The 144,179-nt window shown below is 47.6% G+C and overlaps 1 protein-coding gene across 4 annotated transcripts; it reads right to left on the bottom strand.

Moving 5' to 3' along the window:
• Nucleotides 1–28,132: 28,132 nt before the first annotated feature.
• On the bottom strand, nt 28,133–139,024 carry DDO (D-aspartate oxidase). 4 transcript variants are annotated; one of them, XM_075338341.1, is made up of 5 exons: nt 138,909–139,024; nt 97,794–97,969; nt 44,337–44,445; nt 36,682–36,858; nt 28,133–28,898 (listed from the first exon to the last, which is right to left on the bottom strand). In XM_075338341.1, coding segments are annotated over exons 1-5 (1,032 nt in total). In that variant the 5' UTR covers nt 138,911–139,024; the 3' UTR covers nt 28,133–28,330. The 4 variants fall into 4 exon arrangements, with proteins under 4 accessions (XP_075194456.1, XP_075194457.1, XP_075194458.1 ...); XM_075338342.1 differs by lacking the exon at nt 36,682–36,858; XM_075338343.1 differs by lacking the exon at nt 97,794–97,969 and having other exon boundaries at nt 28,134–28,898; nt 138,909–138,975.
• Between the last annotated feature and the right edge of the window lie 5,155 nt (nt 139,025–144,179).

Raw genomic sequence — 144,179 nt, 5'->3', positions numbered from 1 at the left:
GGAGAGAGGGGCCAATCCTAGAGACAGAGGACAAGGGTTGAGGGATAGTGCAATGACAAAATCGATGGCGGGGGAGTGTTAGGACTCAGAATGAGAGGGGGGCAGCATTGGGAGCTCATTATGGAGAAGGGGCAGCATGTGTGGGCTCAGTATGGAGTGGAGCAATGTAGGGGAGTCAATATCAAGAGTGGGGTAGTGTGTGTGTGTGTGTGTTGGAGGGGTGTCTCAGCATAAGCGTTAGTGTGGTGGTCTTAGTATGATGAATGGGGCAGCATGGAGGTGTCATTATGAAAAAGAGGAAGGCAGCATTAGGAGCTCATGGAGAGCGGCAGCATGCATGGGACATTGTGAGGAGGGAACAGCATGCATGGGAAACTGTGAGGAGGGAGCAGCATGCATGGGACATTGTGAGGAGGGAACAGCATGCATGGGAAACTGTGAGGAGGGAGCAGCATGCATGGGACATTGTGAGGACGGGGAAGCATGCATGGGACATTGTGAGGAGGGGGAAGCATGCATGGGACATTGTGAGGAGGGGGAAGCATGCATGGGACATTGTGAGGAAGGGGCAGCACACATGGGACATTGTGAGGAGGGAGCAGCATGCATGGGACATTGGGAGGAGGGGCAACATGCATGGGACATTGTGAGGGGGGGCAGCATGCATGGGACATTGTGAGGAGGGAGCAGCATGCATGGGACACTGTGAGGAGGGGGCAGCATGCATGGGACATTGTGCGGAGGGGGCAGCATGCATGGGACATTGTGAGGAGGGAGCAGCATGCATGGGACACTGTGAGGAGGGGGCAGCATGCATGGGACATTGGGAGGAGGGGGCAGAATGCATGGGACATTGTGAGGAGGGGGCAGCAAGCATGGGACATTGTGAGGAGGGGGGCAGCAAGCATGAGACATTGTGAGGAGGGGGCAGCATGCATGGGACATTGTGAGAAGGGGGCAGCATGCATGGGACATTGTGAGGAGGGGGCAGCATGCATGGGACATTGTGAGGAGGGGGCAGCATGCATGGGGCACTGTGAGGAGGGGGCAGCATGCATGGGACATTGTGAGGAGGGGGCAGCATGCATGGGGCACTGTGAGGAAGGGGCAGCATGCATGGGACATTGGGAGGAGGGGGCAGCATGCATGGGACATTGTGAGGAGGGGGCAGCATGCATGGGACATTGTGAGGAGGGGGCAGCAAGCATGGGACATTGTGAGGAGGGGGCAGCATGCATGGGACATTGTGAGGAGGGGGCAGCATGATGTGAGGTCAATGTGCAGATCATATTTCATAATTCAGGAAGGTGTGGTGGGTAATAATTTATAAGGGAGGGCAGTGTGTAGTTTATTAGGGGCACTGTGACAGTCACAGTATATAAGTGGGGACGGTGTGGTGGGAATATTTTATACTCATGCTATATTTTGATGTGCCTGTGGTGATCCCCATTGGGGGGGGGGGGGGTTAGTGAACTTCGTTTCTCATTGATACTTTTTCAAGTGTTTTACAGAGTAGATCTGCCTTAAACAGATGTCGTGTGCGAAAACTCAGTGTTACGTTGTCACTAAGGGGCGCGACCACTTAAAGTGCCTAGGGCAGCACGAAGGCAAAATACAGCCCTGCATTCAGGGGTTAATATTGTGGCTAGAAAAGCTTATACCATAGGCAATCTAGTGGCTCCTAGTTTATTTTCGTCTAAAAAAAACTAATAAAACCTGGTTGAGTGTCACTGGCTCATATAAATGTGGATCTAATCGTTGTGGCCTTTGTCGCTTTATGTGTAATAACAAATCCCTTGTGATTAATGGTGAGGATTCTTTTAACATTCGATCCTTCATTAACTGTGCTTCGACACATGTGGTTTATGTAGCCACATGCACACTATGCGTTAAAAATGATGTGGGTTGCGCTTCAAGAGCCTTGAGAGCTAGGATTTCTGAACATGTCCGAATCCCGTCAGCAGCCCTGGATAGTAATTCTTTAAATTATGTAGCGATGGTTAAAAAGCGTTCATTATCTGGTCTCACTAGGCATTATATTGAATGTCATTCAGCGGATTTTTCATCATTGAGGATCACGGGTGTGGAGTCTGTGCCTAGACCCCCCCGTGGGGGTGACTGGTTTCAGGCTCTCTTACTAGCTGAGGCCAAATGGATCCTGTGGCTGGATTCAAGATACCCAGGCGGTTTTAATTACCCCTCAGATCTGCGATATATTTTCTGATTTCTCAAAAGTTTTTTTATCAACGGATGTCATTTGGTGTGTTTTCTTCTTTACATCCATTAGAGGAATTTTCTCCCTTTATTTGTGAGCGCATGGATTGTAGTTAGCTTTAATGCAGGTTTATATTGGTATTTGCCATGTTTGAATTTTTTTGACAGAAAAAAATGTTATTTTTTTTTTTTTTTTAGGGAGCATGACATATAGATGAAAATGCATGTGATTTGAGATCAATTTGTGTCCTGGGATGAATATTCCTCTCTTTAGTGAACAATTATTTGTTTATATACAAGCACGGAGATATATGTATAGGTAATGAAAGAATAAAAGAATATTAATAAAGAAATAAAAAAATAAAAAAATAAAAAAAAATTCTTTTATATACGTTTTTTCATATAATCTATGAATATATTGGAGGTTATGTGCTTACATTTGGGAATTCTCCTTTTCCGATATACGCATGCATTTTCATTAGAATTCTTGCCCATCTGATGATGAGATTTAATATAAGCTGTCTTTATACCTGATTGTTCACTCATGCATACATTTGTATATTCACTGTCATATTTATGTGTTTTTGGTGGTCTGGACGGTTGGATTAATGACTTTTTTCATTATTATTGATGTATTTAGTTGTGTTAAGTTGATATGTATATATTTTTATTTAGCCTTTAACCACATATAGTCTTGCTAGATCATCCTTTTGCAATTATGTATGAAGGTTTACACCCTCTGCCAGATGTTTGCAATTAGTGATGGCCAGCTTTCCTTCTGTGTCCACATAGTGAGTTAAGGCCCCGTCACACTTAAGGTCCAGTCACACTAAGCAACTTACCAGCGATCCCAACAACGATAGGGATCGCTGGTAAGTTGCTAGGAGGTTGCTGGTGAGCTGTCACACTGCGACGCTCCAGCGATCCCACCAGCAACCTGACCTGGCAGGGATCGCTGGAGCGTGGCTACACGAGTTGCTGGTGAGCTCACCAGCAACCAGTGACCAGCCCCCAGTCTCCTAGTTACAGCACACATCAGGTTAATTAACCCGATGTGTGCTGCAGCTAAATGTGCACAGAGCAGGGAGCAGCGCACAATGCTTAGCGCTGGCTCCCTGCTCTCCTAGTTACAGCACACATCAGGTTAATTAACCCGATGTGTGCTGCAGCTAAATGTGCACAGAGCAGGGAGCAGCGCACAATGCTTAGTGCTGGCTCCTTGCTCTCCTAGTTACAGCACACATCGGGTTAATTACCTGATGTGTGCTGCAGCTACATGTGCACAGAGCAGGAGCCGGCACTGACAGGGAGAGCGGAGGAGGCTGGTATCAAAGGTAAATATCGGGTAACCAAGGACAGGGCTTCTTGGTTACCCGATGTTTACATTGGTTACCAGCCTCAGCAGAAGCTGGCTCCCTGCTCACTGCACATTAGTTGTTGCTGTCTCGCTGTCACACACAGCGATCTGTGCTTCACAGCAGGACAGCAACAACTAAAAAATGGCCCAGGACATTCAGCAACAACCAACGACCTCACAGCAGGGGCCAGGTTGTTGCTGGATGTCACACACAGCAACATCGCTAGCAACGTCACAAAAGTTGTTCGTTACCAGCGATGTTGCTAGCGATGTTGCTTAGTGTGACGGGGCCTTAAGCAACATCGCTAGCAACATCGCTGCTAACGAACAACTTTTGTGACGTTGCTAGCGATGTTGCTGTGTGTGACATCCAGCAACAACCTGGCCCCTGCTGTGAGGTCGTTGGTTGTTGCTGAATGTCCTGGGCCATTTTTTAGTTGTTGCTGTCCCGCTGTGAAGCGCACATCGCTGTGTGTGACAGCGAGACAGCAACAACTAAATGTGCAGGCAGCAGGAGCCGGCTTCTGCGGAGGCTGGTAACCAATGTAAACATCGGGTAACCAAGAAGCCCTGTCCTTGGTTACCCGATATTTACCTTTGTTACCAGCCTCAGCCGCTCTCCCTGTCAGTGCCGGCTCCTGCTCTGTGCACATGTAGCTGCAGGACACATCGGGTTAATTAACCCGATGTGTGCTGTAGCTAGGAGAGCAAGGAGCCAGCGCTAAGCAGTGTGCGCTGCTCCCTGCTCTGTGCACATGTAGCTGCAGCACACATCGGGTAATTAACCCGATGTGTGCTGTAACTAGGAAAGCAGGGAGCCAGCGCTCAGTGTGCGCTGCTCCCTGCTCTGTGCACGTGTGGCTGGTCACTGGTTGCTGGTGAGCTCACCAGCAACTCGTGTAGCGAAGCTCTAGCGATCCCTGCCAGGTCAGGTTGCTGGTGGGATCGCTGGAGCGTCGCAGTGTGACATCTTACCAGCAACCTCCTAGCAACTTACCAGCGATCCCTATCGTTGTTGGGATCGCTGGTAAGTTGCTTAGTGTGACTGGACCTTTAGTCTATTTTAGTAGCTGTGTGGTGTACATGGATTACTTATGATTAAGGACTCTTTGCTTTTAATATGGAAGTCCGAAACGCGTAAAGTTTCCATGGGATAACTCCCTCTTTTTGTTTACACGGATGGAACCTTTTTAATGTTTGCTAATAAAGCTTTGACATTTTATCCAGAGGAGTTTGTGCCGGATCCTTTCCTCTTTTTGCATTTATTCCTAAACCGGCTTGGACTTGCCGGTGGATCCCTGGCACCCGCAAGGACTGGCAGCCCGAGGAACAGGTGAGCTGAGGATACCCTTATCTCTACTATTGGTTTCCTGTCCCCTCCCCCTCGTGCTCCCTGTGACCTTTGGAGTGGCTGCGCAGATGATACAGACATATGCTTCTTGATCCTTGATTGCGGATTTGCACCTCATCCCCCCTAACGGACTTCCATTCGTGTTACATCACAAGGACCTATACCACAGAGCTCTTTTGATTTACGGACATGGACACTTTGGATTTCTTGGACAATGAAACACGGAAGAAAAGATTGGATGATGTATTTTCTAGCCAACCTTCATCTCATCATATTGTGGAGGACAATCCCCAGGGTAAGGAGACACATACCTTTTGGGACCTTGAAAAAATATCTATTCAGCGCCTTAAAACCTGGTGGGACTCAATGACTTTGAGTAAATATGTAGAGATGCATATGGTTTCCAGGGGCCTGAGAATTAAAAAGTCTCCTACTCACATTTTTTCTGACCAATTCCTAGAGAACTGGAATATGATACACTCTAACTGTTCCTCCAGTTTGATGAATCTTATTATTAAGGAGGAACAGAAACGTATATCAGAATTGGACACTCAGATCATAACTATATGTGTCGCCCTGGGCAAGCCAGGGGACACAGGTCACACACCACCACACCCCACACTCCAGGTAGGCACATCACAGCTAACCTACAAATCCTTGTTGCCTTCCTCCAGGAGTCTGATGATGCACACCAGGGGGTGGGCCAGGCGGTTGGCTCCGCCCACCAAGGAGCTCTCAGCTCTGGAGGCAGGAAGTAACCAGGCAGATAGCTCAGGGAGGAGCAGGAGTGAGGAGCTAAGTGGAGGAGTTAAGAAAGTGAAAGTAGTAAAGGAGGAAAGCAAGTGAGGTGACAGAAGAGAAAGACAGCCTGAAGGGTCCAGCTTTGTGAGGGCCAGAACAGCAAGGTCAGCAACGGCGGTGACTGTCTGGAGGGGGACCGTTTGGAAGTTCCTGGAAGGACCCCGTTGGCTGTGTGCCCGGTGGTCTGGAGCGGTGTTCCGAAGGACAGTCAGCACCAGGGCAGGGGCCTCTCGGACCCCGGCAAGGCTAGGAGTCGCCAGATTTGCCAAATCCGTCAGTGAAGGGGACGTAGATCCCCCAACAACCAAGTCCCGATTGACGGCAACAGCCCGACCATTACCGGGGAGACACCGCCACCGCCAGGGCACCAGTTTCCCCAGGGCCAGCGCCTGCGGGCAAAGTGTAGAGCTCCTCCGGCCCAGATTGCAGCCGGGGAGCGGGTAACCGGAGGGAATCCACCGCTACCATCAGTCAACATAGGTGCAAGGAAGAGAGACATCACCGTCACCTACCGGGAGTGCAGGTGCAGCCGTCTGTGGGACCGTCCTACCAGCCGTTGGTTTACCGTACAAACTGTGTCCGTGTGTCAGGCTGAGTGAGTACCACAGTGCCGCAAGGCACAGCGCTGCCCCCGCGTCCCTGCGCCCTCCAGGCCCTACACTTTACATCTCATCACCGGGCCCCGGGATCACCAACCCCTACCCACGGAGGGGCAACACAACACCTGGCTGCTCCGCATCACCATCCCCGGGACCCCCATACTGAGCAGCGGTGGTGCAATCACCACAACCGTGGGTGGCGTCACGAACTATAACAATCCCCACACCCAACAAACACCCCCTTTCACTCACGGGCGAGGAGTGCCGCTCGAGAAACCCCGGGATCCGGCCCACAGCTCGAGCCACCAGGAGCAGCTGCCGGACCCGAGCAGAAGGGGTGAGCGCGGTGTGCTGACACCCTCCTCCCCGCCCGCGACAACTTGGCGTCACGAACAGGATCTTACCGCTCTGCCGTCAGGTAGAGGTGCGCCTTGTTACCGCCGGAGGCATCCGGCAGAAAAATTTCAGAAGCCGCCATCTTTGGCGCGAAAAGTTCCCGCTCGAGCGTCTTCTCGAGCAGTAGAGACGCGAAGGCCAAAACCCCGCCCCGAGAGAGGAGGGGCCGGAAAGAGCTAAGGGGGACGCGATGGCGGCTGAACGCATGTAGCTGCGGCTATAAAAGCAGGGACGCCAGGACCTTGCGAGAATACCGTTCCTGGAAGCAACCAGTGAAGACACCATGTGGATGCCATCCCGCGACACCGTACCCCCCGCGCCTGGAACCGCGGCGTGGGTGGAGATCCGGACCGCGCAGCTCCACCAACGGCTGCAGGTGAAGATGCAGCTCCTCATAGAGGAGTGGGAGGCCGACATGGCGGACGTTGTAGCCACCGTGCGGAGACGCGAGGAGGAGGCGGAGAAAGGGAGGGTGAGTGACCCACGTCCCGATGCCCTTGCAGGGCCGGTCATCGCGGCTGTGGGGCCCGGTCCAAGCCCTCTCCCCCCGTTGCCTCCTTCGCCACCCGTCTTGGAGGCCGTGACCCCGCCACTAGGCCCGCTACCACCGCAACCGGTAGCGATACCCAGCCCGTCTGCCCCAGCGGACCGACCTGTAGCCGGAGCCCGTAACAAACCGGAGGCATTACCTTGGAAGGCCCCGAAGATTGTGCCAGAGACAGTCCCCGAGCAGTTTCCCGAGCCGGAGCCGACGACCCGCTCCGAGCCGAAGGCCCGGCTGCGGAAAGCCCCTGTGCCCATCCCCCACACCTCGGCTGAGGTGGCGCCGGGTTGTTGCTGCAAGGCAGCGCCCAAGGCCATGACACCGCGGGATACGCTACCCACCTTCCTGACAGTGGGTAACGTGCTGAATGTCCCGCGGGGCTCAACCCGTGCGCCGGAGCTGGCAGCAGCGCCATACTGGGACAGGGAGCCGACAAAGCTGGGCCTGGAGATCGCGGAGAGGGAGAGAAGGAAAGCCGAGCTGGTGGCCCGAGCCATTCGGGAAAAGGAAAACCTGCGGCAAGCGACCTTCCGTGTCCGGGGCCCGTTCTACGAGGGGCAGGTGAGGCGGTTTGATGTCCGCCGGGGCTACGGATTCATATACGAACCGGGCCTGGAGGCCGAGGTGTTTGTGGCCCGGCGGGACGTGAATGCCCATCTGCCCGAGGAGCATCCTGGCCGCAATCTTATACCGGGGGACATGGTGCGTTACACCCGGCACTGCGGAGAGAGGGGGTGGTTTGCCCTGGATGTAAAGCTGAAGGGCAGCCCGGAGAGCAAGGTGAGCTCTGCATCCCCTCCCTCGAATGAAGCAGCAAAGGGACCGGAGTAGGGCAGCGGATGCCCGTTGCACCGTCACCGTTGGGACCATCACTGAAGTTGCTGTTTGTTTGAAAAAGTTTAAAAAGTTTGAAATGATAAGTGAAATTACCGAAGAAGTCACCTGATTTGTTTGTTGATTTGCCTTGTGATTGAACCGGCAGGAGCCGGCACCGTTGTCCCCGTGGGGACCGTTTAAAGTTTAATTTGCATGGGAACTATCCATGGACAAGCCCGTGAACTTGCAGGGCAACCACAAACGTTAAGTGGCTTGTAAATATGTTGGGTACCATTACCGTTTCCACAATGCCGCCTCCGGAGAGGCAGGTTGGAGGGAGGGCTCTCAGCAGAGCAGGCTGGGGCCCAGCCACCAAAGGAACCGGTGGCCACCCTCTGGAGGGGAAGGACAGATCCCGCTCGGGTAACTTGTGCTGGACTGTGGGTCAAGGGGTGTTGCCTGGGTTTTAGGGGCAGCATCAGGGCCAGGTTGCTTGGGTGGGAGAGAGCGGAAACCGTGACCGTATACCGTTGCAACGTTTAAGTAAATGTGCCTCCCGTCTTGGGAAGAGTTTTTGATTAAAAATGTTATTTATGTTTTCTTAACCTTGTTACCCCCTTTTACAGAAAAATAAAACCGGTGTAGGACGGCAGCCCGCGGACGGTCTGCATTTTGCTAAGGGGGAATGTGTCGCCCTGGGCAAGCCAGGGGACACAGGTCACACACCACCACACCCCACACTCCAGGTAGGCACATCACAGCTAACCTACAAATCCTTGTTGCCTTCCTCCAGGAGTCTGATGATGCACACCAGGGGGTGGGCCAGGCGGTTGGCTCCGCCCACCAAGGAGCTCACAGCTCTGGAGGCAGGAAGTAACCAGGCAGATAGCTCAGGGAGGAGCAGGAGTGAGGAGCTAAGTGGAGGAGTTAAGAAAGTGAAAGTGAAAGTAGTAAAGGAGGAAAGCAAGTGAGGTGACAGAAGAGAAAGACAGCCTGAAGGGTCCAGCTTGCTTTGTGAGGGCCAGAACAGCAAGGTCAGCAACGGCGGTGACTGTCTGGAGGGGGACCGTTTGGAAGTTCCTGGAAGGACCCCGTTGGCTGTGTGCCCGGTGGTCTGGAGCGGTGTTCCGAAGAACAGTCAGCACCAGGGCAGGGGCCTCTCGGACCCCGGCAAGGCTAGGAGTCGCCAGATTTGCCAAATCCGTCAGTGAACGGGACGTAGATCCCCCAACAACCAAGTCCCGATTGACGGCAACAGCCCGACCATTACCGGGGAGACACCGCCACCGCCAGGGCACCAGTTTCCCCAGGGCCAGCGCCTGCGGGCAAAGTGTAGAGCTCCTCCGGCCCAGATTGCAGCCGGGGAGCGGGTAACCGGAGGGAATCCACCGCTACCATCAGTCAACATAGGTGCAAGGAAGAGAGACATCACCGTCACCTACCGGGAGTGCAGGTGCAGCCGTCTGTGGGACCGTCCTACCAGCCGTTGGTTTACCGTACAAACTGTGTCCGTGTGTCAGGCTGAGTGAGTACCACAGTGCCGCAAGGCACAGCGCTGCCCCCGCGTCCCTGCGCCCTCCAGGCCCTACACTTTACATCTCATCACCGGGCCCCGGGATCACCAACCCCTACCCACGGAGGGGCAACACAACACCTGGCTGCTCCGCATCACCATCCCCGGGACCCCCATACTGAGCAGCGGTGGTGCAATCACCACAACCGTGGGTGGCGTCACGAACTATAACAATCCCCACACCCAACAAACACCCCCTTTCACTCACGGACGAGGAGTGCCGCTCGAGAAACCCCGGGATCCGGCCCACAGCTCGAGCCACCAGGAGCAGCTGCCGGACCCGAGCAGAAGGGGTGAGCGCGGTGTGCTGACACCCTCCTCCCCGCCCGCGACATATACATGCGTTTCTTGTTGATAAGTTTAATCCTATGGAATTTGATAAATTTAATGCAAGATTGAAAAATGCTATTGATAGAGTGGAATCAGATATTATAGACTTGAAGCAGAATAAATATCGCAGGGACATCAGAGATTATGAATCAAAACAAGTGTACACCTGGCATTTGACTAATAAGACTAAGTCTATTTTAAAAAAACGCAATCAACAGACACAGGGTGCGAAAACAGTTTATTTCTCATCCACTGACAATGAGTCTGCGGAAGGGAGTGTCAGCTCATATGAGTCGGGCCGAGGATCCCATACCTCACGCCCCTCAAAAAACTTAACGGGGGTAAACATAGGATACGAAGAGGGGGTAGAAAACACAAACGGGGGAGGAAGGAGATATTATCTCCGGCCCAACAAACGCAGGTACTGGAGGAGTTAACATGTAATGGTTCCTTGAATATCCCTGTACTTAATTTATCAGCATGCGTTTTAAGTTCTATTCAGATGGAGGTTCTACAGAAGGGTCTTAATTTTGCCCCTAATAATCGGGCGGACCTATTTCAGACTTTACGGGATGTGAATAAGTTCATTAGGAATCTCACTATTAAAAGGCATTTTTCAGATACTGATAACATTGACAATAATGACATAACTGACAGAGACACAAGAGATCCGATTGACACTGCTTCGGTTCAGGTACCTTTGTTTTTGACTTTAAAAGAACAGATTGCGACTACACAATTGTATGATTTGAGTAACACTTGTCTGAATACTCCCGCCCCCCCCTTTTGTTACTAAGAATCCGGCCTTTTATCCTGTCACCTCCAGAGTTCCTATTATGGACACGTTTCAGGATCTTATTGAGTCCGAGGTAAGAGGCTTACTCTCCAATAAAACTCAAATCCAAGATAATTTGTCACCTTTGGAGAGGAGAGCATTGAGGGATCTAAGGGATAATGGACATATCATAGTCCGCAAGGCAGACAAGGGGGGTTCAGTAGTAGTGCTGGATAGCACATTGTATGAGAGGGAGATTAATACTATTCTAAGTGATACTTCTACATATAGACAGCTTTTGGGTGACCCCACTTCTGATTTTACCACGAAAATGCATACCTTGTTATCACGGGGACTAGAATGGGGTTTTTTTAATAAGAAAACCTTTGAATATCTTCTTGTTGAATCTCCAGTTTGCCCCATATTCCAGGGTCTTCCGAAGATACATAAAGGTATTCCCCCCCCCCTTAAGGCCCCGTCACACTAAGCAACATCGCTAGCAACATCGCTGCTAACGAACAACTTTTGTGACGTTGCTAGCGATGTTGCTGTGTGTGACATTCAGCAACAACCTGGCCCCTGCTGTGAGGTCGTTGGTTGTTGCTGAATGTCCTGGGCCATTTTTTAGTTGTTGCTGTCCCGCTGTGAAGCGCAGATCGCTGTGTGTGACAGCGAGACAGCAACAACTAAATGTGCAGGCAGCAGGAGCCGGCTTCTGCGGAGGCTGGTAACCACAGTAAACATCGGGTAACCAAGAAGCCCTGTCCTTGGATACCCGATATTTACCTTTGTTACCAGCCTCCGCCGCTCTCCCTGTCAGTGCCGGCTCCTGCTCTGTGCACATGTAGCTGCAGGACACATCGGGTTAATTAACCCGATGTGTGCTGTAGCTATGAGAGCAAGGAGCCAGCGCTAAGCATTGTGCGCTGCTCCCTGCTCTGTGCACATTTAGCTGCAGCACACATCGGGTAATTAACCCGATGTGTGCTGTAACTAGGAGAGCAGGGAGCCAGTGCTAAGCGGTGTGCGCTGCTCCCTGCTCTCTGCACGTGTAGCTGCAGCACACATCGGGTAATTAACCCGATGTGTGCTGTAACTAGGAGAGCAGGGAGCCAGCGCTCAGTGTGCGCTGCTCCCTGCTCTCTGCACGTGTAGCTCCGTGCGCTGGTAACCAAGGTAAATATCGGGTTGGTTACCCGATATTTACCTTAGTTACCAAGCGCAGCATCTTCCACGCGGCGCTGGGGTCTGGTCACTGGTTGCTGGTGAGCTCACCAGCAACTCGTGTAGCCACGCTCCAGCGATCCCTGCCAGGTCAGGTTGCTGGTGGGATCGCTGGAGCATCGCAGTGTGACATCTCACCAGCAACCTCCTAGCAACTTACCAGCGATCCCTATCGTTGTTGGGATCGCTGGTAAGTTGCTTAGTGTGACTGGACCTTTAGACCAATAGTTGCCAGCACTGGATCCCTTACCAGTAATCTAAGTGATTGGCTGGACCATTGCATACAACCCCTCATGAAGCGGACTACTGGTTATATAAGGGACACCAAGAGCTTATTACAGTGTTTGGATAAAATACTGTGGTCTGATAATTTCTTTTGGATAACGAGCGATGTTTGTTCATTGTATCCCAGCATACCACACAGGGAGGCACTCCAAGCTCTGTATTTTCATTTGGAGAAATATAGTCCTTTGGATGATATTACTAAGGAGTTTATCCTCATGGCCACTGGTTTTTTGCTAACCCACAATTTTTTTCAATTTAATGGATCCTTTTTTCTCCAGACAGCTGGTTGCCCTATGGGGGCAAGTTTTTCATGTGCTTTGGCCAATATTTACATGGCTTACTGGGAGGAACAATATGTCTATGTAGATAATAATCCATTTCTGGATACGATTTTTTGGTACGCAAGAAACATAGATGACCAGATCCTTATCTGCAAAATTGATAGTCATAGTTCCCCCCAGCAGGCCATGGAAGCCTTTAATATTTATTTTAATGGAAATTCTCTTAATTTGAGAATTATAATGAATTTGCATATGGAATCGGCCCCCTTTTTGGACATCTTGCTGTCTGGTGATCCTGTATCTGGAATTATACATTCTTCCCTCTATAGGAAGCCTATTTGTGGGAACACTTCTCTTCACGCCGGCAGCTGTCATATGCCCCACACATTGCTCAATTTACCTGTAGGAGAATTTTTGCGAGCGAAGCGTGCATGTACATTAGAGGAGTCCTACAATGCTGAGGCTGCACATATTAAACATAGACTCAGTGAGAGGGGGTATTCTAACCGTACTCTCAATAGAGCGACTTCTATAGCAGCCAGTAGAAGTAGATCTGATTTACTGAAGGATCGTGCAATTATGACCACACTAATAATCGGGTTACTTTTTCTACTCCCTTTAGTACTGACTTTTTTCAAATCAAACGGATTGTTCAACGTTTTATTCCCCTTTTGCGACAGGATGCCATTTTAGATAGGATTCTCCATTCAGGGGTTAATATTGTGGCTAGAAAAGCTTATACCATAGGCAATCTAGTGGCTCCTAGTTTATTTTCTTCTAAAAAAACTAATAAAACCTGGTTCAGTGTCACTGGCTCATATAAATGTGGATCTAATCGTTGTGGCCTTTGTCGCTTTATGTGTAATAACAAATCCCTTGTGATTAATGGTGAGGATTCTTTTAACATTCGATCCTTCATTAACTGTGCTTCGACACATGTGGTTTATGTAGCCACATGCACACTATGCGTTAAAAATGATGTGGGTTGCGCTTCAAGAGCCTTGAGAGCTAGGATTTCTGAACATGTCCGAATCCCATCAGCAGCCCTGGATAGTAATTCTTTAAATTATGTAGCGTTGGTTAAAAAGCGTTCATTATCTGGTCTCACTAGGCATTATATTGAATGTCATTCAGCGGATTTTTCATCATTGAGGATCACGGGTGTGGAGTCTGTGCCTAGACCCCCCCGTGGGGGTGACTGGTTTCAGGCTCTCTTACTAGATGAGGCCAAATGGATCCTGCGGCTGCATTCAAGATACCCAGGCGGTTTTAATTACCGCTCGGATCTGCGATATATTTTCTGATTCTGATTTCTCAAAAGTTTTTTATCAGCGGATGGCATTTGGTGTGTTTTCTTCTTTACATCCATTAGAGGAATTTTCTCCCTTTATTTGTGAGCGCATGGATTGTAGTTAGCTTTAATGCAGGTTTATATTGGTATTTGCCATGTTTGAATTTTTTTGACAGAAAAAAATGTTATATTTTTTTTTTTTTTTAGGGAGCATGACATGTAGATGAAAATGCATGTGATTTGAGATCAATTTGTGTCCTGGGATGAATATTCCTCTCTTTAGTGAACAATTATTTGTTTATATACATGCACGGAGATATATGTATAGGTAATGAAAGAATAAAAGAATATTAATAAAGAAATAAAAAATAATTCTTTTATATACGTTTTTTCATATAATCTATGAATATATTGGAGGTTATGTGCTTACATTTGGGAATTCTCCTTTTCCGATATACACATGCATTTTCATTAGAATTCTTGCCCATCTGATGATGAGATTTAATATAAGCTGTCTTTATACCTGATTGTTCACTCATGCATACATTTGTATATTCACTGTCATATTTATGTGTTTTTGGTGGTCTGGACGGTTGGATTAATAACTTTTTTCATTATTATTGATGTACTTAGTTGTGTCAAGTTGATATGTATATATTTTTATTTAGCCTTTAACCACATATAGTCTTGCTAGATCATCCTTTTGCAATTATGTATGAAGGTTTACACCCACTGCCAGTTGTTTGCAATTAGTGATGGCCAGCTTTCCTTCTGTGTCCACATAGTGAGTTAGTCTATTTTAGTAGCTGTGTGGTGTACATGGATTACTTATGATTAAGGACTCTTTGCTTTTAATATGGAAGTCCGAAACCCGTAAAGTTTCCATGGGATAACTCCCTCCTTTTGTTTACACGGATGGAACCTTTTTAATATTTTGCTAATAAAGCTTTGACATTTTATCCAGAGGAGTTTGTGCCGGATCCTTTCTTCTTTTTGCATTTACTCCTAAACCGGCTGGGACTTGCCGGTGGATCCCTGGCACCCGCAAGGACTGGCAGCCCGAGGAACAGGTGAGCTGAGGATACCCTTATCTCTACTATTGGAGTCCTGGGACTCTACCTGGCTCATTCCGAATTGCCCTGGTGCAGTGGCAATCGGGGTGATAAGGAGTTAAGTCCTAAGGTTAATCATGGCAGGCATCTCCCCGAGATACTTTCCATGATTAACCTGTAAGTGAAAGTAAATAAACACATACACCCGAAAAAATCCTTTATTTGGAATAAAACACAAAAAAAACCCTCATTTACCAATTTATCAATCCCCAAACACCCATCCAGGTCCGAAGTAATCGACACGACGCTTTCAGCTCTGCTCCATGAAGCTGACAGGGAGCGCCGTAGAATACGACAGCTCTGTGTCAGCTCCACGCAGCAACTGAAGTGAGCCGCACTGTCACCGGAGATTTCACTCAGGTAGTGCCTGCGTGTGATCTCTCACTCTTCTCTCGTCTCTCTTCTCTATCTCTTCTCCCCTCTCTCTCCTCTCTCCTCTCTCCCTTCTCTACTCTCTCTCTTCTCATTCCCCCCTCCCTCTCTTCTCCCTCACCCCTCCCTCTCTTTTCCGTCCCCCCTCTCTCTCTTCTCCCTCCCCCCTCTCTCTCTGCTCTCTCTCTTTTCTCTCACTTCTCTCTCTCACCTGACTCATCATCTGATCGCTTTGCCTTCCAGCAAACCGATCAGATGATATTGGATCCGGATTGGACAACGCAGGACCCTTGACCCAGGATTACTGCGGAGGGGGGTTCTTTATTTCAATAAAGATGGAGTCACTAATTGTGTTGCGTTTTATTTCTAATAAAAAATATTTTTCTGTGTGTTTGTGTTTTTTTTATTTAATTAATTTATCTGTACTAGAAATTCATGGTGGTCATCATGTCTAATATTAGCGTGACACCATGAATTTAGGGCTTAGGGCCAGCTGATAATATACAGCTATCCCCAACCCCATTATTACCCAGCAAGCCACCAGTCAACAGGGCAGCTGGAGGAGTTGGTTACTGCGCCAGAAAATGGCATTTCTATGAAAGCACCATTTTCTAGGGCGGCTGCGGACTGCAATTCGCAGCGGAGGGGGGCAGAAAGCTCGGGCCAACCTGTGCTACGCATTCCAATCCCCAGCTGCCTAGTTGTACTTGGATGGACACAAAAATTGGGCAAAGCCCACGTCATTTTTTTTTTAATTATTTCATGAAATTCATAAAATAAAAAAAAAAGGGCTTCCCTATATTTTTGGTTCCCAGTCGAGTACAAATAGACAGCTGGGGGTTGGGGGCAGCCCGTAGCTGCCTGCTGTACCTGGCTAGCATACAAAAATATGGCGAAGCCCACGTCATTTTGTTGGGGGGCAAAAAACTCCTGCATACAGTACTGGATGGAGTATGCTGAACCTTGTAGTTCTGCAGCTGCTGTCTGCTCTCCTGCATACACTAGTGAATGGAACATGCTGAGCCTTGTAGTTCTACTCCCCCTGTCTCTCCCTCCAGCATACAGTTCTGGATGCAGCATGCTGAGCCTTGTAGTTCTGCAGCTGCTGTCTGCTCTCCTGCATACACTAGTGCAGTCATGGCGAACCTTTCACAGGCCGAGTGCCCAAACTGTAGCCCTAAACCCATTTTTTTTTTCCGAAGTGCCAACCAATCTTATTATGTAAATAATTGATTGTAACCTTACCTTTGCAGTCTTCTCTTCTCTTCAGCAGGGGCAACACGCTCATGCATGCTTACCACACATTGAAGCTGAGCCCCTGCCCTTTCCACACACAGCAGTTGGATTGATCTTTCTGGAAAAAATTGCAGCAGATTAGACAGAGATGTCACCCTGTAATCCACATCTACATTGCAAAGTCTGATCATCCTGAAATCCCATAAAGATGTACGAGTTGCTCCCCTCCCCCTTCATTGTGTAGTTCTGTCACCCTTCCTGGGCCACTTCCTCGTAAACATGTCCCCCATCCTTGCTTATATTTCCTACATTCTGGTATATTTGTCCCCATCATGGCCCCCTTCCTGGTAAATGCCCTCCATTCTGGTAAATGTACCCCATCCTGGTAAATGTAACCCATCATTGTAAATGTATTCCATCCTGGCATGTTCCCCCATCCTGATAAAGGTCACCCTTCCTGCTAAATGTTCCCCATCCTGGCATTTTTCCTCATCCTGGCATGTTTCCCCCCATCCTTTCATGTTTCCCCCCATCCTGGTAAATGTATCCCCCTTCCTGCTAAATGTACCCCATCCTGGCATGTTTCCCCCCATCCTTGCAGTCATGTTTCCCCCCATCCTTGCAGTCATGTTTCCCCATCCTTGCAGTCATGTTTCCCCCCATCCTTGCAGTCATGTTTCCCCATCCTTGCAGCCATGTTTTCCCCTATCCTTGCATGTTTTCCCCCATCCTTGCAGTCATGTTTCCCCCCATCCTTGCAGCCATGTTTCCCCCCATCCTTGCAGTCATGTTTCCCCCCATCCTTGCATGTTTTCCCCCATCCTTGCAGCCATGCTTCCCCCATCCTTGCAGCCATGTTTCCTCCCCATCCTTGCAGCCATGTTTCCCCCCATCCTTGCAGCCATGTTTCCCCCCATCCTTGCAGCCATGTTTCCCCCCATCCTTGCAACCATGCTTCCCCCATCCTTGCAGCCATGTTTCCCACCATCTTTGCACGTTTCCCCATCTTTGCACGTTTCCCTCCATCTTTGCACGTTTCCTCCATCCTCGCAGCCATGTTTCCCTCCATCTTTGCACGTTTCCCCATCTTTGCACGTTTCTCTCCATCTTTGCACGTTTCCTCCATCCTTGCAGCCATGTTTGCCCTGTGCTCTTCATGTTTGCCCCGTGCTCTCCATGTTTTCCCCGTGCTCTCCATGTTTGCCCCGTGCTCTCCATGTTTGCCTCGTGCTCTCCATGTTTGCCCTGTGCTCTCCATGTTTGCCCCGTGCTCTCCATGTATGCCCAGTGCTTTGTATGTATGCCCAGTGCTCTGTATGTATGCCCAGTGCTCTCCATGTATGCCCCATGGTCTGTATGTTTGCCCCGTGCTCTGTATGTTTGCCCCGTGCTCTCCATGCCCCGTGCTCCCATGTTTGTCCTGTGCTCTCCATGCCCCGTGCTCTCCATGCCCCGTGCTCTCCATGCCCCGTGCTCCCATGTTTGCCCCGTGCTCTCCATGCCCCGTGCTCTCCATGTTTGACCCGTGCTCTCCATACCCTGTGCTCTCCATGCCCTGTGCTCTCCATGCCCCGTGCTCTCATGTTTGCCCCGTGCTCCCATGTTTGCCCAGTGCTCTCCATGCCCCATGTTCTCCATGCCCCGTGCTCTCCATGCCCCATGCTCTCCATGCCCCGTGCTCCCATGTTTGCCCAGTGCTCTCCATGCCCCATGCTCTCCATGCCCGTGCTCTCCATGCCCCATGCTCTCCATGCCCCGTGCTCCCATGTTTGCCTCATGCTCTCCATGCCCCGTGCTCCCATGTTTGCCCCGTGCTCTCCATGCCCCGTGCTCTCCATGTCCCGTGCTCTCCATGCCCCGTGCTCCCATGTTTGCCTCATGCTCTCCATGCCCCGTGCTCCCATGTTTGCCCCGTGCTCTCCATGCCCCGTGCTCCCATGTTTGTCCCGTGCTCTCCATGCCCCGTGATCCCATGTTTGCCCCGTGCTCTCCATGCCCTGTGCTCTCCATGCCCTGTGCTCCCATGTTTGCCCGTGCTCTCCATACCCCATGCTCTCCATGCCCCGTGCTCTCCATGCCCCGTGCTCCCATGTTTGCCCCGTGCTCTCCATGCCCCGTGCTCCCATGTTTGCCCTGTCCTCCCATGTTTTCCCCGTGCTCTCCATGCCCCATGCTCCATATGCCCCGTGCTGGCTCTGTCCCCCACACCATGGCACAGCCGCACACAGCTTTTAAAAATAAAAAAAAACCTTACCTTACAACACTCGCTCCTCCGCTGCGCGCCGCTGGGTCCTTCAGTTCCCGCGCGGCCACAAGACGCTGGCGTCGCCTACTGACGCTCCTCCGTCTCCTAGGCAACAAGCCTGCAGCCCAGGAGAGGAGGAGTGTCAGAGCGAGGAGAAATGTCTCCTCTGCTCAACACCACTTTGATCTGCTGGAGCGATCACACCAGCAGATCAAAGTGGCTCAGTGTGGCGACAGCGCGCGTGCCAGCAAAAAGGGCTCTGCGTGCCCAGTGTGGCACGTGTGCCATAGGTTCGCCATCACTGCACTAGTGGATGAAGTATGCTGAGCCTTGCAGTTCTGCTCCCCCTGCCTCTCACTCCAGCATACAGTCCTGGATGGAGGATGCTGAGCCTTGCAGTTCTGCAGCTGTCTGCTCTCCTGCATACACTAGTGGAGAATGAAGAACATATTGAAGAAGGAAATTACATCAGACCTTTTTTTTTTCTTCAACAATCTGTAAAAACGCATAAAAACGCTGTGAGCAAAACGCAGCCAAAAACGCAAAAAAAGTTATGTAAATAAATTTAAAAAAAAAATACGTGGGCTCCCGCTGCATTTTTTGTATTGGTAGCTAAGCGTAATCCAAGCAGCTACTGGCTGCTAACCCCCACTGCTTGGCGTTACCTTCACTGGCAATGGAAAATCCAGGGAAGTTTTTTGCCAAAAAACTAAAAAAAAATGACGTGGGCTTCGCCATATTTTTGTATGCTAGCCAGGTACAGCAGGCAGATACGGCTGCCCCCAACTCCCAGCTGCCTATTTGTACCCGGCTGGGAATTAAAAATACAGGGAAGCCCTTTTTTTTAATTATTTCATGAATTTCATGAAATAAATACAAAAAACAAACATGGGCTTTGCCCCATTTTTGTGTACAGCCAGGTACAACTAGGCAGCTGTGGATTGGAATCCGCAGCATAGGTTGGCCCGAGCTTTCTGGCCTTCTCCGCTGCGAATTGCAGTCCGCAGCCGCCCTAGAAAATGGCGCTTTCATAGAAGTGCCATCTTCTGGCGCTGTATCCAACTCTTACAGCTGCCCTGATGCCGGGTGGCTCGCTGAGTAATAAGGGGTTAATGCTAGCTTTGTTTTACTAGCTAGTATTAAGCCAGAGATTCTTAATGTCAGGCAAGTCTGACCCGGACATTAAGAATCTCCCATAAAGGGTTAAAAAAAGGACCACACAGAGAAAAAATACTTTAATAGAAATAAATACACAGACACACTTAGAGACTCCATGTATATTACTCCCTCTCACCCCTCCACGATCCTTGTCTGCTATCCTCTTTCTCCTTCAACCCATGCAGCTCTGCTACATCAGACAGCACTGCATGGGAGGAAGAACGCTGCTGCTTCCGTGCAGTCTAATCACTCAATGTTGGTAAGTGGTAACGTCATCGCTGCCACCGTTGCAATAGTAACCTGACAGGCGGGTTATTATAGCAACGGTGATCTCCGATCACCTGATTCCCGGCGCTGCTATTCACTGGCTGTGGCATCAAGTCCCTGCATGTGGGCTGACTCTGTAAAGAGCGCCGACATGCAGGAACGGGGAGCCAAGCATGTGCCCGAGCATCTCGCCGGTACTCGCCAAGTATACTGAGTACGGAGATGCTCGGGCGTATACTGCTGAGATGCACTGAGAGGACCTAGCATGACGTCATAGCCATGTGACCAGTCTGTAGCGAATGAGATAATACACACGTGACTGGTCACATGGCTATGACATCACGGAAAGGTCCTCTCATCAGTGCTACTTACCGGGAGGACGCAGCGATGATCGAAAGGAGAAGCGGCGGGAGACAGAGTGCAGGACGCGTCGCGGGACCTCTAAGTATAATGGCAATGTTTATTATTAACTATGTGTATATGTATAATGTGTTTGTATGTGTTTGTGTTTGCCTGCCATTGTTTTCAATGGGATTCGAAGGTGTTCGTTGAACGTTCGTCAAACGTTCGACAAACACACCCACCGTTCGACGAACCGAACTCGAACACTAGGGGATGGCTCATCTCTATTCGTGGTATGCGGCCAAATTATTTGAAGCCGCCGCTGCAGGGTCTAGCTGGGGCTGAAGGAATAGTGCAGCTTAGGTGTTTTGGGCCCTCCACAAGCAGGGCTGGACCCCAGCAGTGGATGATGGGGATTGTAGTGGGGAACAGTCAGTGTATGTGTACGGAGGTGTGGCGCCCCTGACCTGGTCAGGCGCCACTGAGTACTGCACCCAAGCTGGGTGAGTGCAAACAGGTAATCCTAAAGGCTGAATAGGGTGTGTACGCACAGACACATAGAGACCAGGTCCCCCACACCTTAGAGGGGACCCTTGGGCAGACCCAAGAGGGGGCATGCCTCCACATCTCAGCTAGGGGTTTAGGGGAGGGGCTAGAAGCTAGGTGGCAGTCGGGAAAGGATCTGGAGGAAGCCAGTCTGGTAGTGAAGAAGTGCAGAATGTGTGGCAAGCAGAGAGTCTGAAGCAGAAAGTCAGAAGCAGAAAGAGGAGAGTGACATGTGCGGACACGCTAGTCAGACCAGGGGCGTAACGATCGCGGTCGCAGAGGTCGCCACTGCGACCGGGCCCGCAGGGTTATAGGGGCCCGGCAGCCGCTCTGCAGAGCCGGCTGCCGGGCCCCTATGTGTAGTGCCGCTGTGTAGTGGCCGACTGCGCGACCGTTAGGGGGCCGGCCTGTGAGTCAGGGGGGCCCAGTGTCTGCAGGGGGCAGAGGGGCCCCTGACCTGGAGCTGTGCTCCTGCACGGCAGACGGAAACCATCCCTACCAGGACCTGCGATGACGTCACGCCCATGTGACTGTGTGGGAGGAGACACAGGATGCCGGGGAGAAAGCAGCAGAAGATACTTCGAACACATGAGTGGTAATGAGAAAAGAGGGGACATGAGGGGAGGGGCTGCAGGGTGAGGGGCATATGAGGGCTGCAGACTGTGACAGAAGCATGTGAAGGGTGCAGAGTGTTTGAGAGGGGTAAGTTGGGGTACAGGCAGGGTGAGATATGTGGGTCAGGGTGTGTGTGATATGGGGGTGCAGGCTGTATAGGGAGCAGGGTGTGTGACATATGGGGGCAGGGGCATAACTACCGCAGTCGCAGGGGTCAGAAGGAGCTGAGTGGTACTTGTTTTTTTATTTTGCTGGCTGCATGACACATATAGGCCCGGGGAAGCTGGCTGCATGACACATGGAGGCCCTGGGGGGGCTGGCTGCATGACACATGGAGGCCCTGGGGGGGCTGGCTGCATGACACATGGAGGCCCTGGGGGGGCTGGCTGCATGACACATGGAGGCCCTGGGGGGGCTGGCTGCATGACACATGGAGGCCCTGGGGGGGCTGGCTGCATGACACATGGAGGCCCTGGGGGGGCTGGCTGCATGACACATGGAGGCCCTGGGGGGGCTGGCTGCATGACACATGGAGGCCCTGGGGGGGCTGGCTGCATGACACATGGAGGCCCTGGGGGGGCTGGCTGCATGACACATGGAGGCCCTGGGGGGGGCTGGCTGCATGACACATGGAGGCCCTGGGGGGGCTGGCTGCATGACACATGGAGGCCCTGGGGGGCTGGCTGCATGACACATGGAGGCCCTGGGGGGGGCTGGCTGTATGACACATGGAGGCCCTGGGGGGGGCTGGCTGCATGACACATGGAGGCCCTGGGGGGGCTGGCTGCATGACACATGGAGGCCCTGGGGGGGATGGCTGCATGACACATGGAGGCCCTGGGGGGGCTGGCTGCATGACACATGGAGGCCCTGGGGGGGCCGGCTGCATGACACATGGAGGTCCTGGGGAAGCTGGCTGCATGACACATGGAGGCCCTGGGGGGGCTGGCTGTATGACACATGGAGACCCTGGAGGGGCTGGCTGCATGACACATAGAGGCCCTGGGGGGGGGCTGGCTGCATGACGCATAGAGGCCCTGGGGGGGCTGGCTGCATGACGCATAGAGGCCCTGGGGGGGCTGTCTGCATGACGCATAGAGGCCCTGGGGGGGCTGGCTGCATGACACATATAGGCCCGGGGGAAGCTGGCTGCATTACACATGGAGGCCCTGGTGGGGCTGGCTGTATGACACCTGGTGGGGCTGGCTGCATGACACATGGAGGCCCTGGTGGGGCTGGCTGCATGACACCTGGTGGGGCTGGCTGCATGACACATGGAGGCCCTGGTGGGACTGGCTGCATAATACATGGAGGCCTGGGGGTGTGGCTGCATGATACATGGAGGTCTATGGGACTGCATAATAAACATGAAGGACACCTTATACATAGACTATAGCAGCGCATTATACATGGAGGTCTATGGGGCTGCATTATAATACATATAGGACTATGGGGGCTACATTATAATATATGGAGGACTATGGAGGCTACCTTACACATGGTCTGTGGGGGTGCATTATAAAGCATGGGGGACTGTGGTGCAGTATAAAATATGGAGAACTATGGGAAATGCATTATAATACATGGAGGACTATGGGGGTGCATTCTAATATATAAAGGGTTATGTGGGACCCTTTATACTATATGGAAGGCTATGTGGGGGCCATTATAGTATTTGGAGAACTATATATGAGGGAGGAAAAAGATACAAGTATGGGATGGGAATGTTTTGTGCTGAGGGAAAAGGGCTCTTTCCCATGCTCTGCTATACATCTCTCAGCACCCAGCTTTCCCATGCTCTGCTATACATCTCTCAGCACCCAGCTTTCCCATGATCTGCTATACATCTCTCAGCACCCAGCTTTCCCATGATCTGCTATACATCTCTCAGCACCCAGCTTTCCCATGCTCTGCTATACATCTCTCAGCACCCAGCTTTCCCATGCTCTGCTATACATCTCTCAGCACCCAGCTTTCCCATGCTCTGCTGTACATCTCTCAGCACCCAGCTTTCCCATGATCTGCTATACATCTCTCAGCACCCAGCTTTCCCATGATCTGCTATACATCTCTCAGCACCCAGCTTTCCCATGCTCTGCTATACATCTCTCAGCACCCAGCTTTCCCATGCTCTGATATGGGAAAGCTGGGTGCTGAGGGAAAGATTTATGACAGAGCATGGGAAAGCAGGGTGCTGATAGAGGGATTTTAGATCATGGGAAACCTGGGTGCTGTGGGTAAAAGCCAAGTGTCAGCATCATTATCCCGTACCCTAAGTGTTGTGTACATGGAGGGGGGCCCCGGTCCAAAGTTTGCACCAGGGCCCATCAAACTCTAGTTACGCCACTGAGTCAGACCCTGCACGTGTGGTAGCCGTTGGAGAACGGTCACCAGAAGTTGGACAGAAAGACACTGAGGAAGTCAGATGGTCGTGCACAGAGACTTCTGGTGGCTAGGCACGCATGGGGAATAGGTCCCTAGAGTAGATGTCCATTTATTTGGTCTGCTAAACCTGCCAGTGCGGGGACCACAAGTCCCACACCAACCAACTAGAGTCCGAGCATCCGCAGCAACGAGGGGACCTATAAGGAGGATCGAGCCTGGAGCCATCTTCCTTGGTCCACGCTGCCAGCAAACAGGCCAAAAAGGGGAGAAAAGGCAGTTGCGACTTCCCTGGATGAACCCCACGGGACTTCAAGTCAGGGGTTATCCGAAACAAGAAGTGCTAGCAAGGCGACTTAACGGTTACCCCTACATCAGCCTGAAGGATACCTGGTTCCACCTGGTTTGTCTCAGCATTGCCCAGGTTACCTCACGTTAATAACTGAAAGTGAGTAAAAGCTGTTAAAAACATTCTGGACTCTGTCTGAATTATTTTGGGACCTGTTGTTCTACACACACACCCGAGCCCCTGGGGCCAGCCTCACTCTTGGGAGGCCACACCATCCGGCTGCAGATTCCATCAGCCCCAGACGCTCGTTAAAACTGCAATGGCGGTCACCCATAACCCTGATCGCACCCGAGAGTGGCGTCACGACTCAGACATAAATAACCTGACGTACCTGTTGCCAGAAGATCTTAAAGAGAAGTCCTTGTGGCGTCCCTGGAGGTGGAGCGGTGTCCCGGAGGCGACCGTTGCAGGTGGGCGACTCAGAGGCGATAAGGAAACAGTCCACACAGGTATTGCAGTTTTAACTTGCCTTGTTTTTACTTGAGTGTTTGGACCCGCTGGTGCCGATTCCAGGTGTTCCCGCTCCCCTTGTTCTCCGTGCCAGCTGTGACCTGGGTTGGCTGTCCTCTATGCACACTTGTTGATCAGTTCCCATGGCCTAGAGCTGCTTGGGAACCCCTCAGTTTCCGTCTTGGTCCTATTGCAGGCAGCCTGGACTATTCAAGGGGTTCAATCCCCGGTCCCCTCTTTGCTGCTGATGCTTCAGATCTTTGGTTGGCGATGGACCCTGGAGATCTTCTCGCCTGGCAGATTTAACAGTTGATCATAAAGTGTCCCGCTGTCCTAGGGTCTGCACCCCACCTCGTGCTGAGTCCTGTGAGCCTAGGTTCCAGACTTCCACAGGCGCCCCGCGATCCCTGGAGTTTTCCACTTCCACAGGTAACTCACGGTCCCAAGAGTCCTGGTTCCTTACTCCACAGTCCTTCACTCCTGTCACAGCACTCTGTTGGTACTTCAGGTCTTTTCCTTTTTTTCTGTACTTTCACTCCTTCACTCCTCCGACTACTACTCTCAACTAACTGGACACTTCCTCCCACCAACTTCCCAACTGACCACTGGCCCCTCCCCTTGCTGGGTCTCTCCCTACAGATTGGGTGGCGACTATCCAGTCAGTGCCCATCCCTGTTACCTGTTGCTAGGCAGTCTCCAAGTTTGGTGTTGGGGCTGTGTGTATGGTCTAAAGGTGCTGGTGTGTTGACTGGCATGGATATTCCGGGGTTTGGGTTTCCACTTACATTTTGTGGCAGCTGGTACCGCAGGGGTGCTACACATTCCCCTACATGTTTTTGGCATGTGCACTCGCTGAGCTCCAACTGTACTCTGACTAAAACCTGAGGTAACGGTAATTCTATGCACTAAGGGGTGCTTTACACGCTGCGACATCGCTAGCGATTGCTAGCGATGTTGAGCGCGATAGCACATTCCCCCGTTGTACGTGCGACATTTAGTGATCGCTGCCGTAGCGAACATTATCGCTACGGCAGCGTAACACGCACATACCTTGTCAGCGATGTCGCTGTTACCGACGAACAATCCCTCCCTCAAGGGGGAGGTGCGTTTGGCGTCATAGCGATGTCACTGCGGCATCACTAAGCGGCCGGCCAAAAGAAGTGGAAGGGCGGAGATGAGCGGGACGACGATCCCGCCCTCCTACTTCCTTCCTCATTGCCGGCGGGACGGAGGTAAGGAGATTTTCGTCGCTCCTGTGGTGTCACACATAATGATGTGTGATGCCGCAGGAACGAGGAACAACATCGCTACTTACCTGGCAACGATTTTTTTGTAATTAAACGACCTCTCCAAAACAAACGATTTTTGTCTTTTTTGCAATCATTTTAGGTCACTCCAGCCTGTCAAACGCTGCGACGTCTCTAACGACGCCGGATGTGCGTTACAAACACCGTGACCCCGACGATATATCGTTAGCGATGTCGCAGCGTGTAAAGCTCCCTTAAGACTCAACCTATCGGACTATTCTGCCCAGTAACAAGCCCTATGGGGAGGTAAACCATTGATTTAAAAATGTGTGCCGCATACCTCATGTAAACAATGTAAACTACTGTTAATGATTTTAAAGCAGTTTGATAATGCAACCCTTGGGGTAATATGCAGTAGGGTAGTATGTTATAATATATATGGCATAGCACTTGTTTAGGTAGTTACCAGACAATAGAGTAAGAGATAATTAAGTGTTGGGACTAACCCACAATGGGAGGGGCTTGTTAATATGGTAAGAGATGGTTCCTTCTTAAAAAGTTATTGAAGATCTCGTGTGCGATAAATATAGATGGATAGTCTGTAGGTCATGAAGGTCACATGCCTTAGGTGACATGTGGCAAAAACAAAGAATAAGGAGACTGAATTCAAGATTGCATGATAATTAAGTACCGAATGAGACACAGAACACTAGAAAACACTGAGGCTAGAGACTGACCTCCATACAGAGTGGCTCCAGATAGAAGGGTCTGGAGAATGGAACTTTACTGACTAGGCCCCAAGCCTAACAAGTAACTGGTCAGAACGGACTGAGATGTGAACAGAAGTGAGTTGAGTTTTCCTTGCAGAGTATCCACAAGCTTCCGAGAGCACAAGGCTCTACTCTGGCACTACTAGCCAGAGCTACTACTAGCTACCCGTTACCCCTCTCTATGAGGAGAAGAGACGTGGATACGGAAACATCTGGGTGCACAAAGCTCTACTCTGGCCATAGTGACAAAACCCTTCACCCTCTCATATATGAGGAGACTGGAAGTGGCGTTGCTGAAAGGGAAGGTGACTGTCACTAACTGGACTGTAGCATTAACCTGGGTTATGGTGGTACCCACAGGACCAGTAAGATTGGAAAAAACCCAGCAGTAGCTGAAAATGTGTCTGAGTATGCCTTGTACAATTGAAATATGCTGGAAGATATGTACCCGCTATCTGATGTATAAAGTTGTTGATGAAGATGAATTGTTGAGTAAAGTACTGTTGTTTTAAACAAACTGATGGAAACGATTTATCATTTGGTCCTGACCAGTCGATGTTAGCCTGCACACGCGAGCAGCCCACACTGCACAAGTCCACATATCCTGCCAGGACCAGCTCTTTCATGTAAAGTGCTGGGGTGTCCAGAGTCAAGCACTCACCAATGGCTACTACCCCGCGACATCCCCTACATCTTAACACTACAACAATTTTGCAGCATCTTTTCTTCTAACATATTCTGTTGTCTTGTCCTGTGTTATTCCAATCAAAAGGTTATGAATTAACTGACAACTGAACGTTAACATGTGGGGTGAATCCATACACAGTACAATCCTGTCCAATCAGTGCTGCCAGTGTCAGACTGTGGAGGGACACGCCTCTTGTTCAAGGTTAATTGTAACACCCAGTTGTCAATTTATTCATAATTTTTTAGGCCTATTAACAAAGCAATGGCACATCGGAGAGATCCAAGGAAAAGATTATCTAGAATTGTTTTTTAATGGAATACATGCATTTGCTAATATAAACTGGTGAGGAGGGAGAACTGCTTCTCTATAACATGACATTTTAATCTGTATACACCTTTAATGTCGACGGTAATTATTAAACAAAAAAGTCACTCAAAAGATACACACCTGATTTGGAAGATAATGAGAAAAAAGAAAGCAGAAAAATTATTGCATTTTTTTTACTTGTTTTATTTGTAATTTTGCAACAATTAAAACCCTAATTGCATTACATAAATCGTTATTATAAGTAAACTCAGTGTATTAACTGGTGATGAAAACACTTTGTATTCATTTATAATCACTCTATTCTAAATTAGAATTTGGAAATTATACCAAAAACTTTGAAATGAAAATATAACTTGAACTCTGCAAGTATTGATATTTTTCTTGATATTATAGTCTTGACTTTGTATAAACATTATGTATTTTTGGAATCAACTCTTGTAATAGTTTACTAGCTTTTTTGGCAGTTCCCCAATGAATAGAAAACCCACCCCCACCATGACCATAGTTGTGAATAACAGGGAGCTGTTGTCCATTTTTAATAAGAATGTCTTTTTCTATCCTTAAGGCAGAGCGAGTTGGCCTCAGGCCCACCTTCTCTTGAATTACTGAGACCCCACACAGAGAAGGTTCCAGGTGACAACATCGATGTAAAATACCTTTAGAGGCCTCTGCATTTGGTATCAAACTCCAGTCATCCTTTTGTCTTGTTCCTCCAAGCTTAACAACTGATATTCCAGGGTAAATGTAAGTGTTCCCATCTCCATCTCTAATGAAATGTTTTATCCAAGGAGCATTGACCTCCAGGACTTGTCCTTTAACAGGATATATAGACTGGTCACCAAATAGATCCCTTGAGCCTAGAGCTGAACAGTTCACAACCGCGTCATATGTTCCATGTAGATCCCAGACATTGTTTACTTTTCTTCTTTCCAAATGTCCTCCATTGTTTTTAAATCTGTATTCAAGAATAGTACAAAAACAGCAGGTATGATTAAATGGTAGATGCCACTAAATATGTAGTTTCTCAAAGAAAGCCACTATTCATGATCCTATAAACACTATAGAAATTTTATTTTCTGTCTCATATCCTGTAGTCAGTAGATTACTGCCATCCTTTATAACCAATGGTAAAAACGCCCCTAAACCTAAATTATGGTGTGTATGTCTTACCACAAAGAGACTGCTGCCAATACCATCCTTTAAGTCTTACCTGTCATTTGAGAAAACAAAAACTATTGCGTGTGTATACAAGAAATAAAATGATTTTTGCCTATGTGTGTGTACATGAGAAATAACATTGCATTTTTCACCAATTGTTCTATTTGCAGGTTCAATCTGTAATTTGTCGTTCTCTCTGAGCAATTTATTTGGTGGAGACTAGCTGCTTGGATTTTCCCTATGGACAGTACACACAGAGAGATGGATTCCCGCTCTTCTTTTTTTATGTAATACATAGTCAGAAGCAACAGCATAAATGACAATGTACACAAGCATGGAATAAAGTATGCAGCATTGTAGCGGTGAATCCAGATGTGAAGTGGGTTAAAACATTTCATGGCATATATAGAAACTGTATCACAATCTATCTGTTCACTCAGGGTGCTCCTCCCTCCTTCCTCTCCTCTACTTAGGCCATGTGCGCACGTTGCGTTTTTTATTGCGTTTTGGTTGCGTTTTAAGCTGCACTGCGTCACACCATGACAAAATGAATGCATTTTGCTTCCCCAGCAAAGTCTATGATAAATCAGAAATTCCATCCATACGTTGCTTTTTTTGGCAGCGTTTTGTTTGAGAAATATTTGTCAAAATCGTTGCCAAAAAAAAGCAGCAGGTCACTTCTTCATTGCATTTTGTGAACATTTTCCACCCATTGAAATGAATAAGGTGTGTCAAAACGCAACCAAAATTTTTTACCTGTGCGTTTGCACTGCCTTTTGGTTGTGTTTTGGATGCATTTTTGACCACACAAACGCAGGTCACCAACTTTACTCCATTATCTCCCTCTCTCACTCGCTCGATGTCTCTCTCCGCTTCATACTCACCAATCACCGGCACGGCTGTCACACTGTTCCCGCAGCCTGTCCTGCTTCTGAAAGTGCCAGACGCTCATTAGGCTTATCTCATATTCACTTCACCCGCTCATTAGGCTCATCTCATATTCACTGCTTCTCCCGCCCACCGGCGCCTATCATTGGTTGCAGTCAGATACGCCCCCACGCTGAGTGACAGTTGTCAGACTGCAACCAAACACAGCCATCGGTGGTCGGGTCAATATCGTACAGTACAAGAAATAAAAAAAAATTAAAAAAACAGCGTGCAGTCTCCCCAATTTTGATACTCAGCCAAGATAAAGCCTTACAGCTGGGGACTGGTATTCTCAGACTGGGGAGACCCACATTATTGGGAGCCACCCAGCCTAGAAATATCAGCCACCAGCCACCCGGAATTGCCTCATCGATAGATGCAACAGTTCCGGGACTTTACCAGGCTTATCCCGACTGCCCTGGTGCGGTGGCAATCGGGGTAATAAGGAGTTAATGGCAGCCCACAGCAGCCACTAAGTCCTAGCTTAATGATGGCAGGCGTCCATGGGACACCCTCTCATCACTAATCTATAAGTGAAGGTAAATGAACACAAACACCGAAAAATCCTTTATTTGAAATAAAAGACAAAAAGGCCACTCTCTTTCACCACTTTATTAACCTCCCCAAACACCTCTCCAGGTTCGACGTAATCCACACAAGGTCCCACGACATTTCTAGCACTCCTACATCTAACACTCACAGTGAGTGCCATAGAACAAGACTGCCCGCTGTAAGCTCCACGCAGCAACTGAAGTGAGTCGTGCTATCAGCAGTGACGTCACTCAGGTTAGCCACTGCCACAGCTGGAGTCCTTCCCCTGTGACAGCAAATCAGGCCGTGGCACAGAGACAGAGCCGCGCGAGGAGAATGAACTTGGGTGAACCTCTGAAGTCACAGCAGTGGGCCCCGCACTACTGCCTGTGTTGCGGCACTGACGTCAGGGGTTCACCCAAGTTCATTCTCATCGTGCGGCTCTGTCTCTGTCTGTTGTCAGCGGGCAGTTATGCTCTACGGTGCTGCTGTGACAGGACAGGGATGTAGCAGAGCTGAATCGCTGTGGGACCTCGTGTGGATTACTTTGGACTTGCAGGGGTATTTAGGGGTTAACAAAGGGTTGAAAGAGGGTGTTTTTTTGTATTTATTCCAAATAAAGGATTTTGGGGGTGTGTGTGTTTATTTACTTTCACTTATAGATTATTGATGGGGGTGGGGTCTCATAGACTACTGCCATCACTAATCTAGGAATTAGAGGCTGCTGTGGGCTGCCATTAACTCCTTATTACCCTCACTGCCACCGCACTAAGGTAACGGGAAGAGCTGGGTCCAGTGCCAAAATTGGCGCATTTTATGGATACACAACTTCTGGGGCGGCTATGGGCTGCTATTTTTAGGCTGGAAATTGCCAAATAATGATGGGCCTTCCCACCCTAATAATATTAGCTCCCAGTTGTTTGTTGCACCTTGGCAGGTTTTACAAAAATGAGGGGGACCCCATGTAATTTTTTTTAAATAAATCAAATAAAAAAGTGTGGGATCCCTTCTATTTTTCATAACCATCCAAGGTACAGCAGACAGCTGAGGGTTGCAGCCTGCAGCTGCTGTCCCTTTGCTGGATATGAAAAATGGGGGGGACCCCAAATCATTTTTTTACCAACAAAAATTTAAAAAACAGCTGTCTGAGGCCCCTTTCACAAGTCAGTGATTCTGGTACGTTTGTGCTTTTTTTTAAACGTACCAGAATCACTGACATACGCAGACCCATTATAATGAATGGGTCTGCTCACACGTCAGTGATTTTTCACTGCACGTGTCTCCGTGCGGCGTACCCGCGTGTGCGTGTTTGCCGCACGGAGACATATCCATTTTTTTCTGGCATCACTGATGTTCCACGGACCACGCAGTGGTGTGGTCCGTGAAACACGTGCCAGAAAAAAACTTGCTTTTAAAATAAAAAACATTTTAACTCACCCGGCGTCCAGCAATGTCCTCTGCAGCCCGTTCTGCCGGCTGCTTCTGAGCCGGCTCATTATTGTCGCGCATATTCATTATGCACGACACAGCCGACCCAGAAGCAGCTGCTGTGGGGGTCACCGCCGGCCGGATGCTGCACCGCGGGAGCGATCAGCACCATGGACAGCGGGAGCACGCACAGGTGAGTAGTTTTCTAAGTGCAATCACGGGCCACGGAGAACGGAGCCCGGATTGCACTTAGACAACCCACGTGTGCCGTGAATCACGGCACACGCAGGGACATGTGCGTGTTTTACACGCCAGTGAAAAACGTCACTGTTTTTCACTGACGTGTGAAACGGGCCTGAGCTAGCTATCCCTCTATCAAGCTATTCTGTTATTTCTTTCTATTGATTCTATATGTTCTTTCTTATTATCTATTCTTTTAATCTATTTCTTCTATCTATCTATCTATTCTACCTATCTATCAATTATCCTATCCTATCATATTTTTTATTTCTCCTTTAAAAAGCGTACTGACAAAAATGCATCGAAAACGCATGCGTATTTTTGTCAAACGCAGTATTTTAAGTTGTCAAGTCTGCCAGATAGGTGTATTTATTTGTCAAATCAAGAACGCAGCGTGCGAACATACCCAAAGGCTCTGTTCACACTAGAAATAGGATTTTTCTCAAGAAATTTCTTGAGAGTTTGAAAGATTAGCGCACTTGTGGTCAAAAACTGCACCACTAACGCACTGAAAACTGCATGCATTTTTACTGTGGTTTTGTGTGTTTTTTATGTGGTTTTGGTGCGTTTTTTTCCGCAGGTTTGTCCCTGCGATTTTCTACCATTAGCTTTGGCAAAAAAAGCAGGTACCTGCAGAACAGAAGTGAAATGCACATTCTTTTTCTCAAGAAATTCTGCAGAAAGAATGTTCTTGAGAATAAAACGCAGTGTGCGCACAGCTATTTTTTTCCATAGGTTTTGCTGGGGAATGTCTGCAGAATGGTTACAACCATTTTCTCAAGAAATTTCTGCAGTAAATACGCAAGAAAACCGCGGGTAAAAATGTAGTGTCCCTGAGTCACTCAGGGCACTACAAGGAACTGCATCCTCTTGAGGATGTAGGACCTACCCCCTGGGACCTGGAGTACCAGTGCCGATACCACCAAAGCACAACCAAAATCCTAGTTCTCCACTCCACACCGGGCATACAGGGTTAACCAAGTAAGGGGATGGTTGCCTATGGGTAGGAATGAGTCCCGGGATTAGCCAGCCAGGTGGGAGGGGTCATGAGTCAGTCAGTGAGAGAGAGAAGTGTGGCACACAGAGAGTTGTGCGGACGTGCCTGAGCTGGGTCCATGCAACGGTGACCCGGGGGCATGGGAGAGAGGTCGCCAGGGCAGGTACGGACAGGTACCGCTGGGACCGGAGCATGCACATGTCGCGGGCGGAGGAGGGGACGCCGCGCTCTCCCGGTGGCTCGAGCGATGGGCCGGATCCCGGGGACTCGAGCAGCGCTCCTCGCCCGTGAGTGAAAGAGAATTGGTTTTGGGGGATTTATTGTCCGTGACGCCACCCACGGTTGTGGTGATTGTGTGGACACCACCGCGGCTCTGTATGGGGATCCCGGGAGTGATGGTATGGAGCAGCTAGATGTTGGCCCTCCCCTCCATGGATGGGGGGTTGGTGGTCCCGGGGCCCGATGATGGAGAGTTAGGATGGTTGACAGGCGGGTTATGGGGCCTTTTGAGGTGCAGGGGCGCAGGGGGCAGCGCTGTGCCGCATGGCACGGAGGTACTCACTCAGCCCAAGGATGATGACACAGTTCACGGTAAACAAGCGGCTGGTTGGACGGCTCCCTCGGACGGCTGCGGTGTTGATGTTCCCTGCAAGTTAGCGGTGACTGTCTCTTTCCTGCACCTAAATACGGTTGTTGGTAGCGATGGATTCCCACCGGTAACCCGCTCCCCAGCTTGGATATGAGCCGGAGGAGCCCCTCTTTTGCCCGCAGGCGCTGGCCCTGAGAAACTGGTGCCTTGGCGGTGGCGGTGTCTCTCTAATATGGTTGGACGGTTGCCTTCAATCGGGACTTTGGCTGTTGGGAGACCCAGGAGGTCCCCTTCACTGACGGATTTGGCAAATTCACGGCGACTCCTAGCCTTGCCGGGATCCGAAAGGCCCCTGCCAATGGTGCTGGCTTCTCTTCGTATACCGCTCCGGTACCGCCGGGCCACCACCCGTCCACGGTCCTTTCGGCAACCTCCGATCAGCCTCTCCTGCAGACGGTCACCGCCGTCTACCAACCTTGCTGTCTCAGCCCGGGGCACACACCCGGACCAACTTCAGGTTCTGTTGCTGTCACCTTCTCCCTCACTTCAAACTCCTCTCTCTAGCTCCTCTACCACCTCCCTCTCACTTCAAACTCTAAACTTCATCTGCTGGTTTTCCCGCCTGCAGGGCTGTGAACTCCTCGGTGGGCTGAGCCAACCGCCTGGCCCACCCCCTGGTGTGGACATCAGCTCCTGGAGGAAGGCAACAAGGATTTTGTGTTTTGACCTTGGTGTTCCTGCAGGGAATGTGGGGTGTGTGGTGGTGTCATGACCTGTGACCCCTGGCTTGCCCAGGGCGTCACACACAGGGCACAGGGCCCTAGATCAGGCTCCAGTTGTACATGGTCTGATAATTACCTGCCCGGTGAGGACACCTTCATGGACTTCACCAAACCAAAATAAACAGGGGGCATCAGCAGTAAACTAGGATCGGGGTTCGGACACTTACCTCCCCACAGGGTCCGCACTGCTCGCCGTACGGAGGAGACTGTTACCCATAAAGGGACAGTCGGGCCCCAAATGCTCCACGCTACAGGGACCCAACCAACAGAGAGTGCTGGGGACAGAGCAACCTGGGTCACTACATCGGCACTGATACTCCATGGGACCTGAACCAGTAATCCAAGGGTCTGAGTGAGTAGAGACTGTTCATTACAACATGGTGTGGTCTCCGTTATTGCCTTCACATCTCCCAGGCACAGCCCTACCTGCGGAGGGCCCACCACCACCAGCTCTGGGAGTACCCACATTCAGCAGCGGTGGTTCTACACCTTTAACCGCAACCCACAGGTGGCGTCACATAAACATTAACTCTTATCTCCCCTGTAAATACTCCCCCTTACAAAAGGAGCCCCAGGGCACGGGGCGACGGCCACCAGAGTGACATTCCCAATTGCAACCGCCGGGGAATAAGTACCCCCTTCCCTGGGCGACACAAAAACGCAGTGTGTGAACAAGGCCTTAGACTTTAATAGTAACTGTTATCTGATCATTTAGTGAGCCGGCAGTCCATCTTGCTTTAACCAAGACAGATTTGAATAGTTTTTCAGAGCGATCATAAGGCAGGTAGGAAGAGAATAAGCAGGGAAAGAAGCCTATTTCTTTGATAAAGTAATAAGTGTAAATTCAATCTTAATTTTCAATTCTCACTGAAATATTGGGTAGGGATTAGCCATTGTAATGTTCCTCATACACAGTACTAACAGATGATGGATTCCTAGTCTTCTTTTCCTATGTAATACACAGAACTAACAGCAGCATGGGAAACTTCAAGAGACCAATATGAGAGAGCGTGTGAGCGATAGCACCAAATTTATCACACCTGCTCCCCATTCACACCTGAAATCTTGGAACACTATTGAGTCATATGACACCGCGGAGGGAAAATGGCAAATTCGGCACAGTTTGACCATTTTCACTTAGGAGTATACTCACTTTTGGTTGCTAGTAGTTTAGACATTAATATCTGTGTGTTGTTATTTAGAGGACATACCAAAATTACACTGTTATATAAGCTGTATGCTGACTACTTTTGTCATGAGTGTTCTCTGCTTGGGGAGACCCCGGGTGAATCTGGTGTGAGAAGGTCATAGCGCCTTGCTGCTGGCAGGTTCATTACTGTTAGTTGATAATATCTCCTTGCCATTGGTTCTGTAAGGGTGAAGCACCCTCGCCTGCTTGGCTGCTGGCTGTAGCTGCCAATCTCAGGTGTGGCTCTTTGGGATCACTGCCCTTCACTATTTAACTCATGTCATCTGATCACATGATGCCTGTGATAGAAACTGAATTCCTCATTTCTATTTGGTCCACTTTGCAAGGAGCCTGCTCTGAAAGACGTTTGTCTTGTGTGCAGCAGTGGTGTTTGCTGCACTAAAGCCACCTGGAGTGTTTTTCCTCTTCATGTCTATGTCCCCTGTTTGTATTCCTAGCCTTGTGTTTTGGCATTGTACTGGTGAGACTAGTGATCTCGTAGGCCTGCTCATTAGCCAGGGTGAGTGTAGGGCTAGCTGAGGGCCTAAGGTATCCAGCTCAGAGACAGGTTAAAGGACCTGTATAGGGACACTAGGGAGCTCAGGACTAAGCTTGATGTGAGTTCAGTAGGTGTCCCCTCATCCCTGTCCCTAGTGGCAGGGTCCGCTGTTGTATTGTGACCCATGTGTTACAAGGTAAACCCTGCTAGTCACGTGCGTGACAAATGTACAATGTATCAAAGTGTTATATCTTCAACGTTGTCCCATGAAAAGATATAATGAAATATTTACAAAACTGTGATGGGTGTACTCACTTTTGTGATATACAGTGTGTCAAAAAAAGACATGTCACAGGCCTACTACTGGTAAACTTTCCAAAAACAGATTAAAAACATACCTTTTCTCCATCCATGGTAAATATTGGGAAGCCTGACATTTTAACGTTGTAAATGCCTGACCAAATGTGTAAGATGAGAATTTTGCCAGCTCTGCATCGCTCATAATGCGAAAGCCAAGGACAATTTGCCACCAAAATGGATAGACTTCTTTAGGGACTGACTTAAAAATCTGCCATCTAATAACAAAAAAGAACATTTATAAACAAATACAAATGAGAAAGAACTAACAGGACTAACAGCCCATGCTATTAACAAACAAGTCAGTAGGCTTTTAATTGGAACCTGACAGCAGGATCGACCCTAATAACTTATTTCAGAACTGCATTAGACTTTTAACACTGATTTCAAACAACCACATTGTTTGGGGTAAAATAAACAACATATAGCTCCCCTTTACATAGTCTCCCCTTTACAAAGTTCTTTCTCCATATAATCTGATGAATAGGTCTAGACCATGCAGCGTGTGCTATACGCAGAGTAGTCCTGCCCCATCTTCCCATAGCGTGCCCACTGAGGTGTCACTGAGATCTCTAATCTGCCCTTACACTCTCCCCCCTGAATTCTAAATCCCATGGATGCTTGTGAACACCACAACTTTCATCTTGCATAGAAGTCCACCAATGTCTGGCACGCAGGTGTGCCGCCCCTGCAGCAGTCGAACCGCTTGGGTCCGTGGGGGTGATTACTCGTGGGTCGAGGGTCTCTGGACTCAGGGGCTAGGGGCCATACTCAAATGGAAAAGGGGGTATTTACAGGGGAGATATAGTTTGTGACGCCACCCGTGGTGTACGGCAATCGGAAGTACCGCCGCTGCCGTTGGGAGTACCCAGGGAGATGGAGTGGGGCAGCTACGTGTCGTTACCCTCCACGGGCAGGGGAAGGCCCCGGGACTTTGGATGGTGTGATGGAGTGCAGGGAGGAGCAAAGGCTCGCTGGTTGCAGGGGTTAATCAGGTACTCACTCAGCAATAAAACAGACACTGACAATGTGGTAAACCTAGTCTCTGGGTGCCACTGCCCTCTAGGGGAAGCACTTCTGGGTCCCGTCCCCTGCAGCACTGCCTGGTGGTCTGTGACCTGCCTCCTGGAATAGTATTTTTAGAGTGTCCTTTGTGGCCCTTTAGCTTGGAGCTTTCCGGTCCCCACTCCCCACTGTGGCTAAGTAAAAGAGCTTGCTCTCAGGAGCTCACGCTTGGGATTTCAGTGCGCTGCTTGTTTGGAAAGCCCTATCCCCCTCGTTGCACTAGTGCCCCCAATCTTTGAGCTTCGTGGGAACAGTCCATAGAGGCCCTGTCCTCCGCAGGTTAATTGCCGGGTCACCTGAAGCTTCTCCCCGACCTAGGGTCCGTGTATCCCATCGTGCCTCCGGTCCCAGACCGACGATTGGGCTCAGGCTGCTAACCGTCCTCCAAGACAGGTCCCAGGTACCTAGCCTCAATCCCTTGCGACCGGGGGTCCGACTCCTCTAGGTCCAGACCACTGTCTGCGACCTACTCTGCTTCTCCCCTGGGAGCTACAACTCCCAGCTTCCTCTGAGCTCCTTACAGCTACTCTCGAGGGCTACTCTCCTGCTGCCTGTCAGCTCTGCTCTGTGCTCCACTTTCTCCCTCGCTGACTTCCCCCCTCTCACCAATCTGTCTGGCCCCTAGGTGGACAGCCCTATTCCAGCTTAAGCAGCCCACTGGTGTGCCTGACAGGGTGTGGTGCGAGGTGTAACTAGGATTTTTATTTGCTGATGGAGGCAGTACTGCGGGATGGAGACCCAGAACCATGGGGGGGTTGAATCCTGCACTGGTGAGAAAGTGCGTGCAGTACCCTGTGACGACCTGAGTAGTCCAGGGGCGTCACACAGGCAGAAGTCCACTTGTTATGGCCAAAGTTACAGTGTTCATGAGTGGGATTTAGCACTCAGGGAGGAAAGTGTAAGGGCAGATCTAAGATTGCACTTTCACCTCAGTGGGCAAGCTATTGGAAGATTGGGCGGCACTGGTCCGTGCATAGCAGATATCTCAGCGACTAGACGAACTTTGAAAAGGTGAGAATCACTATGTACTCTGAACATTACCCAAACAATAGGGTTGCCTGAAGTCACCAGTAAAAGATATATGCATCCATGACACTAGTTAGTAGGTTTTGCTCCTGCTGTCAGGCTCTCTTTACAGGGGTTTTCCTTGACTTTAATAATGATGACCTATCATTATGTTATTGCTATCAGGTTGGGAGAGGTCTGACTCTCAATACCCACAAAAATCAGCTGACTGTAGAGGCCCCAGGGATCTGAATCTGATACAACTCTGTATATTGAATAGGTCACCAATGGTAAAGTCCTGGGAACATCTTTGGTATGAGAAACATGTTATTTTACTTTACTTATATATATAAATTGTTATTAAATTTATAATGACACATCTTAATACATTCCAAGGGAAAAATAAGTGATTGCTTTTGAAGGATATGGACTGTATACTTCCTTAGGCCCCCTTCACACGTCCGTGTCTCCGGTACGTGTTAGGTCCGTTTCCGTATGTACCGGAGACACGGACACACGTACTCCAATGTTATTCAATGTATGGAGTTACACGTGCGTTTTTCCATAAGGTGCGTGTGTCCGTGTGCGTGATACATTTGTTTGTCCGTAAAACACGGATGCATGTCCGTTTTCTGCACGGAACACGCACACACGCACCCAATGAAAGTCTATGGGTCCGTGAGCACACGTACATGACACGGATGCATCTCCGTATGGTTCGTGTATGTTTTGTGCTTTTTTGAAGCGATGTCGGTCAATCTTTATTTTCTGTGTATGTCAGTCAATCTCCCTCAGTCCGTCGGTCGGTCTCTCTCTGTCTGTCGGTCGGTCTCTCTCTTGTCTGTCCCTCTGTCGGTCGGTCTCTCCCCCTCTCTCATACTCACCGTTCCCCGATCACCAGTGCGGCGCTGCACAGCTGTTAAAAAAACCCCGTCGGCTTTTACTATTTTGAAAAAGCCGGCCACTCATTATTCAATCTCGTATTCCCTGATTTTGCCACCCACCGGCGCCTATGATTGGTTGCAGTGAGACACGCCCCCACGCTGAGTGACAGCTGTCTCACTGCAACCAATCACAGCTGCCGGTGGGCGTGTAAATATCGAGCAGTAAAAAAAATAAATGAATAATTAAAAAAAAACGACGTGCGGTACCTCCCAATTTTGATACCATCCAGGGTAAAGCCAAACTGCTGAAGGCTGGTATTCTCAGGATGGGGAGCTCCACGTTATGGGGAGCCCCCCAGCCTAACAATATCTGCCAGCAGCCGCCCGGAATTGCCGCATCCATTAGATGCAACAGTCCTGGGACTGTACCCGGCTCATCCCGATTTGCCCTGGTGCGCTGGCAATTGGGGTAATAAGGAGTTAATGGCAGCAGCAAATAGCTGCCACTAAGTCCAAGAATAATCATGACAGGCGTCTCCCCAAGACACATTCCATGATTAACCTGTAAGTTAAAGAAAATAAGCACACACAACAAAAAATCCTTTATTTGAAATAATAAACAAAAAAAACACCCTCGTTCACCACTTTACTAAGCCCCGAAAACCCCTCCAGCTCCGGCGTAATACACGGAGGTCCCGCGACGCTCTCAGCTCTGCTACATGAAGGTGACAGGAGCTGCAGTAGAAAACCGCCGCTTCTGTCAGCTCCACGCAGCAACTGAGGTGAGTAGCGCGATCAGCGGTGACGTCAATGAAGTTACTCGCAGCCACCGCTGAATCCTCCAACTGTGACAGCAAGTCTCCCGAGTGACAGCGATGAAGTCACAGGTGAGTTGCGGTCTCGGGTGGAGGATCCAGCTAGCCGCGGGTAACCTGAGTGACAGCAGCGCTAATCACGCTGATCACTTCAGTCACTCAGGGGATTAGCGGTCACCGGTGAGACCTTCACGGGTGACCGCTAATCAGTATGCGACACACAGACAGAGCCGCGGGATGACAATGAAGTCGGGTGAAGTTCACCCGAGTTCATTCTCATAGCGCGTCGCTGTCTGATGTCAGCGGGCATATAGCAACGTCATTGTGCATCACACATGGAACATTTCACATGGACAACACACGGACATTACACTTATGTATCTCACGCATACACGGACATTCCACACGCACACACGGCTAACATACACAATCACACGGATGTCAGACGCACCAGAAAAATGGCCATAAAAACGGAACACGGACCCGAAAAACGGCACGTAAGACACGCACGTGTTTTTCACGAACGTGTGAAGGGGGCCTTAAAGGTAATCTGTCAGCAATATGTTGCCCCCAAACTATTTATGATTGCCTTTAGATTTTCAAAAGCAAGTCCAGTAATACCTTTATAAGGCCAGTCTGTTCCTCTGTTACTGAGAAATCAGCCCTTATATTGATATGTAAATGAGGCTGTAGATGTGACGCTTCTATCACTCCAGCTCTATTCCCTGCCCAGTGCTGCCTCCTCCTACTGGTCAAATGGCTCTTTTTCCTGAAGGAAGCTTTCAGTCAAACAGGAGGAGATGACACTGGTGGGGAATAGAACTGGAGTGACAGAGGCATCAGATGTACAGCCTCATTTGCATATCAACTCAAACACTGAATTCTCAGTAACAGAGGAACGGACTGGCCATGTAAAGGTATTGCTGGACTTTTCTTTGAAAGAGCTACATGTGTCGCGGGCGGAGGAGGTGACGCTGCGCTCTCCCACTGCTCGGGTCCGGCTGCTGCAGCTGCTCGGTGGCTCGAGCGATGGGCCGGATCCCGGGGACTCGAGCGGCGCTCCTCGCCCGTGAGTGAAAAGGGATTGGGTTTTGGGGATAGTTTATTGTCCGTGACGCCACCCACGGTTGTGGTGATTTGTTAACACCACCGTTGCTCTGTATGGGGAGCCCGGGAGTGATGGTATGGAGCAGCCAGTTGTTGATGTGCCCCTCCGTGGGTAGGGGTTTTGGTGCTCCCGGGGCCCGGTGATGGGATTGGAATGGTGAACAGGCGGGTATGGGGCCTGTGGAGGTGGAGGGGCGCAGGGGCTGCTCTGTGCCGCACGGCACGGAGGTACTCACTCAGCCAGTAAACACGACACAGTTCTCGGTAAACAAACGGCTGGTTGGACGGGTCCCTCGGACGGTTCACGGTGCTGATGTTCCCTGCAGTTAGCGGTGATGGTCTCTTCCCTGCACCTATGTAAAGTCTTTTGGTAGCGATGGGTCCCCACCGGTTACCCACTCCTCGGCTTCAATCTGGGCCGAAGGAGCCCTACTTTGCCCGCAGGCGCTGGCCCTGGGAAACTGGTGCCCTGGCGGTGGCGGTGTCTCCCCTTCACGGTCGGGCTGTTGCCTTCAATTGGGACTTGGTTGTTAGGAGACAGAGGTCCCCTTCACTGACGGATTTAGCAAATTATGGCGACTCCTAGCCTTGCCGGGATCCGAAAGGCCCCTGCCCTGGTGCTGACTGTTCTTCGTATACTGCTCCAGTACCGCCGGGTCACCACCCGTCCGCGGTCCTTCCAGCAACCTCCAAACAGTCCCCCTGCAGACTATCACCGCCGTCTGCTGACCTTGCTGTCACAGTCCGGGGCACACACCCGGACCAACTTCAGGCTTTCTTAACTGTTTCTTTGCTGTCGCCACTCTTACTGTCCTCCTTTACCACTTCACTGTTTACTCCTCACACTTCAAACTCTCTCTCTGATCTGCCTGGTTCTCCCGCCTCCAGGGCTGTGAACTCCTCAGTGGGCGGAGCCAACCGCCTGACCCACCCCCTGGTGTGGACATCAGCCCCTGGAGGAAGGCAACAAGGATTTTTGGGTTAGCTAGGTGTACCTGCAGGGAATGTGGGGTGCGTGTGATGTTGTGACCTGTGACCCCTGGCTTGCCCAGGGCGTCACACATGCACATGTAAATAGTTGGGAGGGTGAACGCTTGCTGAAAGATTCCCTTTGGCTATGTTCCAATTCATCTTTTATAAAACATTTCAATAAATTTAACCAAAACTATTTCTCCATAGTAAAGGAAACCAGCCCTTTGTAGTCAGGTGCAGCATTCATACAAGTGTCTTCTACTTTTTCTAACCCAGTGAATGTTATTAGCTTAAATTTGGTAACAGATGAAAGAGATCATGACTGTAGGTGGAGACTACACGGGATTTGCTTGTTGAGCTATGAGACTACATAAGAGCTGTCAGAACCTGTTTTGAAGACATTTCATGTTTCATACTTAAATAATATAAAAGCAAGCTGGTGGTGAAGATACATACATACCCTTTCATTTTTCTCTGTGGGACATTAATGTAACCTACATTAAGGCTATGTCCACACGCTGCGTTCTTGATTTGACAAAAAAAGATTCACCCTCTGGCAGACTTTGACAACCGTAAACACTGCGTTTGACAAAACAAATGCACCCAAAACGTTATGTCGGTCCTGGAGGGGTGTTTTGGGATTAATAAAGTGGTGAAAAAGGGTGTTTTTTTGTCTTTTATTCCAAATAAAGGATTTTTTTGGTGCATGTGTTTAGTTTCTTTCACTTACAGGTTAGTCATGGGGGGTTTCTCATGGACACCTGCCATGAGTAACGTAGGACTTAGTGGCAGCTATGGGCTGCCATTAACTCCTTATTACCCCAATTGTCAAAGCACCAGGGCAATTCGGGAAGAGATGGGTAAGGTCCCGGGACTGTCACATCTAATGGATGCGGCAATTCCGAGCGGCTGCTGGCTAATATTTTTAGGCTGGGGGGAAGCCTAAAAACGATAGGCCTCCCCAGTCTGAGAATACCAGCCCCCAGCTGTGTGGCTTTATCTTGGCTTGGTATCAATTTGGGAGAGGGGGGGCGCACATCGTCTTTTTAAATTATTATTATTTTTTTTACTGCATGATATAGACCCGCCCACTGGCATCTGCGATTGGTTGCAGTGAGACAGCTGTCACTCAGCATGGGGGCTCATCTGAAGGCACCCAATCATAGGCGCCGGTGGGCGGGGAAGCAGTGAATATGAGATGGCCTAATGAGTGGCCGGTACTTTCAGAAGCAGGAGAATCCGCCGGAGCAGTGTGACAGCTGTGCAGCGTCACGCCGGTGAACGGTGAGTATGAGAGAGGGAGAGACTGACCGACGGAGAGAGAGCGAGAGCGACAGACCGACGGAGAGAGACACAAACACCAACAGAGAGAGACCGAAAGACCTGCATTTTGTTTCCATACAGAACGCAACTAAAATGCAGTTCAAACGCACAGTTAAACATTTTGGTTGCGTTTTGACACACCATTAATTTCAATGGGTGGAAAATGCAACCAAAACGCACTGAAGAAGTGACATGCTGCTTTTTTTAGGCAATGATTTTGACAAGTATTTGACAAACAAAACGCTGCCAAAAAAAAGCAACATGCGCATAACATTTTCTGACTTCTCATAAACTTTGCTGGGGAAGCACAACGCATGCATTTTGTCATTGACACGGTGTAGTTTTAAACGCAGCCAAAACGCAAGAAAAAAAGCACACGTGCACACATGGCCTAATAAACGTATACATTTTACATTCTGGAAGAGAAATAAAAAAAAATACTAATTTTTTGTTTAGGAGCACAAAGAATGACTTACTGCCAAATAATGGCACAGAGATAAAATTTCCTTGTAATTTTTTACTTACCCTGAAATCAAATTGATGCCAGCTTCACCAGCCTCTGAGGAATTAGCAAGTTTAAACAAGTGATCAAAAGTTTCTTTGAACCAGTCTTTCTGTTGATGAAGTGGCGTGCCTTAACCAAACAGAATGGCAAATCATAAATTAAAATTCCTTAATAAGAGTGGGTTAAGTTGTTATATTAAATGTAGGTCTCTCTTAAAGTCTTATACAATAGTTTAATATATAAAGCTGAGTGTATGTGTGTTTGTGTGTGTGTGTGTATGTCCGCTAAAGGAATCCACACCGTCGCATTTACAATCACGAAATTTTGCACAGACGCCTCATGTGACCCAGGAAACATCATAGACTATGTTTTGACAGGAAAATTTAACCCCACGCTTTACAGTTGCTCTCCTAAAAACATGCCTCCATTAAAGTGAATGGAGCCTGGAACTACAGTTGATTAATAGCAGCTGTGATTGGTTGCTATAGGAACAAAGGACAGTGTTAGTATAAGAAGCTTATGTGCGAGGTAATATGATGTCAGTGGGGAGACGGATAGAGAGAGACAGAGAGAGACAGACAGACAGAGAGAGACAGACAAGGAAAGAGACAGATAGAGCCAGACAGACAGAGACAGATGGTGAAAGAAACAGACAGACAGACGGTGGAAGAGACAGACAGACAGGTAAAGAGACAGACCTGGAAAGAGACAGATGGGGAAAGAGACAGAACTGGAAAGAGACAGATGTGGGAAAGAGACAGACAGAGACAGGCAGACAGGGACAGAGACAGGCAGACAGGGACAGACACAGGCAGACAGGGAAAGAGACAGAGAGACAGACAAAGACAGACCTTTATTGAGACAGACTGGGACAGAGAAATAGAGACATACAAGGAAAGAGACAGACAGAGACAGGCAGACAGGGAAAAAGAGACAGGGTAAGACACAGACAAAGAGATAGACAAAGACATACAGGGAAAGAGACAGGAAAAGAGACGGGAAGACAGACGGGGAAAGAGACAGACCTCGGAAAGAAACAAACCTGGAAAGAGACAGATGGGGAAAGAAACAGAGAGATATAGACAGATAAAGAAAGAGACAGACAAAGACAGGAAGACAGGGAAAGAGACAGACCTTGAAAGAGACAGACCTGGAAAGATACAGACCTGGAAAGAGACAGACCTGGAAAGAGACAGCTGGAGAAAGAGACAGACGGGGAAAGAACCAGACCGGGAAAGGAACAGACGGGGAAAGAGACAGACGGGGAAAGAACCAGACCGGGAAAGAAACAGACGGGGAAAGAGACAGATGGGGAAAGAGACAGATGGGGAATGAGACAGACGGGGAATGAGGCAGACGGTGAATGAGGCAGACAGGGAAAGAGGCAGACAGGGAAAGAGGCAGACGAGAAAAGAGACAGACGAGGAAAGAGACAGATGGGGAAAGAGACAGATGGGGAAAGAGACAGATGGGGAAAGAGACAGACCTTGAAAGAGACAGACCTTGAAAGAGACAGACCTGGAAAGAGACAGACCTGGAAAGAGACAGACCTGGAAAGAGACAGACGGGGAAAGAGACAGACGGGGAAAGAGACAAAGACAGCAGATGGGGAAAGAGACAGTCTTGGAAAGAGACAGACCAGGAATGAGACACACCCGGAAAGAGACACACCAGGAAAGAAACACACTAGGAAAGAGACAGATGGGGAAAGAGATAGATGGGGAGGAAAGAGACAGACGGGGAATGGGACAGACCTGGAAAGAGACAGATGGGGAAAGAAACAGAGAGATAGAGACAAACAAAAAAAGAGACAATGACAGGCAGACCTGGAAAGAGACAGACCTGGAAAGAGACAGATGGGGAAAGAGACAGATGGGGAAAAAGACAGATGGAGAAAGAGACAGACGGGGAAAGACACAGACGAGGAAAGAGACAGTCGAGGAAAGAGACAGACCTGGAAAGAGACAGACGGGGCAAGAGACAGACAGAGAGACAGACAAAGACAGACCTGGACAGAGACAGACATGGAAAGAGACAGACAGGGAAAGAGACAGACAGAAAGACAGACAAAGACAGACCTGGAAAGAGACAGACCTGGAAAGAGACAGATGGGGAAAGAGACAGATGGGGAAAGAGACAGACCTGGAAAGAGACAGACGTGGAAAGAGACAGAGAGACAGACAAAGACAGACCTGGACAGAGACAGACCTGGAAAGAGACAGACAGGGAAAGAGACAGACAGAAAGACAGACAAAGACAGACCTGGAAAGAGACAGACCTGGAAAGAGACAGATGGGGAAAGAGACAGACCTGGAAAGAGACAGACGTGGAAAGAGACAGACCAGGAAAGAGACAGACCAGGAAAGAGACACACCAAGAAAGAGACAGACCAGGAAAGGGACAGACCTGGAAAGAGACAGACCTGGAAAGAGACAGACCGGGAGAAAGACAGACCGGGATAGAGACAGACCGGGAAAGAGACAGATGGGGCAAGAGACAGATGGGGCAAGAGACAGACAGGGAAAGAGAGAGACAGACAGACACAGACATAGAGACAGACACAGAGATAGAGAGACAGAGACAGAGATAGAGAGACATACAAACACAGAGACACAGAAATAGAGACAGACTGATACAAAGACAGACAGAGAGATAGAAACAGACAGACAGAAACAGACACAGACAGACAAGGAAACAGATAGACAGAGAGACAGACAGACAGAGACACACAGACAGAGACTGGGAGAGAGACAGAGAGACAGTTACTATCCTGGGTAACGCCTGGGTACTACAGCTAGTTAGTTTATAAAGTTTATTACATATACCCAAAAAATCAATTATAATGGTAACATGCTCTCATTCTATTTTACCGTACGTTTGCTATATTTTTCTTCTCGTAAGAATCTATCAGGAAAGATTTATCAAAAGGAATCTGTCAGCAGGTTTTTTTCAATGTAATCTGAGATCAGCATGATGTTAGGGCAAACAGCCTGATTCCAGTGATTTATCACTACTGTACTGCTTGGCGCAGATTTCATAGAATCGCTGGTTTCGCTTTGGTAGATGTAACAGTGCTCTAAATGTTGAACTCTGTTTAATCCCACTCACAGCTTCCTATGTATACTGTGAGTTATCAGCAAGCTGCCAATCAGTGGTGGGGGAGGGGTTACACAGATTAGCCTGACTGGCCTGCACAAGAGACCTAGTCCTCTAGTGATAATCTTCTGCTGGTTAAACACTGTAACGCTCGCTGATGAGGCAACGAGCAAGAGTGGACCCACTGGACCACACAGGCAGCCCGTGCTTACCCTAATGTGGGAGGGGCTTGACTAAGGGCCTACCGAGTAGATGGGAAGTGTCACTCCCAGGGTAGTGCCCGGGACTGTGGCAGCTGAGCAGAGCTGGGTGACAGCAGGACTGAGATATAGTCACAGACAGGATGGGCACTGGCAGGACAAATGGGGCAGAATCAGGAACACAGACTGGACAGGAACAGGAGCTCCGATACAGGCAGGGTCAGAACATCCAGCACAGGTCAACAGGAGGGACTCCGGACATCAGAGTACACGTCATAAGGCACAGATCCCCAGGCATGGGATATCAGGCACAGGACATCGGGTTTCATGTACAGGACATCAAGCACAGGTCATCAAGCACAGATCATCCGACACAGGACTGCAGGAGGAACTCGTGTCATCAGGCTCTAAGTCTTCAGGCATGGACCACCAAGCACGGGACATCACGCACAGGACATTGGGTTGAAAACATCAGAAGAGGGGAAATGGACACAGGTGCAGGATACAGGGTGGCACCGGGACACAGGAACACAAGACAGGACGGGTCCAGGACTGGTGCTGGAAACTACCAGACCAGAGCAAACAGGCTGGCCCAACAGACAGGTAGTGGGATCAAATATTAATGACTTACTCTGGACCCTCCCATCAGAATGGGGAAGGTGGTAAACATTTGGTGCCTCCCAGTGATAGGAAGACACAGGAAGCACGCTACCGCCCACCCTAGGCTGAAGACCAGGAAAACTTGATCGGCATGCACAGGACCTGGGGTTAGCTGGAGACCAACACACACCTGGGGGGAGGAGCGAGCCAGGGAGCGCACTAAATATGGCTGGCAATGCAGGGGCATAGAGGACCACGCATGTATAATGCATGTGGCAAACACCCCTTGCCACATGCATTATACTGGGTGACCCGTCCTGCCATATATGCAGCTTCAGAGAATAATGGCAATTTTGTCTCATGATGATCCCCAATTGGGGGGAAATGCATTGAGCCTGGGATATTTCCCCTTATTCTGATATCTATTCAGGAATATCTCAGTTTTGTAACTGCACCATTGAAAAATATCCACGAGGATGCTGCCCTGAATACTCCCACAAGTGATTGATGCCTTATGAATTTATATATATTTATTATTTGGGCTATATGTAAGGGATTGAGATATAGCTGTATGGTCCAGCTGATGTCATATAACAGTTATTGGTGGAATTTAGAGACAATGCTGAGGGACAGATATACCGCCCCGGCGCATACCGGGGTGCTCAGATCCGGGGTGGTCGTGGCTCGAGTGGTCCGGACCCGGGCTCGGCTAACACTTCGATCCTTGAAAAGGGGATATTTACAGGGGAGACGTTCGTGACACCTCCTGCGGGTTGCGGTAATGGGAGTACCGCCACTGCTGTAAGGAGTACCGGGGCAGATGGTGTGGGGCAGCAAGGTGTCAGTCCCTCCGCAGGTAGGGAAGGCACCGACCTCTGGGGATATTGGTGAATATTTGGGAGCGCAGGGTGCAGGGGACCAAGGTACTCACTGTGGGTAGTCGTGGTGCTGGATGAGGATTATAAAGTAGACACTCACACAGAAGATAAATCAAAGTCTCTGTGCATCACAGTTGCTACGGGGAGCCCGTCCAGGTGTCTGCTCACACCGGTGTCACTTGATAATCCGGACCCTGCCTCCGTGCACAATTTTAGTTGTCTGTTGTGGCCCCTTGGCTTAAAGCTGTCAGGGCCCCGCTACCTATGTGAAGTGCAGCTGTGATCTTGGTGGCTGGCACTTGGGATTTCAGTTGGGCTGCTTTATATGGAAAACCCTATCCCCCGCATAGTGCTGATGCCTTCAATCTCTCAGCTTGTAGGGAAGTTCATGAAGATACTCTCCCTCCCAGGTTAATTATCAGGACGGATGAACCTGCTCCTGACCTAGGATCCTGTACCCCGTCGTGCTCGGTACCGGTCAGTTCTTTCGGGGTTCTGATGCCAACAGTCCTCCTAGACTGTGTCCGTCACACCCTTTCCAATGTCGCTGCTACCGGTCCCCGACTCCTGTGGTCCCGGACCACCCCCAACCAAGGTCTCACTCCCCGGTAGCTACAACTCCCAGCTCCTCACTCTTTGAGGGCTGACTCTAAACTCACTTCCTCCATCACACCAATCTGCCTGACCCCTAGGTGGGTTCCCCTATTCCAGTTTGACCAACCCACTGGTGTGTCTGACAGGTTTGATGTGAGGTGTAGTTGGGATTTGTGGTGCTGATAGTGTGACATCGGTTATTGGGATCCTGGAACCATGGTGGGTAGACCCTGCACCCTGGGTAAGGATTGCAGTACCGTGTTGCACCCTGATATACTCAGGGGTGCCACCTTCCCCCTTGGTTAGACGTAGCTCGTCCTGAGCTACAGGACACACAGAGGTTTTATTCTTCAGGAACTGGAAAAAGATAACATGTTAGATTTTGAATACTCTTCCCACACAGGGGAGGCAATAAACTTGAACGTTACAACTCACAGAGTCTCACATAAGAACACTTGGGAATGCTACCGGTTGTAGCCTACTCTGTTGTAGCTCCTTCCTGCGACAGTCCATTCCCATTGTCCCTCTTCCCTTGAATCCGCCACCCAAAACACCTGAAGCCTGGTGCCACCTCTAACCATGGTATCGCACCACCCCGAGTTCCTTGCTGTGTCCGTGGTGACAGGATGGAAGTCCTGATGGTTCAGGAGATGACTCTAGTAGGCACACGAGGTGCAACTATATACAAAGAGCACAAGTTCGTGCTGGCTGCTGCCAGTCCTTCAGCCATGGTCCATATTTAATTTCTTAATATTTAGTATAAAATCAGGTGACTTTCCCGGATAATCAGCATTTTAGACATTTTCAAACATTGCTTATCATTTTCAAGAAAATAACAAACTCAGTATAAAACATAACATTCAAACAAGATAGCCAGGTTCCGCTACTATTTTACCCTATCAGACAATCTCGGGTGGTTGTGGAGGCTGGCACTATCTTCCCCACCACCAGGGCATACTTATTATCTTCCAAGGTGTACCAGCCCCACTCCCCGCACCTTCAGCAGTATGAAACCATTACTTCTGGCTTCAGGTTTTGGTCGGGGTGACCCTTCTCTCTATGCATGTGGGCGACAACCTCTGCAACAGTGGTTAGATGAACTGGCTGTTCCGCACCCGGGGTAGCAACAGCCGGGTGCTCCATATTGAGGTACAGGCCCGGTGATGCGACCGGGTCTGGTCTGGCTGTGGATGGTGCGGGAGGCGTCGTGGCCTGCTCGTCTTCTGCGGGGGCTGTAGGTTCTGCTGCCGGTGTTGGGGGTAGCGGCTAAGCTATAGCTTCAGCCGAGGGTGGAGGAGGTGGCATGGCTGTCGTGGTGGCTGGCGGCAGACCAGGTTCCACGGCCGGGTAGGACAGATCAACCGGAACTTGGCTTCTGCTTACCCCCTCCACACGCAGGGCTTCCACTTCACGGGCCTGCACTGCCGCGGCCACGCTCCTCATCTCGACTCTCCAGTCGTCCAACTGGAACAGGAACTGCGTCCGCATCCTCCTGCAGAGCCGCTCTGTCTCCTCCTCAATCCATGTGGCTGTCCCAGGAACGGAACTCACAGGCGACCAGTCTCTCCGCTCCGCCATTCTGCTGCTCTCTGTTCCAGGAACTTTTCTGCAGAGTCCTGGTGTCCCTGCGCCAATCTCCGCCTTTACATCCTGTTACCCCCCCTTGGTTTTCGTCACCAAGCTCTCTGGGACAGGGGCGGGCCTTCAGCTTCGTGCCCTTTTGCTGGGGATGATGGTGCAGTTGTTGTTTTTGGCGCCAAAGATGGCGGGCAAGATGGCGGCAAGGCAAATTGCCAGTCAGAATTCTGCAAGGCGCACGTCACACGGTTTAGTGGGTCCAGTTCTTATCCTGTTCGTGACGCCAGGTAAGAATTAGAGGTATACCGCCCCGGCACATACCGGGGTGCTCGGATCCGGGGTGGTCGTGGCTCTAGGGGTCCGGAACCGGGCTCGGCTAACACTCCGATTCTTGAAAAGAGGATATTTACAGGGGAGAAGTTCTTGACGCCACCTGTGGGTTGCGGTAATGGGAGTACCGCCGCTGCTGGAAGGAGTACCAGGGCAGATCTTGTGGGGCAGCAAGGTGTCAGTCCCTCCGCAGGTAGGGAAGGCACCGGCCTCTGGGGGTATTGGTGAATAATTGGGAGCGCAGGGTGCAGGGGACCAAGGTACTCACTGTGGGTAGTCGTGGTGCTGGATGAGGATTATAAAGTAGACACTCACACAGAATTTAAACCAAAGTCTCTGTGCATCACAGTTGCTACAGGGAGCTCGTCCAGGTGTCTGCTCACACCGGTGTCACTTGATAATCCGGACCCTGCCTCCGTGCACAATTTTAGTTGTCTGTTGTGGCCCCTTGGCTTAAAGCTGTCAGGGCCCCGCTACCTATGTGAAGTGTAGCTGTGCTCTTGATGGCTGGCACTTGGGATTTCAGTTGGGCGGCTTTATATGGAAAACCATATCCCCCGCGTTGTGCTGATGCCTTCAATCTCTGAGCTCGTAGGGAAGTTCACGAAGATACTCTCTTTCCCAGGTTAATTATCTAGGGATAATGAGGAAAAATCACGGTATCGGCTGCGCTGCTAGGAAAGTTCGTAGAGATGATAATATTATTCCAGAAATTTTTTATTTGCAAAAATAAAAGCCACAACGCGTTTCGGGGATAAAAACTCCCCCTTCCTCAGGTAGCAGCAATCAAATGAAGTGATATACCTTATATACATAAATTTAGAGGTCCCCACACCCCTTAACCAAATTAGCATATGGATCATGACGATCAATCAACAGGGTTTTTCAGGGACCTCGCCTCACAGAAATCAATTATACATATTCATATTTGACAACAATGTTCAATGAAACACATGTATGTTTTTATCTGAAGTTGGTTGTGACACACTCATCACTATAAAATTGGATAAAACAAATCTTTTGAAGTTATTTTAAAATTATTTTACAACTGAAAATATCTTAAAAGAAATTGTTTAGGAAAAAAAGGGGGAATTATAAAAAAAAATTTTTTAAAATTTATTTTCTTTTTTTTTTTTTTTCCTTCCCTTTTCTTCTTTTTTTCTTTTTTCCTTTTTTTTTTAAAAAAAAATTTCAAATTTTTTTCTTTCTTTTCCTTTTTTTTTTTTTTTCTTTCTTCTTTTCCTTTCTTGGCTAACCCAAGATCTGCCTGAATGTGCCTGAATCTATCTACGCGAACTTTTCTAGCAGCGCAGCCGATACCGTGATTTTTCCTCATTATCCCTAAATCTCCCATCTCCTTGTTGGAGTTCACGGGGCTGCTGCAGCGAACCCAAGATCTGCCTGAATGTGCCTGAATCTATCTACGCTTCTGAAGGGCCGGTGAGTCACCGGCATCGGGTCCACGGGTCCGTCCATCCCAGAGGAGGAGCTGCAGCCTAGCGCTGGTCTGGCTGCTGTGCTCTCCACATGGGTTTTCGATCGCGTGAGCGGCCGCCCGAGCTGGAATTCTTGCGGGCTGGAGAAGACGAGATCCCCGCTGATGCCATAGGGGTACACCCTGGATTTCCCTTCGGCTGGTTCCCCAGTGTTGTACCTGATGTACAACGGGATCAGGTGAGTGTGGCCATCACACTGCATTTACAATATTTTTTATCATTTGGTTATACACAGGAGCGCGCTTTTCTTTTTATCATCCAGGTTAATTATCAGGACGGATGAACCTGCTCCTGACCTAGGGTCCTGTACCCCGTTGTGCTTGGTGCCTGTCAGTTCTTTTGGGGTTCTTATGCAGACAGTCCTCCTAGACTATGTCCGTCGCACCCTTTCCAATGTTGCTGCTACCAGACCCTGACTCCTGTGGTTCCGGACCACCGTCTGCGACCCAACCAAGGTCTCGCTCCCCAGGAGCTATAACTCCCAGCTCCTCACTCTTTGAGGGCTGACTCTAAACTGACTTCCTCCCTCCCTTGCTGAAAAATTATGATTTGCCTGATGTAAAATAGAAAAGTAATATGTAATTGTGGCAATACAACGTTAAAGTTAATATTCACTCGAATGCTGCTTTCATTAGCGTAATCACCATAGCTGTAGACCACACTAACATTAAGAATGAAAAATCAATTCAGGAGGTGAAACAAACAGATTTCTTAAGATGTAATTCGGAACTACTTTTTAGGCCTCTTTCACACGTCCGTGAAAATCACGCACATTTTTCACGGATGTGTCAAAGGTGCACATTGCCCTCGGTGAGCTGTGTGTATGGCACACGTGTGTTCTCTGTGTGTTATCCATGATAACACACGGAGAACGGTAACTTTCTACTCACCTGTCCCTGGCGTCGCTGTCCGTGGTGCTGATCTTCGGTCTCCCGTCCTGCCGACTCCCCGCTGCTGCTGCTTCCGGCTACAGTGAAGTGAATATTCAATGAGCATAATGAGCGGCGGTCGGCAGCAAGTGACAGCAGCGGCAGAGACTGCAGGGCTGGAGAAGGTGAGTAAAGTTTTGTTTTTTTTTCTCACAGACACATGTCTTCTCTCCGGTGCGTGTCACACGGAACACATCCGTGTGGTCCGTTTGCATTACGTGTGACACGTTTGCATTCCATGTGACACCCATGACGCCAGAGAGACAACGGACATGTTGCCATGAGAAACACGCGGACACACGTAAGTATGGAACTGACACACGTTCCGTGTGAAAATACTTACGTGTGTCCAAAACCATAGGAATACATAGGTCTACGTGTGTACGTGTCTCCGGTACGTGAGAAAACTGCCAAACACATACCGGAGGCATGTACGTGTGAAAGAGGCCTTATAGAACTTTGTCATTATTCCTGCAGTCACCACTAGAGGGAGCTTAATGCATGCACATTTTGACAGCTTCAATACCGTTTAATGGTAGAAGTAAAAATTCATAGCACTGAACTTCCCTATTGGTGATGCAAGTCTTTATAATTTACTGCAAGGAGATTTATCAATGTACAGTATTTATGATGACAGTTGTCTTGTGTAAATTCTTTTTATACGAGATAACTTTAAACAAGACTTCAGTGTGGTATACAGTCTGGCTAGATTAGTAAACAAATAAAAATCCTCTACTTCTATTAGAAAAAATTAGGAAAAAAGTTTGACCTATCATTTTGAGCCCAAGCCAAATTCATCAACATGCACCCAGTTGATAAATATGTTCCCTCTACATTGGATAGATTATGGGAACTGGAATGACAAAAGGCGCAGATAGAGTCTTACCTGGGTGGGGACATAATTAAGTTAGGGCGAGTGTGAGGCAGCTGTAAGAGTCACAACTACTATATGCACATGGATGGAGAGATTCTGGCTGCTGCAGTCCCTATAGCAGATGAACAGGATCACTTATGGAAATGAAAGGGTTAACACCCCGCTGCCGTCCAGGAACAAAACTTCAAAGGTTCATTGAAGATTAAAAATTATTTTTATTCTACGTGTTTCGGAGAAGGAAAGCTCCTTCTTCAGGAATAAATCAGTGCATTTTGCCAGCAGGGAAACCCCAGGTGGACTGGTTCCAACCTAGATGCCAGACTAAGCTTATTGCCCAGCGTCAGCAGCAGGACATTGTGGCAGTTAGTATTGACAACATTCAATGCTGATTCAGTGTGATTCTTTCACGGGTGCCACATTATTGCACAGAAGAAAGGCATAGCCATTTACTTCCATATTATGCCAAGGAAAGTTGATGGAGAGTATAAAAGGAATTTGATATATGGCTGAAAGATGCACCCCTAGGTCGAAAGACGCTCAACAAGCTACTGGGGAAGAACCGATGGTCAACCTGAGTATGATCAATGTTTATGTTTAATGCAACATGGACCTCTGAAGAGGGCCTAAAGTATATAGGGGACTTTAGAAGAGACCTTGACAGCCCTGGTTAATCACTTAAGGAAGAGTAAACATGACTCCTAAGGGGTACATCTTGCATAGCGAGATCGCTAGCGAGATCGCTGCTGAGTCACGATTTTTGTGACACACCAGTGACCTCATCAGCGATCTCGCTGTGTGTGACACTAAGCAGCGATCTGGCCCCTGCTGTGAAATTGCTGATCGTTACACACAGTGCTGGTTCATTTTTTGGATGTTGGTCTTCCGCTGTGAAGCACACATCGCTGTGTTTGACAGCGAGAGAGCAACGATCTGAATGTGCAGGGAGCAGGGAGCCGGCGTCTGGCAGCCTGCGGTAAGCTGTAACCAAGGTAAATATCGGGTAACCAAGCGAAGCCCTTTGCTTGGTTACCCGATATTTACCTTGGTTACTAGCGTCCGCCGCTCTCAGGCTGCCAGTGCCGGCTCCCTGCTCCCTGCACAAGTAGCCGGAGTACACATCGCGTAAATAAGCAAAGCGGTTTGCTTATTAACCCGATGTGTACTCTGGCTAGGAGTGCAGAGAGCCAGCGATAAGCGGTGTGCGCCGGTAACCAAGGTAAATATCGGGTAACCAAGCGAAGTGCTTTGCTTGGTTACCCGATATTTACTTTAGTTACCAAGTGCAGCATCGCTTCCACGCGTCGCTGGTGGCTGGGGGCTGGTCACTGGTTGCTGGTGAGATCTGCCTGGTTGACAGCTCACCAGCGACCATGTAGCGACGCACCTGCAATCCTGACCAGGTCAGATCGCTGGTGGGATCGCTGGAGCGTCGCTAAAGTGTGACGATACCCTAAGAATGCAGACTAAATTTATCACTCACTTAAGGCCCCTTTACACACTGAGACTTTCTAGCGATCCCACCAGGGATCCCAACCTGGCCGTGATCGCTGGAAAGTCTCTAAACAGTTGCTGGTGAGCTGTCAAACAGGCAGATCTTGCCAACGACGCAGCAGCGTTTAGAGACTTTCCAGCAATCCCGGACCTGCAGAACGACCTCGCTGGTAGGGAACACTATAGCACTGTCGTTGTAACGGTGTCAAACACACTGATGCATGCTGCGCAGCAGGAAACAAAGGACCAAAAAGGTCCTGAAAGATTTGTAGAGATCAGCGACCTCACAGCGGGGGCCAGGACACTGCAATGTTGCTGGGGAGGTCACTATTACGTCACAAAACCGGTGACGTTACAGCGATATCGCTGGCGATGTTGCAGTGTGTAAAGGGGCCTTTAGAAATCCTATTTTGAATCATAAAATCTCAGCTTCCATCCTTTTATCACTTGTTGCTTTTAGATAAGGCAGCATAAATAAACCTGCAGGTTCACTTTTTATACAGGGTATTTGAAGCTCTGTATCACAAAATAAACTTTCTGCTATGAGGGTTGGAAAGCTAGGACTAGAGTTGAGCGCGGTTCGTGGTTCGTGGTTCTCCAGTTCGCGGCTCGAGTGATTTTGGGGCATGTTCTAGATCGAACTAGAACTCGAGCTTTTTGCAAAAGCTCGGTAGTTCTAGAAACGTTCGAGAACGGTTCTAGCAGCCAAAAAACAGCTAAATCATAGCTTGGTTTCTGCTGTAATAGTGTAAGTCACTCTGTGAATCAAACTATTATCACATTTCAGTGTATAGTGTGCGTGAACAGCGCCTTCAGATCACTGCTGTTTCTATAATGGCGATCGCCATTTTTTTTTTTTTTTTTTCTTGTCTTCCTTCCCTAAGCGCGCGCGTCTTGTGGGGCGGGCCAGCATGTCAGCCAATCCCAGACACACACACAGCTAAGTGGACTTTGAGCCAGAGAAGCAACGGCATGTGTGATAGGATCTGCATGTCACATGTCCCTGCATTATAAAACCGGACATTTTCTTCACGGACGCCATTATCTGCCTTCTGCGTCTTTGGTGTCAGACATCACTGTCGCAGCTCCGTCTTCCTGAGTCCTATAGCCGATACAGCTGTATGCGCTGCATACACAGCGTTAGACAGCTTAGGGAGAGCACTTTATAGCAGTCCTTTTAAGGGCTCCAACCGGCAGGGTCAGAGAGCCATAGGTGACAGGTCCTGCAAACAGCAACAGCGTCTGTGTAGCCCAGGTCAGGGATTTCCTACCTGCATTTCACCATTAGGAGGGAATAGAAAGGCAGTCTTCCATTCCTCTACCCAGAGCACCACAATCCTGCCACTGTACCCTCTTGTCCTCTGCACACTCCAACTGATAACTAAGCCATTATACTAGCAAACACTCAGTGTACCTAGTGGCATCCTATACGTGGCTATTGGACTTTGCTATAGTCCCACTAGTGCAAAGACATTTGCAGAGCGCGTCTGCCTGCATTGCACACTACAACTCATTCTAACCAAGCCATTATACTAGCAAACACTCAGTGTACCTAGTGGCATCCTATACGTGGCTATTGGACTTTGCTATAGTCCCACTAGTGCAAAGACATTTGCAGAGCGCGTCTGCCTGCGTTGCACACTACAACTCATTCTAACCAAGCCATTATACTAGCAAACACTCAGTGTACCTAGTGGCATCCTATACGTGGCTATTGGACTTTGCTATAGTCCCACTAGTGCAAAGACATTTGCAGAGCGCGTCTGCCTGCGTTGCACACTACAACTCATTCTAACCAAGCCATTATACTAGCAAACACTCAGTGTACCTAGTGGCATCCTATACGTGGCTATTGGACTTTGCTATAGTCCCACTAGTGCAAAGACATTTGCAGAGCGCGTCTGCCTGCGTTGCACACTACAACTCATTCTAACCAAGCCATTATACTAGCAAACACTCAGTGTACCTAGTGGCATCCTATACGTGGCTATTGGACTTTGCTATAGTCCCACTAGTGCAAAGACATTTGCAGAGCGCGTCTGCCTGCGTTGCACACTACAACTCATTCTAACCAAGCCATTATACTAGCAAACACTCAGTGTACCTAGTGGCATCCTATACGTGGCTATTGGACTTTGCTATAGTCCCACTAGTGCAAAGACATTTGCAGAGCGCGTCTGCCTGCGTTGCACACTACAACTCATTCTAACCAAGCCATTATACTAGCAAACACTCAGTGTACCTAGTGGCATCCTATACGTGGCTATTGGACTTTGCTATAGTCCCACTAGTGCAAAGACATTTGCAGAGCGCGTCTGCCTGCGTTGCACACTACAACTCATTCTAACCAAGCCATTATACTAGCAAACACTCAGTGTACCTAGTGGCATCCTATACGTGGCTATTGGACTTTGCTATAGTCCCACTAGTGCAAAGACATTTGCAGAGCGCGTCTGCCTGCGTTGCACACTACAACTCATTCTAACCAAGCCATTATACTAGCAAACACTCAGTGTACCTAGTGGCATCCTATACGTGGCTATTGGACTTTGCTATAGTCCCACTAGTGCAAAGACATTTGCAGAGCGCGTCTGCCTGCGTTGCACACTACAACTCATTCTAACCAAGCCATTATACTAGCAAACACTCAGTGTACCTAGTGGCATCCTATACGTGGCTATTGGACTTTGCTATAGTCCCACTAGTGCAAAGACATTTGCAGAGCGCGTCTGCCTGCGTTGCACACTACAACTCATTCTAACCAAGCCATTATACTAGCAAACACTCAGTGTACCTAGTGGCATCCTATACGTGGCTATTGGACTTTGCTATAGTCCCACTAGTGCAAAGACATTTGCAGAGCGCGTCTGCCTGCGTTGCACACTACAACTCATTCTAACCAAGCCATTATACTAGCAAACACTCAGTGTACCTAGTGGCATCCTATACGTGGCTATTGGACTTTGCTATAGTCCCACTAGTGCAAAGACATTTGCAGAGCGCGTCTGCCTGCGTTGCACACTACAACTCATTCTAACCAAGCCATTATACTAGCAAACACTCAGTGTACCTAGTGGCATCCTATACGTGGCTATTGGACTTTGCTATAGTCCCACTAGTGCAAAGACATTTGCAGAGCGCGTCTGCCTGCGTTGCACACTACAACTCATTCTAACCAAGCCATTATACTAGCAAACACTCAGTGTACCTAGTGGCATCCTATACGTGGCTATTGGACTTTGCTATAGTCCCACTAGTGCAAAGACATTTGCAGAGCGCGTCTGCCTGCGTTGCACACTACAACTCATTCTAACCAAGCCATTATACTAGCAAACACTCAGTGTACCTAGTGGCATCCTATACGTGGCTATTGGACTTTGCTATAGTCCCACTAGTGCAAAGACATTTGCAGAGCGCGTCTGCCTGCGTTGCACACTACAACTCATTCTAACCAAGCCATTATACTAGCAAACACTCAGTGTACCTAGTGGCATCCTATACGTGGCTATTGGACTTTGCTATAGTCCCACTAGTGCAAAGACATTTGCAGAGCGCGTCTGCCTGCGTTGCACACTACAACTCATTCTAACCAAGCCATTATACTAGCAAACACTCAGTGTACCTAGTGGCATCCTATACGTGGCTATTGGACTTTGCTATAGTCCCACTAGTGCAAAGACATTTGCAGAGCGCGTCTGCCTGCGTTGCACACTACAACTCATTCTAACCAAGCCATTATACTAGCAAACACTCAGTGTACCTAGTGGCATCCTATACGTGGCTATTGGACTTTGCTATAGTCCCACTAGTGCAAAGACATTTGCAGAGCGCGTCTGCCTGCGTTGCACACTACAACTCATTCTAACCAAGCCATTATACTAGCAAACACTCAGTGTACCTAGTGGCATCCTATACGTGGCTATTGGACTTTGCTATAGTCCCACTAGTGCAAAGACATTTGCAGAGCGCGTCTGCCTGCGTTGCACACTACAACTCATTCTAACCAAGCCATTATACTAGCAAACACTCAGTGTACCTAGTGGCATCCTATACGTGGCTATTGGACTTTGCTATAGTCCCACTAGTGCAAAGACATTTGCAGAGCGCGTCTGCCTGCGTTGCACACTACAACTCATTCTAACCAAGCCATTATACTAGCAAACACTCAGTGTACCTAGTGGCATCCTATACGTGGCTATTGGACTTTGCTATAGTCCCACTAGTGCAAAGACATTTGCAGAGCGCGTCTGCCTGCGTTGCACACTACAACTCATTCTAACCAAGCCATTATACTAGCAAACACTCAGTGTACCTAGTGGCATCCTATACGTGGCTATTGGACTTTGCTATAGTCCCACTAGTGCAAAGACATTTGCAGAGCGCGTCTGCCTGCGTTGCACACTACAACTCATTCTAACCAAGCCATTATACTAGCAAACACTCAGTGTACCTAGTGGCATCCTATACGTGGCTATTGGACTTTGCTATAGTCCCACTAGTGCAAAGACATTTGCAGAGCGCGTCTGCCTGCGTTGCACACTACAACTCATTCTAACCAAGCCATTATACTAGCAAACACTCAGTGTACCTAGTGGCATCCTATACGTGGCTATTGGACTTTGCTATAGTCCCACTAGTGCAAAGACATTTGCAGAGCGCGTCTGCCTGCGTTGCACACTACAACTCATTCTAACCAAGCCATTATACTAGCAAACACTCAGTGTACCTAGTGGCATCCTATACGTGGCTATTGGACTTTGCTATAGTCCCACTAGTGCAAAGACATTTGCAGAGCGCGTCTGCCTGCGTTGCACACTACAACTCATTCTAACCAAGCCATTATACTAGCAAACACTCAGTGTACCTAGTGGCATCCTATACGTGGCTATTGGACTTTGCTATAGTCCCACTAGTGCAAAGACATTTGCAGAGCGCGTCTGCCTGCGTTGCACACTACAACTCATTCTAACCAAGCCATTATACTAGCAAACACTCAGTGTACCTAGTGGCATCCTATACGTGGCTATTGGACTTTGCTATAGTCCCACTAGTGCAAAGACATTTGCAGAGCGCGTCTGCCTGCGTTGCACACTACAACTCATTCTAACCAAGCCATTATACTAGCAAACACTCAGTGTACCTAGTGGCATCCTATACGTGGCTATTGGACTTTGCTATAGTCCCACTAGTGCAAAGACATTTGCAGAGCGCGTCTGCCTGCGTTGCACACTACAACTCATTCTAACCAAGCCATTATACTAGCAAACACTCAGTGTACCTAGTGGCATCCTATACGTGGCTATTGGACTTTGCTATAGTCCCACTAGTGCAAAGACATTTGCAGAGCGCGTCTGCCTGCGTTGCACACTACAACTCATTCTAACCAAGCCATTATACTAGCAAACACTCAGTGTACCTAGTGGCATCCTATACGTGGCTATTGGACTTTGCTATAGTCCCACTAGTGCAAAGACATTTGCAGAGCGCGTCTGCCTGCGTTGCACACTACAACTCATTCTAACCAAGCCATTATACTAGCAAACACTCAGTGTACCTAGTGGCATCCTATACGTGGCTATTGGACTTTGCTATAGTCCCACTAGTGCAAAGACATTTGCAGAGCGCGTCTGCCTGCGTTGCACACTACAACTCATTCTAACCAAGCCATTATACTAGCAAACACTCAGTGTACCTAGTGGCATCCTATACGTGGCTATTGGACTTTGCTATAGTCCCACTAGTGCAAAGACATTTGCAGAGCGCGTCTGCCTGCGTTGCACACTACAACTCATTCTAACCAAGCCATTATACTAGCAAACACTCAGTGTACCTAGTGGCATCCTATACGTGGCTATTGGACTTTGCTATAGTCCCACTAGTGCAAAGACATTTGCAGAGCGCGTCTGCCTGCGTTGCACACTACAACTCATTCTAACCAAGCCATTATACTAGCAAACACTCAGTGTACCTAGTGGCATCCTATACGTGGCTATTGGACTTTGCTATAGTCCCACTAGTGCAAAGACATTTGCAGAGCGCGTCTGCCTGCGTTGCACACTACAACTCATTCTAACCAAGCCATTATACTAGCAAACACTCAGTGTACCTAGTGGCATCCTATACGTGGCTATTGGACTTTGCTATAGTCCCACTAGTGCAAAGACATTTGCAGCACGTCTGCCTGCGTTGCACACTCCAACTAATTATAACTAAGTTGCATTGTCAGGGATATTTATTCTTTATTATTCTGCTGTTAATAAAGCTAGACCACCACTGCAATCTTCACCACCTCTCAATTTTTACTACCACATTTTCAGTCCACAATCTTGTCGCAATCAACATGAGTGGCAAAATGACAGATGCTGGTGGAAAGGGGAAGAGGCGTGGTGGAAAAGGCAAAAAAGGTTTTGTCCGTGGGGAAGGTGGCAAAGCTCCATTATCATCTGCTGAAGATAGACCATCTACCAGCAAAAGTAAGATGTCTACTACTTACCGTGGACAATCCGATGTGCTCCCTTTTTTACGGACACGAACAACAGGAAGAAAGGTAGATGATGGGCAAAAAAGGAAAATGCTTGAATGGATCTCAAGTGGTCCAACAAGTGCCCTCTCAGCCACTTCAAGTACCGCATCCAAAAAACACCAGTCCTCTGAGTTGTCATCCCAATCACACTTGATTTCTCCCAGCTCTGAAGTCTCCATCAGCCCTGCACAGTATGGTGGAACTGAGATGGCTGAGTCTGCAGAGCTGTTCAGTCACACTATAGCCTGGGAATCAGAGGTCTGCTCCCAAGCTACAGTGAGTACAGAACAGGAAATGGTCTGCAGTGATGCCCAGAACCTTTGTGACTCAGATTCAGGCCGTGAGGACCAAGTTTCTGAGCATAATGTTGACCCTTTGTCACAAACTGTAACACCTGTGGTTATAGACAATGAGGAACATACTGATGAAGATGAGACGCAGATACCCGATTGGGATGACAACTTAAATATTCCGTCAGGGCAAGAAGAGGCTCGGTCTGAGGGGGAGGGGAGTGCAAACACAACAATTGATGATGACGTTCTAGATCCCACCTACTGTCAACCCCCAGTCAGGCACTCGAGGAGGTCAACAGAGGCGGTGGAGGAGGATGCAACCGACGACGAAGTTACCTTGCGCCTTCCTGGACAGAGTCGGAGCACTGGTAGCACGTCTACAACTGCATCCTCAGCCACCACTCTGCCTATGAGCATTATTCGGGGTGGATCAACAGGTCGCATGGCCTCTAAGCCTTGCCTAGCCTGGTCCTTTTTTCACATCGAAAAAGATCGCCCAACTCATGTGATATGTAACATTTGTCATGATTCTCTTAGTAGAGGTCAAAAGCTCAGCAGTTTGACAACTTCTTCCATGAATCGTCACATGAATAAATATCATAAGTCCCGGTGGGAAGCTCACCGTGCTGCAATGCGGCCTAGCGGAGCGAACCATCCACCGCCCGCCCCTTCCACTGCATCCGCGCGCTCTTCATCTTCTAGGACTGTGGGGACAGCTGCCACACCTGTTTTTCCACGCAAAACTTCCACCACTGTAACCGCAACAGGCAGTTTGCTTGTAAGGTCGTCAGTTGGTTTGGAAGGGGAAACAAGTGAGTGTGTACAGCTCTCTCAGACATCGATAGCACCAACGTTGGATGAAGGCAACATCATGTCTCCGCCTGCACTTTCCTCACAAACCTGCATTTTTCCAGGGACACCCTACTCAACACCGTCTACACACAGCAGCCAGATCTCTGTCCCTCAGATGTGGTCAAATAAAAGGCCACTTCCTCCGACCCATGACAAAGCTAAGAGGTTGACTCTATCCCTCTGTAAGCTGTTGGCTACCGAAATGCTGCCTTTCCGCCTAGTGGACACACAGGATTTTAGAGACCTTATGTCTGTCGCTGTGCCCCAGTACCAGATGCCTAGTCGCCACTACTTCTCTAAGAAAGGTGTGCCCGCGCTACACCAGCATGTCGCACACAACATCACCGCTTCCTTGAGAAACTCTGTGTGTGAACGGGTGCATTTCACCACCGATACTTGGACCAGTAAGCATGGACAGGGACGTTACATGTCGCTGACTGGGCACTGGGTAACTATGGTGATAGATGGTGAAGGGTCTGCTGCACAAGTCTTGCCGTCCCCACGACTTGTGTGTCAATCCTCTGTCTGTCCAAGTTCCGCCACTGCTTCTGCATCCTCCACCTCATCTGGGTCCTCCACCTCCGCCCCAAGCCTGCCTGGTCAGGCCACCAGCGTTCTCACTGCGCAGAAGGAATCACGCACCCCTCATTACTATGCTGGCAGCAGAGCGCAACGGCATCAGGCGGTCTTTAGCTTGACATGTCTTGGTAATAAGAGTCACACAGCTGAGGAGTTGTGGTCAGCTTTGCGGTCCGAGTTTAATAAATGGTTGTCTCCACTCAAACTGCAGCCTGGTAAGGCCGTGTGCGACAATGCTGCAAACCTGGGTGCGGCACTTCGCCTGGGCAAGGTGACACACGTACCTTGTATGGCTCACGTGTTGAACCTTGTCGTGCAGCAATTTTTAACACACTATCCCGGCCTAGATGGCCTTCTGAACAGGGCACGAAAACTGTCAGCTCACTTCCGCCGTTCAAGCGCCGCAGCAGAGCGACTTGCATCGCTCCAGAAGTCTTTCGGCCTGCCGGTTCATCGCCTGAAATGCGATGTGGCGACACGCTGGAATTCAACTCTCCACATGTTACAGCGACTGTGGCAGCACCGCAGAGCCCTGGTGCAATACGTCATGACGTATAGCCTGGGCCAACGAGATGCAGAGGTGGGGCAGATCACCCTGATGGAGTGGTCTCAGATCAAGGACCTATGCACCCTTCTGCACAGTTTCGACATGGCGACGAATATGTTTAGCTCTGACAATGCCATTATCAGCATGACGATTCCAGTCATTTACATGCTGGAGCACACGCTAAACACTATTCGGAGTCAGGGGGTGGGACAACATGAAGGGGAGGAACTACAGGAGGATTCATATGCGCAAGGGACAACAACATCACGAAGGTCCAGACGTTCATCATCACCAACGCAGCAGGCATGGGACCATGGGGGACAGGGATCGACAAGGGCGCATAGTAGCAGGCGAAATGTTGAGCAAGGTGCAGGAGAACATGAAGAAATGGAGGACGAACTGTCCATGGACATGGAAGACTCAGCGGATGAGGGAGACCTTGGTCAAATTTCAGTTGAAAGAGGTTGGGGTCAGATGTCAGAGGAAGAAAGAACGGGTAGCACCTCTATGCCACAAACACAGCATGGACTTGGTCCGCATGGCTGCGCAAGACACATGAGTGCCTTTTTGTTGCACTACCTCCAACATGACAGTCGTATTGTCAAAATTAGAAGTGATGATGACTACTGGATTGCCACACTATTAGATCCCCGGTACAAGTCCAAATTTTGTGACATAATTCCAGCCATAGAAAGGGACGCACGTATGCAGGAGTATCAGCAGAAGCTGTTACTAGATCTTAGCTCGGCTTTTCCACCAAACAACCGTGCAGGTGCAGGGAGTGAATCTCCCAGTTGTAACTTGACAAACATGGGACGGTCTCGTCATCTTCAACAGTCTACCCGTACCAGTAGGACCTTTTCTGGTGCCGGTAACAGCAATTTTATGGAATCTTTTCATAATTTTTTTAGACCCTCTTTTGCAAGGCCACCAGAGACAACAAGTCTGACACATAGTCAACGGCTGGAGAGGATGATACAGGAGTATCTCCAAATGAACATCGATGCCATGACTGTGCAACTGGAGCCTTGCTCCTTTTGGGCTTCAAACCTACAAAAATGGCCAGAGCTCGCAACTTACGCCTTGGAGATTTTGTCGTGTCCAGCTGCCAGCGTTGTCTCTGAACGTGTATTCAGTGCTGCTGGGTGTGTGCTGACAGATAAGCGCACGCGTCTGTCCAGTGACAATGTGGACAGACTGACGTTCATCAAAATGAACAAGTCATGGATCCAGAAGGAATTTACTACCCCTGTGTCATCCTGGGGAGAGTAAATGCTTGTGGATTTGGAATGTGCTTGATGCAAATCAAAACATCCTGTTTGCAACTAGGGCCCAAGTGCTGCCACTGATGGGGTGGGTGTCTGTGTGGCCCAATTTTTGGAAAAAAGGGAGACTCCGCTTGGAGTAACCCTTGCTTGCTGTGTTTTTAAAAGAAGCCAAGATGAACAGAGCTGGGATCAGGAAAGACTTTGCTACCTACCCCGGTGTCATCCTGGGGACGGCTAAGAATAGCGTATTTTTGAATGTGCTTGATGCAAATCAAAACATCCTGTTTGCAACTAGGGCCCAAGTGCTGCCACTGATGGGGTGGGTGTCTGTGTGGCCCAATTTTTGGAAAAAAGGGAGACTCCGCTTGGAGTAACCCTTGCTTACATTGTTTTTAAAAGAAGCCAAGATGAACAAGTCATGGGTCAGCAAAGACTTTGCTACCTACCCCGGTGTCATCCTGGGGACGGCTAAGAATAGCGTATTTTTGAATGTGCTTGATGCAAATCAAAACATCCTGTTTGCAACTAGGGCCCAAGTGCTGCCACTGATGTGGTGGGTGTCTGTGTGGCCCAATTTTTGGAAAAAAGGGAGACTCCGCTTGGAGTAACCCTTGCTTGCTGTGTTTTTAAAAGAAGCCAAGATGAACAGAGCTGGGATCAGGAAAGACTTTGCTACCTACCCCGGTGTCATCCTGGGGACGGATAAGAATGGCGTATTTTTGAATGTGCTTGATGCAAATCTAGCTGTGAAGTGTACAACTGGGGCACAACTGCTGCCACTGAATGGGTGGGTGTGTGTGGGGCCCAATTTTTGGAAAAAAGGGGAGACTCCGCTTGGAGTAACCCTTGCTTACATTGTTTTTAAAAGAAGCCAAGATGAACAAGTCATGGGTCAGCAAAGACTTTGCTACCTACCCCAGTGTCATCCTGGGGACGGCTAAGAATAGCGTATTTTTGAATGTGCTTGATGCAAATCAAAACATCCTGTTTGCAACTAGGGCCCAAGTGCTGCCACTGATGGGGTGGGTGTCTGTGTGGCCCAATTTTTGGAAAAAAGGGAGACTCCGCTTGGAGTAACCCTTGCTTGCTGTGTTTTTAAAAGAAGCCAAGATGAACAGAGCTGGGATCAGGAAAGACTTTGCTACCTACCCCGGTGTCATCCTGGGGACGGCTAAGAATAGCGTATTTTTGAATGTGCTTGATGCAAATCAAAACATCCTGTTTGCAACTAGGGCCCAAGTGCTGCCACTGATGGGGTGGGTGTCTGTGTGGCCCAATTTTTGGAAAAAAGGGAGACTCCGCTTGGAGTAACCCTTGCTTACATTGTTTTTAAAAGAAGCCAAGATGAACAAGTCATGGGTCAGCAAAGACTTTGCTACCTACCCCGGTGTCATCCTGGGGACGGCTAAGAATAGCGTATTTTTGAATGTGCTTGATGCAAATCAAAACATCCTGTTTACAACTAGGGCCCAAGTGCTGCCACTGATGGGGTGGGTGTCTGTGTGGCCCAATTTTTGGAAAAAAGGGAGACTCCGCTTGGAGTAACCCTTGCTTGCTGTGTTTTTAAAAGAAGCCAAGATGAACAGAGCTGGGATCAGGAAAGACTTTGCTACCTACCCCGGTGTCATCCTGGGGACGGATAAGAATGGCGTATTTTTGAATGTGCTTGATGCAAATCTAGCTGTGAAGTGTACAACTGGGGCACAACTGCTGCCACTGAATGGGTGGGTGTGTGTGGGGCCCAATTTTTGGAAAAAAGGGGAGACTCCGCTTGGAGTAACCCTTGCTTACATTGTTTTTAAAAGAAGCCAAGATGAACAAGTCATGGGTCAGCAAAGACTTTGCTACCTACCCCAGTGTCATCCTGGGGACGGCTAAGAATAGCGTATTTTTGAATGTGCTTGATGCAAATCAAAACATCCTGTTTGCAACTAGGGCCCAAGTGCTGCCACTGATGGGGTGGGTGTCTGTGTGGCCCAATTTTTGGAAAAAAGGGAGACTCCGCTTGGAGTAACCCTTGCTTGCTGTGTTTTTAAAAGAAGCCAAGATGAACAGAGCTGGGATCAGGAAAGACTTTGCTACCTACCCCGGTGTCATCCTGGGGACGGCTAAGAATAGCGTATTTTTGAATGTGCTTGATGCAAATCAAAACATCCTGTTTGCAACTAGGGCCCAAGTGCTGCCACTGATGGGGTGGGTGTCTGTGTGGCCCAATTTTTGGAAAAAAGGGAGACTCCGCTTGGAGTAACCCTTGCTTACATTGTTTTTAAAAGAAGCCAAGATGAACAAGTCATGGGTCAGCAAAGACTTTGCTACCTACCCCGGTGTCATCCTGGGGACGGCTAAGAATAGCGTATTTTTGAATGTGCTTGATGCAAATCAAAACATCCTGTTTGCAACTAGGGCCCAAGTGCTGCCACTGATGTGGTGGGTGTCTGTGTGGCCCAATTTTTGGAAAAAAGGGAGACTCCGCTTGGAGTAACCCTTGCTTGCTGTGTTTTTAAAAGAAGCCAAGATGAACAGAGCTGGGATCAGGAAAGACTTTGCTACCTACCCCGGTGTCATCCTGGGGACGGATAAGAATGGCGTATTTTTGAATGTGCTTGATGCAAATCTAGCTGTGAAGTGTACAACTGGGGCACAACTGCTGCCACTGAATGGGTGGGTGTGTGTGGGGCCCAATTTTTGGAAAAAAGGGGAGACTCCGCTTGGAGTAACCCTTGCTTACATTGTTTTTAAAAGAAGCCAAGATGAACAAGTCATGGGTCAGCAAAGACTTTGCTACCTACCCCAGTGTCATCCTGGGGACGGCTAAGAATAGCGTATTTTTGAATGTGCTTGATGCAAATCAAAACATCCTGTTTGCAACTAGGGCCCAAGTGCTGCCACTGATGGGGTGGGTGTCTGTGTGGCCCAATTTTTGGAAAAAAGGGAGACTCCGCTTGGAGTAACCCTTGCTTGCTGTGTTTTTAAAAGAAGCCAAGATGAACAGAGCTGGGATCAGGAAAGACTTTGCTACCTACCCCGGTGTCATCCTGGGGACGGCTAAGAATAGCGTATTTTTGAATGTGCTTGATGCAAATCAAAACATCCTGTTTGCAACTAGGGCCCAAGTGCTGCCACTGATGGGGTGGGTGTCTGTGTGGCCCAATTTTTGGAAAAAAGGGAGACTCCGCTTGGAGTAACCCTTGCTTACATTGTTTTTAAAAGAAGCCAAGATGAACAAGTCATGGGTCAGCAAAGACTTTGCTACCTACCCCGGTGTCATCCTGGGGACGGCTAAGAATAGCGTATTTTTGAATGTGCTTGATGCAAATCAAAACATCCTGTTTGCAACTAGGGCCCAAGTGCTGCCACTGATGTGGTGGGTGTCTGTGTGGCCCAATTTTTGGAAAAAAGGGAGACTCCGCTTGGAGTAACCCTTGCTTGCTGTGTTTTTAAAAGAAGCCAAGATGAACAGAGCTGGGATCAGGAAAGACTTTGCTACCTACCCCGGTGTCATCCTGGGGACGGATAAGAATGGCGTATTTTTGAATGTGCTTGATGCAAATCTAGCTGTGAAGTGTACAACTGGGGCACAACTGCTGCCACTGAATGGGTGGGTGTGTGTGGGGCCCAATTTTTGGAAAAAAGGGGAGACTCCGCTTGGAGTAACCCTTGCTTACATTGTTTTTAAAAGAAGCCAAGATGAACAAGTCATGGGTCAGCAAAGACTTTGCTACCTACCCCAGTGTCATCCTGGGGACGGCTAAGAATAGCGTATTTTTGAATGTGCTTGATGCAAATCAAAACATCCTGTTTGCAACTAGGGCCCAAGTGCTGCCACTGATGGGGTGGGTGTCTGTGTGGCCCAATTTTTGGAAAAAAGGGAGACTCCGCTTGGAGTAACCCTTGCTTGCTGTGTTTTTAAAAGAAGCCAAGATGAACAGAGCTGGGATCAGGAAAGACTTTGCTACCTACCCCGGTGTCATCCTGTGGACGGCTAAGAATAGCGTATTTTTGAATGTGCTTGATGCAAATCAAAACATCCTGTTTGCAACTAGGGCCCAAGTGCTGCCACTGATGGGGTGGGTGTCTGTGTGGCCCAATTTTTGGAAAAAAGGGAGACTCCGCTTGGAGTAACCCTTGCTTGCTGTGTTTTTAAAAGAAGCCAAGATGAACAGAGCTGGGATCAGGAAAGACTTTGCTACCTACCCCGGTGTCATCCTGGGGACGGTTAAGAATAGCGTATTTTTGAATGTGCTTGATGCAAATCTAGCTGTGAAGTGTACAACTGGGGCACAACTGCTGCCACTGAAGGGGTGGGTGTGTGTGGGGCCCAATTTTTGGAAAAAAGGGAGACTCCGCTTGGAGTAACCCTTGCTTGCTGTGTTTTTAAAAGAAGCCAAGATGAACAGAGCTGGGATCAGGAAAGACTTTGCTACCTACCCCGGTGTCATCCTGGGGACGGATAAGAATGGCGTATTTTTGAATGTGCTTGATGCAAATCTAGCTGTGAAGTGTACAACTGGGGCACAACTGCTGCCACTGAAGGGGTGGGTGTGTGTGGGGCCCAATTTTTGGAAAAAAGGGAGACTCCGCTTGGAGTAACCCTTGCTTGCTGTGTTTTTAAAAGAAGCCAAGATGAACAGAGCTGGGATCAGGAAAGACTTTGCTACCTACCCCGGTGTCATCCTGGGGACGGATAAGAATGGCGTATTTTTGAATGTGCTTGATGCAAATCTAGCTGTGAAGTGTACAACTGGGGCACAACTGCTGCCACTGAAGGGGTGGGTGTGTGGGGCCCAATTTTTGGAAAAAAGGGAGACTCCGCTTGGAGTCACCTTGCGGTGTTTTACATGACTTTAGAAGGGCGTGCCATGCCTATATCTGTGTGTCCTCCTCTTTTTCCTTGTCCAGCTGTTTTGTTTTCGCATGAGTACATGTCCTTGTCACTTTCCCATGTGTTTGTGTTGTGTTGTGAGTTGTTTGTCACCTTTTGGACACCTTTGAGGGTGTTTTCTAGGTGTTTTACTGTGTTTGTGATTGCCTGCCATTGTTTCCTATGGGCTCGAGTTCGGTTCGTCGAACGTTCGACGAGCCGAACTCGAGCCAGACCCCCCGTTCGGCGAACCGCCTCGAGCCGAACCGGGACCGGTTCGCTCATCTCTAGCTAGGACTCTTGACCTACATACTGGATTTCACTTATCTTCTGGAAAAACAAAGAGTCCCATGTTGAAAGTATTTGAATAATACCACATCAATAGAATACAAGCCTCCTATTAACTGCTGTCATAAAATATACATTATATGGACAAATAAATTGTCACACACCTCTTAATCATTAGGCTAGGTTCGCACACTGCGTCTTTTTGACGCTGCGTTTTTGTGTGTTTTTGGCCGCTAAAAACGCACCTGCGTCGAAAAAACGCATAAAAAAATGCACGCGTTTTTACCGCGATTTGGCGCGTTTTTGGCTGCGTTTTGCTGCGTTTTTGATCTCTGCGTTTTGCTGCGTTTTTCCAATGCATTGCATGGGGGGAAAACGCAGAAAAACGCAGGAAAGAATTGACATGTCCATTTTTTTTTTCAAGCTCAAAAACGCAGCTTAAAAAAACAGTTGTGTGCGGACAGCAAAATTGAAAACTCATAGACTTTGCTGGGGAAGCAAAGTCATGCAGTTTTGAGGCCAAAAACGCACCCGAAAAACGCGCAAAAACGCCGCGAAAAACGCACTGTGTGCACATAGCCTTAAATTGTATAAATACCTGTTTGTGGCTGCCTATTTAAGAACACAGTTGGCAGCCACACAGACAGGTTATTTAGCTAAGTAAAATTAATTAGAAATATTGAGCAGAAGTGCCCCTTATGCATGGCCGGCTTTAGGCATGTGCAACTTGTGCAGTCGCACAGGGCGCCGACGGCCATGTGTCGGGGGGGCGCAGCCGACAGGTTAGGAGTCATAAATTTCCTGGCTCCTCCGGTCCCAGCACTGCGTTTTTACTGTAACCGCCGCCGGTTACTTACTTAGCCGGTTAATTACTTAGTTTTATGTAGCTCCTGGCCAGCCGGGCCTACCATCTTCACCAAGCCCCAGTCACAGCTGCAGTAGAGGGGCCCGGCGGTAACCCCTTCAGCCACAACTGCAGTCTGCACGTGACTAAGGTGCGTGTGAAGTCCTTCTAGGGCATCGCATGCAAATTAGCCATGTGGTGGGGGAGGCACTGTGAGTGGAGCAGAGCAGGGAGGCAGCGCGTCATCCCGCAGCCCAATGTGATGATGTCCGCGGAGCTGGTGAGCGCGTGGCATCCAGCAGGGAGAGGAAGATTGCTGGGGGTGGTGGGGTCCCGCTGACTCCAGCCGCAGGAGGTGGGGGGGGCCGCTGACTCAAGCCACGGGGGGCGGAGGGGGCACTGACTCCAGCCACGGGTGGTGGGTGGTCACTGACTCCTGCCGCGGGTGGTGGGGGGGGGAACTGACTCCAGCCGTGGGTGGTGGAGGGGGCCGCTGACTCCAGCCCCTGCCTTGCTTTAGCTGGATGTGTGGAGGGCACACATCCAGCTGAAATGCATCGCTGCTCAGAGAGGACACTGCAGGACGTGGGAGCCGGGGAAGGTGAGTAAAATGTTTGTTTTTTTATTTTTGCAGTGGGCAAACATACGAGAAGAGACCCAGGAAAGGCACATATACACAAGAAGGAGGAGATACAGTATATACCAGGAAGGGGACAAAAACCAGGATGGGGACATATAAACCAGAATGTGCCCAGGAGGGGAATATATATATACATCAGGAGGAGCCTAGGATGGGGATATATATGCTGGAAAAGGGACAAATAAACCATGATGGGAACATATATACCAGGAGGAGGACATATATACCAAGAAGGGGACAGAAACCAGGATGGGGACATATATACCAGAATGTGCCCAGGAGTGGGATATATATACCAGGAGTTGCCCAGGATTGGACATATATACCAGGATAGGGACAAATAAACTGAGATGGGGACATATATACCTGGAAGAGGACATTTATGCGGGGAAGGGAACAATAAACCAGGATGGGGACATGCATACCAGGAAGGGCCCAGGATGCAGACATATATACCAGGATTTGGACATATACCAGGAGGATAGTATACAGGTACAATGTGTGTGGGGGGATAGTATACAGGGGGGTAGTGTGTGTGGGGTGATATACAGAGGAGCATTGTGTGTGTGTGTGAGGATATATATAAAGAGGGTCAGCTTGTGTGGGGGATAGTGAAAAAAGGGGCAGCGTACATGAGGGATATTACACAGAGAGTCATTGTGTGTGTGTATATTATACAGAGTTGCAGTGTGTGGGGGGTATGTAGAGGGGCAGTGTGTGTGGAGGATGCTACACAGAGGAGCAGTGTGTGGGATATTATACAAATGGGAAGTGTGTGTTGGTATTTACAGAGGAGCAGTGTACGTGTGGGGACATTATACAGAGGAGCAGTGTGTGGAGGGGGATATATTGAGGAGCAGTGTTTGTGGGGAGATATTATACAGAGGAGCAGTTTGTGGGAGGATATTATACAGAGGAGCAGTGGGTGTGGGAGGATATTATACAGAGGAGCAATGTGTGTGGGAGGATATTATACAGAGGAACAGTGTGTGTGAGGGATATTATATTGATAAACAGTGTGTGTGGAATACTAAACAGAGGACCAGTGTGTGGGGAGATATTATACAGAGGAACAGTGTGTATGTGGGGATATTATACAGAAGACCAGTGTGGGGGGGGGTATTATGCAGAGGGGCATTGTGTGTGGGGGATATTATACAGAGAAGCAGTATGTGAGGGGATATTATACTGAGGAGCAGTGTGTGTGTATGTGTGGGGGATAGTATACTGAGGTGCAGTGTGTGGGGGGATAGTGTACTGAGGTGCAGTGTGTGGGGGGATATTATACAGAGGAGCAGTGTGGGGGGATATTATACAGAGGCGCAGTGTGTGGGGGATATTACACTGAGGAGCAGTGTGTTTGGGGGGATATTATACAGAGGAGCAGTGTGTGTGTGTGAATATTATACACAGGGGCATTGTGTGGGTATATTCTACTGAGGGGCAGTGTTTGTGGGGGATATTATTCATGGGGCAGTGTGTGTGGGAGAGATATTATACAGAGGAGCAGTGTGTGTGTGTGTGTGTGTGTGTGTGTGTGTGTGTGATATCATACAGAGGGGCAGTGTGTGGGGATATTATACACAAGGATATCATGTGGGGGTACACTGAGGGGCAGTGTGTGAGGGAATATTATAAATAGGGGCAGTGTGGGAGACAGATTATGGAAAGGGGAGGTGTAGAGAGTATATTATGGAGAGGGGAGGTGTAGGGAAATGCTTAATTTTCTGGAACAACTTCAAAGGTGCTAACACTTTTGGCCATAACTGTTTGTGTCTATATATATATATATATATATATATATATATATATATATATATATAGACACACACATGTTTTTCCAAGAATGGTAGTGAGTGTGGAGGGCTTGAGGGGTGGAGTCGGAGATGGGGTGGGGTGTAATATCCATGGATACGGCATAAATGGTTGAAATCGGAAGACCTCTAAAAAAACGAGATCAGACGTGGTGGATTTGAGATGCAGATTCTCCAGCACAAATTTGTAATTTATTGTACATTTGAAGAGATCAATTTTCTTAGGTTATAAAAAAAAAAAATGGCCTCCAGTCCTTGTTTGTTTCCTGGGAAACTGGGTAAAAAATTAGTAGGGGGGGCACCAAAGGGCAGTTTTGCACAGGGCGCCATTCAGGCTAAGGCCGGCCCTGCCCTTATGTCACTCTGAAGTACTGGACTTTTTAGGAAAAGTCGGGTCTAAACATCCAGCAGGCAGAGCTGCAGCTAATTGAAGCAAATTTTCTGGAAGAAGTCTAAACTTGGAATAATGAAGGCTTAGGGGTGATCTTATTACAATGCACAACTATATGAGGGGACAGTACAGAGCTCTCCCTGATGATCTTTTTACACCAGGTTGAGACGAAGGATTGTAATTGTAGGCATGAGAACCAAGATAGGGGTTGGTCCAGATAATAATCTTTTACTGAAAACTGCAGTCGGTAGAGTAAGTGGATTTGAGATGACATGTTGCTGTCTACTTTTATGGTTAAATACCCAAACCATAGATTTTTTTAACTCGTATTCCTGGAAAAAATTCTGGATTATCAAAAATTGGAGTCAGAGGGACCGGAATTTTAAAAATGTTAAGCTTTAAAATAAGTTGATCCCAGGTTCAGAGAAGATCAGAAGTTAATAAGGGAAGAGACATTATGGAAGGTCAAAATCTTTTGGGAATCTAGAGCAAGGAGGTCAATGTTAATTGGGAAAGAGAAGACTCCAATGAAACCCACTGCTTCTACCCAGTACCATGAAACCAGTCCACCAGACGTAATAAAATGGCCGCACAGTAGTAAGACCGAAATCTGGAAGTTCAGTACCTCCCCTAAGCTAAGATCTATTTAAAAATCTATGTGCTAAGTGAGGCCTGTTGGATATTAAAGTTGCGACAAGCTGTATTCAGCTGTTGAAAAATGTATAGGGTAGTGCTATAGGGACCAACTGAAATAATTAAAGGAATTCAGGAAGGATGTCTATATTTAGCACATTAATTCAACCAAACCATGACAGGTGTGCCTTGTCAAACAATTTAAGATCATTGATGACACGGGCAAGCAATAGACTGTACACCCAAATATTTCATTGAGCACGAGCACCATTGAAAAGGAAACAAACCATGTAGTGTAGGCTTTTCTTGGGAAGGATATTAACAATCTCTGATTTACTAAAATTAACCCTAAAGTTGTTCAAGAAGCTATATTTTTCAAATTCTTTGAAAATAGAGGGTGAAGTTGTTCTAGGATTTGTAATAAATAATAAGAGGTCGTTTGCATATAAAGTAAGTTTATGTATATTATGACCAGCAAAATGCCCTGAATATTTGGGCTATTTCTTAAAGCTATTGCCAAATGTTCAATTTCTATAACATTTAGCAAAGAAGAGAGTGGGCATCCAACCAAGATGACACCTAACAATTGAACAGTAACTCACCATTGCAAGGCTTTAAACAGGATGTTCTCAGACGGAAGTGGTATCTGAGGTTAGAGTGTCACAGACTGTCAACAGCAGGTTGCAACACAGATACAGAAAGACTGGAAGACTCACAGAAAGGCACTGAAGTGGACATCCTCTGGCCACATCCCACACTGATGACCGCATCATTGTGAACAATCCATTTCAGAACCTAATGATGAATGCCACACAACTCCAGGCACAATGAAGGGAGGTAGAAAGCACCCAAGTGTCACATCCAACCATTTAAAACCATTTACATAAGCGTGGTCTATGTGCTAGATGACCTGTAATGGTACCTGATGACACCACCAAACATGGGAGCATCTATGCTGAATGAGGGACCAATGGGCCTCAATGCTGTTCACTGATGAAAGTCAATTCACGCTGAGAAGAAATAATGGATGCTAATGATGTTGGAGACATCAGGAGAGCGCTATGCATCAGCCACTGTTGTCAACACATGAGCCTTTGGTGGTGGTGGAGTTACAGTGTGGGCAGGTGTGTCTAGTCAATACAGAACTGCCCTACTCTTTGTAAATGGTAAAGTGACAAGCTTCCACTACTAGCATAACATCATTAATCCAGTCATTCATTGTGCCTTTGCATGAACAACTAAGGCCTAATTTAATCTGCATGGATGACAGTGCTCCAGCTCATCGAGGTGGCATCATTAGGTATTGGCTGCTGGAAACTGGGATACTTCAAATGGAATGACCTGCACATTCTCCTGGCCTGAATCCTATTGAAAACCTATGAGATCAGCTAAGTCGCTGTGTAGAGGCTCTTACAGTAACTCTGTAACCCCAGAACCTCAATAACCTGAGGGCCATACTTCCAGAAGAGTGGGATGCAGGGGAGTATACTCACTACTGTTGTTAGCTTTTGTTTCAATAAATAGTTTGAGAAAGGAAATCACCATTGCAATCTTCTACTTAAATGCCCTACTTTCAAAATAAAATATCACTGTAGAGTGAACTTTTTACGTTTTACATAAACTTCACCTGAAAGCTAAATATACCTACTTTTTTCCTGAGTAGTATAAGTGGTGGGACTCCAGGGATGTAAAGTTCACTGCATTTGTCAGCGAATTCATAGAAGAATTGCTGTATTCTATCCAAATGTGCGGTATAGTGTTGGTCCAACAGTTTTTCAAGTTATCTCTCAGTTTGGATAATCACCAGCAGCGTATAGCCTGGTGATTACATGGTGGCATGGGCACCTAATTCTCTATTAAAGTTTTTTATATTCCTGGGTGTCAATGTTAATTTACTTTGGCTGAAGCTTAGGCTGGTTTCAGATGTCCGTGTTTTAGGTACGTGTGACATCCGTTTTTAACACGGATGTCACACGTACCCATGTTATTCTATGATGTGCCTCACACGTCCGTGTTTGCAAACGGACCGTGTGACCTTTCATGACCCCGCATGCACACACGCAGGCACTTCCGCAGCACGGATGTTACACGGATCGCACACTGATGTGATCGGTGTGACATCAGTGGAAAACATACCGGAGAAAATATGGGTCTTTTTTAATGAAAAGATTTTCTATATTTACCTCTCTCCAGTGCTGCTGTCTCCGGCTCTGCTGCCTCCCGCTCCTTATCGCCGCTCATTATACTCACTGATTATTCAGTGCCCTGTGGTGCTGGAAGAAGGGACAGCGCTGGGGACTTCAGTGCCAGGGACCACATCGCTGGGTGAGTATACAGCAGTGTGTGTGTGTGTGTGTGTGTGTGTGTGTTCAGTGTATACATGCATGTGTGCTATGTGTGTATGCACTCGGTGTATCCATGTGTGTGTGTCTGCTATGTGTCTATACACATGTGTGTATATGTGCTCAGTGTATACGTGTGTGTGTGTGCACGCAGGGTTTGTGTGTGTGGTAAGAACCTGGAAGCCAGAACACTGCGGGGACAGCATCGGGGACTCATCACAGTTCCCAATGAACTCTGATGAACCCGTGAAGCTGTAGCGCGGGTATCCCAGGGGGTCATCAGGCTGTCAGCAGAGTTCATTGGGAACTCGGATGACCTCCTGGATGTCACTGTGCTTGCAGAATACTCACCTGTCCCCGCGGTGATGTCCCCGCGGTGCTGTCCCTGCAGTGCTGTTCCCGTGGTGCTGTCCTCGCGGTGATGTCCCCGCGGTGCTGTCCTCGGCGGTGCTGTTCCCGGCGGTGCTGTACCCGCGATGCTCTGGCTTCCTGAGTGCGCTGAATAATCGATGAATATAATGAGCGGCGGTCATGAGCAGGAGGCAGCAGAGCCGGAGACAGCAGGTAAATATGAAAAATCTTTTTATTTCACAGACCCGTGTTTTCTCCAGTACCTGTCACACGTATGCAAACATGGGTGTCACACATGTGCCACACGTGTGACCATAACCATGAGTGTGACTGGTACCTGATTAAACACGGACGTGTGAAACCAGCCTTACTATGAATTGTAATGGTGATTGAAGGGGTTAATTTGCCCTCTGAGGTAACGCGAGCAGGCTGCTGTGAGTGGTCAGCCTGCTGCGCACTGAATCAAAGGTGTAGCCTGGGGGTTGAAGGGTTAATCTGCCTTCTGGTAGTAACGCAAGCAGGCTGTGTGATTGGTCAGCCTGCTGTGCGCTCAATTTAAAGTTTTCCATTAGTGGTTAAATTGTAAAGAGCGGGAATTTTTACCTTTATAAAGTGTCAGCTGCCAGTCAGCTGTGTCAGTTCCAGCTAGAAGATTGAAGAATCCCCTGCCCTCCCTCCCAATTGTTTATTTATTCATAGTACTTATTTATTTTTGTCGTGTTGTTTTATTAGTTGGGGAAAAATCGCCCAACTATGTTGGGTGGATTGTGGTTTTTATGGTTAATTATAATTCTGGTGGTATTTATTCCTATTTATGGTTATTTATTTATTAATATGGTAATTATTTAATTTTATCAGGTTACCAATAATAAAACACCACGGCAATTTTTCGTATACAATTTCGTGTCTGTGTAATTATTTATTTAGGGTATTTTATATTGTTTATGGTGGGCGTTATGCTACCATGAATAAATTAATAAGAATTGTAGCAATTGGATTTCAGATCATGTTTTTGGTTCAGTAATTATTTTATGTGGGTGTATTTTTCCTTCTTTGTTCTTGAGCCTTCTCTGATGAGAAATACCTCTAATTACACATTTCAAAGCCTGTCACTGAATAGGGAGTGGGGTGTTGTCTCTTTAGTGATGTCATAAGAAATTTTTAATTGTTTGCCCTCTAGCATTTATGGTGTCAGAATCCTGTAAGAGATTTGTATAAAGGTCCCAATGCCATGGTCGGGGAGAAGCCTCCGGTGGTTGAAAGGTAAAGAAAATTGGAGCATGGCAGAACATGTCATGGTGCCGACAGAAGCAGAGGGATCGCATCTCAGAAAATAATGACTAATGATGGGCGAATAGTAACTATTCGTGTTTGGATTTTCTTAACAAATCACAAAGTACTATTGTGGAATTTGTCATGAATAACGAGCCTAAAGGGGGTGTTACACGCAGCGATATCGCTAGCGATATCGCTATCGCTGGTGAAAGCACCCGCCCCCGTCGTTTGTGTGTCACGGGCAAATCGCTGCCCGTGGCGCAGAAAATCGTTAGGAGCCGTCACACATACTTACCTGCCTAGCGACGTCGCTGTTGCTGTCGAACCGCTTCCTTTCTAAAGGGGCAGTTCGTGCAGCGTCACAGTGGCGTCACTAAGTGGCCGCCCAATAGAAGCGGAGGGGCGTAGATGAGCGGGACGTAACATCCCGCCCACCTCCTTCCTTCCGCATTGCTGGCGGGATGCAGGTAAGCTGTACTTCGTCGTTCCCGAGGTGTCGCACGTAGCAATATGTGCTGCCTTGGGAACAACGAACAACCTGCGTCCTCAACAATCAATGATTTTTTGAAAAGGAACGACGTGTCAACGATGGACAATAAGGTGAGTATTTTCTTTCGTTAACAGTCGCTCCTTGCTGTCACACTCAACGACGTCGCTAACAACGCCAGATGTGCGTCACGGAATCCGTGACCCCGGCGATATATCGTTAGATACGTCGTTGCGTGTAACGGGGCCTTTATGCAAGTAAATGGGGAACCCAAGCATTTTTCTTGTTGAAATGAAATACTGGAATAGTACTCGGTATTCTTTAAGTATTATCTGAACATGAATAGTTACTATTTGCCCAACTCTAGTACTGACTAATCAGAAAATAATCAATTTTACTACATGAATTATGGATTGGAGAGAAGTAAGGGTAGTCCTTGGGATGTAGAATGCGTCATACATTCACTTCCTGCAATTTAAATAGTTTTTTTTTTTTGTGTGGTCAAATGACAGGGAGGGAGGGATTGAGGACTTGCATTTTGATTTGAGTCCATTAACTTATCCATTGTCAGATTAAAATCTCCACTTTGAATCAGAAGACCTTCTATGAAACCCTCCATCCGTCTCAGGTACCTTTGACAGATCTTCACTTGGTCCTTATTTTCAAGATAAAAATTAGCTACAGTATAAATTTGATTCATAATTGAAATCTTTAGGAACAGAAATCGACCATTCTCATCTCCATTCGATCCACTCAGAGAAAAAGATACATTCTTGTGAACAGCAATACTGACCCCCTTGGATTTAGTGATCGGATTCGAGCTATGAGACCAGTGTGTATAATAAAGGTTCTTTACTTCTGGGAAATGATTACTTTTAAAATGCATTTTCCTACAAGAAGAGGATCTGAACTACCAACTTATGCATATCATACAGAATCTGAGAACCTTTATGGGGGTTGTTAAATCCCCTGACGTTTATAGAGGCTATTTTAATTGAGGTCATCCCTTTGGCAATAGGGTAGAGAGTAAAGAGAAGGGAAAAAAAGAGACAAATAAATAACAGTGAGAATAAGAATAAAGTATTGGATAAGACTAAAAAAGAAAATAGGCAAAGTCTTCCAGCCTAGGATGAGGACAAACAATAGAGAAAAACGCTCCTTTTTGAAAAGTAAAAAGAGGGTTTTCAAAACTTGTGTAGAAAGTTACTAAAAGTTACTATATTTATTAGGGAGTATCTTTCAAGAGTGGCGATGTACTACTCCCTTGGGCCACATCCAGCAAAACCAATATATAATAAGTAAAAATAAAAAGATACAACCTGTATTAATTAGAAAATAACCCTTTTTGGTTAAACAATGGGGGGAGGATTTAAAGACCAAGTACATAAGCATATATACAAATTGGTGTTAAAGACCTATTGGACAAAAATTACATACATCTGCAATTTCTGATAACCCAATAGATATTGTTCCCACACATGAAAAAGTTCCAATAATATTAGAAATCACTTACAGTTAGGTCCAGAAATATTTGGACAGTGACACAATTTTCGCGAGTTGGGCTCTGCATGCCACCACATTGGATTTGAAATGAAACCTCTACAACAGAATTCAAGTGCAGATTGTAACGTTTAATTTGAAGGTTTAAACAAAAATATCTGATAGAAATTGTAGGAATTGTACACATTTCTTTACAAACACTCCACATTTTAGGAGGTCAAAAGTAATTGGACAAATAAACCAAACCCAAACAAAATATTTTTATTTTCAATATTTTGTTGCGAATCCTTTGGAGGCAATCACTGCCTTAAGTCTGGAACCCATGGACATCACCAAACGCTGGGTTTCCTCCTTCTTAATGCTTTGCCAGGCCTTTACAGCCGCAGCCTTCAGGTCTTGCTTGTTTGTGGGTCTTTCCGTCTTAAGTCTGGATTTGAGCAAGTGAAATGCATGCTCAATTGGGTTAAGATCTGGTGATTGACTTGGCCATTGCAGAATGTTCCACTTTTTTGCACTCATGAACTCCTGGGTAGCTTTGGCTGTATGCTTGGGGTCATTGTCCATCTGTACTATGAAGCGCCGTCCGATCAACTTTGCGGCATTTGGCTGAATCTGGGCTGAAAGTATATCCCGGTACACTTCAGAATTCATCCGGCTACTCTTGTCTGCTGTTATGTCATCAATAAACACAAGTGACCCAGTGCCATTGAAAGCCATGCATGCCCATGCCATCACGTTGCCTCCACCATGTTTTACAGAGGATGTGGTGTGCCTTGGATCATGTGCCGTTCCCTTTCTTCTCAAAACTTTTTTCTTCCCATCATTCTGGTACAGGTTGATCTTTGTCTCATCAGTCCATAGAATACTTTTCCAGAACTGAGCTGGCTTCATGAGGTGTTTTTCAGGAAATTTAACTCTGGCCTGTCTATTTTTGGAATTGATGAATGGTTTGCATCTAGATGTGAACCCTTTGTATTTACTTTCATGGAGTCTTCTCTTTACTGTTGACTTAGAGACAGATACACCTACTTCACTGAGAGTGTTCTGGACTTCAGTTGATGTTGTGAACGGGTTCTTCTTCACCAAAGAAAGTATGCGGCGATCATCCACCACTGTTGTCATCCGTGGACGCCCAGGCCTTTTTGAGTTCCCAAGCTCACCAGTCAATTCCTTTTTTCTCAGAATGTACCCGACTGTTGATTTTGCTACTCCAAGCATGTCTGCTATCTCTCTGATGGATTTTTTCTATTTTTTCAGCCTCAGGATGTTCTGCTTCACCTCAATTGAGAGTTCCTTAGACCGCATGTTGTCTGGTCACAGCAAGAGTTTCCAAATGCAAAACCACACACCTGTAATCAACCCCAGACCTTTTAACTACTTCATTGATTACAGGTTAACGAGGGAGACGCCTTCAGAGTTAATTGCAGCCCTTAGAATCCCTTGTCCAATTACTTTTGGTCCCTTTAAAAAGAGGAGGCTATGCATTACAGAGCTATGATTCCTAAACCCTATCTCCGATTTGGATGTGAAAACTCTCATATTGCAGCTGGGAGTGTGCACTTTCAGCCCATATTATATATATAATTGTATTTCTGAACATGTTTTTGTAAACAGCTAAAATAACAAAACTTGTGTCATTGTCCAAATATTTCTGGTCCTAACTGTATATAGATGAAGTGACCTCGGGTAAGGCCGCGGCTGAGTTCCTATAATCTGGGCCAACAAAATCCCCACGCTCAGATGTTATGTAAAGGTACATTTCTTTACTGGTAAACATCTCAATGACACACGCCGCTGGCTTAGCAGCACACATAACCAGGGTTTGCTATCCGGGTCTTTAACTTCAGACGTGCGGCGCAGAACACAAAAAAAACAGCAATGATAAACAAGAATTCTGTCCCTGACTTGCCCTATAGGTTATATTACCAGTCCAAAACACAAGGAGGGAGGGCTCCCACGTAGCAGGCATGGACTCCAGGTAAACGGTGGCGACTCCAAGGGAGAGAAGTGGGAAGATCTTCAGCCCTCTCAACAGAGGACTAGCTTACAGTCTCTTGGTACGGAGGAAGGAGATGGTCCGGAGGTCCCTTAAGTCCAGTATCCCGTCTGCAACAGTTCTGGCAATCCCTCACACTTCTGCGATGAGGGCAGTCCGAGGCAGGTCTGCTCAGGTCCAGCTCCAGTAGCTCAGTGTCCTTTTTCCCGCACTTTTACTTCCTGTACAACAAGTGCCTGAGGGAGGGGGATCAGATTTTACAGCGTCCACCTCTCGAGCAGTTTCAGCACTTATCCACAAGGTGGCAGCACCATCCTGTGTAATGTCAGTCTCCGTGTCCATTTTAATCACAAAACAGTCAGAGCTGCTCGCCTCGATACATACATATACAGGTTCCAGTAACCTATTAGATAATGAATATAAGCTCACGCAGGTTCCAATAACCTATCAAAAAATAATTATACACAAATACAGGTTCCAGTAACCTATTAGATAGTGATCACAAACATACAGAGGTTCCAATACCTATCAGATAGTAATTACATGTGTGAACAGATTCCAGTAATCTATCAGATTTTAAGTATAGACATATGAGCTCCAGTAATCTATTAAAGGAAAATCATTCATGTATATAACTCCATTAATCCACCAATAGAGATGGTGGTATAGGTTACATTGGTTACATTAACCCCTTCAGCCCCAGAGCATTTTCCGTTTTTGTTTTTTTGCTCCCTTCTTCCGAGAGCCGTGACTTTTTTATTTTTCCATCAATCTTGCCATATGAGGGCTTGTGTTTTGCGGGAAGAGTTCTACTTTTAAATGGAACCATAAGTTTTACCATATGGTGTACTGGAAAACAGCAAAAAAATTCCAAGTGTGGAAAAACTGCAAAAAAAGTGTGATCGAACAATAGTTTTTGGGATGTTTTATTCACCATGTTCACTATATAGTAAAAATGTCTTTGTGATGCCTGAGGTCGGTGCGAGTTTGTAGACACCAAACATGTATAGGTTTACTTGTATCTAAGGGGTTAAAAAAAAATCACAAGCTTGTCCAATAAAAGTGGCGAACGTTTTGCGCCATTTTCCGAAACCCATAGCGTTCTAATTTTTTGGGATCTATGGCTCAGTGATGGCTTATTTTTTGCATCTCGAGCTGATATTTTTAATGGTACCATTTTTGCGCAGATGCTACGTTTTGATCGCCTGTTATTGCATTTTACGTAAAACTTGCGGCGACCAAAAACTGTAATTTTGGCATTTGGAATTTTTTTGCCGCTACGCCATTTACCAATCAGATTAATGCATTTTATATTTTGATAGATCGGACATTTCTGAACGTGGCGATACCAAATATGTGCATACTTTTTATTTTTTATGTTTTTTTTTTATTTTTTAAAACTTTTTTTTTTACTTTATTTTTTATTTTACTAGTCCCCATAGGGGGCTATATGGTTCAACAATGTGATCGCTCTGCCCTATCTGCTGATCACAGCTACACAGCTGTAAACAGCAGATATGCTTACTTTCTGATTCACTCGGCTCCGGGCCGAGTGAAACCGAAAGTGACTCATGATAGCTATAGGCGTCATCACATGACCATGTGCTACCATGGCAACCACCAAAAGTCACGTGATCACGCACGTGACTTCCGGTGGGGGCGGCGGTAAGTGAAACTAATGGCTGCGCGCATATACATCTCGCTACCAGACTTTGGGAGCGAGATGTAAGGGGTTAAATGTTGCGGGTTTAAGCGATTCCACTCGTAACATGCAGGCACACATGTCAGCTGTTGAAAACAGTTAATATGTGCACAGATCGCCGCGACCTGCCCACGGCAGGGGCGGGGATTAACCTCACACGATCCATGACGGATAGATCCGTCATGGGCCATGAAGGGGTTAATCAAACCATTAAGGAACTCAAATGGCACCAAGGGTACAAAAGAGGTTATGAATCCAATCCGCTACTATTCAGCTGCACTAGATTGGACAACTAGACTGTCATTAACCCAACCGACAGCTCAGCACGGCCCTAATTCCATAAGGCAGCAAAACTGTCACTTAGGCCCCTTTCAGACGTCAGTGTTTAATCAGGTACAAGCCATACGCATCGTTATGGTCATACGTGTGTCACACGTTTGACATCTGTGTTTGCATACATGTGACATCAGTGTGACACGTACCGGAGAAAACATGGGTCTTTGAGATAAAAAGATTTTCTATATTCACCTATATCCAGTGCTGTTTTCTTCGGCTCTGCTATCTCCTGCTTCTGACCCCCGCTTATTATATTAATTGATTATTCACTGCACTGAGGACCTGGAAGCCGGAGCATCGTGGTTACAGCACTGCGGGGACAGCATCGGGGACAGCGGTGACAGGTGAGTATCCAACAAGCAGTGTGTGATGTCCAGGAGGTCATTGGAGTTCCCAATGAATTCTGATGACATCCTGATGACACCCCTGCGACGCCAGCGCTACAGCAGGTGTCACCACGGTGACTTCACGGGTTCATCAGAGTTCATTGGGAACTCCAATGACCTCCTGGATGTCATTGCGCACACTGGTTGCTTGCTGGATACTCACCTGTCCCCGATGTTGTCCCTGATGACGCTGTCCCCTATGATGCTATCCCTGGCTCTGTCCTCGGCGGTGCTGTCCCCGATGCTGTCCCCACGATGCTCTGGCTTCAAGTTCCTCAGTGTGGTTAATAATCAATTAATATAATGAGTGGCGGTCAGAAGCGGGAGGCAGCAGAGCCAAAGAAAACATCACTGGATTTGTTAAATCTTATTATTTCAAAGACCCGTGTTTTCTTCGTTACGTGTCACACTCATGTCACACGGGAGGAAGCAAAAGAGTAGCAATGCAGAGCAAATTTACTGCAGTATCACACTGGGGGTGCTAATTGCCTATAAACCATCAGATAAATAGGGAGAAGAAAGCATAGGCAAAAAGGAAGCACTCAGCCCATCAATATATAAAGGTGAAAAAAGTTGATTTTATTATTGTACCAAGTTAAAAACATATAAAAACCACAACCATGTCGTCAACAATCATATAGATGTGCCCATGTAATAAGTATATTATTATATAGCAATACCGCAAAACAATAGTACAATAATCACATAAAATCATATAAATGTACCCATACAGTAGTATATAAACATATGCAGCCGTATTGCAAAAAATGGCACATATAAGTAATCATAAACCAACAATGAGTAGCAATTGATGGATATATAACATAAGCTCACCATATAATAGTCAAGAGTTCCATAAATAACAAATCTCAACAACCAAATTAAGAGGCAAAGCTGTTGGAAGCAAGTGAAGCTATGCAGAGAACCATTCATCTAAATGCACAACAGTGTTGAAACTGGGTGAGTTATGCTAGTGTAACGGGGTGACAGGGGTGCCTCGGGGATTGTAGTCGTAGCCCCTTCTGCTAGGCTTACCCCTGGTGCCGCCGTCACTATTGGGACGGGAGATGACTTGGTGGGGCAGAGTGTGGTGGTGCAGACGCCGTCGTCAGTTGTACAGAGACTCTGCAGACATGGATCAATTGAACCAGCAGGCATTTTATTAAACACTTCTTCTTCACAGAGGCACAACACTTCAGGTGACTTCACACTTTCTGGCTGAGGGGAAAAAAAACCTGTTCCTGACGTCTCCTCCAGTGGGGATGTGCCCGGCTAATCCACTTCACCTGGCTCCCACTACGGCTACACACAGACCGGACCCACACCGGTACTGCTTCACACTTGAGGTTCCGCCTTCTCCTCTTCTCTCCGGCTTTCCTATTCACTCAGCTCCCACACTCTGCCCCTTCTCTGCTTTCTTTCTCCCGTCCCGGACACAACTAACTCTGGTTCTAACTTTTCCCTAACAACTCTCCTTCTCCCTCCCCTTTTTGCTGAGCCGGCTCCTCCTTTCCTCTGCCCTGTTTCTGTGGAGACGGCCGTCCCACCCGGCCACTAAGGGAACCCCTAAAAACAGTGCATATAACAATAAAACATTTTTATTAAACAACATTAACATTCCGGGGAAACTGTACCTCTTTGTAAGGGGTCTGCCCACCCCTTACACTAGCATGGTATATGATAAGAAGAGACATGGAAGACAATAACCCTCAGCTGCACCACTTAATTATATGTACCAAATGTCCAACTGGGGGTCTGTATGTAGGGGAGACAGGACAACAGCTGAGGACAAGGATGAATTCTCACCGCCACACAATTAGAGAAAAAAGGATGGATCTACCTGTGGCCAAACATTTTTGTAATCCAGACCACAGCATCGTGGACATGAAATTGCTGGTATTGAAAGTATACCATTGGGAGTCTGATCTGGCATATATATATCCTAAGTTATATGTAAAGGGTTGTTAAAAATCCATATTTAACTTTTAGGATCGCTACTTCCAATAGGTGGCGCTGCGCTAGAATTTGTCTCCAGTCCTGGAGAGACAATTTGGTATTGAAAGGAAATTTCAAGTCCCAGAGAGACAGGAGACTATGAGAATACAAACTTATGATGACCTTTGACACATTCAGAGCAGGAATGAATGTGTCTCATGGATTCATGTCTTTTTACATCAGTTAAGAAATGTGCTCCTCAGACCATCCGGGGGGCATCACAGCCAGGACCAGACCCTAATCAGAGGACAATAAAACTTTCACACTGAACTGCAGCAATATTTATGGCCACAACAGTTTGTCCTCTTGCCATACTGATAGTTCTGCTTCACATAACTCGTCTTATTATCTGTTCCATTCTATGTCCTGTTGTGTATAAATATGTGAGTCTTCAGATTTTGTATTATACCATGCCTGATGAAGAGACCTGAGTAGTCTCGAAAGCTTGCTATTATTACCATCTTTTCAGTTAGCCATTAAAAGGTATCAACCACTGAGGACTTCAGTTCTTTTAAACATTTTTTTTTATATTTGAATTATGTAATTTAAGTGGAAGAAGATTTTATATTGTGATGTTTCTTATATCTGAGAATGCCGAGACCATCTAGTGGCCAGAGTAGAATATTATAGTCTATTGATGTAAAGTGAATTTCTATGTTAAATACTGTATGTAAGTACAGTGTTCAATGCAGGAATGGTTTAGTAGTTGACATATGTAGCCATAGCTAGAGAAGATGCCAGACAGATAGGGCTGGTGAATTACAGCAGGGCAGAGTAGCTCAGCCGCAGTATCAGAGCAAAGTACACCATGGGATAATTGTAGGTTTTGGTCCCTGGGAGGAGCTTTGGCACTAAATCTCTGGGAGACAGGAAGTGTGCAGGAAGTGAGGAGATGGCTGCGCAGCAAGGTGTGTGGTGCCCTTGGTGGCCCGGGTCCCCTATGGACAGATCTGTTGTCATTGGCCTGCTGGGCGACGTAGGGGATTCATGGGTCCCATCGGGCACATGAGGGAAAATCAGCTCTCAGATAGACGAAGCCCAAATGTCCAATAGTGACAGAGTGCAGTAAGAGACTGCATTTTGTTGGTGAACTCTGCTACAGATTCTTCAGTAAAAGTTACGTTTATGCAACGAGAAGTCGCCTGTGTCGTCTCCTGTTTACTCACAGAATATAAAAGAAGGAAGAGGTACAGTTAACCCCGATACGGCAAATGAGTGAACGCAGCCCACACGTTCACGAGCCACATCGTCTGTCTGTGAGCAGGGGGTCGCAAGACTGCGAGTACTATAGCGCCCCCTGTGACACCTGTTTACATAACTACAGAGAATAACATTGGTACGTGTGGCATCCGCGTTAAAAACGGATGTCACACATACCTGAAACACGGACATCTGAAAGGGGCCTAACTAAGAGGAGGAATCATGACATAGCCCTTGTGGATCTCGTAGAAGAAAAGTTTCACAGTGGATTCACACCTATAATTGGAAAGGGAAGCCCTATGTGTCAGGAATACTTTTTCTTGGTACATCCAAAACAGGGGAATCTTCATGCCCCAGCATACCAAGACATTTGGGACAATTTAATGCTTCTATATTTGTGGGAATACTTAAGGCTTTTTTGCAGCATAAGTCTACTTCAGAGCACAAAGCATGCTCCATAATGATTGGAATGGTTGGGTGAGTCAGGTTCTTCCAGACCGAACTCACCCAATGGCAGCTGGATTACAGGAGACAGCCAGAGGTACACAGAAAAGAACTAAGTAAGGGCCGCAGGTGAGAAACGGGGTGAGTCGGTACGCAGGTGAACAGAGCCCATACGTTCTCCAGTGGCAGAGTGCTACCGAGGGAATCCAGGCAGTCAGAGGAACTGCAGGGTAGAGAGAGACAACATTACAAGGGAAAGAGAAATGAAACTGAAAGTAAGCATTTAAGAGAAGGGATGCTGAAAGGAACAATTCTGTAAGAGACTGCATTTTGTTGGTGAACCCTGCTACAGATTCTTCCGTAAACGTTATGTTTTTGCAAAGAGAAGCCGCCTGTGTCGTCTCCTGTTTACTCCCAGAATATAAAAGAAGGAAGAGGTATGTGACGACCTGGACTAGCCAGGTAGTCACAGATAGCGCTCCACACAACACCAGTCCCACACAAGGTAACACCAGCCAAATCATAAACCCTAGTCACCTCCCGCAGTGCTTGATGAGCACACCAGGGGGGCGGAGCCAGGCGGTTAGCCATGCCCACCGAGGAGTTCAGAGGGCCTGAGGTAGGAAACTCAGTCAGATCAGTTTGTAGGTTGAGGAGTGAGGAGGACAGGCCTGTAGGACAGGCCTACGTCAGACTGACAGGTGTGAGGGTCGTAGCCCGAACACCTTGGCTAGGAGGCATACGGTGGCCTAGCCTGCAGGAGCCGGGAAGACGGCTCGGTGGAAAAGTGGTGGAACAGGACAGGGTACTGACCCACCGGTACCGACCCGGGGAACCGACTGGAAATCGGAGCACACAGGGGGGTACTCAGACCCTGAAACGAGGTCCAGAATCCACTGGACTGAGTTAATTCACTGATTGCGGTCTGGACTATAGGTCCTTTCCCACCCAAGTCCCGGCTGAAGACAACAGCCCACCAAGGGGGATAGAAAGCCACCGCACAGGCAGAGAGATCCCACGGGCCAGCGTCTGCGGGCAAATGGGCTCCTCCGACATATACAAAGTCGGGGAGCGGACTCCCGTCGCTGAAGCGCAGGCAGTCTACACATACACTACACGGTGCAGGAGAAAGGCCAAGACCACCGAACCGGGTGGGGGACCAGACGCAGGCACTGACCACCATCAAATTTGTTTACCAGAGACTTGTGTGTGTCAATAACAGTGAGTACAACAGTGCCATCCGGCCGCGCACCGCCCAGCTATAATAATAATAATGATTTTTATTTCTATAGCGCCAACATATTCCGCAGCGCTTTACAATTAAGAGGGGACATGTACAGACAATATGAGACAATACAAAATAACAAAATTAAGAAACCAGGAGGAGTGAGGGCCCTGCTCGTAACCTTACAGTCTATGAGGAAATAGGGGAGACACAAAAGGTGACTGGGGGGGGAGAAAAGCTTGTCACATATGGTCCAGCCATCGATTTAATAGGGTATTCGAAAGCAGCTGCATGAACCCGTCGGTGAGAATTTATACAAGTACAGGGGACGAGAACTGGAAGTAAATTTTTTTGAAGGACTAGATTAGATCAGGGCAGTGAGGTGATAGGCTAGTCTAAAGAAATGCGTTTTTAGGGCCCGCTTAAAGGTGTGGCTGTTGGGAATTAATCGGATTTCTCTTGGTAGTGTGTTAATAATACTACAGCTACTTCTCCCCAACGAGTCTCGGGGCCATCATCCCTGCCCACGGAGGGGTTAACATCTTGCTGCATAACCATCTCCCCCGGGTGCCCCGAAACTGCAGCGGTGGTGTCTACACCTTCACCACATCCCGTGGGTGGCGTCACGAACTTAAACACGGCTCCGGCCGTACACCTACCTACCACTGCCCTACGTAGCGCCAGCATCCTTTCAGAGTGAAGTGACCCCGGGTCCGGAGGCGCTTGAGCCACCCACCAACGAGCCCGGATCCGAGCGGCTCGGCTGCAGCCGAGCGAGGGGCGGTACAGGTACAGTTAACCCCGATGCGGCAAGGGAATGAACGCAGCCCACACGTTCATGAGCCAGATCGTCTGTCTGTGAGCAGGGGGTCGCACGACCACGAGTACTATAGCGCCCCCTGTGACACCTGTTTACATAACTACAGAGAATAACATGGGTACGTGTGGCATCCGTGTTAAAAACGGATGTCACACATACCTGAAACACGGACATCTGAAAGAGGCCTAACTGAGAGGAGGAATCATGACATAGCCCTTGTGGATCTCGTAGAAGAAAAGTTTCACACTGTCTAAGGCCCTGTACGCACATTCCGTTTTTACCCGCATTTTTTTTGCGTTTTTGCTGCAGAAATTTCTTGAGAAAATGGTTGTAACCTTTCTGCAGATATTCCCCAGCAAAACCTATGGAAAAAAAATAGCTGTGCGCACGCTGCGTTTTTTTCTCAAGAAATTTTTTTCTGCAGATTTTCTTGAGAAAAAGAATGAGCATGTCACTTCTTTTCTGCAGCTAACTGCGTTATTCACTCCATTGACTGTAATGTAATCATGAAATCCCGCAGGGAATAACGCTGGTAGCAAATTATGTGCGTTTCATTGCGTTTTCCTGCGTTATTCCCTCGTTATTTCGCGTTTTTCGGGACATAATGTTTATCACTGCCCTGCGTTTTGCAGGGAAGTGATGTCATTATGACAAGAAGAGGAAGTTGAACAGAGAGTAAACACACACATATCACACTCACACACAGACACAGACATATAGAATACACACACATATCGCACACAGACATATAATACACACACACATATCACACACAGACATATATAATACACATACAGTTAGGTCCAGAAATATTTGGACAGTGACACAGGTTTTGTTATTTTAGCTGTTTACAAAAACATGTTCAGAAATACAATTATATATATAATATGGGCTGAAAGTGCACACTCCCAGCTGCAATATGAGAGTTTTCACATCCAAATTGGAGAAAGGGTTTAGGAATCATAGCTCTGTAATGCATAGCCTCCTCTTTTTAAAGGGACCAAAAGTAATTGGACAAGGGACTCTAAGGGCTGCAATTAACTCTGAAGGCCCTTGTTAACCTGTAATCAATGAAGTAGTTAAAAGGTCTGGGGTTGATTACAGGTGTGTGGTTTTGCATTTGGAAGCTGTTGCTGTGACCAGACAACATGCGGTCTAAGGAACTCTCAATTGAGGTGAAGCAGAACATCCTGAGGCTGAAAAAAAAGAAAAAATCCATCAGAGAGATAGCAGACATGCTTGGAGTAGCAAAATCAACAGTCGGGTACATTCTGAGAAAAAAGGAATTGACTGGTGAGCTTGGGAACTCAAAAAGGCCTGGGCGTCCACGGACGACAACAGTGGTGGATGATCGCCGCATACTTTCTTTGGTGAAGAAGAACCCGTTCACAACATCAACTGAAGTCCAGAACACTCTCAGTGAAGTAGGTGTATCTGTCTCTAAGTCAACAGTAAAGAGAAGACTCCATGAAAGTAAATACAAAGGGTTCACATCTAGATGCAAACCATTCATCAATTCCAAAAATAGACAGGCCAGAGTTAAATTTGCTGAAAAACACCTCATGAAGCCAGCTCAGTTCTGGAAAAGTATTCTATGGACAGATGAGACAAAGATCAACCTGTACCAGAATGATGGGAAGAAAAAAGTTTTGAGAAGAAAGGGAACGGCACATGATCCAAGGCACACCACATCCTCTGTAAAACATGGTGGAGGCAACGTGATGGCATGGGCATGCATGGCTTTCAATGGCACTGGGTCACTTGTGTTTATTGATGACATAACAGCAGACAAGAGTAGCCGGATGAATTCTGAAGTGTACAGGGATATACTTTCAGCCCAGATTCAGCCAAATGCCGCAAAGTTGATCGGACGGCGCTTCATAGTACAGATGGACAATGACCCCAAGCATACAGCCAAAGCTACCCAGGAGTTCATGAGTGCAAAAAAGTGGAACCTTCTGCAATGGCCAAGTCAATCACCAGATCTTAACCCAATTGAGCATGCATTTCACTTGCTCAAATCCAGACTTAAGACGGAAAGACCCACAAACAAGCAAGACCTGAAGGCTGCGGCTGTAAAGGCCTGGCAAAGCATTAAGAAGGAGGAAACCCAGCGTTTGGTGATGTCCATGGGTTCCAGACTTAAGGCAGTGATTGCCTCCAAAGGATTCACAACAAAATATTGAAAATAAAAATATTTTGTTTGGGTTTGGTTTATTTGTCCAATTACTTTTGACCTCCTAAAATGTGAAGTGTTTGTAAAGAAATGTGTACAATTCCTACAATTTCTATCAGATATTTTTGTTCAAACCTTCAAATTAAACGTTACAATCTGCACTTGAATTCTGTTGTAGAGGTTTCATTTCAAATCCAATGTGGTGGCATGCAGAGCCCAACTCGCGAAAATTGTGTCACTGTCCAAATATTTCTGGACCTAACTGTAGAAATCAAATGTACATATTATAAATAAAAAACGCGGGCTCCGCTGTATTTTTACCATCCAACCAAAGTAAACACACAGTGGTGGCCCGGTATTCTCAGGCTGTGGAGGGCAAGGGCCATGGTTAATGCCCCCCCTCCCGCATCAGCCCGCCGCTGCCCCGAGAATGTCGCATCCTGTATGTGACAGTCCCGGCGTGTTACCGGCTCATCCTGATTGCCGTAATGCGGTGGCAATCGGGGTAATAACAAGTTAATGGCAGCTATGCGCTGCCACTAAGTCCTAGCTTAATCATGGCAGCGTGTATGAGACAGCTTCCATGATTAACCTGTAGGTAAAGTGAATAAACACGTGCACACACACACACACCGAAAAATCCTTTATTTTAAATAAAACACAAAAAAGCCCCCTCTTTCACCACTTTATTAACCCCCCAAACACACAGCTCCGGCGTAATCCACGCAGGTCCCACGACGCTTGCATCCAGCCGCGTCTGACATATACTCAATGCAGTCTCGTTCAGTGAGTGATGCTGCAGGTCATTTCTCACAGTCGGTAATGTGAACACGTTACCGCTCGCGAGATCTATAGTGTGTCCTCACAGGGACTCTATCTATTGATTATCTTTCTAGCTATCCATCTATCTATCTATCGATCCATTATCTATTTATCTGTCTATCTATTTATCTATTGATTATCCATCAATCTATCTATTTATCTATCTATCTATCTATCTATCTATCCCTCTATCTATCTATCTATCTATCTATCTATCCATCCATCCATCTATCTATCTATCTATCTATCTATCTATCCATTATCTATCTATCTGTCTATCCATTATCTATCTATCTATCTATCCATTTATCTATCTATCTGTGTATCCATCTATCTATCTATCCATTATCTATTTATTATTTATATTATTTATTGCTGTTAAAGCATTAAAAAACACAGGGACCAACCTGCAAAAAAATGCACAAAAAACGCACCATAAACGCACCAAAATGCAGTAAAAACGCATGCGTTTTTAGGTGCGTTATTGGTGCATTTTTAATGCAGGTGCGCTAATCCTTCACTCTTAGGCCCTGTGCGCACGCTGCGGTTTTTACCGTGGTTTTGCCGCCGTTTTGCTGCAGAAAAAGTGTCTAACCTTTCTGCAGTCATTCCCCAGCAAAACCTATGGTAAAAAAAAAAATGCTGTGCACACACTGCGTTTTTTTTCACCAACAGGTTTTGCTGCATGTTTTCTGCAGCAAAAAGAATTGCATGTCAAATCTTTTCCCCAGGTACCTTCGGTTTTTGCCATAGATAATGGTAAAAAACCGCAGGGAACAACCCGCGGAAAAACCGCGGTAAATCGCGGTAAAACCGCATGCGGTTTTCAGATGGAGTTTGCCGCATTTTTTACCGCGGGTGCGGTAATCTTTCAGATCCTGCGGAATTTTCTTAAAATTCCATTTTCTAGTGCTCACAGGGCCTTAAGAAATTTCTTAAGAAATTTCTTGCGAAAAATCCTTTTTCTAGTGTGCACATAGCCTAATACAGAGCCTTAACCTCAACCATGTCAAACACCTTTGGGATGAACTAGAAGGGTGATTATGACCAAGTGCTCTTTTGGATGAATGGGTAAAAATTCATACAGACACACACCTATAATCTTGTAGAAAACCTTCCTAAAAAAAGAGGAACATGTTTTAGCTGCAAAGGCTGATCAGCTCCATATGAATGCCTATGATTTTAGAATGGGATGTCATAAATGCTCAAGTATATGTAATGTGTAGGTGTCCCAATACTTGTGTCAATATACTGTATCACCTAGGTAAGGATAGTTGACCTTAGGGAGATCAACATCCAGCACCGCGGAGCACCATTACGTGTTTCTCAACGCAGTGATTCTAGAGCAATGCCCCCTGGGAAATATGCAAAACAAGGAAGCCGTGGAGACACCATCACATGTTTCTCAACGTTGGCAGGTAACTAGCCAGGTCTTTCACCGGGAAGGAACAACCATGGGAAGGGCAGTCTTCAGTCAAGGAAACCACCTATGATGGTGCTCCGCGGTGCTGGATGTTGATCTCCCTAAGGTCAACCATCCTTACCTATGTAGTCTTCTTACTAGGCATTGCTCCCACTAGCTAGTTTCTTACTCCACACTGATGAGGGGCAAATACCCCGAAACAGCTGTCTGTGGATGGATACCATGTTTTGGCATAGGTGGTTTCCTTGACTGGAGACTGCCCTTCCCGTGGTTGTTCCTTCCCGGTGAAAGACCTGGCTAGTTACCTGCCAGCGTTGAGAAACATGTGATGGTGTCTCCGCGGCTTCCTTGTTTTGCATATTTCCCAGGGGGCATTGCTCTAGAATCACTGCGTTGAGAAACACGTGATGGTGCTCCGCGGTGCTGGATGTTGATCTCCCTAAGGTCAACCATCCTTACCTATGTAGTCTTCTTACTAGGTATTGCTCCCACTAGCTAGTTTCTTACTCCACACTGATGAGGGGCAAATACCCCGAAACAGCTATCTGTGGATGGATACCATGTTTTGGCATAGGTGGTTTCCTTGACTGGAGACTGCCCTTCCCGTGGTTGTTCCTTCCCGGTGAAAGACCTGGCTAGTTACCTGCCAGCGTTGAGAAACATGTGATGGTGTCTCCACGGCTTCCTTTTTTTTTTTTTTTTATACTGTATCACCAGCCTGTGAATGCACTCTAGCTATGAATAAAATGTTAGCTGATTTTTATCTCAAGGGTGGGGTGGCAATAATTTATCAGTGATCTGTGTGATAGTCGCATTTGCAAGCAGATCAGAAGCTATATGTAGTGTAAGTGACGGTGATATGTGTACAGCATTAAGGGGTTGTCCACAACTCGGACATTTCCTTGTCAATCACTATTTTTCATCCATGTAAAATAACAGCTATGCTCACCATGTTAGCTCACGTGGGCCCTGCAGCTAGTCAGCGGCCGCTTCCTTCAGACATAACTGACATTTGGAGGAAGATGGAGAACAGGAGCATGCTCCCTTCTCCTCTGGGTGTAAGTTTCATCTGAAATAAGGGAGAGTGAAGCATCCGCTGATTGGCTGCAGGGCCCACGTGACATAATGTCACGGGAACCCCAAGAAAATAGACACTGACATTTCTGAAACTGTGTCAGCACCAAAGGTGAGCGTATAGCTTTTACTTTTTTACACGGGAGAAACATAAGGATTGAGAAGAGGTTATACAAGTTGTAGACAACGGAACATATAACACAAACAGAAGATGAGGGCGGCGTAAAGGAAAAATATTTTTTCACCTTAAGTGAAAAGGTTTAAATGTCTGCTATCTAAATTTTGCTAATTCACAAATCTTGTACATTACCAGCTCATACTTACCAGGATAGTAGTGAGGGATAAGGCAACCTGCTGCAACATCCCCTGTGGTGTTTGGAGAGAACGTCTCAGAAATAACAGTGACTGAGCATTGGGGAAGACTTTCCATGATAAAAAGTGCTGTCGAAAGACCAACCAGCCCTCCTCCAATTACTGCAACTTGTATCTTTGGTGCAGGCCTGTGGATACACACGGGGTATTAGCTTTATTATTTAAAATTATACTATGTGGTACGGAATACACAGAAAAAGCCACAGATAGCTGCAATAGTATGAGAGGGGTTCCATATATGATGTAGGTGCATGTCTGTAAGAGTCAATATATCTATTGCCTGTACTTTGTCATTTAGGCCTAAGACACACGGCATGAAAATCAATGCGAGTGGAATGCAATAAAACATCACATCGCATTCCACTGGGACCAATATTAGCCCATGTGCCAGCTCCCATGAGCGATTATTTCTCAGCCCTAATCGGACCGAGAAAACAATCGCAGCATGCTGTGACTGTAATGCAATGCTATTTTCCCTTGCACCTATTCAAGTCTATGGGGCGAGAAAAAAATCGCACCGCACTCGCGGTACACTGGTGTACAACGAGTGCAGGGCGAGAATGGCAATAGCCGGCTACGGAGGAGAGAGGGAGATAAATCCCTCCCTCCCCTCCTGAGTCCGTGCCTGCCCCTCCTGAATGCAGGCCCTCCCTTCCTCAGTGCCAGCCCGACCCTCCTGATTGCCGGCCTGATCCCCGCAGCTGAGGTCCGATCGCATGATCGGACCTCAGTCGCAGTGACACTCGCATGGCACTCAGCTCCTGCTGTGCTGCCAGCATGAGCCAAATGTCATGCATGGATCGCACTAGTGCCCCATTTGGCCTCGGCCTTACAATACAGATTTATGTGCCATAATTCTGCACATGTAAGATGGTGGTTGAGTTCCTACCCATGAAGACACCAATTATGTTCTTAAATATATGAATATGTGATGGGATAGAAAGTGATGTTTTGTAGGAATGTACAGTGGGTACAGAAAGTATTCACACCCCTTTAAATTTTTCACTCTTTGTTTGGTTGCAGACATTTGGTAAATTCAAAAAAGTTCATTTTTTTTCTCATTAATGTACACTCTTTACCCCATCTTGACAGAAAAAACAGAAATGTAGACATTTTTCCAAATTTTTTAAACAAGAAAAACAAAAATATCACATGGTCATAAGTATTCAGACCCTTTGCTCAGACACTCATATTTAAGTCACATGCTGTCCATTTCCTTGTGATCCTCCTTGAAATGGTTCTACTCCTTCATTAGAGTTCAGCTGTGTTTAATTAAACTGATAGGACTTGATTTGGAAAGGCACACACCTGTCTATATAAGACCTCACAGTGCATGTCACACCATATGAGAATCATAAGGTCAAAGGAACTGCCCAAGGAGCTCAGAGACAGAATTGTGGCAAGGCACAGATCGGGCCAAGGTTACAAAAGAATCTCTGCAGTACTCCAGATCCGTAAGAGCACAGTGGCCCCCATAATCCTTAAATAGAAGTTTGGGACCACCTGAACTCTTCCTTGACCTGGCCGTCCAGCTAAACTGAGCAATCGTGGGAGAAGAGCCTTGGTGAGAGAGGTAAAGAAGAACCCCAAGATCACTGTGGCTGAGCTCCAGAGAGGCAGTAGGGAGATGGGAGAAGTTGCACAAATTCAACTATCACTGCATCTCTCTCCCAGTTGGGCCTTTATAGCAGAGTGGCTGACGGAAGCCTCTCCTCAGTGCAAGACATATAAACGCCCGCATAGAGTTTACAAAAATACACATAAAGGACTCCCAGACTATGAGAAATAAGATTCTCTGGTCTGATGAGACAAAGATAGAAATTTTTGGTGATAATTCTAAGCGGTATGTTTGGAGAAAACCAGGTACCTCATCACAGTGAAATATGGTGGTGGCAGTATCATGCCAGGGAGATATTTTTCAGCTACAGAGACAGGATAACTGGTTGCAATTGAAGGAAAGATGAATGTGGCCAAGTACAGAGATATCTTGGAAGAAAACCTCTTCCAGAGTGCTCTGGACCTCAGACTTGGCCGAAGGTTCACCTTCCAACAAATCAATGACCCTAAGCACACAGCTAAAATAACAAAGGAGTGGCTTCAGAACAACTCTGTGACCATTTTTGACCGGCCCAGCCAGAGCCCTGACCTAAACCCAATTGAGGGTAATAATAAATAATAATAATAATAATAATAATAATAATAATAATAATTGAGCATCTCTGGAGAGACCTGAAAATGGCTGTCCACCAACGTTCACCATCCAACCTGATGGAACTGGAGAGGTTCTGCAAGGAAGAATGGCAGAGGATCCCCAATTAAAGGTGTGAAAAACTTGTTGCATCATTCCCAAGAAGACTCATGGCTGTACTAGCTCAAAAGGGGTGCTTCTGCTCAATACTGAGCAAAGGGTCTGAATACTTATGACCATGTGATATTTCAGTTTTTCTTTTTTTATACAATTTGCAAAAATTTCCACATTTCTGTTTTTTTTCTGTCAAGAAGGGATGCAGAGTGTACATTAATGAGAAAAAAATGAACTTTTTTGAATTTACCAAATGGCTGCATGCAATGAAACAAAGAATTAACAATTTAAAAGGGTCTGAATACTTCCGTACCCACTGTATAGTGTTAGGTATGGTAATGTATAAGATGTAGCTGAGTAAAGAATGTTGCTATGTAGAGGTGTAGCAGTATTGAGGACGTAATGTATGTGTATTTGTATAAGGTGTAATGTTATGTAGTATATATAGTAGGATGATTAATAAGGTATTTTATGTGTTATTTGTATGCAGGTGAAAGGTTAAATCTGCCCGGCAACAGACAGTTGACAGTTGGGAATAGCCTATAGGTGAGGAGCTAGTGCTGAGGGAGAGAAAATGTTGCTGTGGTAACGTCAGTTAGTGCCCAGCCTGTGACAGAAACAGACCTCAGGTCTGAGGAGCAGCAGAGCCTCATGACATGGGTTATTTGTGATAGGGAAGAAAACCAAGAATCACGGAAGAGAGAATATAATAAGAGAAAAGAGTAACCTGCAAAGCAGATGGAGTCACTGGAGCAAGATCCTTATCCACTGAGCAAGTGAGTGAACAAGAATGACTTATTCCTAAGGGAGATGCTCAACAGTCCATCCCTTAATAGCCTATAGCTCAAAAAGAGACGAGCCTGAAAGGAGGGAGCCAGCAAATAGAGAAAGGACTGAGAAACAGTGCCAGAAGCATCAGGAGGTTATTAGCCTGGTCCAGCCATACAGGCACAATCCCTAAGGGAAAAGAATATGACGTGGAGCCGTAGTAAGCAGGCTGGGTGGTGGAGAGTGGCTCAGGATTATGGGGAAGGAGAAGACGATTTAAGATGGAACATGCTGCAAGACAATGTCTAAAGTTACTCCTTAATGTGTTTGAAATGTCCAAAAAGCAACGTCCCTGCTTACGTGTGTATGCAGTTATCAGTCATCAACTGTTCATTAAAGACTTTATGTGTATAAAGAAGTTGTGGTTTCGTCTCTGGAGCGAAGTGCCATCTGGTCCTGACTGGTCGAAACCATGGGGTGCGGCAGACGATTACCTCACACATGACTACCACTCCGCGTCATGTTACGCTTGGCAGGAGTGAGCCTTTAATCACGAAAACCAGCATGAAGCGGGGAAGGCTTGATTCACAGTGAAAACTGGAACCGTTTCACAGTCAAAGATGGCACTGGATATAGGCACTAAGATGGTATATGATAGCATAGGTCTAATAGAAGACCCCTGCCCAATATGGGTGGCAATGGAGTGAAAGCACACCAAGATCCATGCAGCCCTCCAAAGGGTATGCCTGCAAAAGGAGGAACTATGCCTGGAGATGCCAGCCTGTGTTGAACAGAGCTGACCCCGGAGAGAGCAGCAAAATGAGAAACTCTGCTCTTCGCAACAAGCTGATGGAGAATGGGTGGCAGCTCAAAGAAATGGGCATCTGAGCCAGAAGAGGCTCTACCCTGGAAGAGGTGGAGAAGATAGGAAAATGCCTACAACAGAGCAGGATGGTCTCATTACTGATGGCTGAAAGTTTGGTTTGTTTGTTTTTCACACTTTACTTCCCTGCTGGATTAAAGAACTGTAGGCTGTGGGTGGGTATTACACCCTTCACATGGAATTCACCTTATCTAGCACATGGACTCTGTCCCTATTGCCCCCATAAGCTTAACCAGCCCTTGACATAGGCTCTGGATGGTCCACTCTGGACTCTGCCCCCATAGACTTGCCTCACCCTCTGGGCCAATGTTGGTGGAGGGGAGGGTGGAAGCCTGTCCCTTTCTTCAGGTAAAGGACAGGTGGACTGTTGTTGAGAGGGGAGGAGAGGATATGGATAACCTGATGTGCCTGCCGGTTCTATGGTTTGAGATTTTGTCCGTTTACCAAGAAAGACTGCAATATGCGAGCCCTTGTGACTTTTGGGCTATTGTAAAATGTTTAAGAACTGTGCCCTCATGTTGTGCTAGATAGATGAGGCTACTTCTTTAAATGAACTTGGACACTTGTTCCAGGGTCCAAACCCAGTGGGACCGGGGTCGTACCAATCCAAAAGAGGGGAGGACCCCTCTTCAACTTCTGGAATGGACAGTGCCATTTTAAGTGTTTATGTATGTCTATTGTTTGGTCTCTTACAGGTACAGACACGATCGGGGACAGCCATGTTCAAGAGGGGAGGAATGTAAGATGGTGGTTGCGTTCCTACCCCCGAAGACACCAAATGTGTTCTTAAATATATGCATATGTGATGGGATAGAAAGTAATGTTATGTAGAAATGTATAGTGTTAGGTATGGTAATGTATAAGATGTAGCAGAGTAGAGAATGTTACTATGTAGAGGTATAGCAGTATTGAGGATGTAATGTATGTGTATTGGTATAAGGTGTAATGTTATGTAGTATATATAGTAGGATGCTTAATACGGTTTTAAGTGTTATAGGTATGCAGGTGAAAGATTAAATCTGCCCGGCAACAGACAGTTGACAGTTGAGATTAGCCTATAGGGGAAGAGCTAGGTCTGAGGAAGGGAAACGGTTGCCGTGTTAACGTCAGTTAGGGCCTAGCCTGTGGTCTGAGGGGCAGCAGAGCCGCATGACATGGGTGAACTATAACAGGAGAGGAGACCAAGAGCCATGAAAGCGAGATTCTGACCAGAGAAAAGAGCCATCTACAATGCAGAGTGACTGGAGTCAAGTCTGAATCCACTGAGTAAGTGAATGACCGATAGATTGATCCCTAAGGGAGACGCTCAGCAGTACGGCAACAAATGGCTTATAGCTCAAGAAGGGATGTTGCCTAAAAGAAACATTACGCGAGTCACATAAATAATCCTGGATGGCAGATCCAAAAGCATCAGGAGCCAATTAGCCTGGTCCAGCTATATTGGCAGAATCTCTACGGGAGAGGAATATGACGCAAAGCCTCAGAGAGGACGGAGTGACTCTAGAGGACTGTGATGTCAGGTTGAGCTGGGTGGTGGTGAATTGCTCAGGCCTATGTGGAAATGTAAGGACATATGAGAATGAGTGTGGCGCCCCTGAGGCTTCCGTCGCCACAGGACATTGCACCCCATCCAGCGGTGTGATGCCCATTCTGGGTGAGGAAAGGAGAGAACGCCGGTCCCCTGGTAAATCTACACAACACCCATTGTTAGGTACACACTGGGACCAGGGATAGTGGCAGCAACCCTCCCATGCTGCATGCTGGGAGGGGCCGTAAGACCCATCCCTGCTCCTATAGGGTACAGCTTAGCAACTGGGGAGGTGGGAGGAGCCATCAGAGAGCAGACAAAGAAAGGAAGGTCAAGTTTGAGTAGTCTGAGAGAGAGTGGGGAAGGAGGAGGAGGTCTGCAGGAGGCAGACGAGAAGGAGAGAAGGAAAGACAGCTCTAGTCAGTCAGGAGCTAAGGAAAAGAAAGAGACGCTTCCTGGTGAAGACCCTGGGACTCAGAGGGTCCAGGTGACACCAAGCAGAGAGAAGAAGGGATTCCAGGGCCACGGATAGCTGTTGAGCTGTGGTGGCCTGCTCCACAGGAACATCGGTGGAGGGATCAAGCTGCAACAGGGGACGGTCCCTAGAAACCGGAGGAGTGCAAAATCATCTCCAAACAGTAAAAACCGAGGCCCAGGGAAAGTTGTAAACTCCCCGGGCCACAGCCCACAGCAGAACCTCTAGAAAGGGGACAATCATCCGACAGGTGACCCCCCCAGCCTGGAGGCTGTAGTGGAGGCCGAGCAGGTTCATCCTAAAAGAGCTAGGCTTAGGAAGACAGCTGAAGACAGAGACACCTTAGAGAGAAGGGTACCGGTTTTCACTCCAGGAATCACCCAGAAACGGCGGAGGTCCCTGACAGTGGGTTCCAGTCGTCTGAGGGCACCAGTGTGCGCATACCAGGATGTGTGAGTAAACAACTTGAAACTGCACGCTTGGAGTGGTCTCTGTTATTTTATCTGCTTAGCCTTCCATTACACCATAGACTCTCACGAGCACCAACTGAGCCCCGGGCACCGCTCCACCTGTGGGGAGCAGGACCACCATTGCTGCTACTTCATCACCCCGGAGGCCTCACACAGCAGCGGCGGCTTAATAGCCGCATACCACAGGTGGCGTCACGAACACAAACTTTATTCATCACCAAGTCATCAGCCAAATTTAACTGACACCCACCAGGGCCACGGAGTCGGGCCCCGCCACCACTGACTACCCCCGGACTAGTCCGGCCCGGCACCGGGTGTCCCATAGCCCTGGGGTGGGCGAGTCATGAACACACTGCAGGAATATGTATGGAGTTACTCTTTAATGCATATGAAACATCTGAGAAGCAATGTGCCCACTTTCGTGTGTATAGCGTTATCATCAGCCATCTGTTCAGTAAAGACTTTGTGTTTCTAAAGAAGTTGTGGTTTCCTCTCTGGAGTGAAGTACCATCTGATCCTGGCCGGCCAAAACCATTGGCAACATGCGGCCTGCAAAGACGTATCGCCTCCGTAGTGCAACACCACACGCCCAGCCAGGACCTCCATTTTCATGTAGCGTGCCGGGGTACAGCAGATGATTACCTCACCCATGACTACCACCCCGTGCCATGTTACATACATGCTGAATCTAAGTGTTTTAGATATTTTTTCACTGTGTCCAGTGACAGGGGTTAGCATAGAAGGATGTGACTTATCCAAAAAAGTGTGCAGCTTCTGCACCAATATTCAACACTTTTTTTTTTTCCATTTTTCATAAAGTGTATGATGAAATGAACGCTGTAATTCAACACCAAAAATCCTCCCTCTTACAGCTTTGTCAACAGAAAATTATAGCTCTTGAAAGAAGGGGAGGAACAAAATGAAAACGCAAAAAGGAAAATTGGTCCCAGCAGTAAGGGGTTGAAGAAGTATATTTGACCAAGGTTATGGCTGCTTTATGGGAAAACAGTGAGTAAATGCTCATTGACCATTTACAAATTAGGCTCCTGGAGAACTCAGAATATCTATTGAAAACGTTACCGTACATGTTCAGTGCAGCTGTGGATCTATTGATAGCATTTAGGGTATGTGCACATGACGTCTTTTTCAGATGGATTCCATTTGAATACTGCCTAAAAATAGTACAAAATAGCCAAAAGGAATGAACATATGCACAGCAATGTCAAAATGATTTGCCTGTTTGTTCAGTCTTTTGTAATTATTCTTAACTGCTTCAGGCTTTGAAAGCCATGAAGTGGCTAAAAGAAAAGACTGGGCCATTCTTCTGGCGGCTTCCACTTGGAAGAGGCCACTATGTTTTAAATGGAATTAAAGAAATAAGAAATAAGAAAAGACATTGGAAAATACGCTTAAAGGGAATCTGTCAGCAGGTTTTTGCTACCTCCTCTAAGAGCAGCATGATGTCGTCAAAGAGGTCCTGAGTTCAGTGATGTATCACTTAGATTACTGTGTGCAGCTGTTCTGACAAAATGAAAGATTTTATATTTTGTATGTAGCAGTGCTGGGAGATCTACCCCACCCACACCGGGCTTTCAATGTACACTCCTATAGCCAGATACCGCTAATGACAGAAGGGGGAGTTGGACTACAGCTCACACACTGCTGAGATCCACTAATGATTAAGATAAGAGACTTAAACTACAATTGCAGGTAAACAAATAAAGACTATGAGATAAGACAAGAAGAGCTGAATTCTCTGTTTTAACCCTTGCAGCATGCTGTCATCAGATTACTTTGCAGAAACCTGTTGACAGAGTCCCTTTAAGGGAAACCACTGCATGATTCAAAAAATGATGCATGTATGTCAGCAAGGTGTCATGCGCATATACAGTGCTGCTCACCATTTTTGGCACCTCTTCATTTTTTTCATAGATCATATAATATATTCAGAAATAAATGGAAATGTACCAAACTTACTGTATATACTCATAACTTTTTAATTAAGTATTACAACAATAAAAAAATTGTTTGTCAACTTACATGTGGCAATTTCAAAGAAGAAACCAAATAAACAGCATGTGCAGAAATAAAGGCCCTCCTAATTAATACTTGGTTGCACACCCTTTGGCATTGATCACAGCCTCCAAACTTATCTTGTAGCCATCTATAAGCTTCTTGCACTTCTCAGCTGGTATTTTCTCCCACTCTTTTTTTGCAGTTTGTTCAAGCTCTTGAATGTTTTCAGGGCTCTTTTTTCCTTAAGGTCAGATTTCAACTCACTCTAAAGATTTTCAATTGGATTGAGGTATGGACTCATTGCTGTCCATTTTAAAATAGTTCATATTTTCTTTTTCAACTGTTCCTGTGTACTTTTGAATGTGTGCTTTGGGTCACTGTCTTGCTTAAAGACCCATGATCTTCGACTCAAACCACGTTTTTTTTACACTGGGTAGGACATTTAGCTCTAAAATATCTTGATAATTCTCTGATTTCATGATTCCAGTGATACAAGCAAGTCCTCCAGTACCATACGCAGCAAAATAACCCCCAGCATTATGAATCCTCTACCATGCTTAACTGTTGGTAGGGTGTTATTTTCCTTAGAAGCCTCCTATACATATACTGTTGAGTACTCGCCCTGGGCCACATAAACAACAGCTGTATTTGTTGCAATAGCTGGTAGATCTATGGGTACCTCGCCTGCAGTTTCTCCTTTCTCTGTGGAATTGGGGAGACTTGAGGTAGTCTCCTGGATATTGTCTTCCACACGAGCCACTGGTCATTGGGAAGTCATGACTCTTGGAGCTACACTGCCATGGCTGATCTTCTGGACTCTGATCCCATCCTCACTCTGGAGATTGCCACTGCAAACAATCCCCATGGACATCTTCCTTAAGGAACTGGACCCACTCTCTGGGCTAAAAACTTTGGCCGTGGACGTAAAGGGGACCACGGCAGATGGAACAAGAATTGACATACACAGTGTGCTTAGTGTGCTTCTCTTCCAGGAAGCCATTCCACCGCATGTCCTCCATGCGTTGCACAACACTGCCAGCCAGAAGCAGTACGGTACCACTGGATGTTTCTGTGTGTATGATATTCCAGTGATCTGATGTGTATGTGAATTCTGGCCGTAAGCAGCGGAGGACCGGTGTGGAGCACACAAGGACCTGCTAGGAGCACGCACTGGAGGACCAGGGAGTAATGCAGATGTCCTGCATCTGGTAAATATTATTTTCCTGGGAGAGTCGTCTAACTTTGTTATTGGTACTAAATCTAAAAAGTACATAGTGTATTGTCTAATGCAAATGATTATGTTAAAAATGGACATCACATGAACGCACACAGATGTCACACGGACAGCACACGGATATTACACGGAGGCTAGGCAAGGGGGAAAAATGCACTCGCATGACAAACGGATTGAAACTCGCATCACACTCCAAGACCGTTTCAGGAGCAACAACGGAGCCATATTTCAAACACAGATGTGAGTGAACCCTTACAGTGGGATTGGAGTAGTATTTTGTCACGCAAAATGCTGGCTGTTTTGATTAATTTAATGGGTAGGCGTAGTCACTCTTAGGCTAGCGCCACACATCCGTGCCTCCGGTACGTGTTTGGCATTTTTTACACGTACCGGAGACACGGAGACACGTACAGCAATGCCACCCTATGGTAGCAGGCACACATACGTAAAACCACACGGAACATGTGTCCGTGTGCGTTTGTACGTGTGTGCGATTTTCAAAGCGCTGACATGTCCGTTTTTTCACCGGCAGCACGGGTGTCACACGGCCCGCACCCGTACCACACGGGTGTAGTGTGGATGCGGTCCCGTGTGACACGCGCCGGAGAAAACACACATGTCAGTGAAAAAACCCCAAAACATTTACTCACCTTCTCCAGCCCTCCTGTCTCTGCCGCTGCTGCCTCTTGCTGCCGACCGCCGCTCATTATTCTCATTGAATATTCACTTCACTGCCTGGCAGCAGCAGCAGCGGGGAGACAGGAGGGCTGGAGACCGAGGATCAGCACCACGGACAGCAGCGCGGACATCAGGAAGGACCAGGTGAGTATAATAATTACCGGTTCTACGTGTGCTATCGCGGATAGCACACGTAGAACACACGTGTCACGCACGTACCAGAGACACGTACTTACCTGCATGCAACACGCAGGGAAAATACGTGTCTCTCGGCACGTGCGTGAATTTCACGTGAGTGTGGCAGAAGCCTTAGGCGTAGTCCCCAGCTCCTCCCATTTTGGCAGAGCTGATTCACACGCGGAAAAATGACATAGCAAAAAGTTTGTGCAACTTTTTGTTGCACAAAAATTCAGCAACTTCTCAAAGATTTTATGCCACTTTTGTGGTGGAAAAGCTTTAACACTAGAACTACTGGACTCGTTACACCTATATAGAAATACATGGTGCAAAGTAGTCAAAATGACTACCTCAGTAGTTCTAGTGTTAATGAATTGGCTTAATATTTTTAATCACTAAAATATATATATACTGTATATATACAGTACAGACCAAAAGTTTGGACACACCTCCTCATTCAAAGAGTTTTCTTTATTTTCATGACTCTAAAAGTTGTAGATTCACATTGAAGGCATCAAAACTATGAATTAAAACATGTGGAATGAAATAGTTAAAAAAGTGTGAAACAACTGAAAATATGTCTTATATTCTAGGTTCTTCAAAGTAGCCACCTTTTGCTTTCATTACTACTTTGCACACTCTTGGCATTCTCTTGATGAGCTTCAAGAGGTAGTCACCGGAAATGGTTTTCCAACAGTCTTGAAGGAGTTCCCAGAGATGCTTAGCACTTGTTGGCCCTTTTGCCTTCACTCTGCGATCCAGCTCACCCCAAACCATCTCGATTGGGTTTAGGTCTGGTGACTGTGGAGACCAGGTCATCTGGTGTAGCACCCCATCACTCTCCTTCTTAGTCAAATAGCCCTTACACAGCTTGGAGGTGTGTTTGGGGTCATTGTCCTGTTGAAAAATAAATTATGGTCCAACTAAACGCAAACCGGATGGAATAGCACACCGCTGCAAGATACTGTGGTAGGCATGCTGGTTCAGTATGCCTTCAATTTTGAATAAATCCCCAACAGTGTCACCAGCAAAGCACCCCCACACCATCAAACCTCCTCCTCCATGCTTCACGGTGGGAACCAGGCATGTAGAGTCCATTCATTCAGCTTTTCTACAAAGACATGGTGGTTGGATCCAAAGATCTCAAATTTGGACTCATCAGACCAAATCACAGATTTCCACTGGTCTAATGACCATTCCTTGTGTTATTTAGCCCAAACAAGTCTCTTCTGCTTGTTGTCTGTCCTTAGCAGTGGTTGCCTAGCAGCTATTTTACCATGAAGGCCTGCTGCACAAAGTCTCCTCTTAATAGTTGTTCTAGAGATGAGAAGCTGTGTCCAAACTTTTGGTCTGTACTGTATATACACAGTATATATATATATATATATATCTCGGGGAGATGCCTGCCATGATTAACTTAGGACTTAATGGCAGCTATTGGCTGCTGCCATTAACTCCTTATTACCTCGATTGCCACCGCACCAGGGCAACTCAGGATGAGCCGGGTAGAGTCCTGGGACTGTCGCATTTAATGGATGCGGCAATTCCGGGCGGCTGCTGGCTGATATTGTTAGGCTTGGGAGCTCCCCATAACGTGAGGCTCCCCTTCCAGAGAATACCAGCCTTCAGCCGTGTGTCTTTATCTTGGATGGTATCAAAATTGGGGGGGACCGCAAGTCGTTTTTTTTTTAAATTATTTATTTATTTTACTGCACGATATAGACCCGCCCACTGGCGGCTGTGATTGGTTGCAGTGAGGCAGTTGTCACTCAGTGTGGGGGCGGGTCTGACTGCAACCAATCATAGGCACCGGTGGGCGGGGGAAGCAGGGAATACGAGATTGAATAATGAGCATGAGCGGCCGGCATTTTCAAAAGAGGAAAAGCCGCCGGAGCTTTGTGACAGCCGTGCAGCGCCGCGCCCGTGATCAGTGAGTATGAGAGATGGGGGGGGGGGAAGGGGGAGAGAAACCAGGAGTGATTTTAAATGATTTAGATTGCTGGACATGCTGAGCATGCTCAGTAGAACATGACTGAATTTGTCAGTGGATTCTGCCGCTTAGCGCGTAGCGGCGGAATCCGCCACCATAGACAATCATTAGACACCTTGGCGGATTCCAACGGAATCTGTCAATGTGCGTTATTGTGACGACCCAAAAAAACGCTACGTGCAGCGTTCCCTCCGCCCGACGCTGCATCAAAATAATGACTCAGCGTCGTCCAGCGGATGCAACGCAGACACTTGCGTTACAGTGCGTCATCAATACAAGTCTATGGAGAATAGACTTTACACTTTACACTGTTCATGGCCTTCTTTCATTACAAGCCATGGACATCATTAAACATTAGACTCATCTATTAAAACTGTTCCTTCTGTGGTTTGTTATTTTAAAACCAATAAACAATTATAATAATACTAAATTAAACCTAACCCATCCAGTCCATTCATTACCTTATTATTCAATCTTCTAACCTACATACATATTCTAGACTACCCGATACGTTAGAATCGGGCCACCTTCTAGTAGTCTTATAAATCCATTTTCTTTGATCTGTATTTAAATTATTTACCATTATGCGTTATCTGAATTATATGAAAAGAAAACAGATTTGGGGGAGATTTATCTGTGAAAACTGGATCTGTGAAACTGACAATCAGATTCCAAAGAGTCTGTGAAGAATTAAAAGTGGAATCTGATTGGTTGCTAAGGGCAACTGAGTCAGTTTCACTTTACACCATAGTTGATAAATCTCCCCCTTCATAACCCTGTTACACAAACTGTCCACCTACTTTTGGACCACCCTGTATTAATGCAGAGTTTTTCTTTTCACCAGTTCACCCCATATGGATTTTTTTTGTCTTGTTTTTCAGTACATTAAATAAGTAAAATGAATAGTGGCATAAACCCTTTTACAATCTACAACATATCTATTCATCCTAGGCCGCCTGGCTCTCTTTAATGAGGTCTGGAGCGGCGAACCCGCATTATTCCTGCATGTCTACTAATTCACCCATACCTGTTAAATAGTTAGATCGTGCTGTCAAACTCTGACAGTGTTACCCAACATGCTCCAGCGGGGATCGCACTCTTCCCTGCCGCCATCGGTGGACTTGTGATGCAAAATGAGTTGACATGACAGCATGGGTTAAGCTGATGACCCTGTTGCTGTAATGACTCACTTCCTGTCAATGCCAGTACAGAGCTGGCATTCACAGGAGATCAGCATTTCTGCTGTTTAGAGCGATAGTGCAGGCATAAAAAATGTAAATTAAAAAATGAAAAAAAACAAACAAAACTAAACGTTCAAATCTTTTGCCCTATTGAAAATAAAACAATAACCCCCCCCCCCCCCAAAAAAAAAAAAAAAATCAGCATCTTACTGCCAGTATGGCACTGCTTTTACTTCATATAGTAAAATCCTGGTGGTTGGTTCTCTTTAAGTGTGGTCAGTGTCCAAAAGCTTTTTTTGTTTTACTTAACCTTTGCGTCACGTTAGTTAAGGAATGGAGTCAGAAAAGTAGATTAGAGAGAAATTTTCCTGGGCAGTGGGACCAGTAAAAATGTTAAGATACTGGAAAGTGACTTCTGGCTCTATAGGGATGCCAGTTATGGATCCATCATAATAGAGACTGCAACAAGGGAGCCTGCAGTTACCAATACTGTCAGTAGATGGCGGCAGAGCTCTATTATAAAAGTAAAATCTTATGTTGCTCTCTGGGAGTGAAGTGCTTTGAAACTATAAAATGCAGTAAGTATCTTTTGTTAATAGAAGAGGTTCTCTTTCTGTTTGTTCAGCACACTGGGTGCATATGCACCAATTTAGTGTGAAATCGCCACCCTTTAAATTGCCTAATAAGCATCAATCTCATGGTTTCAGAATGATCTGGAACCTCAGGGGGATCTTTAAACAGGAGGAGGCCAGCTTACCCTCGTGGGAGCATGTAAGGAACCAAATGTGCTACACACCAGTAGCAGAAGAAGGGCTAGTGCCGGCTGGGTGGGAAAGGGAAAGGTGTCACGACTGGTAGGAGGAAAATGACTATCACCTCCCACCAAAAGCCACAAACCTCAGCCAGATGGTATATCTCCTCAGAAGTGCTCCCTAAATGGAGTCCAGGCGCTGCCGGCTGTCCCAGAGCAAGGATTGCTCTATATGTAAATGCAGGCAAGCGAAGTTCTCTGATGTGCATCCTCACAGCTCGACTGCCCCGGGGTCTCTTTTTATTCAAACATTTTTTTAATTAAAAAAATGTGTGATTCTAAGCTAAGGCAGGGTTCACATCACATTTGCCCCTACCTTCAGCACAATGTGACTCAGTCTGCATCATTATACTGAATGACCCTGTCAGTTCATGAGCTCAAATCCATTTTGTGAGGCTTAGAACGTAAGCCTCAAGAGAGTCACTGAATGTATGGGACAACATGTTATGATATAGCGTAATGGTATGGTAGACTTACATGATATGATATAGCGTAATGGTATAGTAGACTTACATGATATGATATAGCGTAATGGTATAGTAGACTTACATGATATGATATAGCGTAATGGTATGGTAGACTTACATGATATGATATAGCGTAATGGTATAGTAGACTTACATGATATGATATAGCGTAATGGTATAGTAGACTTACATGATATGATATAGCGTAATGGTATAGTAGACTTACATGATATGATATAGCGTAATGGTATAGTAGACTTACATGATATGATATAGCGTAATGGTATAGTAGACTTACATGATATGATATAGCGTAATGGTATAGTAGACTTACATGATATGATATAGCGTAATGGTATAGTAGACTTACATGATATGATATAGCGTAATGGTAGACTTACACATTGCAGTTTTGTTGCAGAAAATTCCCGTGTATCTAAATAGGGCATGAATTCGATGACTTCACATGTACAAAGTTTGGTGCATCTTTTTCATAGAAGTGAATACAAAAGCCAAAAGATGCAGTCACAAAATATGGAAAGAAAGTTATCGTCTGCAAAATATACTAAGCAGCACTGTTTAGGTTGTGTTTTTTACATGCAGATCCAAAGCCAATACAAAGTCCAACCACAGGGCCAAATAGAGAAAGTTGTAAAGTTCTCAAAGTGATTAGAATCTAATTTATCATTTAGTTGTCCATACAACTTATATGGTGTACACATTGTCTCCATCTCAACAATTCATCTCTGTTATGCAGGCTTTATATCCAACTGTTGATGCATCTTGATCAACAATCTGCTCAGAATACAAGACTATTAGAACTCTCCAATATTTGCACTGTATCAGGAGGGGCACTATGCAAGTGGTCAAATGCTTAAAGGGAACCTGTCAGCAGAAAATTAGCACTAAACATAAAAGATTCCCCCTCTGCAGCTCCTGGGCTGCATTCCAGCAAGGTTCCTGTTATTATTGTGCCCCCTTTTAGACCAAAAGAAATACTTTATAAAGTGGTACCTTTTTGAATGGAAAAACTGTAAATGGTACACGGGGGGCGGGCTGCCTGGTGTCCGTTATTCTGCCTCCTGCCGCTTTAGGCCGTCCCCCATCGCTCATTTCCATAGCTGTGGACGCCGCCCAGTGATCCAGAGGTCCCTGCGCATGCCCAGTGCCTATCTCTCGTGAATGAGCACTGTGCCGAGTGTCACCGCTGGTGACGTGTTGCGCTGGCTTTAGGTTATGGGCGGCGCTATGATTTTCCTCAGCAAGTAAGAGCCCATAATCGCATGATCGCGCTTTCCCCTCTGCCTCCTCTGTTCTGCGCAAGCGCGGGCCTGCTGACCCCACGTTACCTCTTTACCATCTTGCCCTGAGGCAGGAAATAGATGGGAGGAGCGCAGCAGGACACCACAGATCAGGAGACGCGGAGAGAAACTTACCGACGTACACAGTAAAAAAAATAACGTTTAGTGCTTTTCACTATACAGAACACAATGTGTGACAGTTTGTTTTTACATGTTTTTTTTACTGTGTACGTCGGTAAGCTTCTCTCCGCGTCCCCTCCTGATCTGTGGTGTCCTGCTCCGCGCTCCTCCCATCTATTTCCTGCCTCAGGGCAAGATGGTAAAGAGGTAACGTGGGGTCAGCAGACCCGCGCTTGCGCAGAACAGTGGAGGCAGAGGGGAAAGCGCGATCACGCGATTATGGGCGGTTACTTGCTGAGGAAAATCACAGCACCGCTCATAATCTAAAGCCAGCGCAACACATCACCAGCGGTGACACTGGGCACAGTGCTCATTCACGAGAGATAGGCACTGGGCATGCGCGGGGACCTCTGGATCACTGGGCGGTTGTCCACAGCTATGGAAATGAGCGATGGGGGACGGCCTAAAGCGGCAGGAGGCAGAATAACGGACACCAGGCAGCCCGCCCCCGTGTACCATTTACAGTTTTTCCTTTCAAAAAGGTACCACTTTATAAAGTATTTCTTTTGGTCTAAAAGGGGGCACAATAATAACAGGAACCTTGCTGGAATGAAGCCCAGGAGCTGCAGAGGGGGAATCTTTTATGTTTAGTGCTAATTTTCTGCTGACAGGTTCCCTATACACATTACAATATGACAGAGTTCACATGAATGTATAAAAGTCATCTGAGTAACATTTAGAAAACTTGGCCAATTTTTTTTATTTGTCATCTGTATGCAATCGATGTGCTTTTGATATTTATATATCAGAGACTAAATACAGTTTCCTAAGTTAAAGAATTGCAATGAATCTGTAAAATTTGAATGCTATACAATAGCTCTGTATGGAATCCAATTTTTAGGGGCACCCATAAACTTGAATAGCTGAATCTTTTCTGACACACAGAAAAACTAGTGCATGCTTTGAATTTGCAGCTCATCGATAGCGGTCTTTCGGCCAAGAAAATTGCCACACTGCATTATGTGAGTGCCATAACAGTTGGAAGAATACAAGTTTTTATGCACATAAGTATTCCAACACAGGTATCCCTAGCTGCACAACATTCTTATGATTCTTGCACAAACTGACAAACAACTAAAAATCCACCTCTCTGCCTGAAAGGCCATTGAGTTGTCTCTCATACCTCCTGAGGAACCAAAGGGAAGGCTGCTAATACTACAAATCAAGATAGGGTAAGTATGCAGAGTTAGACAAGGACCAAAGGAGTGGAAAGAAAATATATGCAGAAGGGGCCAAAGGAGACATAATAAATGCAAGAAAGAGTAAACTCCTAACAACCTAATAGAAAACTAAAGATAGGTGTAGGAAAGGTACTGTAAAACATCATGTCCCTAATCTGACCAGAAAGCACCTGGAAAAATTCAACAGGGTGGTTCCAGGAGGTCACCACTGACCAACGTCTAAACTGAGAGCAGTGGTCCTCAACTATACGGTTTCCCTGAGCCAGTCTGCGGATCTTGCATTTAGCAACCGCGACTTTGCCAGGGTGATCATAGATGATACCAAGAGCTGAGAAAAATGCCTCAACAGAGGAAAATGCTGGAGAGTCTTCAGGCACAGAAAATGCCCAAGTCTGACGAACCCAAGGAGTAAGGACAAAACAATGCCCACTCGATGACTTTCACCCCCCAAGCAAATAAGATGGAGGCAAAAGTACAATTTGCATGAGGCAAAAAAAAATAAAAATCTACTTCGGTCACCGTTGAAGCAGTCTGGCAATTTTACCTTTGGTTCAGATATTTTGTTCTGAAGGACCGAATCCTCGGTAGTGGCAGAAAGTGTGTGTTGCTACTGGAAATTAATATTCATCACTTCCAGAGACAAGGCCTTTAGTCACACGGCCAAGACATGCACAGAATCCATAATGACGCTTCACCACACACTAATGGGGTGAGCTGGCTATAATGTTATGCACATAAGTATTCCAACATGGGCAAAGAGGTAATATAGCCTATCTTTCTGCAGCCGTACCTGCACCCTACTGGTTCCAGTACAGACTTATATCCCTAACTAAATGCACAACCACCCTAACGGTTCTCGCACATATTGGAATATTTCTAGTTGCACAACTAGAACCTCACAAGTCAAACCTGTCTGCCTGAAAGACCGGTGAATTGCCTCTCATACCTCCTGAGGAACCAAAGGGGAGGTTGCTAATACTACAAATCAAGATAGGGTAAGCGTGCAGAGCTAGACAAGGACTCAAGGTGTGGAAACAAACATGTATAAGTTTACGAAGGAGAAATACTAAACGAAAATAAGGGTAAACTCCTAACAACCCAAAACCTAGAAAACAAAAGATCACTATAGGAAAGGCAAATGAGAAAACAACACTAGTCTCTGCCTAAATACCCTAGCTGCACGGCTGGAACTTCTTAGTACTAATACATATACAAATATAACCAGCAGAGAATGCTAGTATTTTGGGATGCGATATTGTGCCGAGTGTCAGAAAACTGGGTTTGTGTCCTAGGTCATGGGTCTTCCAGCAGGACAAATGACCACAAATATACAGTACTTCAAGAACCATCCAGAAATTGATGAAAACAAAGCGCTGGAAAGTTCTGAAGTGGCCAGCAATGAGTCAAAATCTAAATTCCATTGAACACCTATGGAGAGATGTTAAAATTGCTGTTGGGAGAAGGCACGCTTCAAATATGAGAGACCCTGAGCTGTTTATGAAAGAATGGTCCAAAATTCCAGTTGAGCTTGTTGATGGTTAGAGGATGCAATTGATTACAGGTATTTATTCCAAAGGGTGTGCAACCAAATATTAAGTTGAAGGCGGCAACACTTTTGTCCTGCCCATTTTTGGGGTTTTGTGTGAAATTATGTCTAATTTTCTTTTTTCATTTTTTATTTTTTGTGTTGTTTCAATACACATAAAGGAAAAAACGTGTATAATAAAACACGTGTGATTGTAATAATTTTATGGGAGAAATATTTAATTTTCTGGAACAATTTCAAGTGTGCCAACACTTTCGGACATAAATGTACATGTGGTCACTTGTCAACTAGACATGCGCAGCCTTGCTCAATTCACTTGTATTCAGCAAGGCTATACACGTCTAGTCAGAATATGGGTGGAAGCATGCAAATTGCATACTTACCATCTCATAACCACCTACTCCTGGCATTGGCATGTGAGAATCTTGACACCACTCTCTGCGTAAGCTGTGGGGAATCAGCAGTCTCCAGTCACGTAGAGTGACAGTTTGGAGAGGAAGCAATTTTAGACAGTATTAGGAATGGCAGTTTATGGAGAACTAGAAGGTGGCCCGATTCTACGCATCGGGTATTCTAGAATTTACGTATTGTGTAGTTCATGTATGATTTTTGTTATATATATATATATATATATATATATATATAGATGTTGTTGTGTGTAGTTACCAAGTGTTTGTGTAGGGGCTGTACATGTTCTGGGTGTTGTCTGGGTGTGACGGGGGGTGAGAGCGGTGTTGTATGTGTGTTGCGTGTGTTGCGTTGTTTGTGGAGCGCTGTGTGTCTGTAGCGTTGTGTGTGTGTTGCGCGGTTTGTGTGTGTGTGGTGTGTTTTGGGGGAGGTATGTTTTGTGCAATGTGTGTGTTGTGCGGTATGTGCGTATATTTGTGTGTGCCGCGGTGTTTGTGTGTTGGGTGCTGTGTGTGCGCAGCGTTGTCTGTGTGTGTGGGTGTCTGTGTAGGGCAGTTGTTTGTGGTTCCCAGTATGTGTGTGTGTGTGTGATGTGTGGTGTGTGGTGTGTTGTGCAGTGCGCGCGCGCGTGTGTGTGTGTGTGTGTGTGTTTTGGGGGGAGGTGCGCACTCCCAAACGTGCTCCATCCCCCATGCAGCGCACTCCCCATCGTGCTCCATCCCCCATGCAGCGCACTCCCCATCGTGCTCCATCCCCTATGCTGCGCACCCCCCATCGTGCTCCATCTCCCATGCTGCGCACTCCCAAACGTGCTCCATCCGCCATGCTGCGCACTCCCAAACGTGCTCCATCCGCCATGCTGCGCACTCCCAAACGTGCTCCATCCGCCATACTCCGCACTCCCCATCGTGCTCCATCCCCCATGCAGCGCACTCCCCATCGTGCTCCATCCCCTATGCTGCGCACCCCCTATCGTGCTCCATCTCCCATGCTGCGCACTCCCAAACGTGCTCCACCCGCCATGCTGCGCACTCCCAAACGTGCTCCATCCCCCATGCTGTGAACTCCCCATCGTGCTCCATCCCCGATGCTGCGCACCCCCCATCATGCTCCATCCCCGATGCTGCGCACCCCCCCATCGTGCTCCATCCCCCATGCTGCACCAGCATCAGCCTCTCTGCCCCCAGCATCAGCTTCTCTGCCCCCAGCATCAGCCTCTCTCCTCCCAGCATCAGCCTCTCTCCTCCCAGCATCAGCCTCTCTCATCCTAGCATCAGCCTCTCTCCTCCCAGCATCAGCCTCTCCTCTCTGTCCCCAGCATCAGCCTCTCTCCTCCCAGCCTTCCCCAGCATCAGCCTCTCTCCTCCCAGCCTCCCTCCTCCCACCCTCCCCCAGCATCAGCCTCCCTCTCCCAGCCTCCCCCAGCATCAGCCTCCCCCAGCATCAGCTTCTCTTCTCTCAGCCTACCTCTCCCAGCCTCCCTCCTCCCAGCCTCCCTCAGCATCAGCCTCCCTCTCCCAGCCTTCCCAAGCATCAGCCTCCACCAGCATCAGACTCTCTCCTTCCAGCCTCCCCCAGCATCAGCGTCCGCCAGCATCAGCCTCTTTCCTTCCAGCCTCCTCCAGCATCAGCCTCCCTCTCCCAGCCTTCCCCAGGATCAGCCTCTCTCCTCCCAGCCTCCGTCCTCCCAGCCTTCCCCAGCATCAGCTTTCCCCTCCCAGCCTCCCTCAGCATCAGCCTTCCCCAGCATCAGCCTCTCTCCTCCCAGCCTCAGCCTCTCTCCTTCCAGCCTCCCCCAGCATCAGCCTCTCTCCTTCCAGCTTCCCTCAGCATCAGCCTCCCCTTCCCAGCCTTCCCGAGGATCAGCCTCTCTCCTCCCAGCCTCCTTCCTCCCAGCCTCCCCCTCCCAGCCTCCCTCAGCATCAGCCTTCCGCTCCCAGTCTCCCCCAGCATCAGCCTCCCCAAGCATCAGCCTCCACCAGCATCAGCCTCTCTCCTTCCAGCCTCCCCCAGCATCAGCCTCCCCTTCCCAGCCTTCCCCAGGTTCAGCCTCTCTCCTCCCAGCCTCCTTCCTCCCAGCCTCCTTCCTCCCAGCCTCCCCCTCCCAGCCTCCCTCAGCATCAGCCTTCCGCTCCCAGTCTCCCCCAGCATCAGCCTCCCCAAGCATCAGCCTCCACCAGCATCAGCCTCTTTCCTTCCAGCCTCCCCCAGCATCAGCCTCTCTCCTTCCAGCCTCCATCAGCATCAGCCTCCCGTTCCCAGCCTTCCTCAGGATCAGCCTCTCTCCTCCCAGCCTCCTTCCTCCCAGCCTCCCTCAGCATCAGCCTTCCCCTCCCAGTCTCCCCCAGCATCAGCCTCCCCAAGCATCAGCCTCCACCAGCATTAGCCTCTCTCCTTCCAGCCTCCCCCAGCATCAGCCTCCCCAAGCATCAGCCTCCACCAGCATCAGCCTCCCTCGTCCCAGCCTCCCCCAGCATCAGCCTCCCCCTCCCAGCCTCCCCCAGCATCAGCCTCTCTCCTCCCAGCCTTCCCCATGATCAGCCTCTCTGCTCCCAGCCTCCTCCAGCACGCCGTGCTCCTCTGCCGACACTCACACACCCGATCGCATCCACTCACACACACCCGATCGCATCCACTCACACACACCCGATCGCATCCACTCACACACACAGACACTGACGATATCGCACATACGCGCTGATACTCACAACATCCGGACATACCACATGCCTCTGGCCATGTGATCCTCCGTCAGGTCCTGGAAGATCACAACAGCACAGTATCGAGGCCGAGAAGCAAGCGATATCGCCGGATGCTGTGAGTGTGTGGATGCGATGTGAGTGTGAGGTGTGTGTGAGGTGTGTGTGAGGTGTTTGTGAGAGTGAGTGCGATCTGATGTGTGTGTGTATGCGTGTGTGTGCTGTTATGTTTGTGCGTGTGGAAGTCCCGCCGCTGCAGGACCTTGATTTACTGGTAACTATGCAAGCATGGTTACCAGCGCAACACGTCCCCCGCTCGCACGGGAGCCAACACCAGCATACGGCGGCGGCGTACGCTGATGTGGGCTCCCGTTGGTGAGGGGGGAAAGGGGGGGGAGTACAGTACTCACCTGGGATTCGTGGCTCCGTGACCGTGTCAGTTTGGGCAATGCGGGGGAGGGGGGGGGGCGAGAGCTAACGTCTATTGCGTGAGGGGGGCATGGCGTGGGCGAGTTGCCAATGCCTGCAGGGTGCCGGGGCGAGAGGCCAATCTGTGGGGGGGGCAGAGCCTGGGCGAGCGGCTGGCCAATCCGTGTGGGGGCGCAGCCGGGGCGAGAGGCCGATCCGTGTGGGGGGGCGGGGCCATGGCGAACCCAGCGGCCAATCAGCTTTGTGTCACCGTAAGGACATGTCACCGTGACACAATTTTGGAGCATGACAGACAGACAGACAGAATAAGGCAATTATATATATAGATAGTATTGAAATAGGCAACATGTGGGGGAAATGAAGAGGAGGTAGCTTGTGGCAGACAGTATGAAGAATGGGCAGAATGAGGGAAGTGTGTGATGAAGGGAATCATTGAGGGGAAGCTTGTGGGGGACTGTATGGAGAGGGGCAGTTTGTGAGGGACAGTAAGCAGAGGGGCAGTGTGTGGCTGACAGTATGGAGAAGGCCAGTGTGTGAGGGGCAGTATGGAGAGAGCCATTATATATGGAACAGTATGGAGAGGAGCAGTGTGTGAGGGAGTGTGTATAGTTGCAGGCTGTTGGGGACCGTATGGAGAGGAGGCACCATGTGGGAGACAGTGCAAAGAGGGGTAGATTGTGAAGCATGATATGAAGAGAATCAGCATGTAGGTAATAGAATGGAAAGGGGCAGGGTGTAGGGGGCAGTATGGAGAAGGGCAGCATGAGAAGATACTGCAAATGGAGGTAGTCTTGTGACGCCCTGGCAAAACCAGGGTGTCACAGAGCCTTCAAAAATCCAGCAAAGAGCAGGCCATTCTCCTCCTTGGTAACCTGATCCCACACCAGTGCAGCAGGACAGACACCCCCCCCCCCAGTGTAAGAGCTAAACTGAGCAGGAGGGGAAGGGCGAGAGCAGAGTGTGTGAGGAGTGTGAAGAGAGCAGACCAGGGGAGGATAGCTCCTGGCTGCTGCAAGGAAGGGAAGTGTGAGGAAGGGGCCCGAGGTAGCCGGGGCAGGGTGGTGGCCCGCCGGTACCAAGGGAAAACCCGGATCATGGCAGGGAAGTGGGCTCCCCATTCCCGACTGAGGAAGGAGAAAGAGGCATCTGGCTGCAGGGCAAGAACCGGATCCTGCTGTATTGTGTGTGGGATCCAAACACCATCCGTACCGAAGGCTGCGGACACCGGCAATTCCTAGTTTACCAGTGACTCTGTGTGAAATACTTGTCAGTACGCCCGTGCCCTCAGGCACCGCACCGCACCGTAGCACTGCGCCCTACATATCCCCGAACGGGCCCCGGGACCAACTGCCCCTACCCACGGAGGGGTTAATATCGCGGGCGGGGAGGAGGGTGTCAGCACACTACGCTCACCCCCTTCTGCTCGGGTCCGGCGGCTGCTGCTCAGTGGTGGCTCGAGCGGTGGGCCGGATCCCGGGGGTTTCTCGAGCGGCACTCCTCGCCCGTGAGTGAAAGGGGGTTGTTGGGTGTGGGGATGATTATTGTCCGTGACGCCACCCACGGTTGTGGTGATTTCACCACCGCTGCTCAGTACAGGGGTCCCGGGGATGGTGATGCGGAGCAGCCAGGTGTTGTGTTGCCCCTCCGTGGGTAGGGGTTGGTGATCCCGGGGCCCGGTGATGGTTTGGGAGGTGCAGGGCCTGGTGGGCGCAGGGACGCGGGGGCAGCGCTGTGCCTTGCGGCACTGTGGTACTCACTCAGCCTGAGACGTGACACAGTTTTTACGGTAAACCAACGGCTGGATGGACGGTCCCACGGACGGCTGCACTTGCTCTCCCGGTAGGTGACGGTGATGTCCCTTTTCCTTGCACCTTGATGAACTGGTTGGTTGCGATGGGTCCCCACCGGTAACCCGCTCCCCGGCTTCAAGCTGGACCGGGGGAGCTCTACTCTTTGCCCGCAGGCGCTGGCCCTAAGAAACGGGTGCCTTGGCGGTGGCGGTGTCTCTTCTATACTGGCTGGGCTGTTGCCTTCAATCGGGACTTGGTTGTTGGGGGATCTACGTCCCCTTCACTGACGGATTTAGCAAATTTGGCGACTCCTAGCCTTGCCGGGGTCCGAGAGGCCCCTGCCCTGGTGCTGACTGTCCTTCGGAACACTGCTCCAGACCGCCGGGCACACAGCCAACGGGGTCCTTCCAGGAACTTCCAAACGGTCCCCCCTCCAGACAGTCACCGCCGTTGCTGACCTTGCTGACCTGGCCCTACACAAAGCTGGACCCTTCAGGCTTTCCTTCTTTCTTGTCACCTCACTTGCTTTCCTCCTTTTCCACTTTTCTACTTTTCACTTTCACTTTCTTAACTCCTCTACTTAGCTCCTCACTCCTGCTCCTCCCTGAGCTCTCCTTCCACTTCTTCCTCCTCAACTGAACTGCCTGCTTTCTCCCGCCTCCAGAGCTGTGACCTCCTCGGTGGGCGGAGCCAACCGCCTGGCCCACCCCCTGGTGTGAATCATCAGCCTCTGGAGGAAGGCAACAAGGATTTGTGGTTAGCCGTGGTGTTCCTACCTGGGATGTAAGGTGTGGTGGTGTGTGACCTGTGTCCCCTGGCTTGCCCAGGGCGACACATTCCCCCTTAGCAAAATGCAGACCGTCCGCGGGCTGCCGTCCAACACCGGTTTTATTTTTCTGAAAAAGATAACATAGTGATATAACATATTTACATTTTTAATAATAACTCTTCCCAAGAGGGGAGGCACATTTCTTTTAACGTTGCAAACGGTTTACGGTTACGGTTTCCGCTCTCTCCCACCCAAGCAACCTGGCCCTGATGCTGCCCCTAAAACCCAGGCAGCACCCCTTGACCCACAGTCCAGCACACGGTACCCGAGCGGGATCTGTCCTTTCCCTCCAGAGGGTAGCCACCGGTTCCTTTGGTGGCTGGGCCCCAGCCTGCTCTGCTGAGGGCCCTGCCTCCAACCTGCCTCTCCGGAGGCGGCATTGCGGAAAACGGTAACGGTAAACAACATATTTACAAGCCACTTAACGTTTGTGGTTGCCCTGCAAGTTCACGGGCTTGTCCATGGATAGTTCCCATGCAAAACTTTTTAACGGTCCCCACGGGGACAACGGTGCCGGCTCCAGCCGGTTACAATCACAAAGCAAATCAGGTAAGGCACTCGGTCATCATCATTTTTCTTATCATTTTCAAACTTTTTAAACAACAAAATGGTGGTCCCAACGGGGACTGGACAACGGTGCTCCGCTACCCTACTGCAGGCCTTCGGCTTCATCCAAGGGAGGGGGTGCAGGGCTCACTCTGCTCTCTTGGCTGCCCCGTAGCTTCACATCCAGGGCAAACCACCCCCTCTCTCCGCAGTGTCGGGTGTACCGAACAAGGTCCCCCGGCATTAGGTTGCGGCCGGGATGCTCCTCAGGCAGGTGGGCATTCACATCCCGCCGGGCTACAAACACCTCGGCCTCCAGGCCCGGCTCGTATATGAACCCGTAGCCCCGGCGGACATCAAACCGCCTCACCTGCCCCTCGTACAACGGGCCCCGGACACGGAACGTGGCCTGGCGGAGACTTTCTTTCTCTCGGATAGCTCGGGCCACCAGCTCGGCCTTCTTCCGCTCCCTCTCGGCGATCTCCAGGCCCAGCGGTACCGGCTCCCTATCCCAATACGGCGCTGCCGCCAGCGCCGGCGCACGGGTCGGGCCCCGCGGGACATCCTGGACGTTGCCCACTGTCAGGAATCTGGGCGGCATGTCCCGCGGTGTCTTGGCCTTGGGCGCTGCCTTGCAACAACAACCCGGCGCTACCTCAGCCGAGGTGTGGGGGATGGGCATAGGGGCTTTCCGCTGCTGGGCCTTCGGCTCGGAGCGGGTCATCGGCTCCGGCTCGGGGAACTTCTCGGTGGATGCCTCCGGTTCCACTTTCGGAGTCTTCCATGGTAACACCTTCGGGGTGCCGCGGGCTCCGGCTACAGGTCGGCCCGCCTGGGCGGGGACGCTGGGTACTGCTACCGGTTGCGGTGGTAGCAGGCCTAGTGGCAGGGTCACGGCCTCCGGGACGGGTGGCGAGGGAGGCAATGGGGGGAGAGGGCTTGGACCGGGCCCCACAGCCGCGATGACCGGCCCTTCAAGGGCATCGGGACGTGGGTCACTCACCCTCCCTTTCTCCGCTTCCTCCTCGCGTCTCCGCACGGTGGCTACAACGTCCGCCATGTCGGCCTCCCACTCCTCCATGAGGAGCTGCATCCTGACCTGCAGCCTTTGGTAGAGCTGCGCGGTTCGGATTTCCACCCACGCCGCGGTTCCAGGCGCGGGGGCTACGGTGTCGCGGGACGGCATCCACATGATGGCTTCTTCTCTACTTCCAGGAACGGTATATTTGCAGAGTCCTGGCGTCCCTGCTTTTATAGCTGCAGCTACATGCGTCCAGCCGCCATCGCGTCCCCCTTAGCTATTTCCGGCCCCTCCTCTCTCGGGGCGGGGTTTTGGCCTTCGCGCCTCTACTGCTCGAGAAGACGCTCGAGCGGGAACTTTTCGCGCCAAAGATGGCGGCTTCTGAAATTTTTCTGCCGGATACCTCCGGCGGTAACAAGGCGCACCTCTACCAGACGGCAGAGCGGTAAGATCCTGTTCGTGACGCCAAGTTGTCGCGGGCGGGGAGGAGGGTGTCAGCACACTACGCTCACCCCCTTCTGCTCGGGTCCGGCGGCTGCTGCTCAGTGGTGGCTCGAGCGGTGGGCCGGATCCCGGGGGTTTCTCGAGCGGCACTCCTCGCCCGTGAGTGAAAGGGGGTTGTTGGGTGTGGGGATGATTATTGTCCGTGACGCCACCCACGGTTGTGGTGATTTCACCACCGCTGCTCAGTACAGGGGTCCCGGGGATGGTGATGCGGAGCAGCCAGGTGTTGTGTTGCCCCTCCGTGGGTAGGGGTTGGTGATCCCGGGGCCCGGTGATGGTTTGGGAGGTGCAGGGCCTGGTGGGCGCAGGGACGCGGGGGCAGCGCTGTGCCTTGCGGCACTGTGGTACTCACTCAGCCTGAGACGTGACACAGTTTTTACGGTAAACCAACGGCTGGATGGACGGTCCCACGGACGGCTGCACTTGCTCTCCCGGTAGGTGACGGTGATGTCCCTTTTCCTTGCACCTTGATGAACTGGTTGGTTGCGATGGGTCCCCACCGGTAACCCGCTCCCCGGCTTCAAGCTGGACCGGGGGAGCTCTACTCTTTGCCCGCAGGCGCTGGCCCTAAGAAACGGGTGCCTTGGCGGTGGCGGTGTCTCTTCTATACTGGCTGGGCTGTTGCCTTCAATCGGGACTTGGTTGTTGGGGGATCTACGTCCCCTTCACTGACGGATTTAGCAAATTTGGCGACTCCTAGCCTTGCCGGGGTCCGAGAGGCCCCTGCCCTGGTGCTGACTGTCCTTCGGAACACTGCTCCAGACCGCCGGGCACACAGCCAACGGGGTCCTTCCAGGAACTTCCAAACGGTCCCCCCTCCAGACAGTCACCGTCGTTGCTGACCTTGCTGACCTGGTTCTACACAAAGCTGGACCCTTCAGGCTTTCCTTCTTTCTTGTCACCTCACTTGCTTTCCTCCTTTTCCACTTTTCTACTTTTCACTTTCACTTTCTTAACTCCTCTACTTAGCTCCTCACTCCTGCTCCTCCCTGAGCTCTCCTTCCACTTCTTCCTCCTCAACTGAACTGCCTGCTTTCTCCCGCCTCCAGAGCTGTGACCTCCTCGGTGGGCGGAGCCAACCGCCTGGCCCACCCCCTGGTGTGAATCATCAGCCTCTGGAGGAAGGCAACAAGGATTTGTGGTTAGCTGTGGTGTTCCTACCTGGGATGTAAGGTGTGGTGGTGTGTGACCTGTGTCCCCTGGCTTGCCCAGGGCGACACATTTACATCCAAAGCTGCGCCCCAACACCGTTCCCGGGAGTCCCGCACCTTCACCGCAGTGGTGGTCTCTACCATCACCACAACCTGTGGGTGGCGTCACGGACAATCCCCTTTTACAATAACCCCTTTTTACAGTGGAGCCTGGGATCACAGACCGGGTCACGCCACCGTGATACTTACTGAAGTGACCCTTGGCCCGAATCTGAGTACCCCTATCCCTGGGTGACAGTCTGAAGATAGGTATAGAGCATGAGGGTAAACAGTGGAGACAGGACAGCATAAAGTGCACATGGTGGTGAATTAGCAGTTTATAATGAAACAGTGTAGTGGTTATAGTGTAGAACTGAGACAAATATAGCTAGAAAGGGTGGTCATTGTGGTGGTTATACTGTAGGGTAGATATATCTAATAAGGGCAAACAATGTAGAGGTAAAAATTCAGAAAGGCAGTGTGGTGGTCATAGCACTTAAGGGAGGATGGTAATGAGGCAATAGGTCATATGCAAGGACAGTGTGGTGGTTATAGTTCATGAAGAGAACAGGGTGAAGGCTGTGTAACTTAAGAGGGACAGGGGGTGAGCCATATTATGTGGAGGAAATACATTGATTTATTAATGTGCACAGCATGGGCGGATATTTTTAGGCATAGACATTATAATGACACAGCTATTTTTAAGGGCACCATGTTGGGATGTGCTGCAGAAGAGCTGAGAAGCTGGAGGTCTGCAGAGACAAATTGTGGATGTGAAAAGTCATGATTTCCACACGAGATGCTGGCAAAAGGGATGAGAACAACTCCCATCAGAGAAAACTACCTGCATCTAAACAATATTGTAGTTCCTGTATGGTCTGCAGCCTGATGATGGCTGGTAACAACAGTATCTTCTAATCATTGTTAAAAATTTACTGGGAGTTGTTGGTTTACGCAATACAAATGTCTACTGGTAGGGACTGATTTTACATTGCAATTGAATGCTTTATTGAATGAGTTGTCCCTTTTTTAGAAAATACCAGTCCCCAAATGCAGTTATTATTGTTCCCTCGTCCAGTGCTGAGTATCCAGCTTTAGTGGCAGGAATTGGCTGCAACATTGATATCAAGTCAAAAGTGTGGCAGCCAGTGAGCTTAGCAGCTGATTGAGGTGTTCCGTCTGCCCTAGCAGCACTGCTAATCTCAATGACGGGTTGCATCGCTGTCAATGTGACTGGTGATCTATTCCTTGTAGTGATGGCAGTTCCTGTGATATATTCATGTACTGATGGTGGTTCTGGTGCTGTATTCAAATACTGAAACCCCCAAATCATGAAAAGTATACAGATTCAAATCAATAGGAGGTGGATATGTGGTAGCCGGTAGCGCTCTGGGAAAGCTCTGTGACTGAGAATTTCCAGCTGCCTGCTGCCGCCACCGGCACCAAGAACAGCTGATCTGTGAGGGAGCGGGGTGTCGGACCTCAGCCAATCAGACATTGACAATAGATGGCATCATGAAAAAAGAAGATTATGTGGTAATACTGAAGCAACATCTCAAGATATCAGCCAGGAACTTAAAGGGAACATGTCAGGTCTACGAGCAGTTCTGGGTGCATATTGCTAATTCCTGCCTAACCGTCCCTGTATACACTAGCGTAAATAAAGAGATGTTTAAAAAACTTATTTTTAAAGATCTTTTATTGTATGCTAATGATTGAGGGGACTAGTCCCCTGGGCGTTAGTTCCCCTGGCTAGTCGGCTTCATTAGCATGTTAGTATGCCCCTGTGGGCGTGCTAACATGCTAATGAATGCGCAGCATCAGAGGCATGGTCACTCTCACCTCTCCGCTGGTATTGCGTCCAACGCTGGATTTCGGCTCAGTACACATGACCCCGGAGTTTCAGTCATGCGCACTACTTTAGTTTGAAGCCAGGACGCGTACACCCAGCCTCCTAGTGCAAAGAGCCGAAATCCAGTCTCGGACGCGATAGCAGCGGAGAGGCGAGTGAGATCATCTTCTGACGCTGCACATTCATTAGCATGTTAGCACGCTCACAAGGGCGTACTTACATGCTAATCGAGCCGACTAGTCAGGGGAACTAACACCCAGGGAACTAGTTCTCTCACTCAGTACCATACGATAAAAGATCTTTAGAAATACTCTTTCTGAAGATGTCTTTATTAGAGTTGAGCGATGTTCGAGGTTCGCCAATTTCATGTTTGAGTGATTTTTGGGGGTGTTCGAGTCGTTCGTCGAACTCGAACGATTTGGTAAAAGTTTGGTAGTTCAAGTTACGTTCGAGAATGGTTCGATCAACAAAAAGCGTAGCTAGTTACTAGCTGGCTTCTCACTGTAATAGAGTGAGTCAATGTGAATCATGATATTATCAAAATTCAGCGTATAGTGTGCGGGGGGGATGGGGTTTAGATCAGTGCTGTTGCTGAGTGCTGAAAGAATGCCGATCGCAATTTTTTTTTTTTTGTCTAACCGTGCGTACAGTGGGGCAGGCCAGGCTCTCAGCAAATCACAGACACACACACAGCAAAGTGGATTTTTGCCAGACAAGCAAGGGCATGTGTCATAGGCTGTCCATGTCACATGTCTTTGCTCTATAAGATCCGGCCATTTTCCCCATCGCCGCCATTATCTCTCTGCTGCGGCTCGGTGACAGTCACCGCTCCGCTCCTGCTGCTGCTGCTGCTGTGTGCGCTATAGACAAACAGTGCAATCTACAGAGCACTTTAGGGATTAGGGACTACTTGTAATTTCAGCCCTTTTCAGGGCTGCATTACAGCCGTTCATAGGCATTGTTGCTAGGCAGGTCCGTGCGTACGCTGTGCAGGGCTTTAGATAACAGTGTCTGGCTACATCAGCTCAGGCAATTCCTTGCTGCATTTTTTCATTGGCAGGGATAGAAACTGAGGCTTCCTTTGCTCTCCTGCTACCTACAGCACCTGTGCATTCTACACACCTGCCCATTTTTGCTACTCAATTTTAATAGCAAACAGTGCTGACACTTAGTGGCATACTGAAAGTGTCTTGGATACTAACTTAGTGTTCCTCTGGTGCCAAGCAAGGTACACCACCTGTGCATTCTACACACCTGCCCATTTTTGCTACGCAAGTTTTATAGCAAACAGTGCTGACACTTAGTGGTATACTAAAAGTGTCTAGGATACTAACTTAGTGTTCCTCTGGTGCCAAGCAAGGTACACCACCTCTGCATTCTACACACCTACCCATTTTTGCTACGCAATTTTTATAGCAAACAGTGCTGACACTTAGTGGCATACTAAACGTGTCTGGGATACTAACTCAGTGTTCCTCTGGTGCCAAGAAAGGTACACCACCTCTGCATTCTACACACCTGCTCATTTTTGCTACGCAATTTTTAAAACAAACAGTGCTGACACTTAGTGGCATACTAAAAGTGTCTGGGTTACTAACTTAGTGTTCCTCTGGTGCTAAGCAAGGTACACCACCTCTGCATTCTACACACCTGCCCATTTTTGCTACGCAATTTTTATAGCAAACAGTGCTGACACTTAGTGGCATACTAAAAGTGTCTGGGATACCAACTTAGTGTTCCTCTGGTGCCAAGCAAGGTACACCACCTCTGCATTCTACACACCTGCCCATTTTTGCTATGCAATTTTTATAGCAAACAGTGCTGACACTTAGTGGCATACTAAAAGTTTCTGGGTACTAACTTAGTGTTCCTCTGGTGCCAAGCAAGGTACACCACCTCTGCATTCTACACACCTGCCCATTTTTGCTACGCAATTTTTATAGCAAACAGTGCTGACACTTAGTGACATACTAAAAGTGTCTGGGATACTAACTCAGTGTTCCTCTGGTGCCAAGCAAGGTACACCACCTCTGCATTCTACACACCTGCCCATTTTTGCTACGCAATTTTTATAGCAAACAGTGCTGCCAGTTTTAGGGCCATAGTTGCATTGTCAGGGATAGTCAGTGTTGGTTCTTCAGCTGTCAATAAAGCTAGACCACCTCTGCATTGTACACCACCTCTCCATTTTTGCTACGACATTTTAAGTGTCCAATCTGGTCACAAACAAAATGAGTGGCAAAAGGACAGATGCTGGTGGAAAGGGGAACAGGCATGTTGGAAAGGAAAAAAAAGGCTTGTGTCCGTGGGGGAGGTGGTAAAGCTACAGTAACATCTGCTGAAGAAAGGCCATCTTCAAGCAAAAGTAAGACGTCTACTACTTTCCGTGGACAATCTGATGTACTCCCTTTTTACGGAACCGAACTACTGTAACAAAGGTAGATGATGCACAAAAAAAGAACATGCTTGTATGGATCTCAAGTGCTCCAACAAGTGGCCTCTCCTCCATCTCAACTTCAACATCCAAAAAACAACAGTCCTCTGAGTTGTCACCCCAATCACACTTGTATGTTGTAACAGAGATGGGTGAGTCCGCAGAGCTGTTCAGTCACACTATAGCCTGGGAATCAGAGGTCTGCTCCCAAGCTACAGTGAGTACAGACCAGGAAATGGTCTGCAGTGATGCCCAGAAGCTTTGTGAGTCTGATTCAGGCCGTGATCACCAAGTTTCTGAGCATAATGTAGACCCTCATTCAGAAACTGTAACACCTCTTGGTGGAGACAATGAGGAACATACTGATAATGATGAGACTCAGATATCTGATTGGAATGACAACTTAACTATTCAGTCAGGGCAGGAAGAGGTTAGGTCTGAGGGCAAGGGGAGTGGAAACACAACGGTTGATGATGAAGTTCTAGATCCCACTTACTGTCAACCCACAGTCAGGCACTCGAGGAGGTCAGCAGAGGCGGTGGAGGAGGATGAGACTGACGATGAGGTTAGCTTGCGCCTTCCTGGACAAAGACGGAGTACTGGAAGCATGTCAACAACTGCATCCTCAGCCACAACTCTGCCTCTGAGCACAAGTCGGGGTGGCTCTGCAGGTCGCATGGGCTCTAATAGTTGTATTGCCTGGTCCTTTTTTGACATCGCAAAGGATCACAGAACTCATGTGATCTGTAGGCTTTGTCGCCAATCTGTAAGTAGAGGCCAAAAACTCACTAGTTTGAGGTACTTCGTCCATAAACCGTCACATGAATAACAAGCATAAGTCCCAGTGGGAAGCTCACTGTGCTACAATGCGGCCTAGCGGAGCGGGCCAACCACCGTCTGCCCCTTCAACTGCATACGCGCGCTCTTCATCCTCTATGACTGTGGGGACAGCTGTCACACATGTTTTTCTATGCAAACTTTCCACCTCTTTAACCACAACAGGCAGTTTGCTTGGCAGGTCATCATCAGTTGTTTTGGGAGGGGAAACAGGTGCTGTTGTAGAGCTCTCTCAGAAATCGAGAGCACCAACTTTGGATGAAGGCAATATCATGTCTCCGCCTGCACTTTTCTCACAGACCAGCAGTTTTCCAGGTACACCCTACTTCACACCATCAGCGCACAGCAGCCAGATCTTGGTCCCTCAGATGTGGACAATTAAAAGGCCATTTCCTCAGAGCCATAACAAAGCTAAGAGGTTGACTTTCAACCTCTGCAAGCTGTTGACTACAGAAATGCTGCCTTTCCGCCTGGTGGACACAGAGGATTTTTGAGACCTTATGTCCGTTGCAGTGGCCCAGTACCAGATGTCCAGTCACCACTGCTTCTCCAAGAAAGATGTGCCAGCGCTACACCAGCATGTTGCACACAACATCACCGCTTCCTTGAGAAACTCTGTGTGTGACAGGGTGCATTTCACCACCGATACTTGGACCAGTAAGCATGGACAGGGGCATTACATGTCGCTGACTGGGCACTGGGTAACTATGGTGTGAGATGGAGAAGGGTCTGCTGTACAAGTCTTGCCGTCCCCACGACTTGTGCGTCAATCCTCTGCATGTAGAAGTTCCTCCACTGCTTCTGCCTCCTCAACCTCGTCTGGGTCCTCCACCTCCGCCCCAAGCCTGCCTGGTCAGGCCACCCGCGTTTTAACTGCGCACAAGGAATCCCACACACCTCTTTACTATGCTGGCAGCAGAGCTCAATGGCATTAGGCGGTCTTTACGTTGAAATGTCTGGGAAATAAGAGTCACACAGCTGAGGAGTTGTGGTCAGCTCTGGAGAGCGAGTTTAGTAAATGGTTGTCTCCACTCAACCTGCAGCCAGGGAAGACCATGTGCGACAATGCTGCAAACCTGGGTGCGGCCCTACGCCGAGGCAAGGTGACACACGTGCCTTGTATGGCTCACGTGTTGAACCTTGTTGTCCAGCAATTTTTAACCCACTATCCCGGCCTAGATGGGCTTCTGCACAGGGCATGGTCACTCTCTGCTCACTCCCGCCGTTCAACCGGCGCAGCTGACCGATTTGCATCGCTCCAGAAGTCTTTCGGCCTGCCAGTTCATCGCCTGAAATGCGATGTGCCGACACGCTTGAATTCGACTTTCCACATGTTGCAGCGACTGTGGCAGCACCGCCGAGCCCTGGTGCAATACCTTATGACATATAGCCTGGGCCAATGAGATGCAGAGGTGGGGCAGATCACGCTGATGGAGTGGTCTCAGATCAAGGACCTATGCACCCTTCTGCACAGTTTCGACATGGCGACGAATATGTTTAGCGCTGACAATGCCATTATCAGCATGACAATTCCAGTCATTTACATGCTGGAGCACACTCTAAACACTATTCGTAGTCAGGGGGTGGGACAACAGGAAGGGGAGGAAGTACAGGAGGATTCATATGCGGAAGGGCTACCAAGATCTGCAAGGTCCAGACGTTCTGCATCACCAAGGCGGCAGGCATAGGACGGTGGGGGAGAGGGATTAACAAGGGCACATGGTAGCAGCCAAACTGTTGAGGAAGGTGCAGGAGCCCAGGAAGAAATGGAGGACGAACTGGTGATGGGCATGGAAGACTCAGCAGATGAGGGAGACCTTGGTCAAATTTCAGTTGTTCGAGGTTGGGGGGAGATTTCAGAGGAAGGAAGCATGGTTATCACCTCACCGCCACAAACACAGCAAGGACTTGGTCCGCAGGGATGCGCAAGACACATGAGCACCTTCTTGCTGCACTACCTAGAACATGACCGTCTGATTGTCCGAATTAGAAGTAATGATGACTACTGGGTTGCTACACTCTTAGATCCCCGGTACAAGTCCAAATTTGGCAAAATAATTCCATCCATAGAAAGGGACACACGTATGCAGGAGTATCAGCAGAAGCTGTTACGCAATCTTAGCTCGGCTTTTCCACCAAACACCAGTGGTGCTCAGAGTGAATCTCCCAGTTGTAACTTGCCAAACATGGGACTGTCTCGTCATCATCAGTCAAACCGTACCAGCAACACCGTATCTGGTGGTAACAGCAATTTTATGGAATCGTTTCATAATTTTTTTAGACCATCCTTTGCAAGGCCACAAGAGACAAGAAGTCTGACAGATAGTCAACGGCTGGAGAGGATGATACAGGAGTATCTCCAAATGAACATCGATGGCATGACTGTGCAACTGGAGCCTTGCTCATTTTGGGCTTCCAATCTTGAAAAATGGCTTGAGCTTGCCACTTACGCCTTGGAGATCTTGCCGTGTCCCACAGCCAGCGTTGTCTCTGAACGTGTCTTCAGTGCTGTTGGGTGTGTGTGCTGACAGATAAGCGCACGCATCTGTCCAGTGACAATGTGGACAGACTAACGTTCATCAAGATGAACACGTCATGGATCAGCCAGGACTTTGCTACCCCTGTATCATCCTGGGGAGAGTAAGGGCTGGCGTATTTTTAAATGTGCTTGATGCAAATCAACACATCCAGTTTGCAACTGGGGCACAAGTGATGCCACTGAATTGGTATCTGTGGCCCAATTTTTGGGAAAAAGGGAGACTCTCCTTGGAGTCCCCTTGCTGTGTTTTTAACAATGAGCCAAGATGAAAAAGTCATGATTCAGCAAGGACTTTGCTACCTACCCCGGTGTCATCCTGGGGACAGTTAAGGCTGGCGTATTTTTGAATGTGCTTGATGCAAATCAACACATCCAGTTTGCAACTGGGGCACAAGTGATGCCACTGAAGTGGTGTGTACGGCCCAATTTTTGGGAAAAAGGGAGACTCTGCTTGGAGTCCCCTTGCCGTGTTTTTAACAATGAACCAAGATGAACAAGTCATGGTTCAGCAAGGACTTTGCTACCTCCCCCGGTGTCATCCTGGGGACAGTTAAGGCTGGCGTATTTTTGAATGTGCTTGATGCAAATCAACATATCCAGTTTGCAACTGGGGCATAAGTGATGCCACTGAAGTGGTGTGTGCGGCCCAATTTTTGGGAAAAAGGTAGACTCTGCTTGGAGTCCCCTTGCTGTGTTTTTAACAATGAGTCAAGATGAACAAGTCATGGTTCAGCAAGGACTTTGCTACCTACCCCGGTGTCATCCTGGGGACAGTTAAGGCTGGCGTATTTTTGAATGTGCTTGATGCAAATCAACACATTCAGTTTGCAACTGGGGCACAAGTGATGCCACTGAAGTGGTATCTGTGGCCCAATTTTTGGGAAAAAGGGAGACTCTGCTTGGAGTCTCCTTGCTGTGTTTTTAACAATGAGCCAAGATGAACAAGTCATGGTTCAGCAAGGACTTTGCTACCTACCCCAGTGTCATCCTGGGGACAGTTAAGGCTGGCGTATTTTTGAATGTGCTTGATGCAAATCAACACATTCAGTTTGCAACTGGGGCACAAGTGATGCCACTGAAGTGGTGTGTGTGGCCCAATTTTTGGGAAAAAGGGAGACTCTGCTTGGAGTCCCCTTGCTGTGTTTTTAACAATGAGCTAAGATGAACAAGTCATGGTTCAGCAAGGACTTTGCTACCTACCCCAGTGTCATCCTGGGGACAGTTAAGGCTGGCGTATTTTTGAATGTGCTTGATGCAAATCAACACATCCAGTTTGCAACTGGGGCACAAGTGATGCCACTGAAGTGGTGTGTGTGGCCCAATTTTTGGGAAAAAGGGAGACTCTGCTTGGAGTCCCCTTGCTGTGTTTTTAACAATGAGCCAAGATAAACAAGTCATGGATCAGCAAGGGCTTTGCTACCCCGGTGTCATGCTGGGGAGAGTAAAGGCTTGTGGATTTGGATTGTGCTTCATGAAAATCTACCTGTCAAGTTTGCAACTGAGGGACAAGTGATGCCACCAAAGTGGTGTCTGTGGCACAATTTTTGGGAAAAAGGGAGACTCTGCTTGGAGTCTCCTTGCTGTGTTTTTAACAATGAGCCAAAATGAACAAGTCATGGTTCAGCAAGGACTTTGCTACCTACCCCGGTGTCATCCTGGGGACAGTTAAGGCTGGCGTGTTTTTGAATGTGCTTGATGCAAATCAACACATTCAGTTTGTAACTGGGGGACAAGTGATGCCACTGAAGTGGTGTGTGTGGCCCAATTTTTGGGAAAAAGGGAGACTCTGCTTGGAGTCCCCTTGCTGTGTTTTTAACAATGAGCCAAGATAAACAAGTCATGGATCAGCAAGGACTTTGCTACCCCGGTGTCATCCTGGGGAGAGTAAAGGCTTGTGGATTTGGATTGTGCTTCATGAAAATTTACCTGTCAAGTTTGCAACTGAGGGACAAGTGATGCCACCAAAGTGGTGTCTGTGGCCCAATTTTTGGGAAAAAGGGAGACTCTGCTTGGAGTCTCCTTGCTGTGTTTTTAACAATGAGCCAAGATGAACAAGTCATGGTTCAGCAAGGACTTTGCTATCTACTCCGGTGTCATCCTGGGGACAGTTAAGGCTGGCGTGTTTTTGAATGTGCTTGATGCAAATCAACACATTCAGTTTGTAACTGGGGCACAAGTGATGCCACTGAAGTGGTGTGTGTGGCCCAATTTTTGGGAAAAAGGGAGACTCTGCTTGGAGTCCCCTTGCTGTGTTTTTAACAATGAGCCAAGATAAACAAGTCATGGATCAGCAAGGACTTTGCTACCCCGGTGTCATCCTGGGGAGAGTAAAGGCTTGTGGATTTGGATTGTGCTTCATGAAAATTTACCTGTCAAGTTTGCAACTGAGGGACAAGTGATGCCACCAAAGTGGTGTCTGTGGCCCAATTTTTGGCAAAAAGGGAGACTCTAGTTGGAGTCCACTTGCTGTGTTTTACATGAATTTAGAAGGGCATGACATGCCTATATCTGTGCCTCCTCCTCTTTTTACTCGTCCACCTCTTTTGTTTTCGCATGAGTATATGTCTTTGTCACTTTCCGATGTGTTTGTGGTGTCTTGGGAGTCGTTTGTCACCTTTTGGACTGGACACCTTTGAAGGTGTTTTCTATGTGTTTTTATGTTTGTGTTTGCCTGCCATTGTTTTCAATGGGGTTCGAGTGGTTCGTCGAACGGTTCGTCGGGGTGGCTCATCTCTAGTCTTTATCTATGCTAGTGTGTTATGATTCAGGGACCAAGGAGGATAAAAAAATGCGGAATCCCAAAAAGGTAACAGAGTGCCTGGAAACTTAACGGACTGCAGACCTAATCCTGACACACAACTAACAGTAGCCGTGGGGCGTGCCTACGATGACCTGGACGCATCGACAAAGCCGGAGAACTAAATAATCTCACAGATAGAAATAAAAGGAAGCTAATCTGCCTCGGAGTAGTCCCCAAAGATAGATAGATAGCCCCCCACATGTAAAGGCTACGGTGATATAGAAAAATGCAATACAAAGGCAGAAAGGACAGATTCAGCAAAGGTGAGGCCCAAACTATCTTTATAGGAAAGGATAGGAAAGAGCAACTGTCTGATGAGGGGAAACCACACTGATGAGGGGCAATACCCCAAAACAGCTGTCAGTGGATGGATACCTGGCCTTGGTATTTCCCTTGTCATATCTTTAAACTTGTCAAAAAGTTGGATATTGACTAAAAGGGCCACTTAATATGGTGGTTATGGTGGTCTCCTAAAAAGAGCCACCCCTTGGCTGGGCCCTTCCCGGAGGGATATCTGGCTGGTTTCTGTGTGTTGAGACTCCTAACAGAGGCTCCACAGACTTTTTTGATTTGCATATTTCCCAGGGGGCAATGTACCTAGGATTTCACTGTCTTGAGCGCCCTCGCTGGCTGCCGGCAGTGTTTTCTCTGGCTGGTCTCCCCGAGATCAGTGATTGTTTTGACTTGTTAATACCAAGCATGACAAACATAAACCTTGCAGAATCATGGAGTTAAGTATACAGAAACTCCCAGCAGGGAATGATCCCATTCCACCACAAACTCCACACAGACAAAATAGGAATCATGCATTAGTATCAAAGCAGAAAAATCAACAAGAAAGTGGAAAACAAACGGTTAGGCAGGGATTATCAATATGCACCCAGAACTGCTCATGGTTCTGGGTGGATATTGTAGCTGACAGATTACCTTTAAAGCTTGAGCAAAAATGGGTCTTCCAAATGGACAAGGACGCAAAGCATACTGACAAACCCGTTACAAAGTGGCTTAAGGATAACAAAGTCAATGTTTTGGAGTGGCCATAACAAACCCCTGAACACAATCCTATAGAAAATTTATGGGCAAAGCATAAAAGTCATGTGCAAGCAAGGTGACCTACAAACATGGCTCAGTTACACCAGTTTTGTCAGGGGGAATGGGCCCAAATTCCTACCACCTATTGTGAAAAGCTTGTAGAAGGATATCCAAAATGCTTGACACAAGTCATACAGTTTATGGGCAATGGAACCAAATACTAATGACTTTGCAGAAAGTAATAAATAATAATAAGTAAAAATTCCTTAAAACATTCCCTCTCTGTCATTATTCTGGCATTTGGCAAATATAAATTATTTTGGTTCGCCATTGCCCAAATTCATGTCAGAGTAAGAAAAACAATCAGATGTGTCTTTTTAGATAGTGAATGTAAAGTTCTGGTTTCAACTGTATCTCTCTATTCTATCTATCGATTCTATCTATTCAATCTATGTATCTATCTATCTATCTATCTGTCTATTCCTCTATCTGTCTGTCTGTCTGTCTGTCTAGTGATCAAATCTTTCTATCGATCCATCCATCCATCCATAATTAGCTTTGTACATTTTTAACACATAAAAATCAGTCATTTCTTGAATGCATTTTATTCTGTCTGATACATGTCACATGGACGGCGCACGGATGACAGACACATACACACGGATGGTCAAAACGTAACGTGCCTTTTTTATGTGCCTAATCAAGCATTTAAACATTACTCAGTGTGTCATTACATGGCAAGAGGCAGAAGATGGCTATGTATGTGAATGGCTGAGCTAACCATCTGCCCCTTTATTTCATTAGTGGAATTAACCTCTTCATTCCATTCTGCTTTTCAGCTAAATATGTGGTATGTGATGTGAAGTACTATTAGCAAATTCAGATAAATATTTACAGCTCTCACCATCTGAGGCTGATAATTAACAGATCTAGTAACTATGTATGCAAATATACATTTATTCTACTTACATTATCAGATCATGTGACTTGCTGTGGCTGCTCCGGAAATGAGTAGGCGTGAAGTCTCTGCATGTGAAGAGGGAGGTGGGAGGGCGAAGTCCACTAGCAAGCCTTACTGGGGCTTGTGAATACTGTTGTGTCATACAATGTCACTTTCAGGACAATGATATGTTTATATACAGAGCAATATTCCACATTCACACATTCTACCACATTTACATGCTCAGGAAGAATAATGCATGTATTGCGGAATCCATGTGCTGTATGTGATTAACATATTAATGGATAGGAGAAGCTTTGCAGTTTGGGGGTGGGGGTCTCACTGGGGAAAAATCACTGATGAAACACTGGTGGTAAAAAAACACCTGCCGCACTGACCACACTGAAGAAACTCAAATCCAAAACACTGATGAACATCTGTGTGTTTCCACGTACATTACAATCACAAATGTCTGAATGAGGCCCTATTGCATCTTATTGCAATTTTTATACTGATGGTTATAGTATGTAGAGATGTTAGTCAGTATTATAGGCTCTGTATGTGGGCAAACCTGGCAACTAGAGTATGTCAAATGGCGCATGTGTGTGTCATATGTTTAGAGTGTTAGTGACGTGCATAGGATATGTCCAGTGGTGTCTTTTTTGCTCATTTGTGCTAATAAAGAATGCCATGTTGTACTTGGTAATGTTTATCAGCTTTCCACACAAAAAAAGTAGTGTATAAATTTTATAATTGTGGCAAAAGTCACGTTTGGAGGCAATGCTAGGATCTTAAAAGATCAGGGCCCAAAGTATAAGGCTGACCTTTATGTGGACACCTGATAGCTGTAAATAGGGCTTCCACTGAAAGAACTTTGCACAAACCTCTGCGTTTAGCAGTAGGGATGAGCGGATCTTCAGAACTTTGCCGAATTTCCCCCCCAAATCTGATTTGGATCAAATATATTTGCGTGAATCACATCATTAAACCCTTCATGAGCTATGACGTACTGGTACATCATAGGTCGTGTCCCTGCCTTTGATGCGAGCTTGCATGCCAAGCGCACATCTTTCCCTGCACACGTCAGCTGATCTGATTGGAGTTCCGCCAGTAGCTGTTAACCGGTTAAATCTCTGATCGCGGAGTGACGATGGGCTGTCATAACAGCCAGGGGTCAGCTGATGAACCTTGTGTCTGTCATGATGAACTTCCCGTGAACTGCTGTGAGATGGCGTTCATAGGAAGTCATCATTTCTGCTATACAGACCAGTGCTCATGCACTGCTCTGTACAGCACAAGCAATCTAATGATCGCAGCTTGGGACTAGTAAATACAATAAAAAGTAAGCTTTTTTTTAAAATATGAAAAAAAATAGAAAAAAAGCACAAATGTTCAAATCATCTCTTTTTTGCCCCACTGAAAAAAAAATAATAATAATAATAATAAAATATATAAACATATTTGATATCGCTGCCTTCAGAAACCTCTGATCTTTCAAAATATAAAATAAATTAATCCGATCTGTAAACAGTGTAATGGAAAAAAAAAGTTAAAAACTCCAAAATTATGTTTTTTTTGTTTGTCTCAACTTTCAAATGAAATGCAATGAGAGGCAACCAAAACATTGCATGTACTCAAAGATGGTATCAATAAAAACATCCGTTTAGAAAATAAGGCATCAATTAGATGCTGAAAAATGAAATCATTAAGGGTCTCGTAAAAGGGTGTCAATAGCAAAAAAAAAAGGTTTTTTTAATAAACTTCTGAATTTCTTTTTTCACAAATTAAATAGAAGGAAAACTACATATTTGGTATCTACGTACTTGTACTGACATGGAGAATCATAATGCTAAAGTCAATGTTACCATATAGTAAAATGAAAATGGATAATCGCCAGGTGGTGAAGGGGTTGAAAAGTCTCTATTTGCCTGGAAAATATGTGTAGAACACTGTGAGTCCCCATGAAGTCAACTGAACACATCCTAAGCTCTGTAATGCAAACACAGTTTTTTTAAGGACCAACTGAAGCATAAGTAATATACATCATATTTAACCACAGTATCAGACCTTGTAGGCTACGTAAAGAGAATCTGTCATTAGGATTTTGCCACCTTATGTGAGAGCAGCATAATGTAGGGGCAGAGATCCTGATTCAAGCGGTGTGTCACTTACTGGGCTGGTTAGTGTAGTTTTCCTAAAATCATTGTTAATCAGCAGTAGCTTATCATTAAATGATTACTTCACCTGCTGCCAGGTAGTCCAGTATATTCATGAGCCCTGCACAACTGCAACAGAGAAAACATTGATTTTTATCAAAATGACAGCAAACAGCTCAGTAAGTGACACATCGCTGGAGTTAGGGTCTCTGTCTCTATATTATGCTGCTCTTAGACGGGATAGCAAAACACTGGTGACATTTTCCCTTCAAATTGTAAAAAACAGTCTAAACAGTATCCCTTAGGGGGGCAGATGCAAGCATTGCTGTTGTTTATAGACAGTCACTGAAAATTGTACCTGTTTGTGGAGTCTGAAGAGCTTTGCAGCCCAAAAATAACATCCAAAAAATTATGACTTCCAATAGTTGGCGCTAGAGTTTGTCTCCTTTCCTGGAGAGACAATTTGAATAATTCCCAGAGGGGCATTGCAGCTATAAGTCCCCTTATCACTGACAGCCAGACTGGTTTGTCAAGTCTCCATAAGGAGAATAGTCTTCCCGCGTGGTCCCCCATTAGCTTCTCATAAGCCAGATCAGTTACCCACAGTTTGCACTGATGAGGGGCAATCACCCCAAAACACCGTGTCTGCAAATTGGGATTCTGATCTGGCATAGATCCTAGGTCATATGAAAAGGCTTGTTAGAAGCCCATTTTTTTACTTTTAGGATTGCTACTTCCAATAGGTGGCGCTAGAGTTTGTCTCCTTTCCTGGAGAGACAATTTGAATAATTCCCAGAGGGGCATTGCAGCTATAAGTCCCCTTACCACTGACAGCCAGACTGGTTTGTCAGGTCTCCATAAGGAGAATAGTCTTCCCCCGTGGTCACTTTAATTAGGGAGACAAAACAGGTGTACTGTATTCTTTTGTATGTGAAAATGTAATGGCCCCTCAATTAGAAATGAAAAAATATATATATTTTTTGGAGGTCTGCAATTGGTTTGCTAATCACAAAATGAATAGGCAATTACAAAAGCCTTTTTATCAAGCCTTCCAAATGTATCCCCTTTATTCTGAAATATTTATGTGCAGACCCAGACTGTAAAAGTTCCGATCCGCGCTGAGTTCAAAAGCACCTGGGGGCACCTCAGGGCACTCCAGGTATCGATCCAGGTCCAGCAACTCAGGTAATTAAAAAAATAAAGGAAAAATAAAGAGAGGTAATAGCAGGCGTGTTATACTTACTGAGTCTCTTGTGCAACTGTACATTGCTTCAGGGGTCACTCATACTACTTCCGAGGCCGCTCATTAACCTCATACATATACACTGCTTTCCCCGCCCACCAACAGTCCTGGCATCTCCGATTGGTTGCAGTCAGACGCACCCCCACCCTGTGTGACAGCATGTTTGATGACGTTCAATCAGAGGCGCTGTGTGTATCTATATATATATTGGTATAAAAATAAATAAGTTAAAAAATTGGCATAGGTTCCCTTATATTATGATACCCAGCACAGATAAGGCATACGGCTACAGGCTTCAGCCCCCAGCCGTGCACTTATTTTGGCTGCGTATCAAGAAAAAGAAAACCCCATGTGGCTTTTTTTTTAATATTTAAATAAATAATTTTTAAAAAATGGCTTGCGGTCTCCCCTAATTTTGATACCCAGCCATGATAAAGCTGACAGCTAGAGCTGTTATTCTCAGGCTGAGGAGACCCATGGTTATTATCCGCTAGATGCTACAATCTCGGAACTTTACCCACTCATCTCGATTGCCCTGGTGTGGTGGCAATCGGGGTAATAAGAAGTTAATAGCTCAAAACTGCCACTAAACCCAAGATTAGTAATGGGAGTTGTCTATGAGACTCCCCATTATTAATCTGTAAATGAAAAGAAATAAATACAAACACCGAAAAAATCAATTATTTGAAATAAAATACACACACTCTCTTTTTCCCCTTTATTAACCCCCAAAACAGCCAGGTCTGATGTAATCCACACAAGGTCCCACGATGATTCCAGCTCTGCTACATCTGAAGTGACAGCGCACAGGCACAGTATGTGACCGCCCACTGTGAGCTTCAGGTAGAGAATGACTGAGCTGCGTGATGAGCAGTGACATCACTCAGGTTATTTGCGGTTCCCACGGTCCTCCACCTGTGGCTGCAGGTAAAATGACCTCAGGTGACCTCATTGAAGTGAGTGATCTCACCTCAGGTTAGGTCACTGAGTCCACAGAACCGCATCTCCTGTGGGTTTTTTTTTGCCAAGAAATGCATATTTGGTGCTAAAATTTCTACCTCATTTTCCTCCTGGCAAAAAAAGCGCATCAAAACATCTTGCTGTTTTGATGAGATAGTGATGCAATTTTTTTTCCCCATCAGGTGTAGATTGGGTGCAGGAATATGGTGTCAGACTTTCACCACCAAATATGCATCTCTTGGCCAAAAAATGCACAAAAACTGTTTTGATATCGTTTTATTGTGGTTTTCTGCTAGGAGGTGCATATTTGGTGTTGAAATCTGGTGTAGACTTTTATTTAGTTATCTTTATACCACGATTGAGACTTACACAGCGTCCCTGATTGAAAGCAGTCAGACACGCTGTCACACAGGGTGGGGGCGAGTCTGACTGCAACTAATCAGAGATGTAGGGACTGTATATGCATGAGGGATAATTAGCGGCCCTGGAAGTAGCATTACAGCTGCATGGAGACTGGCAAGTATAAAGTGCTTGCTCCAATCCACCTATCCTGTGTACCATCATTTTTAAGCACCTGATTTGGGTCCCCGTAGATCAATTCCAGGCCCAAACTCGGGGGGTTTTTTAAACCCGGCTGGACCCGCTGATCCCCAGTATCTGTGAGTCCACCCATCACTATTCTGGAGTCAAAATATGAATACTGTTTTTAAGGTTACCAAGCATTTAAAAACTAACCCAATTTTGAGAGCTGTTTCTTCAAGGTACACAAACATGAGAGTATGTGTCAAGTCAGTGGGCACGGGCACACTGTGCCACAGAATCAGCTCATCCTGGAAGGTTGGTAAGGTTAGGCTTGTGCTGGCAGTTAGCTACCAGGCACCACTCCAGGGGATCTATTGCTATTGTATCAGTTGCGACCAAAACTGCAGGCACACACACAG

Source organism: Anomaloglossus baeobatrachus, chromosome 3 (genome assembly GCF_048569485.1).
Source record: "Anomaloglossus baeobatrachus isolate aAnoBae1 chromosome 3, aAnoBae1.hap1, whole genome shotgun sequence".
Classification (NCBI taxonomy): Eukaryota; Metazoa; Chordata; class Amphibia; order Anura; family Aromobatidae; genus Anomaloglossus; species Anomaloglossus baeobatrachus.
The sequence above is the reverse complement of the archived record's forward strand: the minus strand, read 5'-3'. Positions and strand labels throughout refer to the sequence as shown.

What these genes read in the sequence shown, in the direction of transcription:
- DDO (XM_075338341.1), bottom strand. An exon ending in GGCATCAATTTGATTTCAGG is followed by an intron (nt 36,859 to 44,336) that starts GTAAGTAAAAAA and finishes TTTTGTTATTAG; the next exon opens with ATGGCAGATTTTTAAGTCAG. An exon ending in TTACCATGGATGGAGAAAAG is followed by an intron (nt 28,899 to 36,681) that starts GTATGTTTTTAA and finishes TCTTGAATACAG; the next exon opens with ATTTAAAAACAATGGAGGAC.